The 101,348-nt window shown below is 34.8% G+C and overlaps 4 protein-coding genes across 9 annotated transcripts; 2 read left to right on the forward strand and 2 right to left on the reverse strand.

Moving 5' to 3' along the window:
* The first annotated feature begins 309 nt into the window (after nucleotides 1–309).
* Nucleotides 310–21,666, forward strand: LOC136037052 (uncharacterized). Of its 2 annotated transcripts, XM_065719482.1 has the most exons (4): nucleotides 310–487; nucleotides 3,551–3,734; nucleotides 10,972–11,130; nucleotides 16,529–21,666. In XM_065719482.1, the coding sequence occupies exons 2-4, from the start codon at nucleotides 3,686–3,688 to the stop codon at nucleotides 18,511–18,513; spliced, it is 2,193 nt and encodes a 730-aa protein (XP_065575554.1). In that variant the 5' UTR covers nucleotides 310–487; nucleotides 3,551–3,685; the 3' UTR covers nucleotides 18,514–21,666. The 2 variants fall into 2 exon arrangements, with proteins under 2 accessions (XP_065575554.1, XP_065575555.1); XM_065719483.1 differs by lacking the exon at nucleotides 310–487 and having other exon boundaries at nucleotides 3,554–3,734; nucleotides 10,992–11,130.
* A 2,108-nt stretch (nucleotides 21,667–23,774) lies between these two features.
* LOC136037054 (zinc finger protein OZF-like) lies at nucleotides 23,775–43,993 on the forward strand. 3 transcript variants are annotated; one of them, XM_065719488.1, is made up of 5 exons: nucleotides 23,905–24,145; nucleotides 29,471–29,571; nucleotides 31,037–31,216; nucleotides 36,762–41,618; nucleotides 41,652–43,993. In XM_065719488.1, exons 3-4 carry the CDS (start codon nucleotides 31,171–31,173, stop codon nucleotides 37,919–37,921), a joined length of 1,206 nt encoding a protein of 401 aa, XP_065575560.1. In that variant the 5' UTR covers nucleotides 23,905–24,145; nucleotides 29,471–29,571; nucleotides 31,037–31,170; the 3' UTR covers nucleotides 37,922–41,618; nucleotides 41,652–43,993. The 3 variants fall into 3 exon arrangements, with proteins under 3 accessions (XP_065575561.1, XP_065575560.1, XP_065575559.1); XM_065719487.1 differs by lacking the exon at nucleotides 29,471–29,571 and having other exon boundaries at nucleotides 23,907–24,145; XM_065719489.1 differs by lacking the exons at nucleotides 29,471–29,571; nucleotides 31,037–31,216 and having other exon boundaries at nucleotides 23,775–24,145.
* Nucleotides 43,994–48,544: 4,551 nt separating this feature from the next.
* Nucleotides 48,545–69,158, reverse strand: LOC136037056 (protein CutA homolog). Its single transcript, XM_065719490.1, has 4 exons — nucleotides 68,659–69,158; nucleotides 59,223–59,328; nucleotides 55,877–55,969; nucleotides 48,545–49,264 (listed from the first exon to the last, which is right to left on the reverse strand). The coding sequence occupies exons 1-4, from the start codon at nucleotides 68,934–68,936 to the stop codon at nucleotides 49,202–49,204; spliced, it is 540 nt and encodes a 179-aa protein (XP_065575562.1). The 5' UTR covers nucleotides 68,937–69,158; the 3' UTR covers nucleotides 48,545–49,201.
* A 12-nt stretch (nucleotides 69,159–69,170) lies between these two features.
* On the reverse strand, nucleotides 69,171–84,527 carry LOC136037053 (adenylyltransferase and sulfurtransferase MOCS3-like). 3 transcript variants are annotated; one of them, XM_065719486.1, is made up of 2 exons: nucleotides 84,430–84,527; nucleotides 69,171–70,968 (listed from the first exon to the last, which is right to left on the reverse strand). In XM_065719486.1, the coding sequence occupies exon 2, from the start codon at nucleotides 70,958–70,960 to the stop codon at nucleotides 69,767–69,769; it is 1,194 nt and encodes a 397-aa protein (XP_065575558.1). In that variant the 5' UTR covers nucleotides 70,961–70,968; nucleotides 84,430–84,527; the 3' UTR covers nucleotides 69,171–69,766. The 3 variants fall into 3 exon arrangements, with proteins under 3 accessions (XP_065575558.1, XP_065575556.1, XP_065575557.1); XM_065719484.1 differs by lacking the exon at nucleotides 84,430–84,527 and adding an exon at nucleotides 83,594–83,683; XM_065719485.1 differs by lacking the exon at nucleotides 84,430–84,527 and adding an exon at nucleotides 73,713–73,740.
* Nucleotides 84,528–101,348: the final 16,821 nt, after the last annotated feature.

Here is a 101,348-nt window from a genome sequence, read left to right on the forward strand (position 1 = left end):
GTGTCCTTTAATGTTGATCCCAAAATATGGTGATTTACTAACCTGGCTCAGATGCCTCTTTCTTTTGCAAAATCACTGTCCCACCTTCTTCCAAGCAAATAACTTCATATTCCATTACTTCATTCTTATCCATATTTATTTTTTGATGAAGAAGGTGAATTATGTACTTACTGCGCTAACCATTCCTTTGAGCACGGTAAGAAAATCACTTACTGCGGTTACTGCCGGCAGTAACTATTCTCGTTCCCAGTGGGTTGGGCAGTAACCATTTTCCCGCTAGGAACGGAAATAGTAACCATTCGGTTACTACAGTAAGTCCCTGGAACACACCCTAAGTCTCTGGAACACACCCTTAGGGTAGTCAAGGGAAGAATTTGTGGTGATAAAAGTTCAAAGGCTGGACAGGCTATTCTATTAGAAACTTTCTATATGCAGTAACACGCTTTTCAGACAGCCTGTGACGAAAGTTAACAATTACCAAAATTAGGTAAAATTCTTTATAATCTACTTTTACTATCTTGGAAAGTGGTTGGGTTAGGAAAATAAATGAAACCAGGGCCAAAATCACACTCTGGGAAGGTATTTTCAAGCTACCATGTTAACCCAGCTCTGATTTCTGTATCTTCAAAATTTGCTTAGGCTACTTTACAGGTTAGAAGTTTGACAACAATATTACATCTTAATTTCCAGTTTCTTAATATCTGGTTTTGAAAATAGAATTCCTGTTAGCCTATTTGAGTAGAATTTGAAACGTATAAATTAAAAATAGTATTAGTCCTTATGTAGATCTCTTGGGTATATTAATATCAGATAGAGAATGAGGCTGAGACAGATAGACTTTAACTTTGATTTTATGATTGTCAAGTATGATTTTATTACATCAATTCCTTTTCCACAATTGCCTCAATTATTTATTTTTTCTAACAAAATATAATGATTTAGAGCATAAAATATTTTTTAGTAAAATTCTAGTTAATTGACTTCTTGTTATCTCAGAAAGGGTTTAGGTTAGGAAAATTAAACTTTCTGGGATGAATCTACAGACTAAAGTATGTCTTGGGAAGGTATTTTGAAGCAACTATCTCCACTCCTTCTCCCTCTAGAGGGCCCTGACATTTGATGACTGTTAAAAATAGCCTATATGTAATATAAAAGTGAAACCTTGCAAAACAAATCTTCTGCTTAATTAAAGTACAACAAAATTGTTTTCAACTTCATAACTTTGCTCAATTCCATTTTATAAAGTTCTTAAGATATGCAAATACATATCCTAGATTTTGAAAAAAAAATTGATATGGCTCAAACTTCTACTCAATTAACAGGAATTGCATTTTCAGAACTAAAGGCAGAGAAAAAGCAACTAGTAACTGAAAATTCAGGAACAAGATTGTTTTGTCAAAATTTCAATAGGTATAGACCTGTCATCTTACCAAAAATTGCATTGTCCAGCAAAATAAGGATTAAATAATATCATATCATGTAGGCACATTTCAGGGCCCTCTAGAAGGAGAAGGAGTAGAGGTAGTTGCTTCAAAATACCTTCCCAGGACATATTTAGTCTGTAGATTCATCCCTGAAAGTTCCATTTTCCTAACCTAAACCCTTTCTGAGATAGCAAGAAGTCAATTAACTAGAATTTTACCTATTTTTTTATTATTGTAAAATATGTATGGTAATGATAACCATTATTCAGTGAATCTTTAATTTTAAGCAAGAGGGCTGCAATTTTTTGTTCATTTGGGCAACTTGATATATATCCAAACTGGCTATTGGTGAAAAAAAAATCACTGTCTACAACCATCTTCTAAAGTCTTCTATACCTCCAAGTAAAAATATCAAAATGAAAAGACAAGTCAAAATGAAAAAAAAATGAAATTACCCCTCTTTAGATTAAGAGAATAAACCCCCCTATAGTTCTGTGAATGAACACCACTGGTTACCTCCAAGGAATTCATGACACACAAAACTAACAAATATAAGCCCTAAAATCTCTTATGTAAACAACTACCATTCCTTTTCTTTTGCCCTCTCATTTAGTCATTTTTGAACATCTGACTGTTTTGTTTATAATTACATATATTTTGGCTTTCCAGAGAGAGTCTGTTGATTTCCCTTGCTGTCACTAGCAATTTTCTGTTTCCTCTGTCAGTCTTTCTAGCTCATCATGGACAGGGGAGGGGAATAATTCTTAAAAATGGGTTGTAAGAACCAAGACGGTGAAGCTTAAAGAGCCCACTTTCAAGGTTTTCTCATTCTCCTAAAGACTACCCCCCTCCTGTCCATGGTGAGCTGGAAAGACAGACATAGTATATAGAGTATTGCTAGTTACAGTAAAGGGAATCAACAAATTCTTTTCACAAAGCCAAAATATATGTAATTTTCACAAAACAATTGAATGTTCAAAAATGACTAAATGAGAATATAAAGAAGGAATGGTAATTGTTTGCATAAGAGATTGTATGGCTTATGCTCATAAGTTTTGTGTGTCCAGAATGTCTTGGAGGCAACCAGTGGTATTGATTCCTGGGCTTATTCCCAAAATGTAGGGAGGGGGTAATTTGGTAGTTTTTTTTCAATGATAATGCCAAAAAATTAGTTTTATAAGAAAAATATCAGAAGAATGTTTTGGATTTGGGGTCTGATGCCTCCTGCCCCCAAATTCACTCAACTGGAGGCAAGAACTTTGTGTCCTGACACTTGATTCAATTTGGCAAGTGATCCTAGGACTTATTCTTTCTTTATTTTTAGGAGGGAGTCTTTACTGGCTATGCCATTTCTAACCTAAACATTTAAGAAAAATTGAGGGGTCATTTAGACTGTTCTTAGCTCTATCTTAGAGCTACTTCATAGCATGGGTATGATCTGATCCTATAGCAAAATACCTTGAGCAGGATACAATCTCCATGCCATTGACTATTTTTCTACCAAAGGCTTGCAACTGTCTTTGTTGACAATAATTGCAAAAGCATTAACAGTTCCTTGTCTTATGAAGAACTATGGTCTCTGGAGAATTCTTGTTTGCTCTTGAAGGCTATTTGTAATCCTTGTGTAGTAACTACAGAATAATTTGTAAGATTTGCTTCAAGAAAGGATAGTTTCTAGAAGTATTTATCAAGAAGGTTCTTTTAGCACTTAGTTACTGCACATGAGGAACTAACAGTAGAAGACCAAGTTTAAACTTCTCAAAGATAAATTTCTGGATTGCCAAATGTTTTGTCAAGGGTTTCACTATTATTGTTGTTGCTGGTGCCATTAATATAAAAAAAAAGTACAATTTAAAATGTACCATAAGCTAAACAGAGAAGGGAAGTCTTGTAAGATCTATAACAGAAAAAGTCAAGATCTAGAAAGCAAGAAAAATGTCTCAGCATGAAAAGATCAAGAAATCTAGAAAATACACTTCTTCAAACCATCAATTTTTACCAATAAAAAAAAAATGGTTTTGCTCCCTAAGACTTTTGACAAACTTTGCCTATGCATTGCACTACATTCACAAGATATCAGTCATAAAATCTAGAATAAACCCTAATTTAAATTGTACATTTTCCAGATGCTTAAAGTTGTAGATTTCTGTGCAAAAAGGAGGTATCCCGACTGTGTTCCCCACATTATGTTCAATGGCTTCAGGTTGCAAGGGGCATAAGCTTGCTAGAAGAAGTAATTTTTGAATTAATCTGGAATTCCAATGATGGATGAGCATATTACCTTCTTTGAGTTTCCTTTTATGAAGAAGGGTAAGTTATTGTATTCTGAAACAATAGGACTGCATTCACTGTTTTTTTGTTGTTTTTTTTATCATGATGAGGGATTTGTAGCCCAGAAATGGGGAGATAAGAAAAACTTCTTTACAAAGGAGGAGTTTTGAAACAGGAAAGGAAAATTCTTGTGCAGCTTCAGTTTTTTATTTACCTATCTTATCTTTGCCTTTGATTTTCTTTATTCTTTTGCCTATTGTTAACATAATATTACACCACTAAAATAATTCTCACGTAACATTTGAACTTCAGAAAACCAGAAAAGGCAGATAACGTCTAGCCATGCTGCAGTTGCAAGTAAGTACATCACTAAAGAGTACACTGATACAGGGGTGATATGTTTGAAAATTATGAGGATGCAAGTTTTAAATCTTTTCTCAGTATTGGGATCAGAAAACAGGGAGGATGAATTCCTCTGAGGGATGAAAAATACAAGGATATTCCTAATTTCCAGTTCAACCTCTTTTGATTTTTCAAAACTAAAAGAGGTTTCCATATCTTAACAAAAGTTTTGTGGTAAGTATGAGTGAATGAATGAATAATACTTAGTAGTACTTTATTAACAAGCAAACTCTCAGAACATAAAAAAATTGCCAAACTTGTTGCTTTCTGTCAGCTAGCCTATATTGTAAATAAAAACGTAAGTACAATGTATAAACATATCCCACAGCAATGAGCCCAACTGGCTTATCAAATAAAAATGAGTACAATGAATAAAAATAAGTACAGACACATAAGTACATAAGTAAAAAGTAAATAACATAAGTAAAATGAATATAGGAATAGAATAATGTCAATAGAATGTCAGATAAAAATGAAACATCAAATTTAATACATCAACATTATAAATGACACATTAACATGATGCATTACAAATTTCATTTATTTATGATTTCTACAAACGCTGGTATAAAGCTCTTTCTGTAGCACTCAGTTCTTGCATTAATAAGATTTAAAAGTGGGATTTTTTGTGCTTTTGATTGAGGTAAACAGGGCTTTGGAGGGCAATAATGGGCTGGGAGTATACATTGAAAGCATGGGTTACAATGCAGATTATTTCCAAAATTGGTATAAAAAGTAATATGTTTTGCTGCCAGGGTAGGGAGGTGGAATTCCTTGAGAAGGAAAATGTAAGGCACTTAGCCCCAACATTAAATGATTCTCAGGGCTCTCTTCTGGATAATTTCTAGTCTATCAGACTGATCCAAGGTAAGCCTGAAATGCCACACTAGGCAAGCATGCTCAAGCTGTGGACAGATAAAAGATGTATAAAGGCAGAGTATGTTTGCTTTTGGACACGAAAATTTAGCAAATAGCTTAAGGAAAGACAGTGTAGTTGAACCACTCTCAATAAAAGAAGATGCACTGGGTCTCTAAATTCTTGTCAGTGCAGTATCTGCTCAAACTACTTGTCAAGTCTAAATCAAACCTAATACAGTGGGCAGTAAGAGTAACTGTCCTTTTTATAACTTTTGGAATCTTGATTGTATCTTACTTTTACAGGAGAGGAAGGGAGACCCTAAATCCTGGTAGCAATTGAATCTTTTAAAGGGCAATGAATGAATGATACTTTATTAACAAGAAAGCCCTTATAACATAAACTGACAAACTTGCTGCTTTCTGTTAGCTATACTACATTGTATATATAAAAAACCTTACCTTTACCTTAATTACCTTAATTTGCACTTCGGAGCAAATTAAGATCTGCAGATCTGTTGAATGCTCCTGAGTTGAATTGGTGATGTCTCATAGCAGGTATGAGCAGGACGGAATGTCCCACTCATACTTCCAGTCTTTCGTGGCCCACTCTTTGTCCAGTGCCTTCTTGAATGCTTTGGGGGTGGGGGCTGAGACTGTTGCTTCGCACAGTTCATTCCAGGGGTTGACGACTCTGTTGGTGAAGAAACTTTTTCTGGCCCTGGTTCTGACTGACTGCTTGAACAGCTTCTTTGAGTGTCCTCTGGTGCACTGTGGGGGGCCTGGGTGGATGGGCAGGATCTTGGCATATGATGAGTTCATCAATTTGCGGGTCATCATCATGTTGCTACGGTTGCGCCTGTACACGAGGGTAGGGAGGTTGAGAGCCCGTAAACGATCTTGATAAGGTTTGTCTCCAAGGTTTGTGATGGCCTTTGTTGCTCTCCTCTGGACTCCCTCAATTAGCCTGACATCTCCTTTGTATGTTGGGAAGGCAGCGCACATGCCAAAATCCAAAACGGGTCTGACTAGTGCCTTGTAAAGTTTCAGGAAAACTAGTGGGGATCTGCTGGTAACTGTTCTTTTGATCAGACCTAAGTTTGTGTTGGCCTGGGACACGCTCTTGATGGTGTTGGCATGGAACTTGAGAAGGCTGTCAACGATGACCCCAAGGTTGCGTTCCTCTGTGCTGGTCTTGATGGGTGAATCGGAGTTGGAGGCATGTTCATGCATATGGTATTGGGCGCATGGGTTTGAGGATCCAAAGTGTAGCGTGCTGCACTTGCTTATATTGAACGATAAGAGCCATTTGTCTGCCCACAGCTGGATTTTCTGGACATCTGTTTGCAGGGATTTTACATTCACTGCTCCAAATAGCTTTGAGTCGTCAGCATAGAGAGACAAGTTGTTTTCCACCTTGCTGAATATATCGTTGATGTAGATGTTGAACAGTGTAGGACCAAGAACAGTTCCCTGCGGTACTCCACTGATGACATCACAGGGCTCGGAAAAGACCTTTTCACCTCCAGCACCAAATAGCCTGACTCTCTGGGTTCGTCCTGACAGGAAGTCCATAAGCCAATCAACCAGGTTGGGGTGTAACTGGGCAGCAGTAAGCTTTTCTCTTAGCCTTTTGTGTGGGACTTTATCAAAGGCCTTAGCAAAGTCTAGTAAAACTAGGTCCATTGGCAATCCTTTGTCAAGCAAATCTGTAATGATGTCATATGTTTCCAGTAAGTTTGTTTCAACTGACTTTCCTGGTTGAAACCCATGCTGATTAGGGGATAGGATATTGTTGACTTTCAGATGTTCCAGTATTGCATCATTGACCACTCTTTCAAGGATTTTTGCGACTACTGATGTGAGACTTATAGGTGTGTAGTTTTCTGCTTTAAGTCTGCTGCCTTTTTTGAATATTGGGGTCACAAAAGCAGTTTTCCAATCAGATGGGACAGATTTGGCATTAATAGACTTTTGGAATAGGTCAGACAGTGGTCCTGCGATGATGGTTGCCAGTTCCTTCAGCAGTCTTGGGTGTAAGTGATCTGGTCCAGCCGATTTATTTGTGTCAAGATTTTGAAGCCGTTTGAGGATGTTGGAGGGGTCGATGCTGACTTGCTCCATCATTGTGGGGGCTTCATAGCCCGGGCAGTTTGGCAGGGGGCCTTCCGGTTCATAAGTGAAAACTGAAGCAAAGTGCCTATTTAGTTCGTTTGCTACATCAGTTATGTTGGTTACGGTAGTGCCACAGGGTTTCACCAGTCTGGAGATAGTTCGACGGGAGTGGTTCTTGCTAGAGACATAATTCCAGAATTTTTTAGGATTTGTCTTACTTTCTTTGGCAAGATTGGACTCCAGATTTTCGTAGAGTTTTCTGGTGAGGTTTCTCAGCTTGTTTCGTGCCTTGGTGAATTTTGTGTGTTGCTGCAGGTCTCCTGACTGCCTGAACTTTTTCCATGACCTCTTTTTCCTGTTTATTTCTCTTTTGATGTCTTTTGTCATGTAGGGGAGGGATCTAGGTTTTGGTTTGAAACTGGTCCTTGTGTGGGCATCCTGAGCTTTCAGCAAAACACCCTTGAATTTGGTCCATTGTTCGTCAACTGTGCCACTTAGTACATTCGGCCAGTCTGTAGTGGATAATTCATTTCGAATAGCAATGTAGTCGACAAACACTTTTTTGACTAGCTTGTTCTTAAGTACCTTCACTTTCAGCATGAGCTCTATAGTTAGGTGATCGCTTTTACCAAGGGGTGGTGAGTAATCAATACTTTGAACTAAGCTTTTGTCATTCAAGATAACCAGGTCAAGTGTTGTTGGGCGCTGAAACAATCTGTATCTAGTTGGTTGGTCAACTATCTGGTGTAGGGACAATTCACTGAGGCAATTTAGGAAAGGCTGTTGCTTGTCTTGTTCGGTTGGAGTGGCACCACATCCAAAACCGTTTATCCAGTTTATAGATGGAAGGTTGAAATCGCCGGCAATAAGCAGATGTCCTTTGAGGTTCGAATTTAGTGTGCATATTATTTCTGCTATTGCTTGTTCGGTTACAACTTGGGATGGGGCTGAGGGACTTCTGTAGATGCATCCGATTCTGACTGTCTCTGACTCATGGCTCCCTGGCACACATAGATCAAAGCAAACTGCCTCAACAAAGGGGCAAAGGAGAGGAACATCAATTATCTTTGTATTGTATCCTGCTTTAGCGAGGGCTAGTGTTCCTCTTTTGCAACCTTGGGACGACAGATTTGAGAGAACTTGGTAACCCGGGATTTTCACATGGGAATCGTGAAGTTTGTTACTACTGTTTTTAGGGCAGACTTCAGTCAGTAAGATCACATCGAACTTTTTTGAGTCAATTAGGGTTTTTAGTTCATCAATTTTGTTGGGCAACTGGTCAACATTAGTAACACATACACTAAAGTCAGAACTTACGGTTGCTGGTTCTGGTTGGCTTCTGTCCAGTATGGTTTGTCTGTTGTTATTTTCACCAGAGTCACTTTCTTCCTCAACAGAAACAAAGCTCAAGTCTTCTTCTTCTTCCTGGGAAGCCTCCGCAGTTACAAACGAGTCTGACGATTTATCACTAATAGTGCCACTAAGGGTTACATCAACATTTTTATTTTTACCAGAAAAAGCAGAACTATTTACACTATACACTGATGGTGGGGTGAAAATTGGAATCACACCACCATTGCTTCCGGGTTTTTTTGGACGATTTTGTTGCCCCTGATAACCAGATCGAGTTCACCGTTGGAGACACGATCACGCAGTTCTGCCAATAGTAGTTTTCTGCTGTCCCTGTCAGCTTTAACTTTGTCGTGGCGGAACTGTACAGCGTCTTTGTTATTTCTTCTTTCGTAAGACGTGTTCACGATTTTCCTGGGCAACGAAGGGTTGTTAACCGTGAAGACAGTTGGTACCGTGGTGTTGGACGGATCTTGAGCAGACGCTGAAGAAGGTTGCTTATTCAGCCTCCTTACATTTGTGACAGTAACAAGCATGCCGTATTCTTTCTGTAGGAATTCCTCGATGAAGGCTTTGTCGGCTGTGTTTTGCGCTTCAACTGACAGAGAAGGGTTGATTGGGACCCCGAATGCGATAAGATTGTTTTTACGCTTTTGTCTTTCTCTGTCAGTTTGTAGCGCCTCGGCTACCTTCTTATCTATTTCACTGGCTAGTGTCTTTGAGATAGCTTGCAGGCCGTTGTCTAACTGCTTTTTTACTTCAGTCCGCATGTCATCCGTTGTGCAGAGTTTATCCATTTCACTTTCAATGTCCCCAACTCGTTTTGTAAGACCAGACAGCATATCGTCCATGTCGCTTTTGATATCTTCCTTGAGTTACTTGGTTGAATTTGCAACTATGGTACTGACAATGCTGGCAACGTCCTCCTTGCTTATGCCTCGCTTTTGGCGTGGGTCAAGTTCACATAGAGGACAGAGCCAGTGGAACTCGTTTCCCTCGCTAAGGGTGTTGATAAGCTTGTATTTAGTCATTGGCATCTCGATACACTGAGTACACAACCACTTCGAACAATGGTCACAGTTCAAGGCGGTGGATTCCGGCGTTAGTGCTACCTTACAGGAGGCACAAATGTCCTCTCCGCTTTTCCGTGGCGAGTTCATCTTACGTTTCGCTACGCGGTACTGTTCTGCCATCTTCCGGAGGATTTTCGAATTCGGTGAACAATAGAGATTTTCTCAAGTCCAAAATCGCGGCTCGCGCCTAATTCAAAATCAAAAGCAAACGTGGGTGCGCAAGATCCAGTGCGCATGCGCAGATGAGAGTGTCAAGTTTGTGGGCACGGGTAGCAGCTTTACATCAACAGGTAAATACTGGGTTATGATTGTTCAGATTAAACACTTTTTGTTTGTCAATTCTGCCACTTTCAAACACTGATAAATGTTCTTAGTCTCTAGTAATTTTGATTAATTCACTTCACTAAAGTTCAGAGTGTGGCCGTTTTGCATCACCATCAATTTATCACGGAGTTTTCAGAACTTGGGGGACCTGTGGGAAGCGCGGATACTCAAATCGCCTATCCCCAGCAGTTTAAGGATGGATATCCCGCCGGTACCAATACGGCTCTTCGTGTTTGTTATCGCTCTCTTCTGCACAGGTTTCCCCAAATGCAGAAAATAAACGATTCAGCTTACGTAATCTGTGGCTTTATCAAAAAAATAAATACTTCGCAAATTTAGTGCGGCAACACTGTATAGGTAAATAATGAAGAACGGGAAGATGCGCAATTCCCTGGAGAATTGAAAATAAAATGAATTGCCCAAAAGTCTAAATATATCAATCACAGCACTGAGGTAGGTCCCTTAAATCAACACCTAGGGTAACACAAGACCAGGGAAAATGCAAAAAACAAAGAAAAACAGTTTTATCTCACAGTTTAATACATATATATCCAGGGTTCAAATTTATTCAGCCACATGGATTTGTTATTGTTGACATATGATTACATATGTCATATTATTGATTAAAACATAATTACAATATAAAAAAATACAGTAAATGAACCAAATCTTAATACAGTAAATAATAAATACTAAATAATAATAAATATAGTAAATAATGAACCCAAGTGCTATCGCCATAGCATTAGTAAAATTAAGTCGCTTATTATATTGTTGTCTCAAATGTTGTAATTCTCAATTAATGTTGCTCTCCTCAGATGCGTTGTTTTTTTTCATTTATTTTCTAAAATTCTATTTTATTTATTTCGTTTATTATTCTCGTTTATTTCTTATACTCCTCTGTCCTTTTACTCTCTTTATTGCTTATTAATCTTTATAATAGGCCCTTTCTCTTGCGTCCGAAGCCTAGTTTTTTGTGATTGAAGCCTCTAGTGTGTTAAATAAAAAAGTAGTACTTGGCTTTTATTGAAAAGAAGTGAAATTAAACTAAGGAAGTCACTTTGCTCTTTACTAAGTCCATGCCACTGTTTTGATTGTTCTGGTGTACATGTAGAATTAATATATATTATATTTTTTTTAGATGTCTTTATTTTTAGATGTTGAAAATGTTTTGCAGACTAACTGTGAGGAATGTTCAGAAACTCCAAATTCTGGTATATTGCAGATGGATCAAGACATACCTGTAGATAATTCTCACAGCATTTCTGTCGAGCCTGATTCTTTTGATTTGGATTCAACTTTTGCCAATTATGAAGGTATACAGAAATCATATATGCTAAAGTTGTTTTTAATTATTTTCCCATTATGTTGAAATTATTCCTTGTCTTTACTTCTGCAAAATATTAGCATGCTTTATGTAAATATTTGGAATTTCAATTTTCGTGTAGTCTAATGAAATGTGAAAATGTTTGCGAGCATGGGGTAAAGAGTTGGAGGACTCAAAGATATCACAAGCTGCATATATGGGGGGAGGGGGATAAGGCGCTCCTCAACGTGCATTTAGAATGATACTTAGTGGAATATCTGTTGTCAGTTTGATGGATAATTTTTATGGTAGAGCCAAGAGTTCATAAATGAAATGTTTCAATAAATTTTAAGAAGCAAAAAAAAAATATAAAAGCACCTGGTTTACACATGGCTATGCTAGGATAGAAAGTATGTGTAAACCTGGAACATGGCTATGTTCATGTTCCTAGTGATGTTTAAGGGGTATGTTCTCAAAGAAGAGCTATAGTATAATCATCATGATCAGATAATTGCAAACATAACATTTGTGGTGACGTATAACATCTTATGCTCTCTCCCAAGTCATGATTCGTATAGAAAAGTGAGTTGCGGCATAAAAGCAGTAGGATAAAGAGCATGTGTAAACCTATTTTACACATGACTATGTTCATGTCCCCAGTGATGTTTTAAGGGAATCTTCTTGAAGAAGAGCTATAGTACAAAGAATATATAGATACAGAATATATAGATACAAAGAATATATAGTACAAGAATAGCAAAATATATTCGCAACTAATTCTCAAAAAGCTGATTCAATACATTTGGTTTCCGAGATTCTTTTTCATATCTTTTGTTTCTTTTTCCCACGACTTTAACTTGTTGCTTAAAACATTGGCTTTTATTGTTGCTTCTCTCTACGGTTTTTCTTCAAGTTAAAAGATTAAGCGAACGTTTATATGCCTAGTTTAAATCTTACTGGTCACAAACACCTTTAACCACCCCTTCCCCTTCTAAGGCATAGCTTTTGTGATTGCTTCTGTATTTCATTCAGTTCCCATAAAAAATTGCATTATATTTTCAATATTATGTTTTCATATTTACAAAAGCATGTAGATATAATAATTTCTTTCCAAATGAACCCTTAAACATCTCTCCATGATGTTTCACTGCCTCGCTAGCGGTGAAGAAAAATAAGAAAAAAGAGGAAATATCTGTGCTATTGGTGCAAAACAGTGACTTTCCTTGTTGTTCAAGGTTACGAAATGGTTTCAAGTTTTTTTTTATCAGGTTCTCGATAATTGCGATTTCAATTGTGTACCTTTCGATCTGACACCGTTTTCGAGGGGTTTCAGGCTCTTTTTCAAAATTAATTTAAATTTGTTTCCATAATAATATTCTATTATTAAGACTAATCGAAATAACATTTACTATCCCTAAACTAGCTACAAATGTGGGTGTTTATCGCCAAGCAATTTTTAAGCATTTTTAAGCTGTTGGCTACTATGTGCCATAGTGCTTTCTTTACACGGTTGCAGCTACTGCTGCACCCATGATCCTATTTTCTTTTTTGAACCTACCCCCCTCCAGAATGGGAAAACCTGTTGAACTTGCGTAAGGGAATAACGAAGAGCTATCGAACAGTTCATGGTGATTGACTACGGTAAGGAGTGACCCGGCTCAATAGTAACCGAAACTCTAAAACGGAATTTTGATATCAATATATACATCAAAGGAATCAGATTTTTATGTTGATTTTAAATATATAATTATCATCAAGTTTAGTTTTACCCATCAAAAGTTAAAAGCCTGAGAAAATTTGCCTTATTTTCGAAAAAAGGGAGAAACATCTCCTTAAAGTCATATAATGTTAATGAGAATCACACTATCAAATTCAGCGTATCAGAGAACCCTATTGTTGAGGTTTAAGTTCCTATCTGCAAAAATGTGGAATTTTGTATTTTTGCCAGAAGAAAGATCATGAATGCGTGTTTATTTGTTTGTTAATGTTTTTTTCAAGGGTGATCGTATCGACCCAGTGGTCCTAAAATCTCGCGAGAGGGCTCATTTTAACGTAAATTAAAAGTGCTAATGGCCTTTTTAAGTGACTAACAAAATTGGAGGGCAACTAGAACCCCTTCCACGCTCATTTTTTCCCCAAAGTCACCGGGTCAAAATTTTGAGATAGCCATTTTGCTCAGCATAGTCTAAAAATCTAATAACTATGTCTTTGAGGGCGACTTAATCCCCCATAGTCTTCTTGGGAAATGCTGCAAGCTATGAACTTTACCCATTGTCAAACAGTTAGTGGTAACGAACTGTAGTAGTAAGGAGCGACCCGGCTCAATAGTAAACGAAACTAAAAAAAAAACGGAATTTTGATGCTAAAAGATACATCAAAAGAATCAGATTTTTATGCTGATCTTAAATATATAAGTTTCATCAAATTTAGTATTTGTCATCAAAAGTTAAGAGCCTGAGAAAATTTGCCTTTTTTTGGAAAATAGCGGGAAACACCCTCTAAAAGTCATATAATCTTAACGAAAATCACACCATTGCATTCAGCATATCAGAGAACCTTAAAGCGAAAATTTCAAGCTCCTATCTACAAAAATGTGGAATTTCGTATTTTTTGCCAAAAGACAGATCACGGGTGTGTGATTTTTTTTTTCCAGGGGTTATTGTATCGACCAAGTTGTCCTAGAATGTCGCAAGAGGGCTCATTCTAATGGAAATGAAAAGTTCTAGTGCCCTTTTTAAGTGACAGAAAAAATTCGAGGGCACCTAGGCCCCCTCCCGCGCTCATTTTTTCCCAAAGTCAACGGATCAAAATTTTGAGATAGCCATTTTGTTCCGCATAGTCGAAAACCATAATAACTATGTCTTTGGGAATGACTTATTCCCCCACAGTCCCTGGGGAGGGGCTGCAAGTTACAAACTTTGACCAGTGTTTGCATACAGTAGTGGTTATTTGGGAAGTGTACAGACGTTTTCAGGGGGATTTTATTTGGTTTGAGGGTGGGGTTAAGTTTTTGTGGGGCTCTGTGGGAGGATCTTTCCTTGGAGGAATATGTCATGGGGAACAGAAATTTAATGAAAAGGGCACGGGATTTTCTAGTATTACTATAAAGAAAACAATAAAAAAATAAACATGAAAAAGTTTTTTCAATTAAAAGTAAGGAGTAGCATTAAAACCTAAAACGAACAGAGATTATTACGCATATGAGGGGTTCAAAAAATACTTTAGTATAAAGAGCGAGGTATTTAGGAGGAGATAAATACCTCGATCTTTATGCTAAAGTATTTTTAGTAATTTCAACTATTTATTCTACGGCCTTTCTGTTTCAGGGGTCATTCTTAAAGAACTGGGACAAAACTTAAGATTTAGTGTAAAGAGCGAGGTATTAACGAGGGGACAAACCCCCTCATATACATAATAAAAATATAAGTATAAAAGTGTGTTATGTAAGTTAATTATTAAGTTACGTATATTTTTTACTAATAAAAACGTTCTCTAGAAATTAAAAGTTCTAGTTGCCTTTTTAGTAACCGAAAAATTGGAGGGCAACTAGGCCTCCTTCCCCACACCTTATCCTCAAATCGTCTGATCAAAACTAAGAGAAAGCCATTTAGCCCAAAAAAGAATTAATGTGCAAATTTCATTTTAATAATTTATGCGCGGAGAGCCAAAATTAAACATGCATTAATTCAAAAACGTTCAAAAATTAAATAAAAAAAAACTATTTTTTTAACTGAAAGTAAGGAGCGACATTAAAAATTAAAACGAACAGAAATTACTCCTTATATGAAATGGGTTGTCCCCTCCGCAATCCCTCACTCTTTACGCTAAAGTTTGACTCTTTGCCACAATTCTACTTTTTAAAACTTTAGCGTAAAGAGCGAGGGATTGCGGAGGGGACCCATTTCATATAAGGAGTAATTTCTGTTCGTTTTAATTTTTAATGTCGCTCCTTACTTTCAGTTAAAAAAACTAGTTTTTTTATTTAATTTACATATGGTATTGGTTATTCGGAAGTATACTGACGTTTTTAGTTTTCTTCTGGTGGTAGGGGTGGGGGGAGGCTGTTACATGAGAGGATCTTTCCATTGGGGAGGAAAATTTCCATGAAAGGGGGTTGGATTTCCCAGCCTTATTTAAAAAAACAGTGAGAAATTAAATTAAAAAAAAACAAGTTTTTTCAACTGAAAGTGAGGAGAATTGTTAAAGCTTAAAACGAACAGAAATTATTACGTATATGAGGGGGTTGATCTCCTCCTCAATACCTCACTCTTAACGCTAAAATATTTTTAGTAATTTCAAAACAGCTATTCATTCTGATTAAACGGCCTTTGTAATTCAGGGATCACTCCTAAAGAATTTGAACAAATTTCGAACTTTATGGCAAAGAGCGAGGTATTGACGAGGGGGCGAACCCCCTCATATTTGTAATAAAAATATACGAATATACAAGTTCATTACGTAAGTTAATCTGTAAGTTACGTATATTTATTGTTAATAAAAAACGTTCGTAAATAAAATTAGAAGTTCTAGTGGCCGTTTTAAATCACCGAAAAAATTGGTGGGCAACTAGGCTCCACCCCACCCCTTTTCTCAAAATCGTCTAATCAAAACTTTGAGAAAGCCATTAGGCAAAAAAAGTAAAATTAATATGCGAATTTCGTTTAAATACTTATGTACAGTGAGCCAAAATCAAAACCTGCATTAATTCAAAAACGTTCAGAAATTAAATTTTAAGAAAATAGTTTTTTCAACTGAGAGTAAGGAGCAACATTAAAACTTAAAGTGAACAGAAATTATAACGTATTTGAAGGGGTTTTTCCCCTCCTCAACACCTCACTCTTTACGCTAAAGTATTTGTAGTAATTTCAAAAGGGCTATTTATTCTAATTAAACGGCTTTTGTGATTCAGGGGTCATTCCTAAAGAACTGGAACAAAATTCGAACTTTAGTGTAAAGAGTGAGGTATTGACGAGGGGGCGAATCGTCTAATCAAAACTGAGAAAGCGATTTAGCCAAAAAAAAAGTACAATCAATATGCAAATTTTGTTTTAATTATTAATGTACGGTAAGCCAAAATCGAAACCTGCATTAATTCAAAAACGTTCCGAAATCAAATAAAAAAAAGTTTTTTTTTTAACTAAAAGATAAGGAGCAATATTAGAACTTTAAACGAACAGAAATTATTCCGTATATGAAAGGGTTGTCCCCTCCTAAACACTCCGCTCTTTGTGCTAAAGTTTAACTCTATCTCACAATTCTACTTTTTAAAACAATAAAAAACTTCAGCGTAAAGATTGGGGCTTTGAGGAGGGAACAGCCCCTTTAATATACGGAATAATTTCTGTTCGTTTTAAGTTTTAATTACTTTCCGTTTCCACTTACTTTCAGTGATTTTTTTTTCTGTCTAGACGATGAACAGACTTCTGGATATGAAATCCTCCTCTTGGCCAACTCTTCCCAGCCCAGTACATCTTGTAAGCAAGAATTCCTTGATCGTAGTCTGTCACCCAGTTATGATCCACGTATTACCTTCTCAGCTGTAACCGAAACTCAAGCTGACAGTGCAACTGTGCGAAGACGAAGAAAGAGACCTAAAAATGAACAAGAATGGTCTCGAAATAAACAAAGGATGCTGAGGCACAGTGGTAAGGAATATACAACAAGAAAAAAGAGAATAGTACCAGAGAAATCTTTCAAGGACGATTTTGATTGCAAATGCCCCCGAAAGTGTCCTCAAAACTTCTCTTCGAAGGAAGTACTGAAAGACTTCTTTAACTCTTTTTGGAGTTTGGGGGATTCCTCGAAACAAGATGTTTTTTTGCGAGGACTGGTGCGATCGTCCAGTGTTCAAAGACACCGTCCAAGAGACTGGACTGGCCCAATGAAATTCAAAGCCTATCACTACTTTATCCCAGACGGTAATAATACTGTAAAGGTCTGTAAGCAATTTTTCTCACAGATTCTTCAAATCAGTAAGGGAAGGTTATATAGGTGTGTCAGCAAAGATGCATCTCTCGAGGCTAGAGATATGAGAGAGAAAGTTGTACCGAATAAAATAGATGATTCTGATGTAGTTGCTCATATCAAGTCCTTCCCGTGTTATCGGTGCCCCTCTGTATGCAAAGACAATATAGATACAAAGTTTCTCAACCCAGAACTGAGTATTAAAAAAATGTACGAGTTGTACGTAGAAAAATGCGCCAATGAAAATAAAAAACCAGTTAAAGAAAAATATTATTATTATGTTTTCTCTGCAAAATTTGACTTAAGTTTTAAGGTACCTTGTAAGTATACCTGTTGCTTCTGTGAGACGGTGTCCTTGAACCACAAATTTGAAAAAGAGGCCCAGAATTTGATAGAGCTTGAAATCCAAAAAGAAATTCATTTAAGAATTGTAGATCATGAACGCTATGAAATGAAAAAGGATAGTGAGAGAGTATCTAAAGACATGTATGTTTGTACATTTGACCTACAAAAGCCACTTCCCTTTCCAAAATTAACCACTTCTATAGCCTATTATAAGAGAAATCTTTACCTTAACAACTTTGGAATTCATTGTTTCAATGACAAAACTAGTTATATGTATGTCTGGGATGAGACAGAGGGCGGAAGGGGATCTGTTGATCTAGCTTCTTGCATCCGTAAACATTTGGTTGAAAAGGTTCGATCATATAAACACATTGTTTTATATTCAGAGGCTTGCAAAGCGCAAAATAGAAATATAAAAACCAGTCTTACTCTCCTCAAACTACTTCAGGATCCCACTATGGAGGTTGAAAAAATTGATCTGAAATTTTTAATGCCTGGTCACTGCTTACTGCCAAACGATATCGACTTTAGAATTATAGAGAAGGAAGGAAAGAGAAATCAATCTATCTTTGTTCCAGATGATTGGTTTCATATAATACAAGATGCAAAAAAGAAATATCCTCGCTTTAAAGTAGCTAAGATGCCAAGAAATGAATTCCTGAGCACAAAAGTACTGGAAAAATGCATTACTAACAGACAGAAAGACATAAATGGTCACTTTTTCAACTGGCTAGAAATGCGATGGATAAGATTTGAAAAAGACTCTCCTTTGATAATAAAATTCAAGGAAACTCTATGTGACCTTGCTTGTTTTCGTGAAATCAATATTAAGAAAGAAACTGAAAAAGGTGAATCCCTTATTTCATTAGCAGATATTGAACAAGATTTACTGTATCCCTCACGTAGGCCCATGGATGAAATTAAGAAGGGAGACTTACTTTTGCTCTCACTTTTCATACCTCCAATCCATCAGTCTTTTTACAGTTCTCTTCCTGACCCTATGATAAAGGGATCAACTAACGACAACTGTTCCCATCTAAGTGAAGATAATGAAAATGACGAATTTTTTTATGTAGAACACTAAACTGTTTTCAATCATAATTGTAAACTATGTAAAAGTGAGTGATTATTTTCTTATTTATGCTAATTGATTAGAATGTATTTGCAGTCGGAGAAAAATAGGTGCCCCTAATATCGACAATCGACCCGTTCCTCCATGAGAATTTAATACAGTGAATTTAATTCAAACCTCGTAGATCTGATTGTTTTGACCTAAATCCAAAACTTCAGATAACTGAATACATCCCCCAGAAAACTCGACATGGCAATAAAACGTTGAACTATTGCTATGTATAAGACTGAAATGATTTCCATAAAGCTTGCAAAGTAAGTAAAGTAAGACGGCACTAGACCCTTAAGGTCCAAGCCGGCGGTGCTGAACTCCGTTTCATGACCCTTCAGCCAGGAAGTGCAATGGGGGGTTGGGGGCCAACCATCCTGTGCTTTTACCCACCCTTCCTGCTTACCTTCCCCAGATTTCTCCATGTGCCCATTTAGAGCTGGGTCGACTCTGGCTGAGCTTACTGAGTCACGCCACTGACCCCTGTCCCAATCTAAATAACTGGTCACAACCGGGATTGAACTCGTGCCCCTTGGACACATAATTCCCACGCCAGCGCGCCAACCACTCAGCCAGGAGGGCTATAAAGCTTGTAAATAGTGTAAAGTGTGCATTTTATTTATCATAAATGTGCAGTTGGAGGAAGAGGGATTGTAATCTTTCTCAAAACCGTTTGTTTACCCCACCCCCATGCTGACACAGGAATCAGATTACTCACTGTCTAGTTATTTGAACTGAAATAGCACCTTTGAATTGCATAAAAAAATAAATCCATCGGAAAACTCTCCGGCACATTACTTAGCTTTAAGAATGGGTTAATGTTAATTGTGTATGTTTATGAAAGTTCAAAATGTAGAAAGTTCCAACTACTCTATGATTAATCTACGATATTCTTTTAGAGCTTTTAAATCCGAGGATCTGTCAAAGAATTTTAATATTCAATATTAATTTGAATTTTGATAAACGCAAGTAGTCTATTGTTGCATATGCGCTAATCCAAAGCTTTCGCTATCCCTCAGAGTTGCAAAATAGGACAATGAACTTTGTGATAGTCCGAAACCCTTGAGCCCTTTTATCTGAAAAATAATTCTAATGGATTTTATATTGAGCTACGCAATTTATAGCATAAGAGATATTACTTAAATAGCTTTTTCTTAGTTCGTGGTAAAAAAAAGTAGTCGTACCAGAGTTGTTCAAAGAATTCATAGTCCTATCTATATTTTCAGGATTTTAAAATTAAAATAATAATGTGGTCAACAAGTAGTGTCTATATAAGTAAATCAATCTATCAATTAATTTGTTCAAAAGAAGCACAGAAAAAATAACAAAACTTTAGACCCCCACAAAGGCTCTTCTGGCTGTGACAGTGGGAGATTAGGCATAACATTAAATAATACCACCAAAATCAAATAGAACGACTATGAAGCAGAAGTCTACATAAGCTAGCGCTATTTTCCAGATTCCAGCTAAACATGTCTCACAGATTAGCTATGTTGCTTAATATGCTCGCTCCTACGGCACAGAAACCCTGCGAAAATGTGAAAAGGTCAGTAGAAACAAGAATTATAGTGTCGTGCAATGTTGATAAGAAAATTAGGTACGAAATTGAACCCCTCCTGACTCAGAATTGTGGCTACGCCCCTCTTGCATGTTTCTCAAATAATACTTTTCTGACCACAATCTGTCGTAGTTCAGGAGCTACGATAATAACATCGAAAATTTTTATTTTAAGTTGGTCATGAAACAGAAAATGTCTTGAGGGAAAAAATTTCGTCCGAATTCTACAAAATATTTATATTTTCCTGAAAAAAAAAACTTTTTTTCTAGCTTACTGAACATTCAATATAATTTCGAAAAAATGGTATTTAAATTCTTTGCTTTGTGAAAATAATCATGGACAGGGAAGACATTACTTTATAAGGTCTAAGCTATATCTGAAACTAATATTGAGATAGAGATTAATTTCTAAAACACATGCTAGGTAAATCTCATTAACATGATAGATTGACGCGGGAGACTGGAAATGGGTTGAAAATACCCGAATCGAATTCAACAAGACTATAATTCAGGAAGTTCATTAAATTGAAGAAATGTTTCCCCCAGATAAATAAATAGGAATATTCTTTCAGTTTCTTCCACACGCTCTTTAATAGAGCTTTGAAAATACGATTTGCAATAATATCTTAAATAGGTGTTAATCCTAAAATTAATCATAATTATAAAATATTATTTATGGATTGATCTTTTCATTGAAATGTAAGAAGTCAATGTTCATCTGCAACGTTGCTCCAGGACAAATTCGGTTCGATTTTTTAAGTTATATTTATTTAAAGGTCTATATTTTGACTTGGTAAACAACTCATTGTTTTGCCTACTACTATGTGATTTGATGGTTGTTCATGAGTATGTTTCTCATTTTTATTAAACATTCACTTGGAAGACAATCTGTTTGTACTGTAATTGACACAATGTATTATGTACCATGTTAGAAAGATTTCTGAACTTTGTAATTTATCGTTAGTAGCAAGGCTGTACCGTGGGGATATCTGCTAGTTTTCTGAAATCCTCGGTGGGTCTAAAAACAAAATTCACTAAAAAAATTTACTGGTCATATGTGTGGTTATAGGTTTGTTCATTGAATTAAAAAAGACCTTATAAAAGCCATTAAAAATGCTGTGAGACATTACGTTTGGATTGTGTGCCACTGAACGAATCTAGTCACGTTAGAAGTAACATTTTAATGAAAGTTCAGTTTCACCTATGTAGGAATTTCACACTATTTCCTAAAATATTTTCAAATTTGGAGCTTAGCTTTTGGTTTGTTAATTTGAAATTGTTTGTTTAAAGGGTGTTTGGTTCCATGTTTAGTTTTCTATTTGTTTTTTCTTTTTTTTTTCTTATAAAATCTGGTGTCATGGGTTTTCTCCCGTTAAAATAACTCCGAATTTAAATTTAAAATTTTTTTACCTCCAACGCCATGTTTTTTTTTATAGTTTTAGCAATTCAAGTTGTTTAAAATGTGAGTGTTTCTTTCTATTTTACGTCTCTACTAGTCCTTTTTTTTGCATCAGACGTTTTTGTTGAAAAATAATTAGGGACATGAATTCAAAATGATCGATCTACTCGAAATCCAAATTACACTGTCGTATTAAAACATCTTTTGTCTTTTTTTTATAACTGTCATAGAAGTTAAATAACGTTTTTTCATAGTTTATTCTTCTACTAGCTTTTTTCTTTTTATATTGAGTGCTGTTTTCTTTAATTGTTGGTTTTTCTTTTTGAAAAATAATATTGGATGTGAATTCAAAATAATCATTAGTTATTTGATGTCCTAATTTCACTGTTGTTATTAAAAGTTATTTTTCGTTTTTTTTTTGTCCTTAACTCCTCTGTCATAGAAAAGCAGTAAGTCGTATATATATATATATATATATATATATATATATATATATATATATATATATATATATATATATATATATATATATATATATATATATATATATGTTGGAATTTTTTTTTGGAAAGAGGAAGAATATTGAACAACGATGTTGGGTGTAAGTTTTGCTGATTTTAGTGCTACAAAAGAACGGCTTCTTGAAGTCATATATTTTTTTCTCGAACAGAATACGTTTCCTAGAAAATTTTCCATATAATGACACTAGAATCCACATTGATTTAGAACTGTTTCCTCTTTGGTTGTTTTGGCGTTGAAAAAACAGAAATTCGTAATCATGGAAACTTAGGGCATTTCTTGTGATGCGGTTGTTAAAACGATTAAAATCAAGCAAATCAAATGATAAAAAAGCTTAAGATAATTTCGGAACAAACAGCAAAAAATTAGGGAAGCCTTGTCTTTTAGAGGCGAATCATCCGTGTTGTTTTAGTTTGTTTTTCCCTTCTACTGGCTGTAGTCCCGTTTGTTTTCTTTATCTAGAGATTTTTTTTTCTTTTTTTTTACAATAATACGCCAAGTGTACCTTATCTTTACTTAGGCAGTGACATTGTGCTGCCTTTGATCATATTAGGGGGGGGGAGATTAATCCCTCTCCTTGATGCTCACTCGCATGTAAGCGACTTAGGAAAACTTAGAGAATTTTGTGTAATGTGGTATAAACCTGTAAATGGAGACTTTTTTACTTATTGCAAAGTCAGTAAAATACTGCATATAACACAAAGCCAAAAAGGAAAGAGGAACATAAAATCTGACCAAACAAATAAATAGATACACTACATAAATAAATGAGAAATATGATAAGACCATTTCTACATTACACATAAACTAAAGTTATTGAAATATACCAATATTTGACGGAAATAAAATAAATTCATAAGTAAAATAGACATCAATCCGTTGTCCCCCCCCTTTTTTTAAAGAAGCTGGTTCTCATAACACCTTTATCTACACTTGTAAAATGAACAACGGTAAACACTACCTAAATGTTCAGTTCTTAGGTCACGATAATGCTTCTCTCCATAGTCTGTTTATACACTTCATCTTTTATGCCCAAAATGTACTGACTTCATTCTCAAACTTCACACGCCAATATGAGTTTAATATACTGGTCGTGTCCATTGCACTCACTTCACCAACTGGAAGTCCAAAATATATGCTTCGTACATTAAAATCAATCTGTAAGTTCAACTGTAATTATGTTCAGTGATATTCAAGCCTCCTGACTCTATAGGTATAAGTTAGTTAGGAGGAAAGCTGTGGGAAAATTATGTATAAATCTACGTTCACCGACGACGGTGGTCAATTTGCATAAGAGCGCAAAAAAAAAATCATTTTATAGCTGTTGAAAACCGTGTAGTTTCTTTAGGCAAGTATAGACCATGCTTAATAGAGTGAATGCTGTAGAAAATTTCAAGTTTGGCAGCGTTATAACTACTTCAACAGTGGTGGATTCGGCAAAACTAGAAATTGTCCTTGCAGAGACTGGGTATGTACCTTGCAACAGGTTTTCCGTATCCTGTCTGTTGGTATTTCGTCTCTTTACAAGAATCTAAAACCTTTGAACGATGATTAATTTTCTTGATTGACAGCGTTGCCATACTTCAATTTTCTGGTTTGCGTGGGTGCTAGCAAAACTAGCCTCAAAACATAATCATCAAATTCTGAAGCAGAAAAATATGGAAAAGCATAATCATCCAATTTTAGGCCTAGCACATCCAGTAATTGTTTTCACAAAATAACTTCGCTCAGAATTCCCACTGTATTTGCCAATTCACTTACATCATTTTTACCATTGTAGTACGGAAGAGAATCAAACAATTTAAAATAAATTTCCGTACTAACCGTCCTAATCATTATTTAATTCGAAAACTAACATAAATAACAAATGTAGTTGAATAAATGGTACGCACAAAGGGGGCTCAGCAAAAAGCTGGTAACCCCGGACAGGAGCTTGGTCAACTTTTTCATCGTTTATAGCGGAAAGTTATAGGACATAGGGTTGATCGGTCAGCATTACGGACAAAAGTAAATAGATGGCAGAAACCATGTGTGAAAATTCAAAGAAAGTTATCAATCATCACAACAGAGGGTGATTTATCAACTATCATCTTGATTAAAAAACTGTAATAGCAAAAAGTGGTAAGAACTTCTATTCTCCTAATGAAACACTAGTGTATGAAATTCTGGAAACTCTACTTTAAAATATTCTAGAATAATTACTTATGTCATTCCAATGTATCAGTGTACAATTCACTCTGGTGAGAAGGAAACTGTAAAAATCTGAAAATAAACAAGATCCTAAAATACATAGGTTACTTTTATCATTCCTAATAGCCTAGCAATTCACTTTACATCATCTCCTCTGCTAAAGTAAAGCCCAATTTAGCCTATAGACTAGCCTATCCTTCAGCAAAGATCTAGATTAGGGGCTATTGAAAGGAAACATATTAAAAAAACTTTTTTTTACGTCATTATGGCCTACACAGAATAATTATGGCTAACTCATTTCAACCACAGCTTCACTCTTCTTTTTTTTACTCCTAATCCTCTCTAATCTGCAAACATATATCCCAAATTGTATATTTTCCATTCATTCCATCAATTTATCTCTCTTGTTTCAACCATTGTACCCATAAATTGAATCAACTATGATGAAACAAGAACCAAAGAACATGATTGATAGGCCTATTAGGATGGGTAAATATTGAGTAGGCTAGTTCATATTATAAGCCTACAAATAAATTGAACATAGGCTACTGCTAGATGCCATTTTGTAATGCTTGTTCTTAATATATTAATTTTTTTTTCTTGGAAATTTGGTTTTTAAACCTTTTTTGGACCCTTGAAAATAAAAATTTCTTTCTGTGTTTTTTGGTATAAAAATGGTTAAAACATTAGTTTCAAACTTACTGCTTCATAATAAAACACATTTTTCTATTAGTTAGGCCTATATAATCTGTGAGCATTGATTTGTCACAATCAAGTTGGGTAAAAAATTCTAAACAATTTGTCCATGTTTTTTCTGTTGGCTTTGATATTTTTCAACATATAAGTGAAACATTAGTTCTTAAGCAGTCTAACAGCATAAGAAGAAAACATGGCAGATTTGTTCTGATTTTTTTTTCAACTTAATCTTGACAAATCAATGTTTGTGAATTACATTATTGTTATTACTTATTGAAAACCCATCTTTATAGTAAAGAAAATGATGGAGTACTGCAAAGAAAAAACAAAAGCAAAATATTACTATACAACTATGGCAAAGTAACTAAAAGTTGGCTCCAAGTCTTGAAATCTTGTGGCTGTGTTTCTCTACAAGTTTATCAACATCTATAGTAGTATTAGCAGTCAATCTTCCTATTACCTGAACAATTGTTTTGGGTCATAAAACTATTGTTAGTAGATGCATTTTGACTTTTGGAACATCTTTTCTCTCTTGCAAACTATTGCAAACTCACCATTATGGAGTCATTCCAGCCTAAATATCCTATATTTACACATATAGAATTGCAATCATTTCCATTTTCATTGATTGGATATTTGAAATTGTGAATCTGTAATAGTTTAGAAACAAAATTGGGCTATATATTTGCACATCAGGGGGTAGGGGTAAAGTATAGTATATATTAAACATGTAAACTAAGCATTGCTGTATTTAATATATGCTATGCTTTACCCCTCCCCCCCTAATGTGCAAATATTAAATATATAATAACTCCATAATGGTGAGTTTGCTGTAATTTTGCAAGAGAGAAAAGATGTTTCAAAAGTCAAAATGCATCTATTAACAATAGTGTCATGACTCAAAACAATTGTTCAGGTAATAGGAACATTGACTGTATTTGCTGTGTGAAGACTACTGATGAGTTTGAATTGTATGTCCCAATTGGATATCTCAGTAGGTATTTTGTAAAATAGAAAAACAAGTGGAGTGGATTTTCAATTCATCAACACCTGTAAGAATCTTCTAGAAGGGTGTAATATAGAGAATAAAGAGAGCAACAGTATTGCAAGATAACAGCAATTGAAACAAATTTTAGGAGAGACTATGGAAGTATAGGCAGCCAATATGCAGTGTTTGGTGATTTTTGTTAAGAGTTGACAAGTATGAGAAATGGTATTTCCAGTGGGAATATTGAGATAAACAGTTTGGTCAGACAGCATATTTTTTAATTTCCAAGTACAGTCTCATGAGGAAGTGGGGTTTTTCAGTTAAAAAGCACAACATTGGACTTTGCTGTGTTAAATTCAAGACCAGATTTTAATTATTCTGCTTGCAGATTCTTTGAAAGTTTCAGGATATTTTGTCCAGTGTAAGTTTGGCTAATGTTAAAAATGTAATCAGCATAACTGACTAAGAAGATATTAAGGCCAGAGAACACAAAACATCTCACACTGGTCCTGAGCTTTGAGGACATAGGCTACTTATTAAAATAGCAAGATGTGGCAATTACACCTTGCCTGGCTCTTCTATAAACTGGCATGGTTCTATCCAGTGGCATTGTCATTTCATTTTTCTTGAGAGAGATTTTAAGATGGACTTGTAGCTTAACATACATATCCCCATGAATTTATAGCCAGATTTACTCCTCTTTTAACAACCCTTAAAAGCAGAAGGGGGCAGATCAGGGAGTCAAAGATATGGGAAACATCAGGACTTGCTAAGGCAAGTGAACTACATGCACAAGAAGCATCAATTAGAGTGTTAGCAACAACTGTAAGGGCATCTACATATCCAATGCTATGTTGAAAGCAAATTGATGTGGAGCCATGTAACATTTTTCTTCAAGTTCCTTTAAAAACAGTAGCTTCCATAAACTGGTTGAAACAGTTATGGACTGGAAAGATGAGCATGGATTGGAGGTTTTTCAGAAAAAGGAGAAAGATCTCCCACACAAAATTTTGACAGAACCATGCCTTGTGTAAAAATCCTCTGCAGTGTGCACTGAAGCACAGCAAGCATCTGTTCTTTTACAAAATAGATTTATCATGAAATAGTAAGTTTGAAACTAATGTTATAACCCATTTCTATATCCAAAAAAACATAGAATGAAATCGTTTTCAAGTGTCCTAAAAGGGCTTAAAATTGAATTTTCAAGAAAACCATTATTATATTCAGAAAAAGCATAAAGAATGGCATCTAGTGGTATGTTCACTTTATTTGTTGGTCATATGAACTGCTCAATTTTTACTGTTGAATATATAGGAAACATATAATTTTATTTTGAATATTGGAGGTAATGGTGTGGTATTGGGGGTTGGAGGTAAAGTATAGTGGATTTGCTGTCAAAATGTTTTAGCTACAATTATTCTGCACATTATGAAGTAAGAACTGTTTTCTTGCGTTTTTCTTGTGTTTTTCCTAACATGCTTCCTTCTCAATGGCCCATAATATAGACCTTTACCTATGTTTCCTATGCATGTGTCTGCTTCTTACCTTTGTTGACAGTGCCTGTTTTCTGTTAAACAATTTTGAATAAAAAAGTAACATAATCAAGGAACAGAAAAATCATAGTAAATATACAGTTTTGGCAATAAAATCTGCGCACTAGAGCAGTGGCAGTACTAGGGCTGTGCAGGGGGTCAGCTCCTCCTGTTCTTTTGGACATGTGCCATTAAGTTCCTCTTATTTTATATTTTGACACTCCTATTAAGACACCATGCTCCCCTACTCCAGATTATGAGGCCTAGAGCTACTACTGGATTCAGAGGGGTGTTAAGTGAAGTACTTTGGGAAAATTTAAAGTAAGTATATCAGGATTTTCCCTTATTTTGTCCTTCTCAATAGCTCTAACTTTAAACAAAGTACATTACTTTACTTTAAGCCTTCCCCTAATAAACAAATACCTAATAAACTAATAAACAAATATATAAATGGGTTATGCATAAATGGATTTATCAGGAAACAGGCTACACAAGAGCAAATTTAGTATGGAAATTTTTATTGCAAATATACAATTTAGGTTAGATATTTTACAATTAAGGGGGGTGGGGTAGTGTTTACTGGTATTCTCTAAGGAGTGATGTTAGTAAGTATTTTAGAACATTTTAAAGTACTTTTCAGAAATTTAGGAGTTGAGTGTTTCTTACTAGAGGGTAGAAATTGAGCACTAACACCAAAATATATACTGTAAATTATATACAGGGATAAAGTATAGCAATGTGCTTTTATGTATTATATCAATAGGTATTTTATAGTGTTTCCTTCTGGAGAGTTGAATATCTGCCCAAAAAGTGCTTACATTTCATCCCCTGTTCAAACTCTTTCTTAGAGTGACTCTAGTTGAGTGTATAACACACTTGACTTACAATCTCATGTCCTTTGGGACATGTGCTTGAGCCCTGCTGTTACTATTCTTGAGACCTGGCATAGAGTGGGAGACACTGTTGGGACTCTCCAAAACCTTATCCACATATGGTGTAGAAGCACTGGGCTTTTGAGGCCTGAGCATCATTCTAATTGGGCCTTCTCTGTCACAAAGTAAAATTTAAATTACTCTTTCTCAATATATTTGCACAGGTGGCAATTTTGTCCAGCTCTAGAAGGCATTAGGCCCTTTAGGCATAATGCCCCCCTCTTAATCTAGCAATATATAGCACTAGATAGTTTACAAAAGTAGCCAGTTTTATTACTATGACCCAACTGGTCATTACTATGACCCAATTACTATGTACAGGCTACACATTACTATGACCTAATAATGACTCAGATTTTTGGAAAAAATCAGCAAACTATTGTTTATAGGTAAAGGATATGGCATTAGACTTTACAGTTCCTACCGGTGGTGCTGATCTCCGTTTCTTGGCCCTTCAGCCAGGAAGTTCAATGGGGGGTTTGGGGCCAACCATCCTGTGCTTTTGCACACCCTTCCTGTTTACCTTCGCCAGATTTCTCCAGGTACCCATTTAGAGCTAGGTCAACTCTGGCTAAGCTTACAGTGTCACACCACTGACCCCATCCCAAACTGAACAATTGGGTACATTGGGATTCGAACCCGCGTCCTCTCAGACAAAGGATCCTGAATCCAGCACACAATCCACTATAACCTGTATTGTATCTGGCAATATTAAAAGAAGGAGTCCAGGACGCAGCTGAAACTTCCAAAAAACTATAAAATTTGGAAAAAGGATTGAACAGGGTAAACCATTTTTTATTACTTTGCGAATTAGAAGATGAATGCACCACTCAGTGTGCATTTTTATGCTCTTTCAAAGTATAGTAATAGCCAGTGTTGCGAATTCATTTTGGGTCCTTAAATTTATATTTTGCTACTTATAAATGTACATCCAGTTCAGAGTTGACGTTTTATACTCATATATTTATCATTTCCCTCAAAAATATCTTAACTAATGAAATAAGAAAATATATTCTCTAACCTCCTCACTATATTCTGTGGAGTTCCTCAAAGAACTTTATTGAGGCCAATTTTATACCTAGCAATGGTTAAAGTAATTGGTTAGTAGTTCCCTCTAGGATGAAAATGCATGGATGACTCGTCAATGCTTGATGTATGTCAAAGGACCCTTAAGTACATTTTCAGATGAAGCTAAGTCAAAACATGATAGTAAGTACTCTTAATTCATATATTGTGACAAAAAATGTGAATGTACTTCAAGTATGATGAGTCAAATATGACAACCATAAATTTGAATATGAAAATCAAAACTGAATGTGAAAATCAAGATTCAAACTAACAAAAATCACCACAAACATGATTTTGGCTACTGCCCCCTTCCCAACTGTAAAAGTTTAATTCCTACTGCATCATTGACACTTCACTGAAAACTATATGGTTCTTTAAAATATTGGAAAGATCTATTAAAACTGAATATTTGATATATGATGATATTAATTGCTGAAGGCACATCAGGTAAAGAATTTATTTTACTATAATTTTTATTTTCAATGTTGTATTAAGTACATAAGAAAATAATTATAATATAATTCGTTTTCAGTAAGTCTTCAATTATGCAGTAGGCTTTAGATTTTTACAATTAGAGATTAGGCCTGTAGCCAAACTCTTGTTTGTGGTGATTTATATTTGTTTAAAGTGTGATTTGCATATTTAGTTTAATTTTTACTCATTTTAAGATTTATTTATTCATTTATATTTCTACCTGTTGCGTGTTTGTTTGTTCTGATTGCATATTTAATTTCTGTTCATTCTGGGTTTCATTTATTCTTCAATAGTAAAAGATTTTCTTCATTTTAAGTTTGATTTGTTTATTTAATTCAAGTTTTGCTTGTGTTAAGATTTATTTGTTCATTTATACTAGTACATGTTGTAAGCTATGTTTGTTTCCTATCATTTTTTATTTAAATTCTGTTTGTTTTGCATTTGATTTATTCTTTAATAGTAATTTCTGGTTGTTCTGAGTTTGAATTATTATAAGTTTGTATTTCTCCTGATCTCAAGTTTAATATGGTATTTACTTTTCTATGAAAAACTTACTTTTTCTGGATGTTATTTTTTTACTTATTTAAAAAAAAACAGAAGGATTAATTCTTTCCATTAATTTGGATTGGGCTGGGTACAGGGCAATTTGTTTCAAAATTGTCTTGTCTTGAGCCAACTTTAGCAACATACACTGTCAATATTTTTTGTGTTAAAATAGTAAGTTCCATCATTTTAGGGGTCATCATCATAATGACAAAATTCATAAAACCTCTCTTTCCTTCTTTTTCTTATTTATAACCTATTAACAAGAAAATTAAAGATTTGTATATTATATACCCTCAGTGTCTGTACTATTAAAATATGCTAAATTTGTTATTCCTAAGACTAAGAAATATTTCTATAATTATGGAATGAACAATTCCAAGCATAATTTAAATATTTTTGAAAAGCAACTTTTAAGAGTATTACAAGATAAAAACTGCTTTGAAAATAGGAAGTTTCTAAAGTAAATCTCATATCAGTTATTACTAGTAGTAAATCAGATCCAATATTCATCATTATCATCTTCATGATCACTCTTTGTTTTATGATTATATGTACAATAAAAGACAGTAATTAAAAATGTTTCTAGGAATATTGGCTGCTGTTTCAATTAAGGAAGAACTCCATCTACATTTTTTCTCATTGGAGCATATGGAGTTCTCAAATGAAATGAACACTGATTTTGTCTAAATAAGGTCTTACAGATCTCTTCAGAACGTAGAAATGACTGAATCAATTCCCAATTCGAAACTGCCTGTAACTCAAGAAGGTAATTTGTATTTAGGTATATGTATATGTTCATGCAGGTCCGTCACGTATAGGGGAGGGGAACGCCTTCCCCCAATGTTTTTGGTCACATGGTAAAAAAAAGTAAGTAAAATGGTTGCACTTTGCGCCACGATTTTTACGAAACCGCTAAAAATCTGTGTTTGGTTCAATAAAGACCACAAAAATACTGACATGTCATCTACAGAAATTTTGAACTTCGGTGGTAAACGCAGCAGTTTTACCCACTCCTGCCGTGATTTTACAGATGGTGCCACGATTGGTCATTTGGCTAAATAAACAGCATTAAATTAGTGACATGACAAGTACCGAAATCTTAATCTCAGTTGGTAAATGCAGCAGTTTTACCGACTTGTACAGTGACTTCACGTATTGCATTCGAAACCGATACTATACTAATTTTTGACAAAAACAGTCGGTAAAAATGACCAGCCAGTCAATAAGATTTTGGCTAAACATTTTGGCTAGTAACAACCCTGTGTACTTGTATTTAGGTATATTCAAATACTCTTCCTAATTAAAAAAAAAAAAAACAGAATAAAAGCAAACAATATGATGGACTAACAGCTTAAACATCCCCAATTCTTCATCATAGCACTTAGAACACTCCTGCTAGATCTACTAACGAGTGATTGTTGTGTAATAGGGAAGCATAGTCCCCGGGAGTGTAGCTCCAGCATTTTTATTGCAGGGGCAAGAGGGGGTACACACCCGGGAAGTAAAAACTATAAGATTTCCTTTATGGGTGTAGTATTATGTGATGCCTTGCTCTTAAGGCGTCGGTTTTACATCAGCTTGCTGTTATATGCTTATGCTTATTTGCTCATCCTGGTTCATAAGGCTCATAATGTAATGAAATTCCATCTGCTCTTTGTGATAATCTTAAAGCAGCGCTTGGTAGAATGGAGAAAGACGGTGTCACTGAGAAGGTAAAAGTTCCTACTGAATGGGTCAACTCCTTGGTGGCCGCTCAAAAGAAAGATTGCACTCTTCGCCTCTGTATTGACCTTGTGAATTTCAATAAATCCATCAGAAGACCTTTCAACCCTATTCCAACGTTAGAAGACTGTACATCATACCTGTATGGAGCAAAGTACTTCACAAAGCTAGATGCACGTTCAGGGTACTGATCGGTGTTGCTTGACGAAGAATCCTCAGATCTAACTACTTTCAACACTACCTTTAGAATATACCTTTTCAAGCGTATGCCGTGAGGCATTATATTGGCACAGGACAAGTTATAAAGACCCATAGAGCAAGTTTTTGAAGGTCTCACTGGCTTTATAGTTATCATAATTTGTTCGTTTTTGGGTCAACCCTGGAATAGCATAATCAACGTCTTTTTGTCATCTTAAAGAGGGCACGAGGAAAAGGGGTGAGGTCAAACCTCAGCAAATTCAAATTTGGCATACGAGAATGCTGAATTACTTATCCAGATACATCCCCAATCTATCAACAAAGTGTAAGGATCTTCGTGACGTCTGCAAAGACAAAGACTTTGTTTGACAAACAAAACATAATGTTACCTTAAAGGAAATGAAGGGCTCCATTGTGTTGCACCTTTATTTCTTCGATCAGTGAAGTACCTCAATTGACCTGAGAGTTGATGCCTCGTGAAACGGCCTAGGAACATACATCTCGACGAATGGTCAGGCAATAGCGTATGCTTCTTGAGCCCTTACACTTACCGAGCAAAGATACTCACAGCTAGAGAAAGAGCTTTACGCCACCGTATTTGACCGCCGATGTTTCCACCTCTACATCGGTGGAGGCAAGTCAATGTATTCAATGATCATGGCTCTCTCTGTAGTCAGCAAGACTACATAGGTTGATGCTCCAGATTCAGCCATATGACTTGAGTTTCACCTACCAACCCGGTGCTGAAATACCAGTCACCAATGCTTTTTCTAGGCTCCACCTTTTAGACGTTGACGAGGCTACACAGAGAGAATTCAAAGCATATATAAACCAAGTTGTCAAATTACTTCCAGTGAGTGATTCATAACTACAAGAAATCCACAGCCAGTCTAAAGAAGAACTCCAGCTAGTCACACTCAGACAAATTATAGAAACTTGCTGACCGTTTTGCTGCAAGCTATGTTCTAGTCATGTATTGCCATTTTGGGGTGTCCGAAATGAGCTGTTCATCAACGACGAAAGCATCTTCAAGAGAGACAGGATAGTGGTACCAGTATGCTCGAGATCCAAGACCTTAAAGCAGATATACGCTGCCCATCTAGGGGTGGAGGAAACAAAACCAAGAGCTAGGATGCTCGTCTACTGGCCTTGACTGAACGCAGACATAATCTGATTGTCAGCTGCTACACATGCCGAAAACATAGCAGGAGCTCACAAAAAAGCCACTAATCTGCTCACCAGTTCTCCCATGGCAACAAGTTGGTTGTGACATATTCATTGGCAAGGAGCCAGCTACCTACTAATAGTTGATTACCATAGCCGCGTTTTTGAAGCTGATCTGTTGTGTGATTTAACATCAGAAGAAGTAATTTTGAAACTGAATTCACATTTCGACCGTTACGACATATCCCAGGTCATGATGTTCGATAATGGAAGCCAATCCGTGGCCCAAGAATTCAAGAGGTTTACTAGAGATTGGGGATTCGAGCGATCGAATCGCTCAAGGTTTACTAGTCTTGAACACAGAACTCCGTTGCTACATCTCCAAAAGTGGCTCATTTTCAAATCATTGTACAAAGCTGTCGAATCGCAGCTTGTTGGTGGGCTTTTTTTTGTTTTGTTTTCTTGCGAAGTTGGTGTTTATGGAAGTGGCTGTAAAAACCTCAACAATTTGTGTTACCATAGCCTCCTGCGACATACTCTGGTCAGGCTCTGGTCTAGTAGAGACCCAACGTAAAAATCAAATCAACAGCGAATAAAATTGTAATGGTCCGCCAGTCAATCAATTGCAAAAAAAAAGCATCACTGTGCAGTTTCAAAATTGCCTGGAAATCGACGTGCAAGGCTGGAAGGGATGTTCACGCTACCATCATGTCTTTCTATCAATAGTTCACTGGCACCTGATAGTGGAGATGGTCTGGTGAAAGATGATATGCGAGACATAAAGTTTGATGATGCACCAGATGAGGAGGAGGATCAGCAGCTTTAGCTCATCTCTTAGAGAGATTTGTCTAGATAACCGAAGACTACACTGCCTTTCCATGACGAAAATATAACAGTTTAAAATAGGGATAAAACCTTTTAATTGACAGTGAAAACAAATATAAAATTTTTAACTGGACATGTGTCCGAAATATCCAGTTAAAAATTATATATTTGTTTCCCTATCAATTGAAAGGTTTCATCCCTATTTTGAACTGTTATATTTTAAAGATTTATCTGAATCCTAAAGTGCAATTTTTTGTAATTTTCCCCTATGTAAACGAAGTAGGAAATAAAAAATAAGATGATGCAAGAATTTTTTTTCTTATCAATCCGTTGGAGAAGAGAGAATATTTTCTTTTTAAATTCATGAGTATATGAAACTTACCACTTATGCGGTAAGTCACGGTACCTTACCAAAGTTCCCGGTAACTTATTTGGTAAGAGTAAGTCTTGAAACTTACCGGTAAATCTTGCACACTGTGCAAATATTATTATAAAAATCACCAAGTCTTGTCTTATTTTCTATGATTTCTTTGTCATTCAGAAAATTATAGTTACTGTATATCTACCTTCTTATTCTTCCGTGATTGAATTTCTATCGTATTTGCAGGCATTGAGGATGTACTCATATCCTCCTTTGAAAGTTTTAAAACAGGAAAATCTGATCTTGAACTAATACATAATAGGAAGTAAAAGAGTCTTAAACATCAGGAAAACCAATTTAATCTGAGCAAACGTGACGCAGGAAGTTTAGTACATTTTCGCACTTTTGCTATTGAATAGGTTCACCTATTTACTTGATAATGCGGTTTCAAAGACGGAAAATTTACAAAATGTCTGTCGTATTTGCAGGCATTGAGGATGTATTCATGTCCTCGTTTGAAAGTTTTAAAACAGGAAATTCTGATCTTGAACTATTACATAATAGGAAGTAAAAGAGTCATAAACATCAGGAAAACCAATTTAATCTGAGCAAACGTGACGCATGTAGTTTAGTGCATTTTCGCAATTTTGTTATTAAATAGGTTCACATATTTACTTGATGATGCGGTTTCTCAAAGACGGAATATTAGCATAAATGACAATGGGGGACATATTAGGAGGTGTGATGAATTTTTTTTCCCAGTTTTTTTTTTACATTAAAAAAGAGCACTGATTAATTAAAAAAAATTACCTGCTTGAAGTAAAGTTAACTTCTCCCCCTTCCCCCAAATGACACCACTGATAGTCCCTAGAGTTGCCAGGTGCAGTTCTATTTCCCGTGCTGCCACCTTTAAGTTTGATAAGCACTATCGTAAATGTGTAAGAATTTCTTCCAAAACTTTTACAAGGATTCAGAAGATGCCTGTTCTTCACCTATGATAGCACCAAAGGACCTTGACATCTGAATGGGCCATGTTACAATTCTAGTAACATTTCTTACCTGTAGCCTAGTAATTGTTACTAGCTAACCTAGTAACAATTCTTACTTGGACTTCAGTATCCGATTTTGATGGACCAATTGCAAATATTTTGATTTCCGTAGACAAAATAGGAAAATTTTAGGTTTTCTATCTTTTACTAACTTATTTTTGTATGAGTATTATCTTTATTTTTATCTGTATCTTGTTTTGCATTACCTTTTTAAAAAAAAGAGGAAGATGACTGGATCTGTGCATATTTTAACTTAGAAAGAATATTAGTAAGTATTTAACTTACTAGATTTGCTTATTTATTCCGACAGTTCAACGCGATTGATCTATTGATCAATCGATAAAGTCTAATGTTAGCTACTGGAGGATAGCAAATTGTTGGTCTATTTTGAAGCAATAAGAATTGCTTCAAAACAGACATCAAATTCTAGAAAATTATCTGGAGGAGATGGTTGAATCCTCTAAAACCAGTTGTCGCCATGTCCAATAGAGTGGCAATTGTAAAAATTTAATTGTTCGTTAAAATAGTTTATTGCTGTTTCAGTATGTGACAATTCAAAAAAGAATATGGAAAACGATCGTAGTATTAACTGGTTAAAGTGTAATTCTTAATTCCGTTAATAGATTGGTTTAGTTACTAGTAATAATTTCTAATTAACTGTTTTGTAAGTTAATCAATATTTTTAGTTATTAGTGTTAATTTTAACTGATCTGTCATTGATAATTCATTGTATATTTAATTAATTATTCATTAAATATTTAGTTAATGTAATAAACTAATTATTTAGCTGAAGTTTTAAATAAGCTTTTCCTAATAATTGTAATCATTTGTTAATGATAATTAATAGTCGATTATGTAATTATATTGAATTGATAATTGAGTCTAAGGGTTTACTAATCAATTAATGACTATTTAAGCATTTGCATTAGCTTATTTTAAGTAATTGGTTGTTTATTCAGTTTTGATTATGATTGTTACGGCTTTTTTTTTAGATATCGTGCCGTGTACCTCTGGCTCTGAGGATGTTTGTATAAAACAAGAAATAAACCCTCTTCCTAATTCCGTGGTTTCAATGAAAACTTGTTTATTCAAGGAAAACCATCAAGGAGGGCACTCATACGTCCGATCGGAAACGATTTCCGCTATTCTACATGCCTCTGATGTCACAGAAGAAGAGATCATACGTCAACCACCAATTGGTCTTCCAGAAGAAGTATCACATCCAGTTTCAGCTGCAAATGAAGATACATTGGACTTTGAAGCTTATGATTGTGATATGTGTGAAAAGACTTGTAGTTCCAATGAAGAGTTATCTCGACATCGAGAAAATCATATTAGAAGGAAACATAAGTGTGAAGATTGCTGTAAAACATTTTCCAGGAAGTCGCATCTTACTGCTCATGCAAGAATACACAGTGGAGAGAAACCTTATCAATGCGAAACATGTGATAAAAGTTTTGCTCAAAAGGCTGGATTAACTAGACATATGCGACTTCACTCTGGAGATAAGCCACATGAATGTCAGATATGTGGCAAAAAATTTATTCAAAGGTCAGCATTTCTTTATCATATGAGGATTCACAATGGGGAAAAACCATACTTGTGCGAAGTTTGCTTTAAGAGCTTTTATGACAGGTCAGCCTTGATGAAACATATGAAAAAGCATTCTGAAGAACAAATATTTCAGTGTGAATATTGCCAGGAGGTTTTTCCCCAGGCAAGGAATTTGGCCAAACACTTGAAGTTTCATTTAAAACCACACGAGTGTAAGGCATGCAAAAAGGGCTTTACAAAGCGGGTAGATTTGGCTAAACACATGATGATACATACTGGGGAAAAACCTTATACCTGTGACTTATGCAAAAAGTGTTTTACTCAAAAATCTCATTTGAATAGCCATATAATAATTCATTCATCAGAAAAGCCCTATGAGTGCGAACTGTGTAAGAAGATGTTTTCCCGACGTCCTGATTTGGCCAAACACATGCAGATGCACAGGGGAGAAAAACCTTACGAATGTTCAATTTGCAAACAGAGATTTTCTCAAAAATGCAGCTTAAATAAACACCTGAAATTTCAAATTTGTCAACCTGGGCCACTCGAGTGCAAATTTATTAAAGAAGAACTTTTTGCTGAATGTGTTGTTGATTAGACTGCCATGCATTTAACTGCCCTACAGCAAACCAATTCAGCTATAAATTGTGTTTTGCCTACTGATGTGACTGACCTCTAGCTACTCTAGGGCTACTGATATGACTAATCTCAGTGTTCTCAATGTCTAGCCTGTCACAGATAACTGGATATGTTAACTTGGCTGTATATTATAGAAGCACTGTGGAGTATAAGGAATAACAATATTTAACATGTCTGTCTTATTAGACTTATCATGTCCCATGTCCGGCCATATGGTCTAGATTGACTCTTCCCATGTTTCTCAGGCATTGATTATGGAAATAGTCCGGAGTTCTAGCATGTCCACTCAAATATGATTGGTCAGAACTTGGGACAGTAGCCAATTCAATGAAAAATAGCCAATATTTTTTGATCCTGATTTTTCTATTGTTACTGACTCAAAAGGGTTTTTTGGCCACAGGTCGTGTTTTCAACGAAAAATAAATCCCAGGTGCAAGTATAGCTGGAAATTGAAACCAGATTTCGATTCAACGTTGCGTAAAACTAAGGCGCATGCTGTACTTTAGTCACAACCGTGACAAGAAAACAACCTTCTGAAAGACTGTGCTTTTAATTGTGGACGGCTGAAATGTCGAATTTTAACATTTATTCTTGTTCCTGAGTAATTTTACTAGTATCGTGTCTCTTCATCGCATTTAGCCTACTACTGCATCAAGTTGTTGTCTTTCCTAACACCAAGTGCATTTTCCAGTCTTTACTCTTGGTGGTCAATCATAAAAATTATGTTTCAATTCTAAATTACGCAGGGGATAAAACATTGTCATCGTTGTCATGAGAGATTATGTTTCATTGACAGGTGTAACTCAAGCAATATCTGGGAATCCATGGAAGTGGCAATTTATTTAAACGTTTCATGATGACAACATTTTGTTTTGATTAAAAAAAAATTATTAGTATTTTCCACTAACAGACCGGATTTGGCCTGACCAATTGTTAATCTATTTATTAATAGATTACCTAATCTGTAATAGATTAATCAATATTAGACTGATAATTAAAATTAACTAGTAGATTGTTAATAGAACTAATTCATAATAGACTAACTAATTGTTAATCTAATTAGTTAGGATTAACTAGCTAATTAAATAGTTAATCCTAACTAATTTTTACCAAGCGCAAATATGTTTTAGCTGAATCCTGTTTTTCTCTGGGTTGTTTCCACCTGCTAATCCGATTATTTTTCCGTTAATGGTTGTGCATTATATTTGTGTATTTTGAACTTTTTTGTTTCTTTTTCCTAGTATTCCACTTGTGTTTTGTTGTTTTGTAGCGGGTTAAAAATAAATTATTATATCCGTCATGCATTTTCCGCTGAGCGTGTCTAAGCTTGCCAAACCGGAAAAATTCTCCTTACAGAATTCTGACGCTTACCTGGGCTGTTTCGTGGTACTAAAGTTTCGTCTTGAACATAATATCGTGCCTAAAACGTTGAGGGTTATGTCTGCATTTTTGGCCTTATAATGGTTTGCAATGTTAATATATGTTATAATTTTTTTAAGGATGGGAAAATTTATTCAAACAAATTTTAAGTTTGTGACTTGAGTAATTTAGTTGTTTGCTTCATAAAGAATTCCAGGTATAGGTAATTCTGTATAGTACAGAATGTTAAGCTGAGTCGCATAATCTTAGGTTATGTGAGAGTTATCTAAGTTCTTCTATAATATATTAAAACAACTGTTTCTTATAGTCTCAAATTCTATATCAGTTACGGATCTTGCTAGTATAACTTCAGTTTAACTACCTTAAGTGACTTATAAGTTGTGTTTTCTTAATCTTTTTATGCCTGGAGGAATACCATGTCCATCCTCCGTTGGTTGATTGCGTACTTTAAGCTTTAAATCTATCAGAAAGGAGTTAATTTATTCCATCTTTTCTGGTAATTGTCTATCTTTCAAGAAGTCCTAGTTTGTTGCCCCGTATATAACTCACAAATAAGGTGGTTTGTCTAAATGTTGACAACAAAGACTTTTGCAAAGTTGCAGTCGCAATTGGCGGTGACCATTAATGCTCTTTGTGTGAGTGTGGTCAGCTAGACAGTTAACTAAGTGTGGCACTTTACAAAGTTTCAGGCAAATTAAAAAAATATTTTTTTGAAGAGTACAATGTTTTAGTATTAGCACAGTACGTAGTAAAATATGGCTTCGGTTTTCACATTGCAAGACCTGTAAACTAGGGTAAGGGTGTGAGGGTAGTAGCACTGGGTGTTTGAATTCAGTTTTCTAGGGTGAGCTGAATTCAGTTTCTAAATAGTCTTTTACTCTTACCTTTTAGTCATTTTTTTATTTTCATTTGTTGTTCTATAATATCACTTCTACAAAGAAAATTACAAATAAGAATTATTCACCGTTTTTTTGTTTTTGTTTTTTTCACTAAAATGTTCCATTCGCCGTCTAACATTATGGCCTTACTTTTTAAAACTTTTGTTAAAATGATAATTTGTAAATTCTTAATTTTCTTTTTCCATATATCATTGTCTTCAGGATTTTTTTTTAACCCTTTAGGACTTGTTTTCTTCTCTCATCGTCCAATTTTCATGTTCCTTAATGCTTATCTCTTCTAATTTTTACTTTAATTATTAGAGGTAAGTTTCGAAAATTACTTTCAGCGTCATGTGAAAAAAATATAACATAATTGATAAGCAATAAATAACATTTAGAATATATCAAGATTTTGGCGTTCTAAATTGTTATTAGCCTAGATAATATTATTAGTAACCGCCATTGGTGTCTTCACGAAAATTTCGCGGAGAAGGCGGCAAAATATATTTTTCAAATTCTAGGCATGGGCAAAAAATCTAGGGGTTAGACGTCCTCTTCCTCCCTCCCATTGATGCCAGTGCAATCGTCTTTGCTGGTAAGATAAAATTTATGATGCGCTACTGGTTAATTTATATTATTGTAATTTTTTGTGGTCTGTAACTTGTATCATCATTTTTTTACGCTTAGCTGTACCTATTGCTTGGGTCCTTTTTCTACCTATGACTATCGAAAAGGCCCGACTTTGACAAGCAAAAAGGTCGTGAACTTTTTTACTTCTTCATGGGATATGATGTCTTGCTTCACTCGGCAGTTATAAGACGCTAAATTGTCTAACAAATATATTACATGCAACTAAATACGATAAATCGGGCATTTTGCTAGTGCTGAATATATTAATATATATTCATAATATATATATATATATATATATATATATATATATATATATATATATATATATATATATATATATATATATATATATATAGATATATCTAGATAATATCTAGATATCTAAGAATATATAAGATACGTATAGTCTCTTGCATAATGTTAATTAGAAGCTAGAAGCAGACATGCCATTGAACTAATCAAATAGTCGAGACCATGAGCTTAGGCGGGAATGGTTTTTCGCGGGGAGATGTTAAATTTTGAAAGGCCTGATTTCCTGTGTAAAAAAAAAGACAAGTCAATGGTAGGAACAATGAAAGTAACTATGGGGAAAAAATCCTAAGATTCTAGAAGGAGCAGACTCAAATGCTGCAAGTAACTTAAGACTAACCATCCACTTTAGTATGTCATTTTCTCTGGCTGCCTGTAAATATGATGGTAGAAATAATGAGATTTATTTTCATCTTTTGGGTGCTGTGCTTTCAAAAGTGTCTATAAGAAATTTAGGCCTGCTTTCAAAAGTGTCTATAAGAAATTTAGGCCTGCTTTCAATGTTTTCTCTTAAAATGACATTTTTTCTAAAATTGCCTGTTTTTTGTGTCTTCTTTTACGCTTAAAATTATCGAATGATAGAATCATTGAATAGTATCTGCATATTTTAGACTCCTGATAATTTTTGGCTGTGTTATAGAATCCTTGGAAATTTTTGCGTTTAGTTATTTATTTTTCGCCTTTTGCAAATGCAAAACGAATGTTTTGATACTGCTAACAATTTAACCTAAATCATAATTAATTTTGAAACTATAAGGAATAAAGGTTCAAGTCATTATCGAAATATTAAAGAATTACCCAACTGTGAAAACTAAAAACAATTGAGATTCTGGTAGTATGCTGCCGTTAATTAGGATGATTTATAGTGTGGTTGAGACCTAAAGATCACGGTTAAATTTGTACTAAATAGACTGTTTATACAAGGCGCTAAATAGGGTTACAAAGCAAGAAACGAAGATATATACAGTAAATGTCCGAAGTATATTTTTGGTGGTTTAAAAAAACAAGTTTTAAAGCTATAGCTAGAGTTGCTTGCCCAGGATAAAGATGGAAAGTGAAAGAGCTGTCTTGGCCGATTTCCTATAGTTTAGATCATTCTATGCCCAGATAAATCTACTAAATTTTCAGAGGTCTTGTTCTCATCAGCTTTGTTAACCTACCTCTTCTGAGATTTAAAGAAAATTTTACTTAGGTTTTACTCACTTAAAGTTTCTCTTATCAGGAAAATGTTCTTGGTATTGTGTTATTCGAGACTTACTCGTTGCCTTCGCTCGGTGGTCGACCTGTCTCAATTTTGACAGTCAACAAAGTGACTTGGTCCACCACTAATCCAAAGTCCAAACTAGTCCAGCTAGAGATATTCCAAACTATAGAGATACTATATAGTTTGTGGAATATAGCACTAAATAGATGAAATAAATAGATAAATTGTGGATTTTGCACTGATTTGTCTTCTATTAATTGCCTAGTGTCGTAAGGTTAAAATCTTATATAATTTGACGCTTGTTGAGTGAGTGCCTGAAAACTAATTTGTCAATATTTGTGTGTAATTTTTGTCAGTGTCCTTTTGGTTTTTCCTGCTCCTTTTTTGGTTTTTCCCTTTTCATTCTCATTTTTCCTTCTCCCTTCTCTGCGTCTTCCTTATGTACAGAGGGTAGCAATAGTTTATTATTATTATCAAAGTTGTCGAATTGCTCAAATGAAATTTCCCTAGCAGGTATACTAGAATATTTTTAGGGACTTCCCTTTTCTTAACTTGAAAAAGAAAATTCTGTTTCGTTTAGTCGAAAAAAAAACACGTTCACACTTTCTAATGATATAAGCTCCATTAAAACCGAATATCTCTATATTAGTCCAAACCAATGATGGTGCAGAAAATAGTTGTCGTGGCCCGACTATCAGTATTTTGACCGTCTTACTAAATATGAAAAATGTTTGCAATTTCTCCTTTTTCAATACATGCTTTACTTTTGGTTCTTCTATTGTTCTATTCGTACCTTACTCGCTGCCTATGCCTAGAAGCTCAACCAACAAAATTTTTTAAAGTCAACTTAAGTGCCTTAGTCCAAACTAAAAATGCAGTTGAATACCGTTATTTCTGTCCCATTTAAATGTTTGGGGCAGTTCATGATAATGCTTAAGGAAAATAATTACAGCTTTTCTTAATGCATGCCTTCCATTCAATAGCCAGATTAATCCGTTTAAAATTTATACGGATTTCATTTTCCTGAATTTGAAGGAAAACATGACACGAAAAACGTTAGTCTTGCTAAGGTTCTCCTACTAGAGAACGACATCTGATATTGCTCTGCTCGGGGCTTCTCCTGCCTGAGATCAGTATGTTGGGTGGTTTTTATTGATCAAGAAAAGTGTTTTTTTGTGTTTTTTTTTTTTTTGCATTATCTTCAACACATCCTTTTCGTTCTATCGCTGGATAAATCTTAAAAAAAAAAATCACATGTGCTGATCCTAGATTTTCTATTTCTGTATCCCAAAATGTTTCTTCTTTTGTTAAAATAGTCGCTAAGTTCCTAAGTAAACGCCAAGTTTTCTCCATACGTACGTGTCTTTGCGGATACGTAAAGGCATTGTGAAAATATAAACTTCACACGAGTCTATTACACCTGAGCATTGGTCCAGGATTGGTCCCGGGAGATTCTTTTCTCTTTTAAATTAGGAGATCCATCCGCTTATCTAGTTTACCTAAAATTTTGATATTTATAGATATACATTGTTAGTTGTTACCGTATTTACTTGTTTATGGTTGTTTTCTTATACTGTTTCAGTTAGTTTACTATTTGTTAGTTAAATAATAATATTTTGAAGTTTAATGGTGCAGTATTTACTATAGTTAATTATGTATTTGTAATAAGAAGTATAAACGATATTTGAACTGATGCAGCCGACGGCTTGGACTACTTGGGCATTTTCGTTAGTAGACACACATTTGATCTGGGCGTCAAAAATGCGGTTTTAGCCCATAGTATTTAAACAAAATCTAGTGGGTAATTATCCTTTTTTCTTCTTGACAGTAGATTTTGGCTTTATTATTGATGGTGATAGTACTTTTTATAACATGCTGAAGGGACTTGTCTACGAGAATGTTTACCAAGCTCCCCCATGAATATCTAACTTACCCTGAGTGCGTCTAGCTTCACTCAAACAAATTACTGGTACTTCGTCATGATCATTAATCTATGTTACGAACCTGTCAAAAATTAGAGACATCATGAAATTACTAATGAAACGAGATCATTAAGAGTACTTATTAGGCATGCATCCACAATTATTTAGTACCTAATTATTTAGTTTGGGACGGGGGTCAATGGCGTGACTCTGTAAGCTTAGCCAGAGACGACCCAGCTCTCAATGGGTAGCTGGAGAAATCTGGGGAGGGTAAACAGGAAGGATGTGCGAAAGCACAGGATGGTTGGCCCCCAACCATTGCACTTCCTGGCTGAAGGGGCAAGAAATGGAGATCAGCACCGCCGGTGGGGACTTTAAAGTCTAAAGCCATATTCTTTACCTTTTTTTTTTACCTTTGCCATCCACAATTAGATAAATCAAGCAAGAAATAAATGTTAAAATGAATGAACTTCATTATTCACTATCTTCAGAACCTTTTCATTGCACAATCTTCTTTATTGTCCATATGAAGGAAAGGTAGTGAAAAAATGGGGTGTCTTGTCATTGTCATGTGGGGAGTCTTTATTTTTTTTCATTCTTCGAACACTAGATTTAACTTCACTTTTACTTACTTTCCCATTTTAGTTCTATTAATTCTTTTATTCTCCATTTATTCTTAAACAACGAATGAACATGTATTTTCATCATTTTTCATTTTCTGGTCTGTTCTTGTCGCACTAAAAAGCAAGTTATTTACGAATTAGAACTGTAATTTGTTTAAAATAAAAATAGGTCTATTGACTTTGAACTAACCTATTTCTTGTTGAATTAACAGTTTAAATACCCCTTAAACGTATAAACAGATTTTGAAAATGTAAAAATCTAACAAAAAAGATGCAATCTAAATAATCTTAGATTGCCAAATTTCAATCAAACCAATGCTAAATTTATTAATTTTACTGTAGTATGCTTTTTTTATGTCCTCTTAAACTGTATTTAGATAACAATTCCGCTTGAAGATATATCCAAATTGCTCCCTCCTCATAAGAATTAGTATATACCCGAACACGATACAAGGAAATAAACCATCGACAAACTAAAAATAATTTGCATTATTTTTGAAAAAAAAACGCCTAAAAAGAGGAAACACGAGCAAGCGAATGAGAAAAGAAAAACAAGAAACTGGTGTCAAGAAGGAGGAGAAAATATAAATTTATCCTGATATCAAAAGGGAAAGCCTCACTGAGGCCTATCTATATCTAGACAGGGAAGCGTGAAGAGGAGCCTTCCTACCAAGGTAGTTTTGCCTCTTTTTGCATTTCTATTAGGCCGTGAAATAAATACATTTTTGATAGTTTTAATACCCATTATCTGACACTTATGACGAAATGATGGTTGTGATAAAAGTATGGCAGATACTAATGCAGTGGGTAATCGTAAGAATATATTTTAAATACAAGGAAGATAGCGAAAATGGGCTTTAAGGGCGTCCTGTGGCGGCGTAGTGGATTTGACCTTAGCTTGGTAATACGGGACCCAGAGATCGAATCACGCTGCAGGAATGCACTGCAGGGCCGACGCAGGGACCTTAGTAGTCAAAAAGCGTCGTTAATTCTTAAATAAAAAAAAATGGGCTTTAGGGGGCACTGCTTTTTACCCCTTCTGCACACTAGTATTGTTAACAATTTAGTGCAGCTGAATTAAAGTAAAGTTGTAACAGTTCAAAACAAACCCAAATTAATTAGAAATCTGTAGCGTTTAAGTGAAAATTTTTAATAATCTTTTCAAAACATTAAATAATTTAAAACGGTGTTTAAGTCCTGTTCACAATGAGACTATACTAATACCGAAATTTAGCTTACAAAAATTTGAGCCAATCAAGTTTTTCAAGAATTTTTCGATTGACAGAAAAAATTGTACGGAAAATTGTAATTGGCCTTAATTAGCGCTAAATAAATCTTGATAATAATAAAATTTCCATCGTGAACGGGGCATTACGGATTTAGAATCAAGTATGATTTGATCGTGAGGATATGTCTAGGACAAAATAATAGAGCAGAAATTTAGATTTGATCCGAACAATCATTGGATACTGTCACCTGAGCAGGTTGTCATGCCAAATCTATTTTTGATTCCTTCAAATAAAATCATAACGTCTTTAGTGGAGGTAGGAGTATTTTTTAATATCTAAGGGAGGCAATTTTATGGTATTGGAAAACACCTAAAAAATTTATTTCTCACTGAAAATACCATAGAAGGCAATTTACAAATTCAAATTTGTTCCCAATTGACGTCACAAACGTATTGATTAAATAAAAAACCTAAAGTAGAGCAGAGCTTCTATCGTTTCTCTGTGCTGGCTGCCACGGTTGTGTCATATTCATAAACACGGGGAAGATCGTTCAACATAAACAGAGTAGGTGAAGAATGACTTAAAACTCGCTTGAACCGCAAACATAACTTATAAGGTAACGTGCCAGTTACTCCTACCTAAAAGCATGACAAAGAGGTAGAGATCCTCCTGAGCCATTGCTGGCGTATAGGGCGTCAAGTCGACGTTTCAGTTGCTGGGTGTTTTTACAGTGAGAACTAGAAAGCTTGTCAGCCAACCTTGCTGCAGCGGGGATCGAACCCTGGTTAGAATCATGATGTTGACTTTAAATCAGGATAGACTGACTTGGGCCTGAATTACATTACGGCCCACTTGTGGATAAAATAGAAATTATGAATAAAATATCTCGTTTATAATCTTTTAAAATTCACTTAAAATCGTTATATTAACGATTGACCGGAATGACAACTTAAGGGATTTTTTTTTTATTTTTGACAAATTTTTAAAAATCTTCTAAGCTTGAAACAGCAGTTTCCCTACATGTATGATGAGTCTGAGGCAACATACAAAGAAACATTATCAGAAAACAATAGTTAGGACTAAATGTAGTGTTTCCAAACAAATGTATTGCCATTTCAATATTGCGTTTCTGTAGTATAAGTTTGGCGTTAAAACACGTTGACTGTGCTGTGGCTTAGCTTTGGCATTATGATCAACTAAAATCTAAGAAAGATGAACCATTGTAAAGTATACCAAAGATGGGCCACATAAGCAATATTTTCATCTAGTTTATATTACTCCACATTACATGTTGAATCAACTACTGGCAACCACTAATAGCCCCAGAAAAACTGGCTATGATTATCTAATCACTGATGATAAAGAAGTACCATATGACCGTGCTGACGAAATAATTGCTCGACAATACAAGACTCAATACCCGATACATTTAGTTGTCACTAAAGATGATAAAAACATTGTTTTAATGGAAAATTTGTTTGATGAATAAAAGTTTATTCGTCATATTTACTTCACATCTTTTTAAGTCGTACGGAGAAGCGCCTTCGACTTCTTCATTACTGAACTGACTGTTAATTAAATTAAGATTGCCAGAAAAATACATACGTAATCGTTAAAACACAAAATCAGTTGATTCGTGAGACAATTAGAAGTTTTATGAAAGTGTTAAAATCAGCTTTTAAAGTGTAATAAATCTATAGAATTATGCAGTCTATCTAGCAATTCCATGAAATCCCCAAAGTTGAAAAACAAGAGAATAATAGCCGCCACCCGAAATTCTTTCTCTGTGAAGTGTAGACATGCAAAAAGCATTTGAACAGGGACAAAGTTTCGATCACTGCCAACGCACATAAGATTCCCAAAACAACACGTTCTCTGCTCCAAAAAAGTGATACTGCATAACTCAAAATACCATGAACGTCACCTTGTTACGACATACGAGATACATTTTATTTTACTTTCTGTTATGCTTGACCTAAAAAATGTTGAGTCAAAAATTTTACCGGACAGAGGGTTTATTATTTCACACAATCCCCAGTTACTTCATTAAGTATTAACGCTGTTAATTTTTGTGAACGAATATCTATTTTTATAACCGTTATTTTGGGAAATAGTTCGGTTTTCCATGTAATAATTGAACTATGAACTTTTTACATTAGCATTTCAATTATAGGCTATTAAGGGACGCGGGTTAACGCACATTAAAGTAAGAACTATGAATAATGGTTATGTTTACTAAGATCTCGCATTGTGTCTATCATGGATTTTCGAAAAGAAGTTTTCACTCGGCCGACATTGCCCGAAATAGCCATTATGACGGCAAGATTTAATAGAACTTATTGCACCATTGTGAGCACATGATTTCATTCTTTAATCACAAAACTAGAAATAGAACACACAACAGTTATTGCTGAACACAAGTTTATTATCCCTAAAAACATCCCAAGATTGATTTTGAGGCACACCTTTACATGTTAACAATTTGTCCCGTTATTTAGCGTTAAAACTAATATCATTATAGGCGGTACAGTATTGTTGTTATAAGAAAACTGAATTTGTTTACGAAAACAGGCTCATTTTCTTTTCTTTTTTTCAATTTCTTAATGTGTACGTTCTCATGTGTCTCATCAATAAACAAAACAGCACTTTCAAAAATCATGTTTACATTGAAGTCACGTGCTGCAAGAGTAACAATTGGACAAAGTCCTCTACAACAAACTTCATTAACACAAAATTCATTTTCTTAAAGTTTCAAATCTTAATAATAAGTAGTCTAAGACTGCAAACGTCGTCAATATGATGAACTACCAGCCAACACACGAAACTGACCAGTTCATGGTTAGTATTCATTTTTAGCGATTTCTCAATGTTTACGTCCTCATGGTCACAGCGACTAAGATTACGGAGAAAACATTTCACTGAGCTTAGTTACGATAACAAAGTTCGCCATCATTTATTCTAAATCTGTTATAATCAAATACAAACTTAATTAGGCTATAGGCAGATGCAATTATAATACAAGTTTGTTATAAAGACAGTGTGTTTATGTCTTAAATACCAATTATTTGCTCAAGGCTACAACTTCACCAATCCAATCCAAATACTGCTGATTTCCTTGTTTTATCTAAAAGAAAATGATAAAAACAATATAAATGATAAACAAATATAAAATGATAATATATAAATGATAACAATATAAACAAAATGATGAAAACAATGATAAAAAATAATGAAAACAAAAGTGTAAAACAGGCTGCTTGTGCGTCGGTCAGACTATAAGCGAGGCTATTACATGGCAAGCGCCACGAGTCTATTTCAAACGAGGTGGTTAACCCTCATGACCCCAGGTTTAGGCTTACGCAAGAGCGGATAGCTCCTAAGAAATAATCGCCGAACCCAAATGTTTCCTCTTAGAGCTCTAAAAGCCAAATATAGCCCAAGAGTTAAATGTTGATTTTCGGGGTGACAGCAATAATGTTTTATTATTGAAAGGATATTCTTTGTTAAGGTTTAAGTTCCTTGTGAAATACGATTTAGCCACAATTCTGTAACACCGAAAGGACAAGATACTTGTACTATTATATTCACCAGTTTCAAATCCATCTATTTATTGAGCCAAAATAATGTTATTACTTAGATTTTTTTGAGAATGATGTAAACTTAATTAAAACTTCAACGAATGTCTTTTTTCAATAAATTTCAAGATATTTTTCAATCTAGAACACATACAAAGTATATTTCCAAAGTGCAATTCGGGAGAACGATAAAGCTGAAACCCAAGAATCGTCATGCAACGTGTAATGTCGCATAAATTGTCATGTAACGTTGAAACACCAAACACTACCATTGCAGAATAATAACATAACAAAAACACGCACTTGGCAAATAAATTTTCAATGAAAACTGATATTTGAAAAGTTCTACTGTTTTTATACGTTGCGTCCTTGTATTGTTGTAGCGCATCATAAGCGTTCACAGGTTGAGGGAGTGAAAAATTTTTCACCGAACTTGAGCACTGAAATTTAATGAAACTTGAGATTGGTATGAATGTAAGTAAAAACTAAAATAAAACCAATTTGCGACAACAAAAAAAAGGCGAGGGGGGGGAAGACAGATGTAAACAAGAAATGCACAAAATTAAACAACACCTACACTATGTAGCCACCCCCCCTTACATTTTCAGCATGTGTGTATTTTAACCTAATTTAGTAAAAAAAAAAAACTAAAACACAATCAATATTAATTTTAGAACATTAAACCTAGTAAATGAATTAAATGAACAACGAAAGATACTTTTTCTTTCTCGCTCGGGCAGAAACTCGAGTTTTTCCTCTAATCAATATCTCATACTCTTAAATTCTAATAATAATAATTTATTTCTAACCTCTACATACATGAAATGCATTTAGAAGAGTGCAAAAATACAGAAAAATAAAATGAAAATGGAAACAATAAACAAGACAAAACTCACTAAAAGACAAATAACGTCTCAGCTACATAAGCAACATAATTAAGTGGAAAATTGACAATATTTTCTCAACGCTTACGGAACCTGTCCACAAGCTGGTACTTTGAAGAAATATCAAACACGCCAAATATACTCGGAATGTACTGAGTCCAAGGCAGTTATTGCAGAGGGTATTTGCAAAATTAGAAGAATAGAGATTTAAACGCTCAGATATAGTGAAAAGACTCCACAAAGGGACCAAGAAGAAGACATGTGGTGCGAAAAAAGCGTTGTGAAGCCTGTCCAGGGTTATTTTATTAAACTGGCCTTTAACCCGAGCAAGCAACCAGAACGATTTTCTAAGGTTTTATTTCAACGTTGAGATAACAAGTTTTTCATTAGTCTTAACACCTGATCTCAACCGGAGACCTAGATAATTCAGGGAAGAGGATGCAGAAATAGTCTTTGGGCCAACATTGATAGTAACAGAAGTTTGTTGAGACGAACCAGAGACGAGAAGCTCAGTTTTAGAGCAGGCAACTTGAAGCCTAATCTCATCGAGACCAGAGCAAACTGTATAAACTACATTTTGAAGAACCTGGAGATCATCTGATAATAGAATGATATCTTCTGCGTAACTGAGGTGGCTAACATAAACATAGGGCTCAATTAGAAAAGGACGTATATTTTTAATAACGGTTTGGATGACATTATTGAAAAGAGCTGGACACAAAGCCTTGCTTCACACCTTTCAAAACAGTGATGGATTTTTTCAGTTGGCTACCGAGCCGAACCCGTATGGACACATTACCATACCAATTTCATAAGAGACAGCAGAGAAAAGGTTTTATTCCACTTTCCAATAGAGAAAAATAGCATGTTAATGGATAATGGAATCAAAAGCCTTTAAAATATCGATTGAACAAACATACAGGGTCTTTTCAGCATCTTATAGCGGTCTAAATAGCCAAAAAGTTGCTTTTGCGCTTTGCACACCCAAGCCTTCGCGAAATCCAAACTGGTTGTCCTCATGATCGCACTTTGTGTTTATTTCTTGCAAGATCAGCTTTTCAAAAAGCTTACCAGTCGCTCAGCGAATAGTAATTAGTCTGTACCATTCACAAACCTTCGGGTTTTCGCCCTTCCTTAAGAAACAGGTAACATGACCTTCCGAAAGAGCAGTTGGAATATATTGCTAAGAAATACAAGTATGAAATAATAGTGACAAATATTGTATAAGAAGAGGGGTAGCGTATAGGAGGCGCTCAGTTTGCACTCCATCGTATCCTGGGGCTTTACAAGGCTTCATTAGACGAATTCGGGTCTAGACAGCTGAAGGTGAAAAAACGACAAAGGTCCTCCGGTGGTCAAGTTTTGAGATATGGTGGAGGACAGCACATTTACAGGTAGTTTCAACCAGAGAAGGATCATCAAAGAAAAGCAAATAAAAATGTCTTTCCCAAGAAGCGACATAAATAGGTTTCGATTGCGAAACTCTCCTCCAAAACTGTTGGGGATTATTTTCTATCTCCCGTGTTGTCGCTTGAACTTGTCTTTTTTCCAACGACGGAGAATTTTTCGGAACTCACATTTGGTTGACTTAACAATTGAAAAAATAACATCCGAGTGAGGAGGATCACAGTCGGCCCAAATTCGAAAGCAACTTATGACGATGCTTGGTATCTTGCAATTCATCATCTTCTTTTCAGCTATGTTTCTGTGTCCTTATTTTGACCCTAGTCAAAGGTAAAGATACAGGAAAGGCCTTAAGAGCATGCGCCAAATCTGCTAGAAAGCAATCAAGGTCTAGTGGGTTCCCTTTCAGTTAAGGTAACAGATGGTGGAAAGGGATTTTAATTTTCGTCAGCAAAAAATCAAGCGTGAAGTAAAGAACGATAAATATATGTGATCCCATACTTTTGTAAACCAACAGAGTTTTGTCTTATTTTGTGAAGGGGATATGTATAAATGTTGAACTGGAGGTATAGATGGTCACTTAATAGGATGTCATCTGAAAGAGTAATAACGATAGATTTAAGTTCTAGAAGATCAGACAAGACAAAATTGATGTTTGAGGTTGAGCCAGAGTTATGATTATAAGAGGAAGATTTAGATTTAGGTATGACTGACATGCCAAGCGAAAGTGACGACAGAAACATTCGTGCATGTGTTAGTGAGGAACCATTCAAATCCGTGCTGAAATCACCACAGATGACAAGCCATCTGTTAATAGCTTGAATTTTATGGAGAATCTTTGATAGAGATGCACAAGTTGATGAAAACTTATATTCAAAATTAAGGGTATTGTGATTAGGCAAACGGTAATCAGAAGTATGGATACGATAATTAGTCGCAACACACAACAATACAAAACATCTTAGCTCAACAGCAATATATAAATGTTACTCGAATCTGAAAAAGAAGCGGCAAACTTTTCATTTATCGCAATAGCTAAACCACCCGGAAGGCCTCCCTGTTGTAATATTTGCTGGCCCGAGAAAAAACTGAAAATTAGTCGAACGCAGTAACAATGACACATTATTTTCACTTATAGAAAGCACAATATCACTCAGCAAGAAGCACAATATCAAAATTATTATACACATTTTCAGCAATTTCTAGTTTTTCACGGGCACCATTTATTTTCTGATAATTTCATAGGGCTGTAACATTGTTTCTTTGGCCTCGAGCAGGAAGGAGCTTTTTTATTTCTACACAAATCAAGCTCCTACTTCTGCGGGTTTTTCCACAGTTTGCACGTTTTATGTCTGCTTGGCACGTATGATCCTTATTACTATGAAGACCCGCATATCTACTACACTTGGTCGGGTTTGAACACTCCCGAGTATAATGATTGAATCCTTGGCAGTTAATACACTGCTTGAGTTTTTTGATCAGTTTAGTGACACGAAGCAATATTCGGTCTTCACTCCAAACTTCAATGCCTGATCACGGTCAGCATTTGTTTTAAAGTTCAACTGCACAACTCTTGAATTTCCAAAGCGTGTCGCAGAAATTAAACTTTAGACAGCCAAAGAGATTTGAGAAACATCAAAATCCGTGTCCATTTTAATAATACCGGCGTACTCGGTTCTTATAATCTTAGCCTGAATTTTCATACTATTAGGTATTGCAGCCACTGCAGAATCTTTATCAACCACGTGGACTACAAGCCCATTTTGGCGACTAACAATATGTTTCATCATGTCAGCAAAGCCTACATTTTTCACAAAATCACTGATTTGTAGGGTTTTGCATATTAATATTGTTTAATATTAATTATATTAATATTTTTAATATTATATTAATATAATATTAATTATAATATAATATATATTAATATATTATAATAATATATATTAATAATATATTAATAATATATATTATAAATATAATATATATTAATATAATATTAATTATATTAATTATATTAATATTATATTAATATTAATTATATTGTTTAATATTAATAATAATTAATATTAATATGTGAAAGCACCACAGTAACAGAGGAGAATTGCCCAGCGGGTAGAAAATTAAGCATCCGGACGCATTCGTTGAGGCAACTATTGTAGCATTTTTTTTTCTAATAATATTAATAATTTGTTTCTACTCGCTTTGCGTACATGAAAGTAATAAATGTGATGCTCTCACACTTATTATACTCTTATAATCATATATATATTATATTATTATAATCTTATGATCATGTAATCATTACATAAACTCTTGTAGCTCGTGCTCTAGTTTGAGTCATTCGTCAAATGCACATAATTCCTCTTTTCAATATTTTCATTATTAAATCTTCGCTCTTCATTCCATTAAGCTTTTTCTTTGCATGGGGTAACACCACGACGCTTGATAAAATTTACCTACCTTTTATTCTATACCGGTAAAAAAAGATAAGTTGAAGGCTCGCCGAAAATATATTCGGTCTTATGAATCAGTGATATCAATTTGCGTAAATTTAAAAGGATGCAAAATGTTTTGTTTTTTAATTTAGGGGGAATTAATTTTCAACAAAAATGCCGAAAGGATCTTTTCACTGAAAATGCCCCCAAAAAAGTAATTTGCAAAATCTAAAAGGGCAAAAAATCTAGAAGACACATGATCTTCCCTGATCCACTCCATAATTGACACCACTGAATAAATTGGTATTCAATGCCACTGTATATATATCCTTCAAACTTTCGGCAAATAAAATTGATGAAGTTTTAAACTTATGGGCTTATCGGTCTGCATAGCATTACTTCAGGAAAGTTTTGGAGGAAACATAAAACCAGTTTGTAATTTCTTACAAAAAATTTCTGCACCAACAAAATCTTTCTATAATTTCGAGGATTTCTAAGGAATCTATATAACAACTATAAGAAAAGAAATTAACCATTACTACCTATAATTCCCCGCCGTGTAAAAATCCAAAATACCTTCATTATACGTCTAAGGTGGTTACGACACGTTTTACGAATAAAGGATGATAGATGGCGTAAAATCAAGCTTTTCAGCAACTTAGCTGAAAAACAAAACAGGAAAAACAAAAACGAAAACAGGATGTCGAAAAACAAAAGCGGAATCAAAAGAAAAGTAGACCGTAAAATGGAGATGAATTAAAAATGATCTAAATGAGGCATACATTTCCTGCAAGGCAGCATAAAATGATGCTCTGAACAGTGTGATAGAAAACGATCTTTCGTGGCAGTGTTAGCCTCAGGCGGCTGTACACTGACGAGTTGTTAGCAGTAGTAGTAACTTGGAATTTTGACTTAAAAGGAGAATCGATTGATTAAATTCAATAACATCAATTAAATCTAATCAAATTTAATGACGTTAAATAAATGTTTATGGTCAACGACTGCAAATTTTGAGTAACCGAAACACAAAAATATGACCACTTTATTTTTCCACGGTATTTGCTTCTCTATATATAATGGGAGAAAACTGGTTTATCATATAATGCATATTTATCATCGCGAAAAAAAGAATATAAGCTACACAATTGAGAAACTAAGGTTATTCTAAACATTAAAAAAACAGGTTGGTTATCTAAAAATTATTAGAAATCCTAGAAAGAACCACGGTGAGTGAGAGATTTTGGTGAAAGGGCACGGGCCCGTAGTCACTTCTCCTGCTCTCTGTGTCTGCAGACAACTGTCTGCAAATATGATTCATGATATTATTTTTAGATGTTTACTTCATTTTGAAACTGCGGGAGAGAATTCCCTTTCCGGAGATTTTTTTAAAAAGAATTATTTCCTTTCCCCTATATGCATTGCAAAAATTTCTACTCACCTCAGTTGAAATAACTTCACACACTTCATAAGGATGATTCTTTTTAACAAAATCTGTCAGCTCGAGAACCCTGGACGTCCTTGTCTTTATTATCTAAAAAAAATGATAATAGTACATCGTAACAATGGCGGCATTAGAAGCACTTCCCTGTGAAACAAGTGAACTTTACAACAATCTGACAGTTGTAATTTGCACCAAAAGGGCAAGATCGTCCCATCTAATAGTCTCAGATCCATCTCTTAACCAAACCAGAACTATGGTATCACTTACTGTTTTCTTAAAGAACAATCTAAACTTTCTCCAAAAATAGGAAAGTTTTTCTATTTTCTCATAAAAAAATTTTATTCGGTAGATGGAATAAGCTGAATTTCAACTAGCGAATGAGAACAAAATTGGCCTCTTGCTTCCAAACGTTAATTTGAACGCAAATTTTAATATAATAAAAACGTTAACGATTTTTTAGGTGAGCTGGTAAAAAAATCGCATAACAAAAGTATGCTCAGATAAACCTTAAAAATAACAATTGAAATGATGGTTTATACATTCTAAAAGGAGTCGGATCCAGTTTGGTCGGATCTACAGTTAATGGAACAGGTAGATAATGGAATGCATTGAAATGTGAATATTTACTTTTTAAAGTTGCCAATCGCGCTATCTTCATGCTTGCTATACTTTTACGTTACCTAGTATGTCTCTCATTAAACGAGTTGGTACTTCTATATTAGAATCAGTTGGCGGCATCCAGCGAAAATTTGTTTGTGATAAACTTAAAGCTGGTTATGAGACAATGGTTACAAACCGTGGTCATTTAGTAGGCAAGGTGTCACTAAACTTCGCAGTAGTTATTCTGAGTACACGACGAGTATGCTTAAACAAATGATTGTTACTTACTGTAAGTTTTTACTATATTTGCCACCGTACAAAATGAACCCTTTAAGGGTCCTTCTGGCGCAAAAGCAATTTTGTCTTGCTCCCTTGTCTTATTAAACTTTTTTGTCCGTGATTTTTTTTTTTAGATTGGTTGTTTTTTTGTGTATTACTCTACTATTTACATGTATTTTGTAAAGTGGGTTAAAATAAATTATGAATATTAGAATGAAAAGTTATTTTGAAAAAATTCCGTCAGCTTTGAAAAATAGAACGTCCATGTTCTTATAACCTAAATTATCAATAACAGGAACTGCAAAATATTTGACAATGAGAAGAACATAAAATCGGAATATATAGCGATGCCTGATAGGTATATAGTCTTACTGTAATAATGAACTTACTGACCGTTTGTTAGAATATGGAGAAAAAATAAATATACGCAAATACAGCAGGGACGCCAATTCAGGGAAATGTGGAGGAGGGGACAATTTTTCTTCGAAATCTAAGAGAAGAAATTTTTCACTGGAAACGCTAAAAATGTATTTTCCAACGAAAATACCAAAGAAAACTTTTTGAGAACCTAGGGGACGATTGGTCTTCTGCTGCCCCTGGTATTGTCGCTAAAGTTAAACTTTATTTCGGCCAAAATTAATTTTGACGGTTTTTCATAGTAAAAACTATCGATTATCAGTGAAAAAGATATGAAATAAGTTATATAATAAAATTTGCAAGATATTCAAGAATAAGAAGAACATTAGTTTTCCCTTAGCAGAGATATATTGTTTATTTTTCTAACACACATTGTCTTTAATAACAAAGATTAAATTTAAAGCTGCTTAACCAGTAACGATGGGGACTCATAGCAGCTAGCCCATACGGCGGAACTGAACTGCAAAGGGACCCATTAACACGTATTAGTAATGGTAGTAGAAATAATGCATTAACACAACATTCATACCACTTTTTCTTCCTTTCCAGATTCATTTTCATTTTCAGACACCAATCAGGGAAGAGAGAAGGGGAGGTCCTGACCCCAACTTCACCTTCCCATACTAACCCTGGTTCATCAAATTCATTAGCCAAAGAAACCTTATTTTGGCTCATAACATTCATCAGCTTCATTAGGCGAGGAGTATGGAATACTGATTTGCATTTATATTCAAATCAGTATCCAAGGGGAAAAAGCTATGTTATCTAACATTACATAAAAAAAAATCCTGCGACTGCTTAGTTTTCGGATTTTACTCTCTACCAAAGGTACTACCAATATACTGTTCGTGGAGCTTACGTTAGAGGCATTTTGCACTTTTAGTTTGGCTTGGTAATACTAAACTGTCTATGACTCAAGTAGCTTTTGATTCCTTAAACTACATGAATCCCACCCTTCTTTAATTTCCTACCTTTTTTAGGGCTACTTTACAAATAATACTGTACAAAATAATAACTATTTTCTCCCTGATATAAATACAAACTTCACTACTTTCTTTTTAGTTGCATTCACCTTTCGCATTATTTGCTTTGAAACCGCTACGAAAGCCTGCTTTGACTTCAAGCAACGCGGGCAAACTTAACACTGAAAAATTGTGTTAAGGGTGAGATGGATACAGAGTCAGTAAGTTAAAAACCTCCGTATTCCACAACCACTTTTGGAACCAGAGATTTATGTTTAGATTAACACCCATTGCTGGAGCTTCACAAGGAGAAATCCTTAGATTACTCCAAGCTGCAATTTAAGGTAATTACCTTTCTTAAATTGTTTTTCTTTTTTTTTGAAATTTCCTTCCAAAAAAGGAAGGTCTTAATGGTGTATTTGTATAAAATATCATCAGATAACAGAGATTTTAAATCTCATTTGACACGCTTGCTACAAGAATAGAAGAAACTGGTAAGACTAAGAACTCAAGTTGGAATAGAACTCAAGTTAACTCAAGACTAAGAATAGTCAAGGAATAGAACTCAAGTTAACTCAAGACTAAGAATAGTCAAGGCTTAAATAAGAAGAAAGAAAACAGTCACCGCCATCTAGCACTCCCTAAGAAAATCTTTTCGCTATGCTTTTACGCTTCTTTTATCACAGGTGTTTCTACTTTTTAAGTTCTTTTGATTGTTATTCCACTGATTCAGAACAACTGATTCCACTGAATCATTACATTTGATACTGAATCAGCACAATCCTCACCTTCGAGCGTCCTGATTCAATCAATTCCGGACAAACATCAATCATATACACGGCTAAAAACACCAACATATACTTAAAAAAAAGTTTGTCTAAAATATCTCAGAATAATCAATGAGTTATAAAGGAGGCTTCATATTTCTATCCCGACCCCCCGTGTGTGAACTCAAGTTAAAGTGTATGCACTTAGAGATGAAAAAAAACAGAGACTATTAGATGAAGTGTGACATCGTGATAAAAAGAAATAATTCAAATTGTAAATTTTCAATGAAACTTGAAGGTTTGAAGTATAAGACTCACCATTAAGACTTCATTGTCTTCATTTATCTCTCCCTTCCATTCATAAATTGATGTTATTTTTGGGACAATGTTGACACAAGCTGCTAGTTTTTCTTTCACTAGTCCACTAGAAAATAACATTATTTTTAGGAATGATTTAACAAGGCTATTCCGTAGCACAAGCTACTTAAAAGAGTCTCAAATGGTCTATGATCGGTAGGCTCGAAATAATAAACCATTTAAAAACAAGTCTACATTCAAACAGAGCGTAAGTAAACCAGAGTAATAGGGCTTCTTAGTCAGTTTTAAATATCATTCACAGTAAATATCAAGTTATTATAAAAGTTTTAAAAACAAACTAAAATTAAATAAATTTTAAAAGATTAATTCTAATGTAATAGACGTTGAGGTTTCGGATCATTAATACGATTGTGCATAGTATCTACATTCATGATTGAGCCCATGAAACTTGATTATGAGATATGGGGATGAGAGGCTTGGTGGAATGTTTCAGTAACAAGCTTTCAGTGTAATTGGCGTAAAGACCTGTAGCATACAGTGGTTTTCTCAATAAGACACAAAACAGAAACTTAAAAAAGATGAATCTAAATTCCAGACCAAAATACAACAAGAACTAAGAGCTCATATGGCACTTGTGACGAGGTCGGAAGAGCTATTATGTTATGAGCAAAATTCTAAGAATCAATAGATTGCTTTAAAAGGAAAATCAGAGGCTTAATGCCGTTCCAGATTTAAAATAAGAGCTCTGAGTCACTAGGTCCTTCTAAATATCAAAATTCATTACGATCCGATCACCCACTCGTAAGTTAAAAATACCTCAATTTTTCTAATTTTTCCTCTCCCTTCAGCCCCCCAGATGGTCGAATCCGGGAAACCAACTTTATCACGTCAATTTGTGCAGCTCCCTGACACGCCTACCAATTTTTATTGTCCTAGCACGTCCAGAAGCACCAAACTCGCCAAAACACTGAACCCTAGAACCTAACTCCACCAAAGAGAGCGGATCCAGTCCGGTTACGTCAATCACGTATCTACGACATTTATGAGCGTTTTCCAAGATTTTCAGTTTCCCCCTCTAGCTCCCCACAATGTCAAAAGATCTGGTCGGGATTTGAAATAAGAACTTTGAGACATGAGTTCCTTCTAAATATTAAATTTCCTTCAATTCTGGTCATCCGTTCTTAAGTTAAAAATACCTAAATTTTTCTGATTTTTCCAAATTTGCTGGTTTTTTTCCATAACCCCCAGCTCCCTCAAGAGAACGGATCCGTACCAATTATGTCAATATCGTATCTATAGCTTGCGCTTATTCTTCCCATCAAGTTTCATCTCGATCTCTCCACTCTAAGGGTTTTCCAAGATTTCCGGTTTCCAAGATTTCTGTTTCCTCCCTCTAACCCTGTATGTCCCCGGAGTCGATTCGAATTGAAAATGAAGCATCTGAGACATAAGATTCTTCTATATATCAAGTTTCATTGAGATCCGATCACCCATTCATAAGATACCTCGATTTTCACGTTTTCCAAGAATTCCGGTTTCCCCATCTAACTCCCTTCAATGACACCGGATCTGGTCGAGATTTAAAATTAGAGTTCTAAAGCACAAGATCCTTGTAGATATCAACTTTCATTAAGATCTGATCACCCGTTCAAAAAGTTACAAATCCCTCATTTTTTCTAATTTTTACGAATTACCCCCCCCCCCCCCAACTCCACCCAAAAGAGCGGATCAGGTCCGGTTATGTCAGTCACCTATATTGGACTTGTGCTTATTCTTTCTACCAAGTTTCATCCTGACCTCTCCGCTTTAAGCGTTTTCCAAGATTTCCGCCCCCCCCCCCCCCTAATGACACTGGATTCGGTCAGCATTTAAAATAAGAGATCCGAGTTTCGAGGTCCTTCTAAATATGAAATTTCATTAAGATACGATCACTGTTTCATATTAAAAAAATACCTCATTTTTTTAATTTTTAGAATTAAACCCCATCCGAACTCCCCCAAAGAGAGCAGATCCGTTCCGGTTATGTCAATCACGTATCAAGGACTTCTTCTTATTTTTCCCACCAAGTTTCATCCCGATCCCACCATTATAAGCGTTTTCCAAGATTTTAAATTCCCACCCCCAACTCCCCCCAATGTCACCGGATCCAGTCGGGATTTAAAATTAGAGCTCTGAGACACGATATTCTTCCAAACTTCAAATTTCATTAAGATCCGATCACTTCTTCGTAAGTTAAAAATACATCTTTTTTTTCAGAATTAACCCCCCCCCCCTCCAACTCCCCCAAACAGAGCAGATCCGTTCCGGTTATATCAATCACGTATCAAGGACTTCTGCTTATTTTTCCCACAAAGTTTTATCCCGATCCCACCATTCTAAGCGTTTTCCAAGATTTTAGGTTCCCACACCCAACTCTCCCCAATGTCACCGGATCTGGTCGGGCTTTCAAATAAGAGCTCTGAGACACGATATCCTTCTAAAAATCAAATTTCATTAAGATCCCATCACCCGTTCGTAAATAAAAATACTTCATTTTTTCTATTTTTTCCGAATTAACCGACCCCCTACTCCCTCCCAGATGAACAAACCGCGAAAACGACTATTTCTAATTTAATATCTGGTCCGGTCCCTAATACGCCTGCCAAATTTCATCGTCCTAGCTTACCTGGAAGTGCCTAAAGTAGCAAAACCGGGACAGACAGACAGACCGACAAAATTTGCGATCGCTATATGTCACTTGGCTAAAAACAAGTACCATAAAAACGATCAAGAGCACATAAAGGCTTTAAAAAACGCAAAGAAAAAATGGAATCTAGTTTTTCTTTTTTTTTATCATCTAGAGCGAGACGATCACTTAACTTAAGAATTATTTTCGCAAAAAAAAATCAAATGAACTTCTAAAGAAGATCAACGTGCTAGGCAATACAAACTAATAAACGTTAGCATACACAAATTTCAATGGCAGTCTTAAGTTGCGTTTCTTAAAAATGATAATTTATGAATGTGATAAGTTCAACGGTTTAAAAAATCGATGAGCCACATGAACACCAAAAAGAGAAAAATTGTTTATAAGGATTTTAAAAAAGGAATAAAATTTTACTTCACAAGTCACACCGAATCACCGGAGGCAAAAAGGGATCTTCGCTTAGTCAAACCTCTTTGCTTCTGTCTTGGTTCTTTTAAGTTAAAGAATCTCACTTATCCGTCCAGAATACTAGTGTTTTAAATACAAAAGCTTGGCATTTAATTTTATGGCTCTCCAATTGGTCAGGATAACTGTTAATAGAAATTTCTGAGTTTGGTTTCGCACAGAAAAATCACAGAAAAGAATACAGAAAAATCAAATCAATATTTTTTCCTGACACCAATTTTCGAACTCAAATACATTATTTCAGCTACTCCAATCCTATTCTCAAACAAAGTTGAAAGGGTAAGGAGGATAATGATAGCATCAAAAATAAAAATTTATCATTAATAAGAAAATGCCTTTATAAAGCCTTTAAAACCTGGCTCCAAATTACTTTTGTTCATTACAAATACAAGTTAATGCTTACTACGGCTTACTATATTTAAAAGAACGCATTTTACTTGATTTGCAATACAATAAAAAAGTTCATATTCAGCAATCAGTTCTTTTGATAACACAACCGACACAGCCCATCAAATAAGACACAAGCCCGTATTCCGTTACAGAGCCTATCCCCGCAAGAACCAGCTTCTTCCCAATAACAGGAAAGTTTTTTCCATCCTTGACTCAGTTGTCCCTTCCGTCCATGGTGGTCGTCTTGGTATATCTTTCTTCGTAATAGCGGTGATGTGCCTTCTGTATGTATCGCAGTCTTCTGTTAGATGAAGAATCTCCAAGAAGCGGTTAGGCACGAAGTTGTCCTACCATCTCTTTGAGCAACAACCAGGAGGGCAAGAACCTTGAATTTGGCCTTTGAAAATGGTTTTTGGAAGACTGGAACGAATCATCAGTTGGATGTGACCAAGCGAACGATGTTACTGAGGCTGGATCTTGCTGGGGATAGCTGTTAGAATTTAAGGCATTCGAAGAGTTCAATATTTGAATTTGTACCAAGGAAGGCAATTCGGCGTCGACAATAAGTATCAAAAGCTGCGAGTCAACGCTGGTCATCCACCTTTAGCGTCTAAGTTTCACATGAGGTGATTGCGATGGGGGTGATTAAAGTAGAAAAATTTTGTTTCTTAAGCCACAGAGAGAGACCCTTGCTATGTCATATGGGCATAGGGGCTTCTAAGCCTGAACTTGCAACTACAAGCCGCCTTATGAAATTTCAACTCGCTTATGAAATTAACTTGTTGTGCTAATATGCTATTGAAAACATGTCATTGGCGTTTTTTTCATGAGTAGGTATTGAATAAGAACAAATTATTCGAAATACTTTCTGAGAAGACTTCACAAATTTCACTTTCAGTTAGTTTTGCCATAACTAATTTACATGGCAATGTCGCTTCATTATGCTTGATAAAATTTATCGTTCGGGAGCTTGAAGGGTAAGTACAGAGTCAACATATGTCGGTTTATACTGTCAACATAAACCAAAAATAAAAAAAGATAAAATTTTTGTTACAGCATACTATTTAAACTATATAAATGGATTTGCTATTAAGGCCGTGATTATGTGAACTTGAAAACATCGAGCTTCAAAATTGAAGTTAGGTTAGCCTTCTGTCTTTTAATTCTCTAGAGACCGTTGGTTGTCAAAACTTCAAATAGTACCAATTATCAAGTCTTGTGAGAGGTTTTGATAGACAGCTTCCTTTGGCGAGACAGTAATATATTTGGCTGGGTCTTGCAAAGCTTGGTTACCGACCAAGGGAGAAGAGAAAATGAGCAAAAGAGCACTATCATTCTCAAATACAAAATGCACATGTATATAAAACTGGGACGGCATGCACAGAGTGCATTTGAAAATTTATTGTTTTTTCCACTTTTTTTCCTAGGGATAGGCTAATTAAAATACCTCAGTTGATTAATTCGAAACTAAACACCAAACTTAGTTGAAAGCTTTCTTCGAGGATTCTCAGAAAACCAAAGTTTTCTTACGAATTGAATTGAAAAAAAAAATAACTGAAAGTAAGGAGTGACATTAAAACTTAAAACGAACAGAAATTACTTCGTATATGAAAGGGACTGCTTCCTCGTGAACGCCCCGCTCTTTACGCTAAAGTTTTTTACTGTTTTAAAAAATAGAGTTAAGAGAAAGAGTCGGACTTTAGCGTGAAGAGCGGGGCGCTGATGAGGAAGCAGCCCCTTTTCATTTTTGAAGTAATTTCTGTTCGTTTTATGTTTTAATGTCACTCCTTACTTTAAGTTAAAAAACACTTGTTTTTATTTAATTTAATTTCTGAACGTTTTTGAATCAATGCATGTTTTGATTTATGCTCTCCGCAGATGAATAATTGAAACGAAATTTGCGTTTGTTTTTTTTTTTGGCTAAATGGTTTTCCCATAGTTTTGATCGAATGATCTTGAGGAAAAAAAAGAAGCGCGGATGGAGGTCTAGTTGCCCTCCGATTTTTTGGTTACTTAAAAAGGCAACAAGAACTTTTATTGTTTTATGAATGTTTTTATTAGTAAAATTATTAGTAAAAATAAATTTTATTAGATAAAGATATACGCAACTTACAAATTAGCTTACGTAAAGAAACTTCTGTATTCTCATATTTTTATTACATATATGAGGGGGTTCACCCCCTCGTCAGTACCTCACTCTTCACGCTAAAGCTTAAGTTTTGTCCCAGTTTCTTAAGAATGACCCCTGAATAACAAAAGCCGTAGAATAAATAGTTGAAATTTCTAAAAAAAAATTTTAGAAATTTCTAAAAAGTAATAATTTCTGTTCCTTTTAACAGAAATTATTCTGGAATATTTACAGGAAAATAATAACAGGAATATTCTGTTCCTTTCAGTTGAAAAACTTTGTCATATTTATTTTTTCATTGTTTTTTTTTAAATAATGCTAGAAAATCCTGCGCTCCCTTCATGGAAATTTTCTTCCCCCATGGCAAATTCCTCCATGAAAAGTTCCCCCTACATATCCCCCTCTTCTCAATCCCTGCCCCCAACCAAATGAAAACGCCCCAGAAAAAGTCTATACACTTCGCAATAACCATTACTAAATGTAAGCACTGGTCAGTGTTAGTAACTTGTAGCCCCTCCCACGGGGACTGTGGGGGAGTAGGTCATCCCAAAACGCATAGTTGTAAGGATTTTCAACTACGCTGAATAAAATGGCTATCTCAGAATTTTGATCCGGTGACTTTGGGAAAATAATTAGCGTACGACGGGGGCCTAGGTGCCCTCCGATTTTTTTGGTCAATTAAAAAGGGCACTAGAACTTTTCATTTCCGTTAGAATGAACCTTCTCGCAACATTCTAGGACCACTGGGTCGATACGATCACCCCTGGAAAAAAAACAACAAAAAAAAACAAATAAACACGCATCCGTGATCTGCCTTCTGACAAAAAACACAAAATTCCACATTTTTAAACAGTTCGTGGTAACGATCTGTAGTAAGGAGCGACCAGGCTCAATAGTAACCAAAACTCTAAAAAAAATGGAATTTTGATACCAGTAGTTATATCAAAAGAATGGCATTTTAATGCTGATTTTAAATATATAAGTTTCATCAAGATTAGTCTTACCGATCAAAAGTTACGAGCCTGAAAAAATTTGCCTCATTTTAGAAAATAGGGGGAAACACCCCCTAAAAGTCATACGATCTTAACAAAAATCACATATCAGATTCAGCGTATCAGAGAACCTTGTTGTGGAAGTTTCAAGCCCCAATCTATAAAAACGTGGAATTTCGCATTTTTTGCCAGAAGACAAATCACGGATGCGTGTTTATTTTTTTTTTCCCAGGGGTGATCGTATCGACTCAGAGGTCCCATAATGTCGCGAAAGGGCTCATTCTAGCGAAAATGATAATTTCTAGTACCCCGTTTAAGTGACCAAAAATTGGAGGGCACCTAGGCCCCCTCCCACGGTCATTTTCCCCCAAAGTCACCGGATCATAATTCTGAGATAGCCATTTTATTCACCGTAGTCAAAAAATCCAATAACTATCTCTTTGGGGACGACTTATTCCCCCGCAGTCCCCGTGGGAGGGGCTGCAAGTTACAATCTTTGACCTGTGTGTACATATAGTAATGGTTACTAAGAAGTGTACAGACGTTTTCAGGGGGATTTTTTTTGGTTTGGGGGGATATTTGACGGGGGAGGGTTACCGGGGAGAATTTTTCAATGGACGAACTTCTCATGGGGGAAGAGACTTTCAATGGAGGGGGTGCAGGATTTTCTAGCATTATTTAAAAAAAACAATGAAAAAATAAACATGAAAAGTTTTTTTTCTACTGAAAGTAAGAAGCAGCATTAAAACTTAAAACGAACAAAAATTATTACGCATCTGAGGGGTCTACCACCTCGTAATACCTCGCTCTTTACGCTAAAGCATTTTTAGTAATTTCAACTATTTATTCTACGGCCTTTGTGATTCAGGGGTCATTCTTAAGGAATTGGGAAAAAATTTAAGCTTTAATATCAAGAGCGAGGTATCGACGAGGGGTGAACCCCCTCATATACGCAATAAAAACATACGAATATTGAAGTTCGCTATGTAATTTAATTCGTAAGTCACGTATATTTTTTACTTATGAAAACGTTCGTAAAAAGTTAAAAGTTATAGTTGCCTTTTTAAGTAATCAAAAAATAGGAGGGCAACTAGGTCTCCTCCCTCACTCCTTTTTTCTTAAAATCTTCCGATTAAAGCTGTGAAAAAGCCATTTAGCCCCAAAAAATAAATATACAAATTTCGTTTTAATTATTTACATGTAGAGAGCCAAGATCAAACCATGCATTAATTCAAAGACGTCTAGAAATTAAACAAAAATAAACAAGTTTTTTTAAATGAAAGTAAGGAGCGACATTAAAACTTAAAACGAACAGAAATTACTCCGTATATGAAAGGGGCTTTTCCTCCTCGACGCCCCGCTCTTTACGCTAAAGTTTGACTCTTTCTCTTAACTCTACATTTTAAAACAGTAAAAAACCTTAGCGTAAAGAGCGGTTACATTTTCCTGAAAAGAAACGTCACGAATATTTATTTATTCTTTTATAGAATTTTCTTCAAATTTGAAGGCATAATTTTAAAAGATTTTCCCTTTTTAGTTTTCTTCCTTCCTATTCTAAACTACCACACATATTCCTGTGCTATAATTTTTTTTAGCAGTAGCGTTAATAGGAGCCATGAAGCTCATAAACTTCCAATCTCCTTAAGAAGCAGGTTTTTTATATGCAGATAAGTTGTCAAAATTCCTTTGATTAAATTTCTTCAAACCATTGGCATGAGTTACTCTTTATTTCCCGTTCGTTGTCATAAGCTGCTGGAAAAATTTTAAAAATTAGCTTCTTTCGTTTGCTCATTACGAATAATTATCCTAATTCATTATGAGCCCCTCAATAAGTGAAAGTTTTCCGTTGTCACAAAGTACTCAAAAAGGGATAATTACCTCTAAAAAAAGGATAACCATTTTGTGGAGAGGGGAAGGGGACGGTGGGGTCATAAACTTTTCAGAGAATTATTAAAAAAAAATACTGATCTAGACGAATCTACTAGTCCATCCATTTCTGTATAGTGAAGATGATATGAGTATAATCTTTTAATTCCGATCAAAATAGTTCTCTAATAAGAGGGGAGTGGTCACCTCCTAAGTATCAAAACTGTATGCTTAGTACTAAAATATCCTTCCAAGTGAAGGATGACTATAGGGTAGATATGCTTCTACATTGATCTAAAAGACCCTCGAGAAAACTAGGAGAATTTACATTTAAAGTCTACTTTTTCAGGGTTCAGACACCCTCTCCCCTTACAAAAGTATCCACTGATAGCCCCTCCTCCCGGTAATTAGACTGAAACTAATCAGCACTGTACGACTGTTAATATTACTGAATATAAGGTGAATAATAACCATTATTCTGCATGGGCTATTAAGCACTTCGTAGTAACAACTTGTAAGCACAGAGCACCTCATTCGAATGGTAACCAAAATTCTAAGAAACAGAATTTTGATAAAAATATACACATCAAAAGGACTTAAGTTCTACCTTGATTCTAAACATGTTAAACTCATTAACGTTAAAATTACCCATCGAAATTTTTATTATAAAAAGTTTGCACTGTTTTATATAAAAGGAGAGAAACACGACCAAAAAAGGGTAGTAATCTTGATCAAAACTGATTAATAGAAAATCCAAACTATCTAAACTGGATGTTCCCAGTACCTATGTGCAAAAACACGAGATCTTACATTTTCTACAAGAATGTCCAAGGTTACCTGGGATATACAAGGATTTAAAGCAGTTCAGGTGTTTTAAGATTAGAAAAAGAAAAAAAGAAAACTGCTTACCGCGACAACTCCTTCGCCACATCTTCCGATGGAGCTGTGACATACGCAACAGAATATTGACTAGGAGAAGGTTGAAAACTTGAGGCTTCAGCCATTGTTGATCTTAAAGCCCTCTGAATTTTGACAAGATTTGACCTCAGATATGGATAAATGAAAGGCATGCAAGAAATAAGTCCAAATAGCAAAATTTGAGTCTTAAAAGAAAGTGGCCTTGCAACACTTTTAGCATTTATAGTAATACCACGTGCCATCCATTTCAAGTTCATTGCAAAATTCATTTTTCATATCTTTAAAATAAAACTACACAGCAATAAAAATGACCGCAATACTACAAGGAAAATATTTTACACTCAGCTGAATTGTAAAAAAATGATCAAGCTATCAGTTTTTGGAAATAACTTCAATAATAAAATAAATAATTCTAAATTGTAACTCAAAAGCAAGTGATTGTAATAATTTTGACTATTTGCGAAATATGTGAAATACAATTAATTAACTGAAGGATGGGTTAATTTGATTTTTTTTTTTTTTTTGCTCAGAGAGGGATATTCAATAAAAAATAAACAAAAATACAAAATTGTAACTGGCCCATGCGCCGTATAGACTATGTAGCCACAATAAGTCATATGACTTCAACATTATATTACAAATCACTTATAAGCCGTTATTCTACAATAATTTCAAAGATGAAATTATCACACCTAAGGGTACAAAATAAATCAGCTATACTAGCATCCTTACCATAAAAGACACATGTTAATCTACCAAATTTCCGAGTGATCACCATTTTCATAAATCCTTCAGTTGCACCAAATTTAGATGCTCTGTTATTAATTCTAAATAATAATAAAAAAGGAAATAGTTTATTAAAGGTCAATTTACACCAATAAAAATTAGAATAATAAATGAATGTAGAAATAAAAGCAAACATTAATTTTTGAAGTACAAATTTTCATTTGATGGGTTTTAAGATTTTGCTACAAATTAGTCATTAATTTGGATTTCATAAATTAAATAAGATATCTGCTCAGGAAATTATTATAAATGAAAACTCATATGAAAACAAAATAATTGAATTGAAAATAAAACCTAAAGCTGTGGAAACATATCAGTAAATTGGGAATGAAGGGTCTACTTCCAGCGACCAGGAGTGCATGCCTCCTATTATATCTTTAACTTGTAAACTTTTACCCAGTGTTGCAAGATACTTTTCAAACGCAGCAACAGATCTCTGAGAGTCATTTCCCCTTCTGCAAACAAATAAAACTACCTCTTTACTTTTCTCATTAATCAAGTCAAAGCTTTTCTCTAGTTTCTCAAAAGGAATGTTTAAATAGTTTTTAGCTGGTAATTTACCAAACGATAGCTGATTCTCCGGACGAACATCAATAAGTAAATGGTCATGTGACTGATCTAATAATTGCTTATATTCAGTAGATGAAAGCCTTTTATTTAATGGTAAAAGTGCCAATTTCTCTTCTTTATCTGAAGGACCAGACCCACAAAAAGCAATGTAGTCAATCAATTCACTAATTTTAGGATTTTCTCCACACACGTCACAGTTTAACTGCTTTGGTCGTAGCTTTATAGACCTAAAATTACCAAGCTCTCCATCAAATAAAAGCATTTTATCACCATAAGCAGGTTCCATTCCCATCACTATTTTCATAGCTTCAAGGGCTTGTAGTGAACCAATTGTTCCAACAATTGGTCCCAAAACCCCACCTTCTGCGCAGTTAGTCACTAAGGTGGCGGGGACAGGACTAGGATATAAGCACCTGTAACAAGGTCCATTCTTCCAATTATAAACTGTTAGTTGGCCATCAAACCTCAAAGCGCTACCACTTACAAGAGGTTTCTTCAAAATAACACAAGCATCATTAAGTAAGTATCTAGTAGCAGCATTATCTGTGCAATCCAAAATAATATCATAATCAGAAATGATTTGTAAAGCTGAATTACTATCAAACAATATATTGTGGGTCTTTACTTCAATGCTGCTATTCAGGGCTGATAGTGATTCTGAAGCAGATTCTGCTTTGGGCATGCCAACCGTCCTTTCTTTATGAAGTATTTGTCGATGAAGATTGCTAGTTTCAACAGTGTCATGATCAACTAAGCCGATTGTACCAACACCCCCAGCAGCAAGGTAAAGAGCAGCAGGGCAGCCTAAGCCACCACACCCAACTACTAATACTGATGACTTAGCCAAAAGTAACTGTTTCTCCACCCCAACTCCAGGCAAGATAATTTGTCTACTATATCTCTCAAGGGCCTGTCTTCCAATTGTCTCACTTTCCATTTTCTTACCTATAATTAATAGATTAGGATCACCAATTTAAAGATAATGGTTAGACATGCACAAAAAATAAAATAAAAACTGAAATAAATAAATGAAATAAATAAAAATGAAATTAGCAAATAATGCACGGTATGAAACTTTGATGTCTCTATAAGGTAGCAAGGTAAATTAGTAGCCTATTATATTTGCAAAACCAAGAGGTGATAAAATTGAAAACAAGCGCTACTATATCACTGTTAAAGACATTAAAAATATTCATTAGCAAAGAAAGAGGAAGGTTTCATTCTATACACCTAGAGGGTTATTCCAGAAGTGAAAGTTAGATAAACTTTCCAGGAACAGTTGAAAATTAAACTTGAGATTCTAATCTTGAAATTGTAGATGATGAATGGAATATTCTGAGGAAAATAGCTAGTGATGTAGCCAATGGTGTTATAGGGAGGAAAGCTAGCAACACAGCTAGGAATATTAGTGAAAATGTTCAAGTTTAGTAGAGAAAAGGAGGAGCTTTCACAAAAAGTATTTGAGTGATAGATCATAGAACAATACAAAGAATATTAGGAAAGCAGAGAAAGCACTAAAATATGAATTAAGGAATCTAATATTAATTCTAATTTTGTTTGTTTCATTTATTCTGTTGTTTCACTAGTTTTTTCAGGTCTAACTTTGACTTATTACATGACCTTATTTCAGGTTTTGACTTTGCTACTTATTTTTCCATTCAAATCTTTTTAGAAAAGAAATATTTTGAAAACTAATTTTATAATGCAGAAGGTAATTAATTGGTATTGCTTGATACAAATATCTCTATTCAAATCTGATTTTCCAGTCTCAAAGTGTTTAAGTTCAAGCTTAATGTGAATAGAAAACTATGTAGTGTTTTGCTTTGTCTTTCATAAGGTGTACAATAGGCTGCTTAAGTAAAGAGCAATGTGGGCACAATGTATTATTTTATTTTTGTTTGTTTTAGAGCAGGGCACTTTGCACAGAAGGAGTTGTTGTAGAAAGTTCAATCGATTGGAAATTGAGAATGCTAGTACCCTTTTTAATAATCAAAAGTGATTGGAGGGCAACACATAAAATGAAAATTTTGAGGTAGCCATTTTCTTCAGGATGATTAAACGGCCCGAAAATTATATACTTGAGGATGACAACACTCCCGCCTCACAGCCCTCAGAGCAAGGGTTGTAAGTTATGCTCTGGAGGCACATAAGGTTTCTATGCAAAGGGTGGTTGTATAAACTTTGGAGGGGGCTCTCGGACTGGTAATTGGAATTTCTAAGGCTCTTTTTAAGGTTCAAAGATGACAGCTATCCCTCCCTTTTTGGTTTTAAATCAAGGCACCTTGTATAGAAGGATTTGTCATAGAAACATTGAAAAGCCCCCCACCCCTCGCTGAAACCCTCTTTTCCCCAACCACATCCAATTCAAAATTGTGAGATAGCCATTTCGCTCACGATAATCCAAAGAAGATGTAATGATGTCTATAATAGAGTCCAAAGTATAACAGTTCACAGGGATAAAACTTTTTAATTGACAGTGAACAGATATAAAATTTTTAACTGGATATTTTGAACACTGTATATGTGTTCAAAATATGCAGTTAAAAATTTTATATCTGTTCACTGTTGATTAAAAGGTTTCATCCCTATTTTGAACTGTTATACTTTTGTCATGGAAAGGCAGTGTGGCCTTTGAAGTTATCTAAATAGAGTCTAGGGGCAAGGGTTGTAAGATATGCTCTGGCAGTATAAAGTTTTGGTAGAACAGATAATCGTATAAATTTCAAATTGGATTGGGCTCATTTGATTGGAAGTTGGAAGATCTAGTCCCTTTTTATGAGTCAAAGGTGAATGGACGGCAGCCAGTCCGTCTCCTAAAAGCCTATTATTCCCCAAAACAAATCCAATCAAAGTTTTAAGAGAACTATTTTGTTCAGCAGTATTGAAAGGCCCAGTAGTAGTATCTTTAGGGATGTTAACCTCCCTAGAGTCCTCAGGTTAAGGGCTGTAAGTTAGGCAATTCGTTCGGTGCTTATATATAGTATATACTATTGAGAGAGATGTGCAAGTTTCCAATTTAATTTCCAAAAGACAAAGGGAAATCAAGTGAACCTTTCAGAGAATGTTGAGGGAAGTGTTCAACAGAATTAACACACATTATGTATACACAGATTGTCAAAACAACACATAGCATTTTCTGTATTTAACACAGTTTAGCACATTCTCAAAAACTTCTACCTATCTCTCTATAACTCTTTCCTTATGACTAATCATGGTCTGGTTCCTATCTTTCACTGGGACAAGTCCAGATTAACTGATCCCTCTCACTTTTTAATGTGCCAGCACAATATTTTCCTATGATACCATCTGGCTACATCTCTTATGCCTTTAGTAATTTTATCCATGGCCACTGCTTCACACCTCTGTGATTCATATTTTAATGTTTTCTCTACTTATCTCAGATTCTCCTCCATTCTTTATTTTATGATCTATTTCATTATATGGCATTATAAAGACAATGCATTTTATCCAGGTGGTCCTATACATAGTCCTAAATATTATGTTTCTTCAATGTTTATAAGCTCATGATGTAGATTGGCTGAATTTTTTACTTGTGAAAACCACTCTATTTAAGTTTTTTCCAGTGCAATTCTTAGAATAAGGTGTCATTTTCTGTTTAAGGGCATTAAATTAAATTTGCAAATGAAATGTATGTTATACCTAGAAAGAGGATAAAAAAAAGGCATTACATAGCACATCCATCTTGTTCCTACATAAGTGATCAAATTCCTTCCAAATTTACAGAACAATTGGTACCATATCAGTTTAGTGGTTGATCACTTCTAAAGAAAACATAAAGTAAAAATATCAGGTTTGATTTAACCATAACAAACATATCATACCACTAAACATATCAGTTTAGTGGTTGATCACTTCTAAAGAAAACATAAAGTAAAAATATCAGGTTTGATTTAACCATAACAAACATATCATACCACTAAACATATCAGTTTAGTGGTTGATCACTTCTAAAGAAAACATAAAGTAAAAATATCAGGTTTGATTTAACCATAACAAACCTTACAGTCCCAGGTATAGCCATTGAAATTTATAAAAATGAAAACTAAGACAAAATACTAAAGCAATGAAATTATTGCTTTATAATATTCAGTATGATTATAATAATTAGAATTTTATGTTTTCCTTCATTGTTATTCTGCATTTAAATTTATTTCTAATAGTATTTTAGTAAAATTGCAATCAATAACAATAAAAAAAAATTATAAAATTGCTTATGAAAGATCACTAGATTGTACCCTAGGACAAAAATGTGCCCAAGAAGGCATTGCCAAGCCATTATATCTACATTTTGTTATTTCTAGGGTTTAGAAAATTATATACATGATATGATGTTTATAAAAAAGCATAAAACAAGGGATTCCATGATATTAATTTCCTTTTATTAGTATATAAAATGTTATAGTTGTTCATTTCATTTCATGTATACTTTCCTTTAAAAGTGGCAAACTACTAAACTAATGCCAGAGAAAATAACAGTATGAATTTATCGCTTTTTTCTTTATCTGATTTATGTCCTCGACCTTGGTCAATATATACAAAATTCCATAACTTTCATAGGGTCATTACACAATTTCTTTGTGTACTCTTTCTAAATTTACTAATTAATTCCCTCGCAAATGTACCCCGTCCCCCTCCTTATGGTCCAATATGTAGCCCTAACAATGTATTTATCCATTAATTCAATGTAGTACTATGTTATAGCTAATAAGGTATATTAGATAGGTTATCTTCTTTATCTGCAATATATTTCTGTGAGATTGAGTGAGCAATTTTTTAAAACATTATTTGAAATTATTTTAAAAAATATATAGGCTAATAAACAAAGCAAATATAGGAATCTGATTTAAAAAAAAACATTCCTTATATCAATAAATAGAGTGATGAAACATTTTCCTAGAGGCGAAAAATTAAACAATACACAAATCACTGTTTTGGTGTGACCAAGTGCTCTATTTCCATATTAAGTTATGTAGCTTCACACAGGATTTCCCCAGCAATTTAGCTAATTGGAGGTTGTAATCTGTCAAGTTTGCTTCAGGAGCTATTTCTTTTGGTGTTTATTAGCCTATCATTACATTAAATTGCACCTTGGAGCAATCTAAGGATTTTTCCTGGTAGAAACTCCAGAGTTGATAATACATATACTTGAATATGTACGCTTGACTAGTGGTTTGATGTTGCTGATTTGAGCGCTTCCTAATTACACTTCCATTCTTTTGTTGATCATTTGTTGTCAAGGTGGCTCTTAAGGCCATGATTAAGTGAACTTGAAAACATCGAGCTTCAAAATTGAAGTAAGGTTAGCCTTCTGTCTTTTAATTCTCTAGAGACCGTCGATTGTCAAAACTTCAATTAGCACCAATTATCAAGTCTTGTGAGAGGTATTCATTGACAGCTTCCTTTGGCGAGACAGTAATATATTTGGCTGGGTCTTGCAAAGCTTGGTTACCGACCAAGGGAGAAGAGAAAATGAGCAAAAGAGCACTATCATTCTCAAATACAAAATGCACATGTATATGAAACTGTGACGGCATGCACAGAGTGCATTTAAAAATTTATTGTTTTTTCTACTTTTTTTTCCTAGGGATAGGCTAATTAAAATACCTCAGTTGATTAATTCGAAACTAAACACCAAACTAGTTGAAAGCTTTCTTCGAGGATTCTCGGAAAACCAAAGTTTTCTTACGAATTAAATTGAAAAAAAAATAACTGAAAGTAAGGAGTGACATTAAAACTTAAAACGAACAGAAATTACTTCGTATATGAAAGGGACTGCTTCCTCGTGTACGCCCCGCTCTTTACGCTAAAGTTTTTTACTGTTTTAAAAATAGAAGAGTCGGACTTTAGCGTGAAGAGCGGGGCGTTGATGAGGAAGCAGCCCCTTTCATTTTTGAAGTAATTTCTGTTCGTTTTATGTTTTAATATCACTCCTTACTTTAAGTTAAAAAACACTTGTTTTTATTTAATTTAATTTCTGAACGTTTTTGAATCAATGCATGTTTTGATTTATGCTCTCCGCAGATGAATAATTAAAACGAAATTTGCCTATTTATTTTTGTTTTGGCTAAATGGTTTCCTCATAGTTTTGATCGAATGATTTTGAGGAAAAAAAGAAGCGGGGATGGAGGTCTAGTTGACCTCCGATTTTTTGGTTACTTAAAAAGGCAACTGGAACTTTTAATTTTTTATGAATGTTTTTATTAGTAAAAATAAATTTTATTAGTTAAAGATATACGCAACTTACAAATTAGCTTACGTAACGAATTTCTGTATTCTCATATTTTTATTACATATATGAGGGGATTCAACCCCTCGTCAGTACCTCACTCTTCACGCTAAAGCTTAAATTTTGTCCCAATTTCTTAAGAATGACCCCTGAATAACAAAAGCCGTAGAATAAATAGTAGAAATTTCTAAAAATACTTTATAGTAAAGAGCGAGGTATTAGGAGGAAGTGAGCCCCTCATATGCGTAATAATTTCTGTTTCTTTTAACAGAAATTATTATGGAATATTTACAGAATTAATATTTACAGGAAAATAATAACAGGAATATTCTGTTCCTTTCAGTTGAAAAACTTTGTCATATTTATTTTTTCATTGTTTTTTTTTAAATAATGCTAGAAAATCCTGCGCTCCCTTCATGGAAATTTTCTTCCCCCATGGCAAATTCCTCCATGAAAAGTTCCCCCTACATATCCCCCTCTTCTCAACCCCTGCCCCCAACCAAATGAAAACGCCCCAGAAAACGTCTGTACACTTCCCAATAACCCTTACTATATGTAAGCACTGGTCAGTGTTAGTAACTTGTAGCCCCTCCTACGGGGACTGTGGGGGAGTAGGTCATCCCAAAAGGCATAGTTGTAAGGATTTTCGACTACGCTGAATAAAATGGCTATCTCAGAATTTTGATTCGGTAACCTGGGAAAATAATTAGCGTGCGATGGGGGCCTAGGTGCCCTCCGATTTTTTTGGTCACTTAAAAAGGGCACTAGAACTTTTCATTTCCGTTAGAATGAACCCTCTCGCAACATTCTAGGACCACTGGGTCGATACGATCACCCCTGGAAAAAAAAAAAAAATAACAAACAAATAAACACGCATCCGTGATCTGCCTTCTGACAAAAATACAAAATTCCACATTTTTAAACAGTTCGTGGTAACGAACTGTAGTAAGGAGCGATCAGGCTCAATAGTAACCAAAACTCTAAAAAAATGGAATTTTGATACCAATAGTTATATCAAAAGAATGGCATTTTAATCCTGATTTTAAATATATAAGTTTTATCAAGATTAGTCTTACCCATCAAAAGTTACGAGCCTGAAAAAATTTGCTTCATGTTAGAAAATAGGGAAGAGACCCCCTAAAAGTCATACGATCTTAACGAAAAGCACACCATCAGATTCAGCGTATCAGAGAATCTTTTTGTAGAAGTTTCAAGCCCCAATCTATAAAAATGTGGAATTTCGCATTTTTTGCCAGAAGACAAATCACGGATGCGTGTTTATTTGTTTTTTCCCAGGGGTGATCGTATCGACTCAGTGGTCCTATAATGTCGCAAAAGGGCTCATTCTAACGGAAATGATAGGTTCTAGTGCCCTTTTTAAGTGATCAAAAATTGGAGGGCACCTAGGCCCCCTTCCACGGTCATTTTTCCCCAAAGTCACCGGATCAAAATTCTGAGATAGCCATTTTATTCACCATAATCGAAAAACCCAATAACTATGTATTTGGGGACGACTTACTCCCCCGTAGTCCCCGTGGGAGGGGCTGCAAGTTACAATCTTTGACCTGTGTGTACATATAGTAATGGTTACTAAGAAGTGTACAGACGTTTTCAGGGGGATTTTTTTGGTTGGGGGGGATATTTGAGGGGGGAGGATTTTTCCACGGAGGAACTTCTCATGGGGGAAGATATTTTCAATGGAGGGGGAACAGGACTTTCTAGCATTATTAAAAAAAAACAATGAAAAAATAAACATGAAAAGTTTTTTTCTACTGAAAGTGAGAAGCAGCATTAAAACTTAATACGAACAGAAATTATTACACATATGAGGGGTCTACCTCCTCGTAATACCTCGCTCTTTACGCTAAAGCATTTTTAGTAATTTCAACTATTTATTCTACGGCCTTTGTGATTGAGGGGTCATTCTTAAGGAATTGAGACTAAATTTAAGCTTTAATATCAAGAGCGAGGTATCGACGAGGGGTGAGCCCCCTCATATACGCAATAAAAACATACGAATATTGAAGTTCACTACGCAATTTAATTCGTAAGTTACGTATATTTTTTACTTACGACAACGTTCGTAAAAATAGGCAACTAGGCCTCATCCCTCAATCCTTTTTTCTCAAAATCTTCCGATTAAAACTGTGAAAAAGCCATTTAACCCCAAAAAGTAATATGCAAATTTGGTTTTAATTATTTATATGTGGAGAGCCAAGATCAAACCATGCATTAATTCAAAGACGTCCAGAAATTAAACAAAAAAAACAAGTTTTTTTAAATGAAAGTAAGGAGCGACATTAAAACTTAAAACGAACAGAAATTACTCCGTATATGAAAGGGGCTTTTCCTCCTCAACGCCCCGCTCTTTACGCTAAAGTTTGACTCTTTCTCTTCGTAGATAACTTCGAAGACCACACTGCCTTTCCATGACGAAAATAAAACAGTTGAAAATAGGGATGATACCTTTTTATTGATAGTGAATAGATATAAAATTATTTAACTGGATATTTCGAACACATACACAGTGTTCATCATCAGCAGTAAAACTTTTTTTTCAGATAATTTTGAAAACTTTTTAAGTAATCTTTCTCTGGAAAGGTGAAAGTCATGATTGAAATGATTTCTTGCTGTTTGTTGAATCAAACAAAATCACTTGCACTCATCTTTTTTTATATAATATTTTCCAGGAAAAGTTTATCTTTCGCTAATAAAGCTCTTTTTTCTCCTTTTATCTTTAATAAGATGATTTAAAGTCTTGAATTGTAAACCTCGTTCGAACCTTTTTCCTTTAAAAGTACCTAAATGTAGATTGAATTTTATTGAAGGTGGCAAAATCCTTTTCTTATTGCATTGATGAAGAAAATCTTGTTGATTTATAACATTTGCGTGTCTCATTTGCTTACTGCTGATGATGAACACTGTATATGTGTTCGAAATATCCAGTTCAATAATTTTATATCTATTCACTGTCAATAAAAAGGTATCATCCCTATTTTGAACTGTTTTATTGATTCTTTCTCTTAACTTTACATTTCAAAACAGTAAAAAACTTTAGCGTAAAGAGCGGGGCGTTGAAGAGAAAAAGCCCCTTTCATATACGGAGTAATTTCTGATCGTTTTAAGTTTTAATGTTGCTCCTTACTTTCACTTAAAAAACCTTTTTTTTTTGTTTGATTGTAGATAGGAACTTGAAACTTCTACAGTAGGATTCTCTGATACCCTGAATCTGGTGGTGTAAATTTTGCTAAGGTTCGATGATTTTTACGGGTTGTTTCCTCCTCACCTGTGCTTCCAAACTTTAGTCTCTAGATCGCACACGAAAAATGCAGGATCAAAAATCCGTCGGCAATCCTTCAATTCGTCGCAATCCAAGTTTCTACCACCAGTCACGATCCGGTTACCGGTTCTTTGGCGTACTGCATTATTAGGTATTTTGGATATTTACATCTACCAAGCTCCAAATACTTTTTACAAAGGCGCTGTCTATGTGTGGTAACACTTTTAAGATGTATACCTCGCTTTGATTTAATTTTCCCCATGATTTTGGCTTTGTGTGCACAACTTTACTGAAGGCTCCTGACTATTTCTCATTTCTAGGTTTCTGCATTGCATTGAAAAATCTATGGAAATTTCATACTCTATTAACAAGCAGCTGATTATACCAGCTTGTCATTTTGGTCTCTAGGGGGTATTATCGGCGATCTGAAACAATTCTTTCTGGCAACTGACTTGTAAAAATTTCAGGTAGCTGAAAATATTCTAGGGGACTGTTAGAAAACAGGAAAATAAATCGAAAAATGGTTCCAATCATCTTACAGGTTATTGTCTTCTGCTCATGATAGTACTGATTTTGTTCTAAAAGCAATATCCTTTATCGAGTACACTTGTGAAAAAGACCTAGACATTTTCTAAGATTTCTAAGCAATTAGAGGAAATAGAGCAAAATCCTTTCAAACATTTTGTAGCATCTTCAAGAAGCTATGGCCTAATATTAAAAGCGGCATCTTCCGCCAATGAATACTTGAGTACTTTTTAAATATAAATTTTCAATTTAACATGGGATTTTCGAGTTCCATCAGTTCACTTAATCACGCCCTTAAAGCTGTTTGTGGTTTGGGAAGCAATGATATTTGGCAGTAATTTGTTCCACAAGTTGGCAACATGGTTGGTCAGAAAATTGGTTTGTTGCTGCTTTGAGGAGTAATGCCTAGATAACTGCAAATTATGTCCCCTTGCACAGAAGTCCTGAGATGCCAGAGGAAGGAGATCAGGAAGTGCCTTTGAATTAATAAGTTTATGAACCAGAATGGCATCACCCCATCTTCTTCTATAAGCCAGAGTGGGGAGTTTCAGCTTGCATAGCATTGTAGGGTAAGGGAGTTCATGCAGTCCACTCACCATCTTAGTGGCACTTCTCTGGATGTCTTTGAGAATTCTAGCATCTTTTTTGAAAAAGGGGGATACAATGACCATACCTGTCTCCAGCCTTGGCCAAACATGTCCTTTGTACAAAAGGCTCAGAATTTTAGGAGAATGGGAGGAAATTGTTATTTTTATGAGCCCTAGTGATGAGCTAACTGATGCTGATTCCTTCTTTGCATGAGTGCTAAATTTAAGATGCTTGTCAACAGTTATTCCTCTTCTAGGTCACATTCTTCCAACACTGGAGAAAGGGATTGACCATAAAGAGAGTAAGTTGTATTGATATTCTTGTGTCCAAAGTGAAAAACATGGCATTTTGACACATTGAAAGTGAGTAGCCAAGATTTCACCCACATGCTGAGCAGATCAAGGTCTTTCTGAAGTTGGGAAGTATCCTCAAGAGTGCTAGCCTGACTAATTACCTTGGAATCATCAGCATATAGCATCATCTTGCTTTTAAGTGCTAGAGGAGCATCGTTAATGAAAATATTGAACATGGTGGGGCTAAAAACACTACCCTTTGGAACCCTACTGATAGCAAGGCTGAGAGGAGGAGAGAATAGGATTGCCATCTGCATCAAATAGTTCACAATTCCTCAAGAAATCCAAAATCCATTTAAGAATTTTTTTCTCCAAACCAATAGATTGTAGCTTAAGCTCAAGTCTCTTATGACTGACTTTGTCAAATGCTTTTGAAAAATCAAGAAGGATCATGTCAACAGGAATTCCCAACTCCAGTAGTTTTGTAATATAGTCATATGACTTGAGCAGATTAGTATCAACTGATCTGTTGCTTCAGAAACCATGTTGAGAGTTGTTGAGATGATGATTTGATCAAGATGCTCAATAACTGCTTTGTTGACAATACATTCAAGAAGCTTAACAATAACAGAGGTAATACTAATAGGCTGGTAGTTTTCTGCAGAATCTTTCCTTCCCTTTTTGTGAATGAGGGTAATATATGCAACTTTCAACTCCACACAAGGCTTTGAGCTATCAAAGAGATAGTCTGATGAGCTTTGAGAGTGGGTTTGCTATTTATGTTCTGTACTCATGCAAAAGACAGGGGTGGAGGCCATCTGGCCCTGCATATTTATTTACATCCAACAAAGCAAGCTGTTTCAAAAGAGACTCCTCAGTTAGCTCTAGAGGTGGCATTGGTTGAGTAACAGTATATAAGGGAGGAGCCAGGAGCTGAATAGCAGTTTCTGGTGTGAAAGCTGATGCAAACTGGTTATTTAGGATCTTGGCTTTAATAGCTGGGTCTGAAATTGTGTGATCATGATGGGTCAGATAATGGACAGTGTGCCTATTTTGACATTTAAAAGAAGCATACTGCCAAAACAGCTTGGGGTTATTTTTTATATTTTCATTCTTACCTTAGCCAAGCTCAATTTACTAAATTTACTTTAATAAGACTATATTGCAGAAAATACGAAAAAAAAGTATCATCTTCAAGGGTCCATTTAATTTCTGAGTAAAATGATGGTTATCTTTTGAAAGAGCATAAAAAAAAGTTCTCATGCAGCATATTTATATAATTCATGGCTTAATATTCCTTTGAGAATTCAAAGATATAACCACAAAACTTCAAACTCTAAATATATAGGACACAACACTATGGTTAACCTATTAAAATGTTACTCTGGGTACTACAGAATAAATAAAAACACAAATAATAAGGAGAAATGGCTTTATCTCAAAGATTAGGGGCAAATATCCAGGGGGTTCAAAATAAAGTATGCACATGGGTTTGTTTACAAACATCGATTTCTAAAAAGACATAGAAGTTATTGAGGATGTGCAGAGACTGCCAAAAGTGATATCTGACATGCAAGAGCATTCCTAACCTATAAGACTATCACAACTGAATCTCCCTACATTCATTTAAATGAGAAATAGAGATGATGTCATTTTAGCCTATAAGTTATTGAGGGCTAATTGTCTCCAAGCATTATTCTATAGGCCTACTGTTGGTACTATTCTTACTTGAAACTTGTCAAGCAGTGAACAATATTTAGAGTCTACACTCAATTCTTTCATCATGCATTGTCAACAGTTGGAACAAACTATCTAATGAAACAGTTACTGCTGAATCTGTTGATACTTTCAAATGAAGGCTAGATGCTGAGCAGTCTTCTAGAGAGTGTAAACTCAATTGGGATGCAACTGAATGCAGAATAGCACCTGGTCACTAATGAACTTTGTATACAACTCAAGTCATTATTCTGGAGCTCAACAAGAAGAAATCCTTAGATTGTTCCTAGTTCTAATTTAAGGCAATATCATAAAGCAAGTAATTTGCTGTTATCTTTATTTTTGTTGGATTATATATGGGACCATAAGGGGAGGGATGATGAACTTACAAGTGAATAGAGTATTATGTTAAGAAATTGCATAAAATAGGGTTTTAGTTGTATGTTTACTTTGTCTCTATGTCAGTTATGAAATCTTGTATATACTGATCATATAATATATATAAAAGATATCCTACCTTTTCCCCAACATTGTGACAAGCACAGAACTATCTTTTAGGAAATTTTGTAAGCCTTAGAAACAGACAAAAAGGAAGAGATGGGGGCTTTGAAACATCATTGGATGAAGGTCTAGAATTGGGCATAATGAGAAGGAAACAGGTTAAAATAATAATAATAATTCTTACTCTCAAATACATGGAATAACTGTAGCTAACATTTTTTCACAAGATGTCCACTACACTTTATCCCCAGCCCCTCCTCTAATGTCCAAATAGCCTATGTAGCCTGTATTTCCCATAAATTCCACCACATGTCTCAATCTCATTATTCTGGTTCTTGTTTTGTCACAGTTTTCTTAAAATGATTCAGCTTTCTTCACATGATTTCTTTACAAGAGCCTGCCCCTATTCTAAACATTTACCAATTTTTGGAAACATGGCCTAATTTAGGCTCTACCTCCCTCCTGGAAATTCTCCCTCTCCAAGCTGAAATTCTTTCTCACATGGCAAAAATGGGTAAAATTCTAGTTGATTGACTTCTTTCTATCTTGGAAAGGGGTTAGGTTAGGAAAATAAAACTTTCAGAGATGGGTCTACAGGCTAAAGTATGTCCCAGGAAGGTATTTTGAAGTAGGCTACATACCTCAACTCCTTCTCCCTCTAGAGAGCCCTGACCTTCAAAAACATGTGTGTTATGAAAGTGAAACCTTGAAAATAGATCTTCTGCTTGAATGAACTACAACAAAATTATTTTCAGCTTCACAACTTTGCTCAATCCCAATTTGTAAGGTTTGATAGATATGCAAATACATTTCCTAAATTTCAAAATAATACATTGATATGACTCAGAATTCTACTCAAATAAAGGGAATTGGATTTTCAAAACTAAAGGCAGAGAAAAGGCAGCTGGTAACTGGCAATTAAAACTGGCTGGTAACTGGTAAAATTTTTTTTTATTAAAATTTCAATAGGTCAAGTACCTGTCATATAGGTCAAGACCTGTCAAGTAGGCGGATTTCAGGACTCTCTAGAGGGAGAAGGAGTGGAGGTGGGTACTTTAAAATACCTTCCCAGGATATACTTTACCCTGTAGACCCATCCCTGAAAGTTTCATTTTCCTATCCTAACCCCTTTCTGAGATAGCAAGAAGCTACTGAACTAGAATTTTACCCAAAGATGACTTGTGTAGAGCTTTAGCAAAGTCTGTATACAGTTTAAACTATAAAATAAGTAAAAAATTGATCAGATCCACGTTTACCTTATTTAAAAAATATTAAGAATATTTTTTTAAAGGGCAGCTACATGCATGGCTGCCAAATTTTTTAAGGAGTGCCATATTTTTCCGAATATGTGCTTTTTGCGTCATCCCAGATTCCATAATGTTTCACAAAATGTGCCATATTTTTTCTCTACAAATAGCATCATATTTAATCGTCAAATCTTTATTTAGAGTTTTGAATATATCATCTTTTCCAAATCAGCTCAAAAAGCAGTAAACTTAACTTTGTCCTATTATCTTTAGATCGTGACGTTTTTCTGACGTCATGAAAGAAATAGGAAAATTCAATTAAATCAATGTTACACACTATGAATTTGTGCCTGGGTAGCCGACGAGGCAAGTTTACATTAATAAAAGTTCTAGGGACAATCAACTCCGACAGTAAATTGAAAATAGACCCCTCGTACGACGTCATGAATTTACATAATCGGCTAAGCTTTAGTTGAGACCCTCGAAAATAGAAAAATACAAGACCACAGTAGGTGCGTTTAAGCTTTTTAGTTTGCGAGCAAATGAATTGCCCAAAACTTTGATTCAGTCAAGAAGAAATTCGTGGAATTGAAGTATAACGCCTGAACACGCTTCTTTTCGTTTTAACATGCTTTGGGCCTAATTTTCTTCTCTTGTACAGTATATCACTTTGACTCAGTAATCTGAACTTAGTTCCCAGACAAAATAGTTCTAACTATCTTATTGGGGGTTCATTGTGCCCTCATTGAAACTTAGCTTGAACCAATAATACTAGTAGGCCGTCTTCGAGTCTTAATGGTCACAATCGTACTTCTAATGGACCTAGAGGCAGAGGTAAAATCTAACCCAAAATCAATCGCACATTTATGCTAAAAATCACAGATAAAAATTATCAGATACATAAATACTGGACAGCTTGGCAACAAATTACACACAGACCCCCCCCCCCAGAAATTCAAGTATATCCGACCCTCGTTATATCTAAAGCTCATATGTCAATTATTTTTTCTCCTTGTACCTGCCCATAAAATTATTTTGTACATTGGAAGGAATTCCCAATTCATGCACGGCTCCTGAAGTACGAGAGACCAAATTCTTTGCATGCATCAGGGAGTCTATCGTGTTGAGAAGTAGACTGTTCCTGAGTTTCGTATTTATATTTGATAGAACTGAAAATTGACATTCTGCAGCTGCACTGGAATGCGGAAGAGCACGCAGATTTAGCATGAAAAAGAACAGCTCTTCGAACTTTGGCTGGCCTTTAGCATCTTTCGTATACAATAACGTCTTCCAAAAGATCGAAGGAGACATTTCAGTTCCCATGGTTCTGATAATGTCGACCCTGTGTTCACTCATCAAGATCCACTGAGTCAATATTACATTCCTTGACCTTTCCACTTCACCTTCATATTTCCCAAGTAAGCTGCTGAACCGACCAGTCAGTCCCTCTAGAGTGTCAACTCTTCCGCTCAAAGCCGTCACTGGTCTAAACAACCCATAGCTTTTAAAGTGGGATCGGAATAATCAATTCTTTTCCTCGTTTGTGTGATAACTTCTACAAGAAAATTCAGGCAGTTCAACCTAAACTGTTTGAGATCACTCGAGGGTATCACATCCTTGTATATCAGCAAGTGTACTTCGGCATTTGGACCACGAGAAATCTTGAAGATTCCCTTGTAAAAGCTTGAGATCGTGGGTATGACAAAAGCATCGTCATTCTCTAAGATGCCAGTTTTGACAAAACACTTCATGGTTGCCTCTCAGCTGGAAAGGAGTTTGTGAATGTGAGTGTCACTACTCTGGAACTTCAAATTCAAGCAACTGATCTTGTTGAGTGTAAATGCAAGGAAATGAAAGTATACCCTAGTCAAGGGCTCCTCTATGTAAGACAAGATTTTGGTAGCTTTATCTCATGAACTCTAGTCCCCAGCTGCATCTCCAAGACCGTGATTGATGGAAAACATCATAAGGGCATTCCATTGCTCAAGAACATGAGAAATTGCTTGTTCTATGGAAAGCCACCGAGTATTTGCTAATTGAAGTAAGTTGAAATAACTGAAATAATTTGAAATAACCGTAATTAGCATATCCTTAATCTACAGGAGGGGTACCTGACCACGTTTTTACAATGTCTCGATTTTTGCCATGAAAATATTAAAATGAAACGTACAAATTATCCTGACAGACCAGGGGCAAAGTATGACTTTTCTCAAAGTCATTTGCCCAAAGATATTCAAATTTTCTGCCTTTTGTCGATTTAGCAGATGCTTTAAAAAGCTGTTTTCTGGCTATTGACTTTGTTAACTCTTCCTTTTTTTATCATTTTTAAGTGAAACAAGGTAAGGTTATAATGAAGTATTCTTGTTTGAAAAAAAATATGTTCAATTAGAAATATGAAGCTATATTTATTTATAATATATAACTATATATATATTGTATTTATTACTATATATTACCATGTTATTGTTATATATTTATTTTTGTATATTGCTATATATATTATATATTTTGTAAACCATTCAACTAGCTTCAATCTAGTATTTTTTTTCATATCTGTTGGTGCCTTTTTAAGCCAGATGGATTATTCTGAAGAAGGACTTCTCTGGAAATTTGTAGTCTTGTCCGAGGCTGGATACCCCTCCTTTACTCCTGAAAATGGGAGCTGCTGCTTATCCCTACAGCTTTGGTCAACTGCATGCTGTTTAAATTTTGCTTTTAAGGACGTATCAGCTGGCTGCTTCACATACTCAATCAAGAAGCCAATTAAGTTCAGATATTCAGCATGCATTTTGATTTGAAATTTCTGCCTCTGGCCATTTTCTTTGCGTCGTTTAAATTTTAAATATGGTAGTGGCATCTGCATCCTGTATTCCGCACTGTTTGTGTACTACTGCCACCGTTTGGTAGCGCTATTCCCTTCCGTTAATTTGCAGCTTTTCTGGAGGTAGAAAATTGATTTTATTTTTCTTTTATGACCATTTAAAAACACAAGACTAGATGACCAAAAGTGTCATTTCTATTGAAAAATGTGTTATTTTCATCGATTGTGTCATCTTTTCAACTGAATGTGTCATTGTGTCACGCAACATCGAATTGTGTCATTTTGGCAGCTCTGGTCACATGTTCCTGTCCGAAAGGTAGGCCTACTGTTTTTTATCGAAGATAGGGTATTGCACGAGTGCTACACAAAATTTAAGTGAAGATGCGTATTTCTTTAACAAATTCCTTTAAAACTGCGATTGCACGAAACATAAAAAAAAATTATATTTTCTATGTGGAGGTGACTCCGTGCTTACCATGCCTATTTGCATGCGAAACGAACGAATATTCCACATATTTTCAATTTAAAAGGCAGATACCACTACTACTATTACTATTACTAACAACTCACGGCTTCACGAAGCCTACTGAAGCCAACACAGCTACGCGCACTCTTTCTTCATCCCAATTTATTCAAAACCTCCCTCTATACACCCACCAAAGAGGTTTCCATTTCCTTTAAATCTTTCTTTATGATATCTTCCCACCCCAGACGAGGACGACCTGCTTTTTGTTTAGCCTAGACGATTGGCCGAAAAAGACAATTTTCGATAAACTTTCATCCACAGAACATACCCTAATCATCTCAACCTTGCTTTCATTATAACCCTAGAAAGCGGTATTGAACCAAACTTTTCGTACAACCTACTGTTTGAAATACGATCAGTCAGCCGGGTATCCAGAATAATCCATAGGCAATTTCTCTCGAAAACATCTAGTAAATCTTCATCCGCTTTCCGGAGCACCCATGCTTCAGAGCCATATTTGACAACTATCATCACTGTACCTTCCAATATTCTAACCTTGGTTTGCAGACTTATATTCCGATTCTTCCAAACTTTTTTAATTGTTAAAAAAAACACCCTGAGCCTTGGCTATTCAACTTTTAACATCTTCACTGCTCCTAATATCTTTACTAATAATACTACCAAGGTAAATGAAGCTGCCGAACTGATCAGTCTTTTCACTACCCAATGTCACCTTTTCATCTTCACTTATTCCTAGCCTTAGTGACTTAGGCTTCTTAAAATTAATTTTCGAACTTATTCAAGCACCCTCAACTTGCAAAACTTCTAAGAGTTCATTCATTTTCCTCACTTTCATCCAGGATGCTTAAATCATCAGCATATCTAAGTCAAGGAGAGTTTTTCCTCCCCGTTTGATTCTTTACATTGCCTTTTCTATGCTCTTCAAGACAAAGGCCGTCAAAATGATCCAGATAAAATGATCCAGATAAACGGGGATAGAACAAAACCCTGCTTATCTCCTGATTTAATGCAAAAACAGCTACTAGCCTTATTTCCTACCTTAACCACGGCAGCATTATTCTCGTATATAGCAATAATCACTTTAATGTATTTGTCTGGTATACCTTACAGGGATAAGACCTTTGCTAAAGCTCTTCTATCAACATAATCGAACGCTTGCTCATAATCTATACAACTGAGGACCAAAGGTGTTTGAAAACTAAGGTACTTCTCAATTATTAACTTAAGAGTAAAAATTTAGTTGACACATCCTCTACCCTTTTTAAAACCGCACTTTTCTTCTCTTTAAACTTTGTCTACAGCATCTCTAAGTCTAGAAAGAATCATATTACTAAGTAATTTGCTACCTACAGAGACCAGACTGATGCCTCGATAATTACGACACTCAGTCTTATCATCTCTCTTATATACTGGTTTAATTAAAATTTTCCTCATATCATTAGGTACTTCCTCTTTTGTCGAAAATCATATTCATAATCTAGAGTAGCTTATTTCTAACCTCGGAGCCACCATATTTAAGAAACTCTTTTACCACACTATCAGCACCTGGAACCTTATTATTTTTTAGTCCTTTTAGTACTGCCACTAATTCTTCTTCACAAAACTAATCTTACTTCAAATCCAAGGTAAAGGTAGGTCACATCCAAGAAAATCCAATAAAATCCAATAAATAAATTTTCCATGGGGAGAATTTTCTATGGACAGGAAAGTTTCCAGAGATAAACTTAAAAGGGGAAATTTTACACGGAAGAATTTGCCAGAAATATAAGAAATTTATCTTTGCCACTTTGCCGATTCAGTTTTACTTCTAGAGATATTCGGAGAAATTGTCGCGGGAAAATTTTCAGAGAAATAAAAATTGTCTGGGAGATACTTTCCTGGGAGGGAGGGTTTCTCTCGGGAGAAATTCTCCGTAGCAGTTTTCTTTGGAAGAAATTTTTCATAGTGGAATTTCCCGCAGGATAAATTTTCCATCGGAGAATTTTTCACATTAAAAATTCGTCATCGGAGAGTTTTCTGCTGGAATTTTTTTTCAAATGAATTTTCTTGGAAGAATTGTCCACGAGAAAATTTCTTTGTGGAATTTTTAGCAGGACTGGATTTGTCGTTGGAGAGGTAGATTTTAGGCAGGCAGAACTTTCAATGGAGGAATTTTCGTAGGGGGGTGGGATTTTCCACCGAGGAGAGAGGCAGATTTCCCGGCATTATTTGAAAACGATCAGAAATTAAATAAAAACAAGTATTTTCAACTGAAACTAGGTAGCGGTATTGAAATCCAAAATGAAAAGAAATCATACCGGATATGAGGGGAGATATCACCTCATCAATGCCTCACTCTATACGCTAAAGTTTGCGTTTTTTTCCCAATTCTTTAAGAACAACTAGTGACACACAAGGGCCATTTAGTTAAAATAAGGAACCTTTTAAATTAATACAAAAATTTAAATTAGGGGCATCGCTCTCATACACGCAAACAATGCTGATCCTTACTTTAATTAAAACAATTTTTTTTTTTTGATCGCTGAAGGGTAGAAACAATTATCAGAGAAAACATTGACATATTACTGATTTTGAATAGCAGAAAGCAGCCCATGGGTTATGTTTCATTATCCTGAGCCCAAGTAATTTCAAATCTGGATTTGAGTCATATTTATTCATGTAATTTAAGTTTGTTTTTATTGTTTGGTTTTATATTATTCAAAGTTTGAACTTTAATATAATTTTTTTATTGAACTTTGGCAAAGCCAAGAGTTAATCTGATCAAATAATTGATACGGAATATTGAAATTGATATATCTATTATCAAAAGTAAAACTGTCTATATATCGTTTAATCAAATTACCACGCAACACCATACCACCTAATCTTCATGCTGGGATGGAGTTGAGGGTGTCATTAGCCTTTTCCACCTGGGGTGGTCTGCAGCAAGGGCATCTGTATTAGACAGCAAAATCCCAGCTTGGTCCAGGAAAATCTCGAGACTATTACTTCACCAGAGCTTTGGTCTTCCTCTTGGACGTTTCCAGTCACTACTGGTTGGTTCAAAGGTGTAAAGAATTCAAACCGGAGTGTTGACTAAAAATTGTAAAAGATGTCCGAAACAAAGAATTGTTGCATCATCAGCAAATGCACAAACTAGTTCATTGTTGCTCATTGCTATATCCAGGGGAGGATCTAGGATTTTTCTTAGGGGGAGGGGGTGCATAATAGGTTGTTCTGATAAACTTCCGAACAAAAAAATATCAGCGTTGAAAGGGAATCTCAACAATTATGCGTCGTAGGTAGGTAGCGAAAATGGTCGTAAATTTAATCTAGACTCTGGTGAGGATTAAAGTTCTAATAAATCAGCTGAAGCTAAAACGATGTAAAAATAATAATACAAAAAATTGTAAGTTATAAAAACCACACCTCCATAAGAAATTAAATGCTGTTCACCATCTACGAAAAAAATTCGATATTTTGTATTTTCTGCATAACTTTTAGTCTTTGTACTTCTGACCACTATAGGGAATGGTTTAAGCTTTGTACTGTCAAAAAATTGGTCATGAACCATCCTTTGGAATCATGTATTCTTTGTAACTATATAGATCAAATCATTTAGTATGTCGCCTAACTAAATGGAATCGCTTAGTAATTATGATGGTAATTAAGAGTAGGAAAATGAAGATTAAGATACAATCGTATATGCGAAAATGATTAAACATTAAATACTAGTTCGTTTAGTGGTGTAAAAAGAAATATTGAACAACAAGTTAGAAATACATAGAAGACACTTAAAACAAGGATTTCAAGCATAGGCAACAAAATATTAGCAAATCACAATTTATTTTTAAAAATAGTGATTTAATAAACAGTGTCAAGTTTGACAAAATCTCAAAAATTTGATGATCAAAACTTCGCTTTTCATAATAATATAACGTATCTTTCCACTTTTAAAGTTTGATATATTTGGCTTAAATTATAGAATTTGGAATTTAAAAAAATCTATTTTTCTCTTTCTACTCCCGCCATATCTATATATTACACGGTAGACGTCTACCTCAATATTTCAGCGAACGTTTATAATGGCTAGTCCTATCAGTATAGAGTCATGTTAGTCTAGAACTTTTCGTTAGTATTTCTTCTTTTAGTCATCCTAAACTATATCCAGATCTATTATTCTATTCATCCAGAAATATATAGACTCTACTAAAGATGCATGTAGGTATGCGCTTCAAACTAAGTATATGATCCTAAATACTCCGAAAAAATAACTGTGTTTGTTATTTTTGCATCTGATAGGTATAGATTGATGATTTAAGTCTTCAGAGTCTCAAGTTGTGGTATATTTTTAATATAAGAATTTTAAATTTTGAAACTTTTTTGATATTTAAATCAAACTTTTAAATCTCAATATGTCTGTAGGACACATAAATCAAAAATTTGATATTGGGCTCAAATTTAGCATTAAGTAAAAGAATTGTCCTGAATAAATTTTGATTTATAGTCAACTAATCGTGGAAATATAAAAGGATAGAATATACCAAAATAATTATAGAAATCCTGAGCTGTATATTCAGAAGTATATATAATTTTATGGAGAAATATATGCAGTCCTTATAGATAAACATATGTTAAAGAAAGAAAACGATCAAAAATGGGGTTTTTAAAGGCCAAATGAAAATACTGAAGATAACAGAGAAAGTGAATATTTCGAGAGAGCAACCGCCTCTATTCTTCAGCGCAAACAAAATAATAAGATCAAGGGAAAAAAAAACAAGCGCGGAAAGTAAAACAAAACCAATGAAAAAACCGCCTAAAATTGGTTTTGTTGTACTTTAAAATAGGAATTTTGAATCATATACTTAGTTTCAAGTACATACTTATATGAACCTTTATTGAAGTTCAGCTATTTCTAAAGACTCTGGTCTTTATTTTTATATTTTAGGGTGAACAGAGGCGGTATTATGTCACATAACTCAGAGCTTTAATTAGATGAAAATAGGCAGTAAGGTGGCCACTATTTGCTTATTAAAATCAAAAATGTAAACTAATAATATCTTTGCACTTCTGATGCATTTGCTTTTTAATATACAAATCCCCCCAAAAACAAAATGTTGTAATAACCACCCGGCTTCACATAAAAAGCAAACCCAAATTCTACATATAAAAACCATAAAAAAACAAAAAACACCAAAAAGTAATGATATCAGTTTCTTTGCCTCTGTGCAAGACTTGAAAACATTACTTTGACAGTATAAAGAAGTTCAAATATTAAATTTCAGCCCTGTTGTGACAGCACAATCCTGAAATATTATTCCGACAGCCTAAAGAAGTTTTGATTTTAAATTTCTCCTTCTTTTTATTACGAAACAAAGATTTCCACCTCCGAGTTGGCTTTTGTGGTAATACAGATTCTCCTGATAAATCTAAATTTAATTAAATAATTTTAGGCAATATATATTATCAGTAAAATATAACAAACACCACACATAGCAACTGAAACATCGAACTTGTTTGGTAAAGGAAACAGTCGCAACAATCAGAAGCTTATTGATAACTCAAATATTAAAAATCCATTACAAAAACAATGACTTTAAAAGTGTTACAGAATCGCAACCCCAACTGGAAAAAGCGGTGCCAACCCCAAATACACCACTAAGTTAGGAGGAAACTCCCCCCTCACCTTGATCCTCCAATTGTCATATCAGAACCCATTCAGATCATTTAGGGCAAACTTGAGGTCATTAGTGTGAACTAAGAATGGAACTGGTCCCAGAATAAAACCCCACGGAAGCCAGAATTAACCTTTCTAGAATTTAGTTAATCTTCCTCAAGAATTGTTTGTTTTTTAAAGGGGTAGCTTTGAAGCCATGGAGAAGGTTTACCTCTTATAACAATATGATCCAATTTACCAGGCAAAACATGATGAGCCATGCAATTGAATGCTTCCGTAATGACCAAGAGAATTTCTGCAGGATCCTTGATCTAACATTTTATTAATAAACAATGTTAGAGAAGCAAGGGGCTTCTTCAGAGAAACTGCCTAACTGCCTTATGGTAAAAAATCCTTCCAAATGCCCATACACTTGCTTATGCATTAGTTTTTCAAGTTTTTGTCATTGTAGATAATTGATAAGCCTATAGCCCAAAATCTAATGAATATAATTTTCCAGGAACTAGCAAAGTAGGAATTGTGGGTTAAGATCCCTTAAAGGACATAATTAATATAAGAAAAAAGTAATTTGCAATTAGGTTCTTCGTTAAATGTTGTTTTCAAGTACAATAATCATTGTTGTCAGTACCAGATCTGACTTAACTTTAATAACGAAAACTGACTTTCAACCGAAACACTGGTATCGGCAAAGGGAGAATGCCCTTCATGAACATGGCGAGGTAAGTAAAAGTGAGAACCTCACAGAATGGACACAGTTCCTAAACTGTACAGCTGGTATTTTACCTTCCCTTAAGTCTTTCTTCGACAGTGGTAGACAACACCAATCTTTTTTTTTAACCTCATCATCCAACTTACTGAACAGTCCCTGAATAGGGAAAAAAGGGATTATAGAACAGACAGAACCAGATATTACAGTTTTTGATGATGACAAGTAAAGCATACGAACCAAAGGGCCCCATTGATCACCCTTAGGTTTATTTAACAGTATAACTTGATAAAAAATACAGGGCAATGTTGCTTCGTAGCTGCTGCCTCTCCAGAAGATTCTGACTTTCTATCTGATCAATAAAGAAGAGCAAAAATATGTCTCCAAAATGTGTTATTAAATTCATCTTTTTTTTTAGATCTGAGTAGTTAATCACACTACATTTTAAAACTAGACTTACGCTACCTGGCCAACGTGAAGTGTTGCGGCGACCTTTGTAAGGCTTCGCCGAATAAAGTGTTGTGAGAGCAACACTTTGGTTCTGTTTCTTTGCTATTGGTTAAACGCTGAAGTTTTCAGCCTATCGAAGCTTTTAAAACGTAATGTTCAAAGAAGAACGCGATCAGTAATCACATAATCAAAGGTTATTCCTCAGCGTGGAAAAAACAACAATAACAAAAGAATATCGAAAGAAGGGACTAAATTGACTTTGCAGCCAGTTGAACCTTATCCTTTTCAATCGTGACGGATCAAGACTTGGAACAATATATTATATAATCTAGTTGATATTATAAAGCTATCCGTAACTTTTCAGAATCAAAATACCATAGATAAAACTCTATTAATTATTACGAAACTGCCTCATTGTTTCACGTTATTGTTTGTACCCGTTGCGTAAACACTTAATTCTAGGTTACAGTGAGTATGGGTAGGCTACACCAACCAGCAAAAGTTACAAACCCCTCTTCACTGAAGGTGATTGTAGCCTATTTCCAGGGAGACAGTTGAAATGAAAAAGCACGTTTCCCTAAAGGTCACCCTCAATGGAGACACTGGAGAAACTTTGAGAAAGTCCTATTTATAATGAATTTATTAATTACAATCGTCTTTATATTCATCCACAGAAATTATATTTTGCAACCAAATAGAATATCTAATAATATCCTACCTGGTAAGCAATTAGCCTTTAAGAATACTTTACATAAAATGAAATTTTGAAATGCTCTTCAGTATTGTATTTTTATTCAGTTACCCTTTCACCGTTGCTTCGAAAGGGTCCTTATTTTAGTTTCAGTGTTTGCTTTGACGTTTGGTTTTATATTGTCCTTGCGACTTTTATCTGAATTTTTTTTATTATTATTCTGCACTGAGGATGTTTTAGTGGAGGTCTTAACTGACAAATTTGCATAATTTTTCTTGTTTTTCACTGGCTATCACTTGTCCTCGTTTTTCTTTTCTTTGCGATTTTTTGTTTAGTCATGATGAGCCAGTATGGTCCCAGAAATTATTTACAGCTTTTTTTGCCGACACTTTTGCTAGTTCCCACTCTTAGAATTTACTTATTTTCTTTGAACAAGACGAGCAGTTTTATGAATTAAGCATAATTATAGATATATAAGAATAATTCTAGATATATAATAACTCTAGATATATAAATTAAACAAAAAAGTCGAATTCATTTTATTAAAATATTGGACAAAAAAGCGCACAGTGATATGATCGATGCAAGATGACCAGTGCTGTAAAAGTGCTTTAAAGAGAAACTGAGCATAAATATCAAATACTCGACGAAATGTGTTTAAACAGTATCTGCTAAGACTCATTGTAAAAACCATTTAGTATTTCTTTACAGACAGGGACTCTAGCAGAAGAATCATAGCTAAAGTAATCTCTAATGATAAAGAATCGCTAGTGATAAACTCAAATTAACTTATATGTGATTACAATCAATTTATTCAAATATAATACAAAGAAAATATATACATCTTCGGACTAGTGGCAATACAGGTAACGATATAGCATCCATCGAGTATGAACAATCCAAAATGAAATGGTTACATTACAACAATTTTGTTTTACATTAAAAAAATAACTAGTACAATGACAAGATACAGAGGAAGGGACGATGAAAATGAATCTTCTCATAACTGTGCATAGTTATTTTTGTTGGTAAAATCCTAGCGTAATATAAAAATCAGAAAAAAAGAGTACTAGAATTTAATCTAGTCCTTTATACAACTATGCAATCTCTACCATCGTAACTGTGCGCAAGCACATTTACAGCAGTACATAATCTTTTCTACACTTCGGAAAACTGTTGCAAACAATACACCTTTCAGCAGGTTCCAAGTTGTACTTAAAATTGAAAGTGACTTTTAAAATCCACTAAAGATTGATGAAATAATCTAATGCTTACAGTAAAAGATAAAAATTTTGTGAATGAATATTTAACACAACCTCTATGAACAGAGTCCCCCCCCCTCCACACTGAGTAACCTGCTTAGTTTATTTTTTCACTGGGATATTTAATATTATATAAAATCATTTTCTGAAAAATGTCAACTATAGCAACTGTGAAGCAGCTCTTGATCCTCAGGGAAATGAGCATCACTTACAGATTAGTTTGTATACACTTTCTCTCCATTTCATTACCATCACTAATAACAGACAATTAAATATAATAATTTACGGCGAATAATGGGGACAAGACTTGGATTTGTTAATGTCCAGATAATACGAGGTTTTAATGTCAAAAGATTAATTTTCTGTTTTAATGATAATTATCTTCTATCCAAAGCCAGGTGTCTCTTTATGAGATCTTTATTTGAGGATCGCAGTAGTTTTACACCGAGGGGAGGGGGCAAGACAAAAGAGTCAGACTTCAGTGTTTTTTTCATATTTTTAGAGACTTGGAAGAACCTTCGCCCTTCTATCTCTCCAATTTGCAAAACCGATTAAAGAAATAAATCAGTATTTTTGCTTAAACTCGTATGGCGGCGCTCAATCTGAGAGCACACGGCGGGACTGAGACAGCATAGCGGAGCATGGCACGTTGCCAATTGCTCGTCAAATATTCATAGAAAAGATATTGTTGTTCTATTTTGTGTCAGGATTTCAACCACTGAGTTTAATTGACAATTTTTCATTTAATAAATGCAAGCAAATTATTCTCTCTCTGTAAGCGGCTCTTTTTTCTCTGAGTAAGTAATTCGCATGTCTTCTCCCTGCTTGACTGGCCAAGGGGTCTTTGGGTGCATTGGTATGGTGCATAGTTATAAGAGAATTTAATCATGCATAAGCCTTATATTGCATTTACCTTTTCTGACAGCAAAAGGATTTTCGAAAAATGTACAAAGCCAATATATGTAAAATTACGTTATAATCAAACGTCACAAGTACTAAAAGCTAAGACAAATTACAAAATTAATGTTAGAATTATTACTTTAAATAGAACTAATGGGATACATTTCTACGCCTAAATGACAGTAACTGCAAAAAAACTAGGTAAAGGCAGGTAAAAGTAAAGGATACAGCAATAGACCCTTAAAGTCCAAACTGGCGACGCTCACGTCCGTCTCAAGGCCCTTCAACCAGGAAGTATAATGGGGTTCTCATTTGCAAAACTAGAGTTCTCATTAAAATCCTGTCTTCGGGACTCAGGTCAGTACTCTTTGGGATCTAAATCGGGGTAGTAGTTCACTGATTATCTCTCATATAATGATAAAATAGCGAAAACTAGAATAAGAACTGGTGAAACCGAGTCCGGGTTATCCGACGATCTGAGATCTAGAGTTTCAAACTGTAGAGATCGATAACTTCAATGGCCATTACCCTCCCCCAATCTTTTAAGGCTTGCGCCAGAAAGAGCCAAATACCTTCACAATATTCATCGAGTAGTGAGAAGAGAAGAAGCTCCAATACAGGCACAGAGGCCGAATAGGATATAAGTCAAGTTTGCTATTTTCGGGATCTGAAAGCATTGAATGTCGGGATAGCAGCTTTCTAATTCCGGTACCCTAGGATTTCAGTTACGACAGTGTTAGAGTTTGGTTCTGAGCAGTGGCACCAATTGACGAGCATATGGAAGAGGGACAAGAATTTTTTTTTATTATTTTTTTTTTTAATGAAGACTTGAAAAGTTATTTTCAAAAATCTAGGATGGTAGCCTTTTCGTTTTTCTGCTTAAAGCATTTTTCAAATAGAGGGGAAAGTTGTGACCCCAGATCCTTCTCATTGGAGTAACTATTCCGGGAGGCGGAGTCTCTGAGAAGTTTTTTCCTACAATCGTTGTCCGCTAGAGCAACCAATGATATTTTGCAGAATACACAAATATTTAAACTTATAAACTTATATTTTTAACTCGTAGAGCAGGGGGAGGGGGGGTTTGAGGTAGTTCATAGACAAAAATTTCTACCGAATTTACTTTCAAATTACATTATTGACTAGTGTTTTCCTAGCAAACCAGTTTGTACAAGCACTCATCCCATTGAACAAACTATCACTTTATCTTAATTACTTCATTAATTTCACTGAACACCGAAATTAGCAACCAGCACCCCCGATTTTAAATAGCTTCAATTGCCTTGGGTACCAAAAACAGCAAACTAATGCTCTGACTTTGGATACATAGAGGTCCAACACCGGGTATCGAAGTACATATTATTGTTTTACTTTAAAACTAACAATTAGACTATATGGTAATCATTTTAATTGAAATTACTGGGTACTTTTTCATTTCTAAAAGAAAATATATGCAAAATTGATTAGAAGAACACTTTATGGTAGTCATCTTAATTGAAATTACTGGGTACTTTTCATTTCTAAAAGAAAATATACGCAAAATTATTAGAAGAACACTTTATGGTAGTTATCTTAATTGAAATTACGGGGTACTTTTTCATTTCTAAAAGAATAAATATGCAAAATTAATTAGAAGAAAACCTTATGGTAATTATCTTAATCGAAATTACTGAAATATCTTTTATTTAGGATTGGTAAGAACAGCAGACCAAAAATTACCAACACAACTTTATGATAATTATCTTAATCGAAATTACTAAAATACTCTTCTATTTCTTGTTGACAATAACAGCAGAACAAAATTATCAACGCAACTTGAAGATTATCTAAACTAAAATTGCCACCAAGCCGTTTTACATCTTGAAGGCAAAACTGCAATTCAGAACTGTATGAAAACTTTATGAAAATTAGTTCGAATAAAACTATTGTGATAGCTAGCAAAAATTGTTCCTAAACTAACGATTACGGAGAGTTCAAAACAAGAACTTCGAAATAATGACGACAACTTCAACTGAAATTCCCAATAAATATAATTATGCACAGACGAAAACAAGTATATGATTATTTTTTTTCATTGGCAACAAACAGGTCATTAAAGTTTTCATAGACGAAAAACATTACTGACTATTGGCACTTTTTGTTGCAAAATACAAGTTCTACATCAAAAATAAAGTTACATTCAACCCATATATATTTTAAATAACAAAAAAAGGGACAAACAACTTTTACTTATCAGAAGGCTTTATGATTAAAATTCATCTTTTCGAACAGTGAAAATATATTTTAGCATATCCATAAAACTCAAAAAGGATGTTTGGCAAATTAAGACTCAAATTTGTCTTTTCTGACAGCTAAAGGATTTTTCGAAAAATTGATAGAGCAAATATTTGTAAAATAGGATTAGCATCAATACTAAAATTCCTCGGCGACAGTAAATAGAAATTAAGTCCTACAAATAATTGACTCCTTGGTATTCTATTTAAATCTAATACTAATACGACTCAAACTTCAAACTATTATCTTTCAATCGAAAGGATGCTGTACTTGGAAATTCGGTGGGATTCTAATTTAGCATTCTTTTGAAATATACAAGTCTTTTAAACTAGAAAATAGTCATGCAAACAGGAAGGCTTCTCGGGCCCATACCACTTCAGATATCTCAGATTTTATACACTTTTTCTCATTTTCTCGTATGATCTACCAGTATCTTTTGCATTTTATTTCGATCAAACTTTCTTTCATTATATGTTTGGCTTGAACAAAAAACTTCAGAAGCATGATGGAACTTATGTGAATATAATCAATATATACCAACACATAGGAGGGAGAGGGATTTCTTGCAAATAACTGCCCTATGTGAGCCTAAGAGATTCTTTTTTGTTTAAACTATACATGATGTATAGACGAAGTCTTTGTGATATAAATAGCGACGAAGACCACACTGCCTTTCAATCAGAAACACCAAAAACAAGAAGAACAATAGGAAATTCTCTTTGCAAGACATTAGGAAACAAATTAGAATGAATACTTCGGCCCTATGTCCAAGAGCCATCCTCAGCAAGACATAAATATATAAGAAGAAAAACTTACAATAGGATACAATCAATATATCTAAAATGAATTTTTTTTCAAAAGAGTCCCAGCATCCTTACCTCGGCGAAGTTCAATCAGTCCTGGGTGAACTTCGCTGAGGTAAGGATGCTGGGACTGTTTGAAAAGTTTTTCATTTAGTTATATTGATTGTATCCTGTTGTAAGTTTTTTCTTCTTATATATTTATGTCTTGCTGAGGACGGGCCTTGGACATAGAACCAAAATACTCATTATAATTTGTTTCCCACTGTCTTACGAAAAGAATTCACTATTGTTCTTCTTATTTTTGTTGTTTTTGTGATATGATCAAAACTGGATAAAGGGCAGCTTGGCTGTAGGGATTCAAAAGGTAACACACTACAAAACAAGAATACAAAACAATGAATACTCATTCTAATTTGTTTCCCACTGTCTTACGAAAAGAATTCACTATTGTTCTTCTTATTTTTGTTGTTTGGCTTTTTGATATGATCAAAACTGGATAAAAAGCAGCTATGGCACTTGCGACCAGGTCGGAAGAGCCAAGACCTCATATGGGATGAGCTCTAGCAAAATTCTAAGAATCAATAGATTGATTTAAAAGGAAAATCAGAGACTTAATACCGGTCAGGATTTAAAATAAAAGTTCTGAGACACAAGGTCCTTCTAAATATCAAAATTCATTAAGATCCGATCACACATTAGTACGTTAAAAATAACTCATTTTTTCTAGTTTTTCCTCTCTTTTCATCCCTCCAGATGGTCGAATCAGGGAAACGACTGTTATCAAGTCAATTTGTGCAGGTCCCTGACATGCCTACTAATTTTCATCGTCCTAGCATGTCCCACCAGCTCCCCCAAAGAGAGCGGATTCGGTCCAGTTATGT

The sequence above is a fragment of the Artemia franciscana genome, chromosome 16 (assembly GCF_032884065.1).
Source record: "Artemia franciscana chromosome 16, ASM3288406v1, whole genome shotgun sequence".
Lineage (NCBI taxonomy): Eukaryota > Metazoa > Arthropoda > Branchiopoda > Anostraca > Artemiidae > Artemia > Artemia franciscana.

Bases quoted from the DNA above. Each gene is read 5' to 3' on its own strand.
- LOC136037052 (XM_065719482.1), top strand. From the start codon at position 3,686: ATGATGGATGAGCATATTACCTTCTTTGAGTTTCCTTTTATGAAGAAG. The intron at 3,735-10,971 runs GTAAGTTATTGT...CTTTATTTTTAG, and splicing joins GTTTCCTTTTATGAAGAAGG to ATGTTGAAAATGTTTTGCAG. The intron at 11,131-16,528 runs GTATACAGAAAT...TTTTCTGTCTAG, and splicing joins AACTTTTGCCAATTATGAAG to ACGATGAACAGACTTCTGGA.
- LOC136037056 (XM_065719490.1), bottom strand. From the start codon at position 68,936: ATGAATTTTGCAATGAACTTGAAATGGATGGCACGTGGTATTACTATA. The intron at 59,329-68,658 runs GTAAGCAGTTTT...GTTATTTTCTAG, and splicing joins GTGGCGAAGGAGTTGTCGCG to TGGACTAGTGAAAGAAAAAC. The intron at 55,970-59,222 runs GTGAGTCTTATA...CATTTTTTTTAG, and splicing joins AAGACAATGAAGTCTTAATG to ATAATAAAGACAAGGACGTC.
- LOC136037054 (XM_065719488.1), top strand. From the start codon at position 31,171: ATGACTGAATCAATTCCCAATTCGAAACTGCCTGTAACTCAAGAAG. The intron at 31,217-36,761 runs GTAATTTGTATT...CTTTTTTTTTAG, and splicing joins ACTGCCTGTAACTCAAGAAG to ATATCGTGCCGTGTACCTCT.